This window comes from Callorhinchus milii, unplaced genomic scaffold (genome assembly GCF_018977255.1).
Source record: "Callorhinchus milii isolate IMCB2004 unplaced genomic scaffold, IMCB_Cmil_1.0 Scaffold2, whole genome shotgun sequence".
Classification (NCBI taxonomy): Eukaryota; Metazoa; Chordata; class Chondrichthyes; order Chimaeriformes; family Callorhinchidae; genus Callorhinchus; species Callorhinchus milii.
The window spans coordinates 95,505,223-95,645,541 of record NW_024704743.1 but is presented as its reverse complement, the minus strand read 5'-3'; the positions used below and the strand labels follow the sequence as shown (position 1 = coordinate 95,645,541).

At 40.9% G+C, this 140,319-nt stretch overlaps 2 protein-coding genes across 3 annotated transcripts in view; both read left to right on the top strand.

The window, feature by feature from the left end:
- Positions 1–19,920: 19,920 nt before the first annotated feature.
- Positions 19,921–101,347, top strand: ubr5 (ubiquitin protein ligase E3 component n-recognin 5). Its single transcript, XM_007887953.2, is given in 60 exon segments — positions 19,921–20,282; positions 30,205–30,249; positions 36,380–36,461; positions 39,563–39,639; positions 41,301–41,420; positions 43,622–43,802; positions 44,243–44,402; positions 46,522–46,671; positions 49,008–49,219; positions 49,578–49,694; positions 49,796–49,906; positions 50,352–50,506; positions 51,216–51,333; positions 51,678–51,862; positions 52,767–52,876; positions 53,600–53,712; positions 54,137–54,280; positions 57,171–57,282; positions 58,136–58,290; positions 60,297–60,494; positions 61,767–61,977; positions 63,088–63,214; positions 63,369–63,520; positions 64,961–65,056; positions 66,241–66,364; positions 67,301–67,398; positions 68,002–68,147; positions 69,808–69,899; positions 70,563–70,709; positions 71,406–71,524; positions 72,998–73,124; positions 73,208–73,337; positions 73,730–73,890; positions 74,373–74,612; positions 74,738–74,861; positions 75,699–75,810; positions 77,332–77,463; positions 77,989–78,246; positions 78,576–78,761; positions 78,764–78,843; positions 80,264–80,475; positions 81,853–82,083; positions 82,818–82,891; positions 84,415–84,587; positions 84,800–84,913; positions 86,957–87,177; positions 87,754–87,874; positions 88,017–88,115; positions 89,672–89,915; positions 90,519–90,627; positions 91,075–91,219; positions 91,397–91,527; positions 91,612–91,672; positions 93,071–93,249; positions 93,387–93,471; positions 93,568–93,723; positions 94,234–94,347; positions 95,244–95,388; positions 99,993–100,078; positions 100,718–101,347. Coding segments are annotated over 60 exon segments (8,382 nt in total). The 5' UTR covers positions 19,921–20,220; the 3' UTR covers positions 100,931–101,347.
- A 16,093-nt stretch (positions 101,348–117,440) lies between these two features.
- The window catches only part of LOC103175150 (neurocalcin-delta), a 96,563-nt gene continuing 73,684 nt past the window's right edge, over positions 117,441–140,319 (top strand). The window contains exon 1 of one of the 2 annotated variants that reach the window (XM_007887957.2): positions 117,441–117,755. The gene's annotated coding sequence lies outside the window, so the exon portion shown is untranslated. Of the gene's footprint in view, positions 117,756–123,963; positions 124,070–140,319 lie in introns of those variants that run through there. The other variant, XM_007887956.2, reaches the window with a different exon arrangement.

Below are 140,319 nucleotides of genomic sequence, written 5' to 3'. Positions count from 1 at the left end.
AAATGTAAGGATTATTTGTTAGGAAGATCCTGTTAGCTAGTTAATGTTGCATATGAGCAGATTCATTAATTTGAAAGTGTGTGCAGGGTTGGGAAGGACTGAGCACTGCCTCCCCACCACAAAGGAATGTGAAGCTTTACTACTGTATTCACAGGAGGAGGAGGAGAGATTATTGTTTGACCTAGTTCACGATTTTATCACCAATGAAATTGTGTGGTGGTTGAGCAGTTTCAACATAGAATCGGATATTGCCTGTGGGAATAGAAAAATGTGGATTATGTCTTTAAGATATTGGGTCACTTTTATTACTGTTCATTTCATACAGCAGTGAACTACAAGTAAGATTTGGAAAGATGATGATTTTCCCTTTTGATTTCTGTGCTGGAGCTTTTTGCCCTATTTAGTATGAGGCAACTGTAGTGGGAAGCCTTAATATGCCACGAGTCAGTGATGAAACCTCACAGACTTTTTCCTGCTTTATATCATTCCGTGGTCCACAGATGTGGCTGACAACCTTCTTCCAAGCCCCTCCTTATACTGCTGGGTAACTGGCCTCCAGGAAATGAACGAGAGCAGTCAGGGATAACTTGCTCTCCAATTTATTCATATTATGCATTTCAGGGAAAAGGCTTGACTCAGCTTGACGGTCTGCCTAAGAAGCTCTGTACGTGGGGTGCCTGATAGAGAGGGAATATCTCTACATAGCACAGTACATTGGTGCAATAATCAAGCTACTTAAAATGTAATTCTTCCAATTTGTCACTGAGGTACAATTTAGTGTCAGCTTGACTCAGTTGTTAACATTCTTGTCTCTAAGTGAGAGGTTGTGAGTTCAAGCCCCCATATCAGGACTTTGAATTCACATATTCTAGATTGACATATAATCAATGCTGGGGTGGGGAGGGCTGGATTGTTGGAGGTGTTATCCTTTTGTTGAGACATTAAACCAAGGTACCATCTGCCTATTCAGGTGGATGTTAAAGAACAGACTTCAAGAGACTTTAAGGCATTATTTGAAAAGAGAAGGTAGTTATTTAATTAGTCATTGATTTCATAGCTGTTTGTGGGACATCGATGTACGCAAAAAATTACTTCTGCGTTCACCTACAAAATGCATAGTGACTTCACATTAGAGTAAATCCTGTGTAGAGCTGGATTGCCATGCTAACAGATTGCATCACCAATGCAAGTAGTGACTACTGTAAGAACAATGACTAAAATGAAGCACAACAGGAGGAAATCAATGAGTTCCTGCTTCTGCCCCATGGAGCTTTAGTATGTGCACATGCATTTTGTTCAGCTCTGAGCTCTGTGTGAAACAAGCTGGTTGTTGATATGATCAAAAATACAACAACAATAACTTGCATTTATATAGCTTCCTTCACGCTGTACGGCGTCTCGGAGCGCTTAATCATAGAAATGTAAAAGCAGGGGTTAACTTCTGTGTAGATTATTTTAATATATTGTGATAAGGCATCTATTTTGTTCTCCCTCACCCCAATTTTCAACCATTCCTCCAAAGCACCAAGGGTAGATGATCCAAGTGAATATTCTTTATGTGTTAGGTTAGACAGTGGAGATCTATTATATGCCAATGTTTAAACACCACTATTATTTCACTGTATATTTATAATGGGAAAGCTTATTTCCTTACAAGTCAAAAGTATACCAGTCTCTCTAAGCCTGAGGGTTGAGTCAATATCATTACTGTCTTTGTTTAAATGCTGGAATGAATTTCACAAGAACTTAAATCTATCGAATAACCAAATAAATGACAGTGACACAGTTTCAGAAAGGTTTCAGGTCTGTCTGACTGACCTCATAATTTTTTTTGAGAAATTCGTATCGCAAACTGAATGTGGGAAGCCATATGATGTAGTGTACCTAGATTTCCACATCAACAACAACACATTACATTTATATAGTGCCTTTCAAGTTAGCATGCCATCCCAATGCACTGGACAGTCAAGGATTTGCTCCTGAGCTAGGGTTTGGAATCAACAGGGGTGGGGCCAAGGGGGATGGAGTGGGGAGGATGACTGAAGGCATGGTCAAAGAGAAAGATCTAGAGAAGTGACTTGAATGAGGCAAAGAAGGGTGCAAAGTTGAGGGATTCCAGGATGGAGTTCCAGAAGATGGGGGCAGTAAGGTTGAAGACTCGACCGGCGATGGTGGGGCAGGCCGGGCAGGCCGGAGCCTGCTGAGCAGAGGGAGCCAGAAGGTTGGTAATGTGTAAATAAGTCACAGAGATAGGGAGGAGCAAGGCTGTGGATGGCTTTAGAAGAGGGGATCTTAAACTCGATCCACTGTAGGGATGGGGAGTCAGTGAAGTCAGGTGAGAATGGACATGATCTGCTCATGGAGCTAGGTGTGGGAGAGGACATGAGCTGCAGAGTTCTGAATAATTTGCAGCTTGTGGAGGGAAGAGTTTGGAAATCCGATGAGGAACATAGGAACAAGAGGAGGCCATTCAGCCCTTCAAGCCTGTTCTGCCATTTAATTAAATCATGGCTTATCTGTACCTCAACTAAACTTTTCAATTCCAATTTCCCACTTTCTCCCCATATGCCTTAATACCCTGACCTACCAAAAATCTATCAACCTCACTCTTGAAGGTATGGATGGATCCAGCATCCACGACCTTTTTTGGGGGAGAGAATTTCCACCACCCTTTGAGTGAAAAAATGCTTCCTGATTTCACTCATAAATGGCCTGGTTTTAATTTTAAGACTATCCCCGCTTTGTTTTGGATTCCCCAACCAGAGGAAAACGTTTCTCTGTATCTACCCTCTCAAACCCCTTTATCATCTTAAGCACCTCATCAAATCACCCTCAACCTTCTAAACTCAAGGGAATACAACACAAGTTTACACAGCCTCTCCTCGTAACTTAACCCTTTTAGGCCTGGTAACATTCTGGTGAACCTGGGCTGCACTCCCTCCAATATATCTTTCCTGAGGTGTAGTGCCCAAAACTGAATGTAGTACTCCGGATGGGGTCTGACTAACGCTCTATACAGCTGAAGCATCATTTCTTCTCCTTTGTATTCCAGGCCATTAAGATAAAGACCAACATTCCATTCACCTTTTCAATCACTTTTTGCACCGGGGAACGAGTTTTTAGTGATTTGTGGATATGGATACCCAAATCTCTTTGCTCCTCCACAGTTCTTAATTTCTCCCCGTTAAGAAAACATTCTGCTTTCTTTTTTCGGTCCATAGAGGATGACCTAACACTTTCCTACATTGAACTCCATCTGCCACAGCTTTTCCCACTCACTTAATCTGTCTAAGTCCCTTTGTAACTTCCTACTGCCATCTGCACAACTTACTGAGTCTTCTCGCTTAGTGTCATCTACAAACTTGGACATAAAACTTTCTGTTCCTTCATCCAAGTCATTTATATGTATGGCGAATAGCTGCGGTCCCAATACAGACCCCTGCGGGACACCACTTGTCACGTCCCTCCAATCAGAGAACATTCTTTTTATCCCTATTCTGTTTCCTGCCTCCCAAACAATTATCAAGCCACGTGACAAAGTTACCTCTAACTCCATGCGCTTCCATTTTTGCTAATAATCTTTTGTGTGGAACCTTATTAATGCCTTCTGAAAGTCCATATAAACGACATCCATAGACACTCTAATATCCACCATTTTAGTGACCTCCTCAAAAAATTCAACTAGATTAATCAAACATGACCTACCCTTCACAAACCCTTGCTGACTCTCTGACTAGCTCATACCTGCCCAAGTGTTCAGTCACTCTGTTCCTGATGATGGATTCCAGTATTTTCCCTACAACTGATGTTAAGCTGACAGGTCTGTAATTTCCTGGTTTCTCCCTCTCTCCCTTCTTAAATAAAAGGGTTTTTCAATTTTCCAATCTAAGGGCACAATTCCCGAATCTAGTGTGTTTTGCAAAATTATGATGAATGCATCTGCAATTTTCCCGCCTATCAGGTCCTGGAGATTTGTCTATCCTGAGTCTCATTATTTTCTTCATTACCATTTTTTTATATATATTAATTTTATTAAGCATTTCTCTTTGACTTATTTTTAGGTTCCCCTGCACGGCTGGTATTTTGTCCTTATCCTCTACTGTAAAGGAAGAGTATTTATTTAACAAGCCAGCCATTTTCTTATTTTTCATTATAGTCTCACCTACATCTGTCTTTAACGGACCCACATTCCCCTTGACCATTCTCTTTCTTTTAATATATTTATAAAAGGTTTTACTATTGGTTTTAATATCCCTTGCAAATTTTTTCATATGCCCTTTTTGCTCCTCATTACTTTCTTTGTATCCCTTTGTTGCCTTTTGTAGTTCTCCCAGTCCTCTGCATTCCCACTTTTTCTTGGATTTGAGTAAACCTTTTCTTTTAGCTTGATACAGTCTCTAAACTCTTTTGTCCACCATGGTTGCTTAACTACACAATTGGAGCGTTTTGCATTTTAGGGGTATGTACTTGTTCTGTATTGTATCATTACTTTTTGAATACTGTCCATTGTTCATCTGCAGGTTTACCCACAAACAGTTCAGCCCAGTTTACTGTGGTCAATATATTTCTCATCGAAATTTGCCTTACATAAATTTAAAACCTTAATTTGGGACTCCCTTTTCCCTCTCAAATCAAATATCAGATTCAATCATATTATGATCACTGTTGGCAAGATGTTCCCTAACTGTCAGATTGTTAACTAGTTCTGGGTCAATACTCATCACCGAATCCAGTAATGGCTTATTCCTTTGTTGGTTCTAAAACATATTGTTCCAAAAAACTGTCCTGAATACATTCTAGAAATTTATTTTAATTATATGTTGTTCCCAATTATCTTACCAAATGCTCCTCACTTGAATATCATTGAACCTTATCTCCTATTTGCAGAAAAGGTAGGTATCTTCTGTTTGTTAAAGAAAATAGTTGAACTAGTTTAATCTTTTGCTATGTTTTATTGCCTCAGTTGCTGGCAGTGATATAAAGGAAAGCTGGTTTGTTTTCATATATAGACTAGTCTCATCTCTCTTATTTTTGGTCAGCAGATATCTGATGTGCACAGAGACCCATCACCATGTTTAAGAGGCTCCAAACCAAACTGCTAAGCGTTCCACATATGGTTTCCATTTGTCTGTTCTGAAGTATGCACTCCCTCCCTAGAGTGATGCACAAAGCTCACTTAATCCCAGAGAGTTTTGTCTCAATTTGCCAAGATTGGGGATTTTAGAGTGTGCGTTGAGCCAAAGCTAGAGTTTAAACAGTTAAAACCATGGGTCTCGGCATTGCAACACTGACAAGATTCCCTTTGCTTTTCCACCTAGTAAGGGAGAAGCTTGGTGATTTAAGGATTACCCTGAAATATGAAGCCCTTGATCTCTCTCTGTGATTGGTGCAACTTCTTTCAATATATTTGACCATAAATCTGAAAATGATATATGTTTGTCAGAACCACACTCTCCAGTTAACTGGCAACTAATTCCAGACTGTTTTAATAATCAGGAAAGTAGGGAAGTTGGAACAGAAACCTATACTTCAATACAATAAAAATACAACGGTGGAAATGCTGTCCTTTTAATGAAACATTCAAAGAGGTACTGTCTGCCTCCTCAGGTGGACATTAATTATCCCATGGTATTATTTGAAAAGAGAAAGGAATTTCTCTAGGTGTCCTGGACAAAAATCTCAGGAATAAAATTGGTCAAAGATATTGCTATGTACAAATTGATTGCTGCATTTGCCTACAAATACAGTCAGTAAAATTTACAGTAAAATCCTGCAATGTGTTTTGAGGTATTGACGATGTGATAAGGTGCAAAAAAAAGTATCATTATTAGTAATAAAATAAAATTAACAACTAAAATATACAGCACCTTTCTAGTAAGTACTCTGGGACGCTATCCTGCATGAGAGGTGCTATATAAATGCAAATTGTTGTTTCTAGTAATAATAATAATCTTTGTAATAATCCTCCCATTTGATGTAGCGCCTTATCATGTCTTCGAGGCATCTCAAAGCACTTCACAGAATATACTGTAAAGTGAACTGAATGTATATTTTGTGGGTGAAACACGATTATTATTATTAGACCAATTGCACACAGTAGTGTCCCACATACAGTCATGAATTGAATAAGCAAATTATATTTTGTGGGTGAAATGCACCAGTCAATTGTGCACAGCAGTGTCCCACAAACAGTAGTGGATTGAGTGACCAAATTATTATCATTATTTATTTATTCATGAAGGGTTTATTACCCCTGGAAAAGTCATCCGCTAATCAGGGTTCCCACTCACTGCTAAGTAAACAGAGGTGTGGAGTAAGGAACCTGCCCAATGTTTCGCCCTACCTGTCAATCAAACCCAGGTCCTCTCCCTTGTGAGACCAGTGGTCTAACCATCATGCTGTTGTGAATGAAGGGCGGAATATAAATAAGTTGTTGCAGTTGTTGTGGATGCTTAATGGGTTATTTTTGAACCACAAATCTAACTAACCAGGCCACTCAATTTAAATTGGCAATGTTCACAAGTAGGAGGAATCAGGTCAGCCTATCAAATACTCTCCAAGAACTTTTGGACTGCTGGAAATTAGAAGCCAAGGAAGTGACGTTGAACAAATTGGCTCACATTATTTCAGCTTGGTGGATCAGCTTGTAAAGTAAATCCTCAATACATTTAGCCTAAAAGGTTAGCCACAATTTTCAGATTGTGGTTAATATAATGTAACATTTAGCTGGTGCTTAGCCTTTTTTCAGCTAAAAAGAGATCACTAAGCCTGCATCTTTAGCTCAACCAGTTGGCTGAAACCATCTACACAGGTTTCTAACAGAACACCAAGCTTTCAATTTAACCAGAGTAAACTGGTTGAGACATAGACATTTAAACCATGCCAGAGATTCAGGTGCTTCACATAAAGTTTATTACTATTTTACAGCCTTTTACTCTCCTATCCTTTCATCTCACAATCTTTGAGTGAGAGTAGTGTGGACATTGCATCAGACCATTCAAATCCTTATTTGAAAAAAGTGTGAGTGGGAGAACATTCAGGAATGTATTCTGCTCCATTTCAACAGATTGCAGCATGACTGCCTCCCAACCAGCTGGTTATGAGTTACAGATGTAGGACTGCCTGTCGCTTAAATCTGTAAGATAGAGCTTTGCCAGTGCAATAACAAGATTGAGCAATTATATGAGGAGATTCTTGGAATGCAGCCCAGAAAAACTTAAATCTTGAAAGTAGTTTTGGAATAAAATGTTAAACCTTTGAAATGCATTCAGGAAGTGAAAGGCAAGGCACAACTCATTAAACAGATGCTTGCTTAAAATCTGAGAATGGGACTGAGTTTCAAAAGTAGGAAAGTTGAGAAAGTTCAGTCGAGGGGAAAATAATTGGAGAAAGGAGATTTCATTTTTGGTCAGCTGGTTGTCTGAAACATCACTATGTTTAAGAGTATTCAAACCAATCTGAGAGTTGTATATGTACACCACCTACACATGGAAATTTTCCCTGCTTCCCTCCCCCATCCCTACCCCCAGCTCAGGTCCGTAACTCTGTCTGTCCAACGCCTTGGGACTTCCTCCCGATGTGAAAGGCACTTTACAAATGTAATTTTGTTGTTGTTGGAGGGAGGGATGCATTTTGCTTACCTATTTCCAGAGAGAATTAGGAGCAGGTTAGCAAGATCCCAGTTGGGGACCCCAGGGAATATGTTTGGGTACTGCTGGAGTTTGACTAGCTAAAACCATATTGCTTGTCATTGAGAGCACTGTCCAGCTAGCCTTCTGCTATGTGTCCAGCTAGGACTACCTTACACTTTAGGACAGTGGTTGGCCAACAAATAACAACAACTTGCATTTATATAGTGCTTTCCACGCCAGGTGGCGTCTCAGAGCACTTAAACATGATGGAGTCTGATGCCGAGGGAGGGGGAAGGCGAACATAGGCACAGTTGAAGAGGAAGGTCTTCAGACACAACCTGAAAATGGGGAAAGAGGGGGCGAGGCGAAATGATTGAGGGAGGGAGTTCCATAGCTTCGGAGCATAGTGGCTGAAGGCACAGCCGCTGATGGTGGAGCGGAGGATTCGAGGGACAAGGAGGAAGCCGGAGCCAGTAAACCGGAGGCAACAGGTAATGCTGTGAGAAGAGAGGAGGTTGGAGAGATAGTGGGTGCCAAGGTGTGGAGGGATTTAAACACCAGAGTGAGGATCTTGAAGTTGATCCGTTCTGTGACAGGGAGTCAGTGGAGATTGGTAAGGACTGGGGTAATCGGGGTGTGGAGTTTAGTGGGGGTGAGAATGTGGATGGCGGAGTTTTGGATGAGTTGAATTTTGTGAATAGTGGAGGAGGGGAGACCGGCGAGGAGGGTGTTTGAGTAGTCCAACCCGAGAGGTAATGAAGACGTGGAGAAGGGTTTTGGCAGCTTGCGCAGTGAGATATTGTCAAGAGTCGGCCAATGTAGCAGAGGTGGAGGAAAGCGGTCTTGGTCAGGGACCGGTTGTAGGGGAGGAAGGATAACTGGGAATCGAACCTGACGCCTAAGTTGTACACGGGTTCAGAGAGTTTTAAGGACAGATCAGGTAGGTTGGGAGCCAAAGAGTATGGTAAACTGACAGAACATCAGAGCACTGGGGGTTGCAGCTGGAGTAGAGTTGAATGTCATCTGCATACATGTGGAAGTTAACCCCATGTCTGCGGATAACATCTTCGAGAGGGAGCATATAGATGAGGAAGAGAAGGGGTCCAAGGATGGAGCTTTGTGGTACCCCACAGGTGACCGGGCGGGGTATAATGTTTCTTGATTGAATATTTCTTGATTTATGGTATATCTATGCTATTTTGTTATTTCTATGATTATTTTGTTGGTCAACGAAAAAGGTTAAATCTTGGCTCAGAACCATGAACGGGTTTTGAAAAATGTCTTTTATTTTCGAGCTACAGATCTTCAAGACCTAACTGCCTCGTCACACTGCAGGAAATCCAACTCGATAGTAAATGTTTCAATAAATGTTTCAGTGGACCAGAAACGCTCTGCACCTGCGTGACATCTTCATGGCATCCTATCATCGCAGTCTTAACAAGTCCTTCACGCATTAGAATTATTTTTGTGATCTCCGCTAGCCAAACAAAAAATGGGAGTAGCAAAGACACATTATTTTCAGGCTCCTCTCCGTCCTTGTCGCCATTATTTGATAATCGGAGATCACCAGAAATCAATTCTAATGGCAGATCCCACACATGGAAATGTCTTAATGATAATGCATTGTATCAAATGCAAGGATTGTTATTGATAATAGCACTTTTTCATTTCGTTGAGACGTTGCAAAGTGGTTCACAGGGTTTTACTGTGTAATGTAGTAACTGTATATTTGTAGGCGAATCACGACAGCTAATCTTGCCGTCATCACAATATTTAGGGGATGATGCTTGCTTGGAACATCATTTGCTACAGATGGTCTCTACAGGACTGTGTCCATGTAAAAGGAATAAAGAGAGCAGGGGTTAAAGTACATAAATAAAGGCATAAAATATAAAATCAATCAAGTGATTGACTTGCACAAATTGTCAGTTAATAATTACTGTCCTTACATTTGTTATAGTGCCTTTCACATCAGGAGGATTTCTCAAAGCGCTTCACAGGATATACTGAAAAGTGTAGTAACTGTGTGTTTTGTAGGCAAAAATACATTTGTAGTATAGATGACAGTTAGAGCATTGTCAACATCTGATCGCTTCACTTTCGGAAGAATGTGAGGGCCACAGAGAGGGTGCAGAGGAGATTTACAAGGATGGTACCAGTGAGAATGGTTTGATGTATGAGCAGAGACTAGAGAACATGAGTTTATTTTTATTGGAACCGAGAAGACTGAATCGAGATCTTTAAAATTATTAGTTTTTTGATAGAGTCGATAAGGAGAAAATATTTTCACTGATCTATGAATCAGTGACTAGCGGGCATTAACTTAAGACAGTTAGCAAGGGAGCAAAGGGACATAAGGAATTTTTTTTACACACCGAGGATTGTTAGGGTGTGGGTGCAGTGGTTGACACAGAATCCATATGAGCTTCCATGAAGGAACTAGATATATACCTAAAAAGGAACAATTTGCAGAGGTTCGGAAAAGGCAGGTAAATGGAACTTAATGGATTTTGCTCTTTCAAAAAGAACAGACACATGGACTGAATGGCCTTGTTCTATGCTGTATATTTCTACGGTTTTATGGTAATAAGCAAGACGTGGCAATCCTCACATCAGATTATGAGACATTGGAACTACAATATAAAATCAATATTGGTTGCTATCTGTCCTGATAACGTTTTGTCTGGTCTGTGTTGCAACATACAACTGTTCGAAGAACTACAGAACTCTGTGCATACTCACATTGCTAGTCCTAGATTATGCTAAACAGCGTAATTCAGGAGTTGGGGCTCAGAGGGTTGTAACAAGAAGGAAAACGGAAGACTGAAGGAAAATTGTTACAATCAGTTTGGATGGAAATCTCTTGAATCCCACCACTTGTTGAGTTTGATGACTGTGAACAAATCTGCAGCTGCCAACCTGCTTCTAGAAAGTGCTGTGTGTTATAAGAAACTATAGTAAACACTGTGACCAAAAGCGAAAGCAGCTGCTGAATCTGATGACACTGACTCTGAAATCAATGGTGAAGGGAGACAATATTAACTTCAATAATATTAGCTTCCCGGACAGAGAGACCTAATCTCTCACTCATTCTACATCTTGATATACAGTATCCCTAATGTTTGGAGAGGGGCTGTTATATATGCTTCTTTATGAAAGCTTACGTAAAGAACTATCAAGACATCAGAGTTACCAATATTATTACCAATATGCTTTTTTTAACAGCTTTATCTACCTGTCCTGCCACCTTTTGATTTACATATATGAACCCCCAGGTCTCTCTGTTCCTTCACCCCTTTTAAGATGGTACCATCAGCTTATATTGCCTTTCTCATTCTTCCTCCCAAAATGCATCACTTTGCATTTCTCCACATTAAACTACATCTGCCACATATCTGCCCATTTTACCAGTCTGTTTATGTCAGTTTGCAGTCTGCTCCTATCCTCTTCACTTTTACTACTTTTCCTAGCTTAGAAATGGTACTCCCTGTACCCAAGCCCAGGTCATTTATATAGATCAAAAACAGCAGTGGTCCCAATAATGATCCTTGGAAATACCACTGCACACTTCCCTCCAGTCAGAAAATCAACCGTTCACCCCTACTCTCTGCTTTCTGTCTCCCAGCCAGTTCTGTATTCATGCTGCCACTGTCCCTTTAATACCATAGCCTTCTATTTTGCTTACAAGTCTTTTATGTGGCACTTTATCAAACGATTTTTGAAAACTACATCAACTACACTACCTTAATCCACCCTTTCTGTTATTTCATCAAAAAACTCTTATCAGGTTTGTTAGACATGATTTGCCTTTAACAAATCCGTGTTGGATTTGTTAAAGGCAAATCATGTCTAACAAACATCATAACTGCTTGAGAATAAAACGGAAGATCAGGAAGGTAATATGCTATTCAATACCACTAATGTAATATTGATTCAATTTGTCAATGAAAACGGGGTATTTTTGTAGGTAAGTCAGGCCATGCAATTATTGATCATGATGGGAGCTGATCAAGTCCTGGATGAGAACTAACTTTCTTCAGTTGAACGCCAACAAGACCAAGGCCCTCCTGATTGGCTCCCGTCAGCGCCTCTATACCTCAGACGCTGACAGCATCACCATCCAAGGATGCACACTAAGCCAGTCCGGAACCTTGGCATCTTGTTTGACCCTCAACTATCCTTTCTACCGCACATTTTGCCCACAAATATACAGTCAATTCACTTTACAGCATATTCTGTGAAACGCTTTGAGACGTCTAGAAGATGCAAAATGCAAGGATTATTATTATTATCCGTGGCATGACCCGTTCTGCCTTCTCCCATCTCCGCAACATCACCCAGCTCCACTACTGTCTCACACCGCAGGCCGCCGAAATCCTCATATAAGCATTCATAACATCCAGGTTTGACTATGCAAACTCCCCACTTGTCAGCTTGACAAGCTCCTCCCTCCATAAACTGCAGATCATCCAGAACTCTGCAATCCGTGTCCTCTCCCGCACCAGGCTCTGTGATCTTATCACCCCCATCCTCGCCCGACTCCACTGGCTTCCCATCACACAGAGGATACAGTTCAAGATCCTGGTCCTCACCGTCAAAGCCCTCCATGGCCTTGCTCGCCCACCCCCCACTTCTGCGACCTCCTAAACCCCTACCAACCTGCCTACTCCCTCCGCTCAGCGGTCTCCGGCCTGCTTCACGTCCCCCGCCGCGCCGGCCCCACCATTGGCGGGCGGTCCTTCAACCACTCTTCCCCCACCCTCTGGAACTCCATCAAACAGTCTCTCCGCCTCGCCCCTTCCCTTGCCTCCTCCTCAACCGTTCCTTCGATCACCCTCCTTCCCCATCTGCCCTCCCTGATCCCAATCCCCATCTCGGATCCGAAACACTGACTGTCCAGCACCTTGGGATGTCCTCCCGATGTGAAAGGCGCTATACAAATGTAATCTTGTGTTGTTGTTGTTGTTGTATTCTCCTCGACCTCCTCTCCTCCTGCATCCATCTCAGTGGAACTGCATTCTGCTGGTTTGAGTCCTACTTGACCCACTGCCATCATTTTATACATGAAAATGTTTTTTCCTTCTGCCTCCACACGGTCATGTGGTACTACAAGGCTCTATCCTTGGCCCCCTCTTTTTTTCTCATTTACATGCTCCTGCTCAATAATATATTCCATAGAACTTCCACATGTATGGGATGACATCCAAATCTACTTTTCTTCTCGTCCTGATCCTAGTTCCACCAATGTTCTGTCCAGCTGCTTTTCAGAAATCAGGGTCTGGATGAATGCCAACTTTCTGCAGCTGAATGATGATAAGACAGAAGCCATCCTCCTTGGCTCCCATCAACATTTTTGCACCTGCAGCTCTGACCTTCTTAACCTCCCCAGCCTATCCCTCAGATTCACTGAACCTATGCGCAATTTGGCATCAGGTTCAATCCCCAGCTATCCTTCCTACTCCACATGTGGCCCCTGACCAGGATCTCTTTCCTCTTTCTTGGTTTTCCTTGGTTTATTGGGTGGAAACCCATCTAGAGGCAGAATTAGCGAGAGGAGTCTGGATTCAGTGAGAGGGGTCTGGGGTCAGCGACAGTAGTCTGAAGTCAAAATGCTGATGGAGTTCCAGAGGGTGGGGTAAAGAGGCTAAAGGCCCACCCACCAATGGTGGGGCAGGCCAGAGCCCACTGAGTGGAGGGAGCAGACAGGTTGGTAGGGGGTTAGGTCCGTGAATGTTGAGCTGAAAGGAGAAGCAGTGGAGGACGATAGAATGGTCAACAGTGTCGAAGGCAGTAGAAAGGTCAAGGAGGAAGTGAGCACCATGAGTCACAGTCTGTGGGAGTCTGGAGCCATTCTGAGTAGTCCAGTCAGTGTGAAGAGAAGCCAGGTTCTAGAAACGCAGCATTCACTCTGCATTTACTTGATAGACTCTGGATCACTAAATATGAATCTTCCACCCTAAAGCCAGCTTTTACCAATCCACGACAGCTTCCAACAACCATGAGAGGAAGGGTATTGTTGATTAGAGGTACGATTTTGCTTTTTAAACTAGGTCATTCACTGATATCCATAGAGCAATTGTGACGATATTCATAATCCAGCAACCCATTTATCTGGCACTTCAACTCAATCCAAAAAGAGAGCAGAGATAACCAAGGACATTGTTATTAAGAAACTGGAGCAATTGAAAGCTCATAAAGTACCAGGCATAGATGGCATGACTCCAAGAACATTAAAGGAAGTGAGATAGATTAACAAGAAACTTTGACTGATGTATGAAATGCAAGCTGTACAATACTCTGGTCAGGCCACACCTAGAGTACTGAATGTAGCTTTCGCTGCTATGACATAAGAGGCCCACAAGGCCTGAGAGGCAGAGGAGAGCAATAAGGTTGATCCCATCTGTTTTAGAAGGACAAGCTTAGGAACAACTAGATAAACTAGGATATTTCAGACTTCAAGAGACCCTTAGCTATATATAAGATGCCAAATAGAAACAATAACACATACTTCAAGCAACAGGAGAAACTATTCTGGGTTTTGAATTTTAAGATAAATAATAATTATCCTCACATTCCATAAGGCATTTATAATATGGAAACACCTTAAAATGCTTTACAGTGCTGTCAATAATGGCAGCATATTTAATAATAATAATAATCCTTGCATTTGATATAGCGCTTTTCACGTCAGGAGGACGTCCCAAAGCGCTTCACAGAACACACTGTAAAGTGAATTGACTGTATATTTGTGGGCGAACGCGGCAGCCAATTGCGCACAGCAATGTCCCACAAACAGTCGTGGATTGAAAATGACTAATTTATTATTGTTTTGTTTTTTTGGAGGGATTATTATTAGGCGTGTGGAGTAAGGAAACTTGCCCAAGGTTTCGCCCTGCCTGGAATTGAACTCAGGTCTCTCACTTACAAAGCGAGTGCTCTAACCACTGAGCTGTAGGACTCCACAAGTACTCCATAGTAGGACTATTTGTAGGCAAACAGAGTAAGGTTCCACCTGAACACACATGGGTCTCAGTTTTTTAGTGACTCCTCCAATGGAATGACACCTCCAACAATGATTCTCTCTTCCACCTAAGTGTTAGTCTTAAGTGAGAGCTCAAGTCCTTACATAAGGATTGAATGGACAACTATCTAAGGGTGATAAACAGCTGGAACTGGTTACTACTGAGACCAGTAAGAAAGGGCTTGATGATATCATGGGAAAACTTCATTAATGCTCCTATATCTGTATCCCGAAGCAGTTTTGAGGGTTGGTACTCTGGAAGAATTAAACTAAATTGGCCGAAGGCTTTCTTCATCCTAACTTCTTTTGCAATTTATTGTGAGGAGGAAGAACACGTGGGATAAAATATCTGAAGCTTGGGACAGGCAAAAGAGAAAAATAGCCAAATTGCTAGCAATATTGATAGCAGTATCAATAAACGAAAGAAACAAGAAGGAAGAGAATGGAGGCCAGAGGCAAAGAAAAGATCAATTATAAACAACCAGTCTTTTCTTGCTTCTTGTCTAGGAGTGCAAGAGAGGTGCTAGAAGAGCCTTCACATATATGGAACTATATATGGGAGGTTGTCTGAGGGCACACATTGAAGATAATAACAAAATAATAATCCTTGCATTTGATATACAGTAGTAGCTTTTCGGGTCTCAAGATGTCACAAAGTACTTCACATGATTTTACTTTGAACTGTGGTGACTGTGTATTGTATGGTGCTCCAAGACACTATCCTGCATGAAAGGCATTATATAAATGGTAGTGATTGTTGACTTATGTTGTTGCATCTCAATCAGATCACCCCTAAGCCTCCATTGCTTTAGGGAATGTAACTTTACTTTACCCAGCCTCTCACCATAGCTGAACCCCTTCACTCCACATATTAATCCAACAAATTAGCACTGAACATACTCCAAGACTGGTATACCATTCCTGGATTAGGCAACCAAACTGAGCACAATACTTCAAATATCTGACCAGCACTCAGTACAACTGAAGCAACATGCTATACACCTTCTTGATTCCAATTCAATAACTTGCTTCCTGTAGCTGTGAACTAGCTTTTAATGACATACAGATCCCTAATCTGTATCTTTATCTAACCCCACACTTTCCCAGATAAAATGTAATCGCATCCGTCATTCTCAATACCAAAGTATACTAACTCGCATTTTACAATGTTGAACAATTTAGCAAAGTAAGGCATTTGCTAAACGTCATAGATCTGAGGACAAGCATAATCTATCTATTGCCCTTTTCTGTTTTCTCGTCTCTTCAACATTTTTATACCTACTAGTTTATGTTGTTAGGAAACTTAGATATGATGCTTTCTATTTCTATATCCAGGTCATTTATATATATCGTGAAAGGTTTGTAGCTCCAGCACTAATCCTTGGACGAACCACTTGTCACTGCCTGACAACTCCCATTTCACTGTCTCCTGCTTCCCAACCAATTTTCTATTTATGCCACAATATTGCTTCTTAATAGCAAGTAATTTCCCGTGTGTTACGTTATCTACCTTCTGAAAATCATATTAATTGCAACCATCAATAACAGGGCAACCCAAAAGACATCATTGGCTATCACTGAAATTTTAATTTACCACAATAAATAAAAATAATCTTTGAAAGGATTTGCATCCATGCTTTATTATGTCATCAAGACATTGCAGCATGCTTCACAAATTTGATTGTGAAATGCAGTGACTGTGTAGGTAAATATTGCAACTAATTTACGCACAGCATTGCCCCACAAACAGCCATGAAGAGAATGACCAATTTATTTTTTTTAATTTGGGGATTGTTGGTAAGGACACTGGGAGAAACTCATCTCTTTTTGAATACTGCCAAGGGATTTTTAATGTCCACCCTGAAGAGATTTATGGGACTTCAGTTTATGGGCCTAGAGGACAGCACCTCCAACAACGCAGCCCTCCCCCAGCACTGTATTGGAATGTCACTTTAGACTGTCAGTTCAAAGTCCTCACATGGGCTTGAACCCATGGCCTTCTGACACAGAGAGTGTGCTGACTGATAAAACCAGGCTGACAGGCTGATAGTCATCTGCATTGCATATCGGGGTCACCGGTTGAAATCCTGTTAGATTCCAATTTAGCTCATCTGTTGGATCTTCTCTTTTTTAGCTCAGAGACTATAATAATAATCCTTGCATTTGATACAGCACAGTGCTTTTCACATGGGGAAGATGTCCCAAAGCGCTCTACAGGATTTTGCTGTTAAAGTATAGTGACTATTTTGTAGGTGAAAGCGGTAGCCAATTTGCGCAGAGCAATGTCTGAAGTTTAACCAGCTAAAAACACAAAGCTTGCTATTGAGAACACTATCTGGCAAGCTTGCCGTTGTTTGTCCACCTAGGCCTGCTCTATTACTCATTATAGCTTCAGTTTGCAGGGTTAACTGGAGCAGAGTTAACAAGAATCCCACTCTGGATGATTGACTCGTTTACGACATTCTGTTGCCAAACATGATATCTTGAAGCCATCTTAGCTCCAAGCAGAACCTGCCTAGCCCCTCCCCGGAGGCTTCAACAACAAGAATTTGCATTTACATAGCGCCATTCACACAGGGTAGCGCCCCGGGGCACTTGGTGGAGTCTGACCCTGAGCCAGGGGGAGAGGGAAGGGTGACCGTAAACACAATCAAAAAGGAAGGTCTTTAGGCTCGGATCCAAAATACAATTAGATGCCACAACGGAAACATCAATGAGATGGAATGGACAGACTTTTACAACAACAACAAGATTACATTTGTCTAGCGCCTTTCACGTCAGGAGGATGTCCCAAGGCGCTGGACAGAGTACAGCATTTCAGACCCGAGCTGGGGTCAGTGGGGCAGAAGGGGAGGGGAAGGGGGGTAGCTGATGGCATGGTCAAAGAGGAGAGTCTTGAGGCGGGACTTGAAGGAGGCTAAGGAAGGGCCGCGGCGGAGTGACTGGGGGATGGAATTCCAGAGGTTGGGGGCAGAATGGCTGAAGGCTCTCCCGCCAATGGTGGGGCGGGTGGGTCGGGGGACGTGGAGCAGGCCAGAGCCGGCTGGACGGAAGGAACGAGCGGGTTAGTAGGGGTTCAGGAGGTCACAGAGGTAGGGTGGGGCAAGGCCAAGGAGGGCTTTATATGTGAGGACCAGGATCTTGAACTGGATCCTCTGAAGGATAGGGAGCCAGTGGAGTCGGGCGAGAATGGGGGAGATGGGGGTCACGGAGTTTGGTGCGGGAGAGGACACGGGCTGCAGAGTTCTGGATTATCTGCAGCTTGTGGAGGGAGGAGTTGGGAAGGCTGACAAGCAGGGCATTTGCATAGTTGAGCCTGGAGGTAATGAAGGCATGAACAAGAGATTCAGCGGCCTGAGGGGTGAGGTTGTGGCGGAGTCGGGCGATGTTATGGAGTTGAGGGAAGGCAGAGCGGGTCATGGCTTGAATGTGGGAGAGAAAAGACAGTTGAGGGTTGAACAAGACACCTGGGTTCCTGACTGACTTGGTGAGTTGTAGTGTGCAACCATGGAGGTTGATGCTGCCAGAGCCTGAGGTGCTGAGGCATTGGCGCGAACCAATCAGGAGGGACTCAGTCTTATTCACATTCAACTGTAGGAAATGTGCCCTCATCCAGGACTTGATGTCCCACAGGCAGTCTGTCAGGACAGCAGTGGTCCTGGAGTTGAGAGTGGAGGCAGAAAGATAGAGTTGGGTGTCATCTGCATACGTGTGGAAGTTGACCCCATGTCTGCGGATGATGTCACCAAGGGGTGATTTATTGATAATTTGATTTATGCTTTAAATCAAATAAGTAATAGATTTAAACATTAATAGATATCTGGTAAAAAGTTCAATCTAATAATAATCTTTGTCCTCAAAATGTTTCAAATATTTCAAAGTTAATTCCTGTCAAACACTGGAGCCAATTTGTGCACAGCACGGTCCCGCAAAGAGCCATGAATTAAAAATGTTTAGTCAGCTGATGTCTGACAAATGTGGAAACCCACCACCGTGTTTAAGAATATCCAAACAAGATGAAGAGTTCCACATGTAATATGTAACAATAATTCTGGCTTTTGATATAGCTCCTTATTAAGTCATCAAGATGTCTCAAAGCACTTCACACAATTTTACAGGAGTTATATTTGTAGGTGAACAGCACCTACACAGCAATGTTGCACAGCTATGTCTCAGAAAGAGCTACAAATGAGTGACCAATTTTATCTGGAGACTGTTGGCTAAGACACCAGGAGAAACTCTCCTCTCCTTTCAAATAATTCAATAGGATCTTTAATGTTGACCTGAACAGGCAGATAGGACCTCTGTTTAATGTCTCATCTGAAGGACGGCACCTTGAATAATGCAGTGCACCTCGAGAACTCCCTTGAAGTGTTAGCCGTGAATGAAATGAACGAACAATTTCGCTGAGGATTGCTGCAGGTCAAGACCTGTACCAAATAACAACCGTCGTGTGGCAAATGGCACCTTTGGTCCGGCCGGCGCGCGTCCTCAGATGTGCTCTTGCGTTTCACGAAACCACTTCATTCGGGTTCTGGTCTTGGAAAGTTACACATGTGTTCGCTAAACCAAACGGTAGCGTTCTGCATGACCACGGAGCATGAACGGAGGCCGTGGTGCCAGTGCGTCAGTGCCCGTGCCCGTGCCGGCTGTTTGAAAGAGCTACCACCAGTCCCACACCCCCTGCTCTTACCCCATAGCCCAGCAAATTCTTTCTTTGCAAGTACCTTGTGGAGTCCTGTAGCTCAGTGGTTAGAGCACTCGCTTTGCAAGTGAGAGACCCGAGTTCAATTCCAGGCAGGTCAGGGCGAAACCTTGGGCAAGTTTCCTTACTCCACACGGAGCCTAATAATAATCCCTCCAAAACCCAAAACAATAACAAATTGGTCATTTTCATTCTACGACTGTTTGTGGGACACCGCTGTGCGCAATTGGCTGCCGCGTTCGCCCACAAATACACAGTCAATTCACTTTACAGTGTGTTCGGTGAAGCGCTTTGGGACGTCCTCCCGACGTGAAAAGCGCTATATCAAATGCAAGGATTATTATTATTATTATTATTACCTTGAAAAAGGGTCCAGGGTACAATAAGTACATACATGTGCATGTGGGTGAGGAGGTGGCTCTTTCTGTCACGTGCTCCCCTCTAACAATGGCCCCCAGCTGACCTGCCATAAACCTCCCTGACGAGTCACCTGACTCCCCCCGCGCCCCTCCCCCCCCCCTCCCTCGCCCTCAGCAGCCAATTAGACGAGCGCCACCAATGCCGAGGCGGACCTTGTCGGAGAGGACGCATCAACAGGAAGATGGCGGCCGTCGTGTAAATCGGCGGCGGGTGTCAAACCGTCTCCTGGCCCAACGTTTGGGAATTTTAACCAAAAAAAAGAAAGAGAGAGAGAGAGAAGAGAAGGGGGAGAAAAAAAAATAGCCCTGAGAACTAGTTGAGTTTTTTTTTTATTTTAAGAAATCCGGGATTTGCTGACTGTACGGGGTGTGTGGGGGCCGCCGTCTCCCTCCCTCCCTCCCTGGCTGGCGCCGCGCGGCTCCCTCTCCTCTGCCGGGGCCGCAATGACGTCCATTCACTTCGTGGTGCACCCGTTACCGGGGACCGAGGATCAGCTGAACGACAGGTGAGAAGCCGCCGCAGGCCTCAGGCTCCGGCCTAAGACCACGGCACGCCAGGCCCGCCCCAGCCGGACGGGCCGCCCGCAGGAGGTCGACGATAATCCGCCGCCGCTCTCCCCGCTGCAGGCGGCCGGCCCCGTGCAGGGCCCCGTGCAGTCGGCGCCGGGCGGAAAAGTTGCTGAGACAATGCGGCCGCGGGGTGGGCGGGTGCGGGGAGGGGGAGTGGATCGACAGCCTCGTCCTCTTTTAATGTGTTACAGTACTGGGGAGGGAGCGCGGCTCTGTGTGGCGAGTCGCCGCCTCCCCCCCTCCGCACCACCCGGTAACATGTCCCTCAGGTGGAGCGTAGGCCCCGAGGACAAAGAGTGACTTTTACTCCCGGCTTTAGCTATCGGGCTCCGCCCCGGGGGTGGGGGGGGGGGATCTCGAACACGAGCAGTTCGGTCACTCAGCAGCCGATGGGCCGGCGGTCTGTGCGGTGGTGGTGGTGGTGCTGCTGGTGGTGGTGGTGGGGGGGGGGAAGGGATCGTCCCTTTTTTTAAAAAAAACCGAGGAAGAAATCTTAATATGTAACTTGCGGTTACACGGGTCGTAATTTGGGTGAAGATGAGACTTGGGCGAGGTCGCCTGGAAGCCGGGTTCGCGGTTGGGAGATCGATGCTTCGTTAGCAAAGTACTCTGTTTACTCTTTCTTTTCTTTTCTCGCGGTGTGTCTTCTCCACCATCGAGCGTTTCCATCTGGCATATAGGCCCAATTTTTTTTTTTTTTTTTTTGGGCGAAAAAAAATGGCTTCATTGCAACTATCGGACGGGGGACGCGTGGTTATTTTTTTTGAAAAAAAATTACAGTATGTCGATGCAATAGGGAATTTGAGCCACTTGCTTTCCAATTCTCATCGGTTTTTTTTTAAAGAGCAGTTACAAAATTAGACCCGAATAGTTCCGAATATTTGATCCCGGGTGAAAGTTATGTAATTTTGGAACTGTTCAACAAAATTGTCAGGCTCGTAAAATGAGGTTTAATAACGCTTCTGTCAGATCAGAATCCGAATACATATTATTTTGTATTTATAAGATGTAATTTTGCTCTTGTGTCAAAATTATTAGGCGTCCTGGAAAGGTTAAAATGGAAGTTGAAACCAGTTTTTTTTTACTGCCTTAAGTAGAGTAATTGAATTTTTTTTTAAAAAAGGGATCTTGAAGGTATCATCCATTGCTGCTTTTTGTAATTTATAGTAAGCCTAAATTGTATGGGTTGTGTAGGTTTCATTTTTAAAAAATAAACCCTCACAACCCATAATTTTAAAAAAATTAAACCGATGAAACGAACAAAATGCTAAATATAGAGTCGAGGGAGGGTTATTTTGGTTGTAAAGTTTCATATTGCTTAACTTTTCATACATGTTTTTTAAAAATAAAAGGCTAATCTTAGCTAGGTAATATATAATGCAATTGATCTTGTTGTCTGAGTAGGGAAGGATAAAACTGGTTAATGATAACCGGTGACTTCGGGAAGTATGAATATAGAGAACAGAATCTGTCTTGGGAATGTTGTTTGCTTCATGCTAAAATAACCCATCTGACATTTGCTGTCAGTGCTTATATCAAAAGTGCCGACATTGAGGGGGAACTGTCCCTCAGTGAATCACTGCCTTCCAAATAGGAGAAAGAAAAGCTGCAATAAAGGAATGAAAGAGTGGATTCATTTTGTGATTTAGGTGCTGCAGTTCCATTAGATTTTAATACCTTACAAAGCTGCTTGGATCAAGAAAATGGAGACTCAAATTCACAGTGGTGTCTTGTAATATTTTGATAGTGAAGTCCAATATTGAAAAAAAACTGCTTTAATCTATTGCCCAATCTAAAATCATACAGACTTAAACAATTTTAAAAAGAGTGACAGCAATGTCAATTTTCTCACTGCAGCTAAGATCAAATTTAATCTTTCTAAAACATTTTTATTTGCTATGTCAGTCTAAAATAGATCAGTTTACAGAATTCAGTTATATTTTCTAGCACATTTAACAGAATTATTGGCAACAAAGGTCCTGGTATTTGAAAGGCTAAGAATATTTCTCATTTTTTTTTCCTTTTGTCCTCCATTCCACTAAGAAAATCCCTTTATTGGATAAAATTAAGTATGTGTAGTGGTCGCCAGTTAACCAAAATGTTACCAGTTGGGATTTAAATGTCTAATGTTGCTAGCTTCAGAGTGGTTTGTCACTTCATGTAGTTTAGGTGCAAAATATTTACTAAAATCAACTTCTTGATCTGAAATTTGTTGAAGACAAAATAGAGAACATAATTCTGGTTGTTTTCTTTCCATTCTTTTTTTATTGATGAGTTGTTTGCAACAAGCTACTCTTAAAACACTGAATGGAAGTATGCTTTCAACCCATCATGACTCATAGGAAATGTTCTACCTAGGATTGTGTGCTGATTGTTAAATTAAATCTATTTGTCTGCATTAAGCTATCTTTTTTAACATGTTCTTTTGATCAGGCATTGTTCTGTATGACTGCTGATATGAAATTAAAATGCTTGTTAAAAACAGCTGTTGATTTTTCTGGGCAACTGGTACACTTATAGTAGGCTTATTAATTCCATTACTCTATATCCAAATGAATGTAGTGTGTTATTGTAAGTGGTATATTTATATTTGGGATTATTTAAAATTAAACATTTTATTGAGAACCAAGATGATGAGCTAAAGCCCAAATGGAAAATACTCTCAAAATTGGAGACAGTAGGAGAAAATTGAAGTTGTTGTTTGGGATTCTTAAAGCCTATAGAGGCAGCGATTTTCTCAGTCATGAGGTCCTGGAAAGAATGAATGGGTATAGGAGAGTGTTGAGTGTCAATTTCAGCATAGCAATGATATAGGTAGGAGAAAAAGCATCCTGGATGTAAGTTGGTACAATTCAAGAAAGGGTATCGATTTTGATTGAAAAAAGATAAGACAACTGTGGCAGAGAGAGAGAGATGGCTGAGTGATTAATGGCATTTTTATGTCCTTCTGAGAGCAATACAATTGAGATTGGAAATTAGCAGCAGTGGGGATGTGGCAACCCTGAAACTGATGTAAAAATCCTTTTTTTTCCAAAAAGGGTGTTTGTTTTTGGCCTAATATAATCTTTCCTTGCACAAAAGATCAGACCAATAACACGTCAAAAATTACTTACGTTGTTTATTCTGTCCACAATTCACAAGTCAGGAATTTGGACCTGAGCAAGGGGATTGGGATCAGGAGGGATGGAGGGAAGTTATGGGTATGGGGGTGACCGAAAGTATGGTCAAAGAGGAGTGTCTTGAGACGGGCCTTGAAGGAGGGAAGGGGCTAGGCAAATAGACTGAGATGGTCATCCTGCTATATGCAATCAGATGGATTGTAAGCACCTCTGATAGCCCAGATAGCTAAAGGTACCAGTCAGTTTAGCAATACTTTTGCAGCTCTGAAGGCTATAGGTTCAAATTCTAGGCTGTGCTGAGTTAGTTAATCTAGTAGCGTGCATCGGTTGGCTTCAGTATCCATGGGCTAGACCAGAGGGTAAGATCAGCCATGGTTCCACCTTTGAAACCCATCTGGAAAATTTGTGTATGTTTGAGAACAGAATTGGGTTTGATTGTGAAGTCGAATGTAATTGAAAAGCTTGCTGATATTGTACTGGTTTACACATGACGAATGCCCAGTTATATGCTCATGGGGAGGAAATTGGATAAAGGAAAATGCCTTGTACATGGTGTAATGTTTCAAAACGAAGTTGGGAACAAATTGGTGCTTGGTAAGTAATCATGGAACATTTTGTTGTTTTAACCTACGCAGCATTGAAGCTGGTTGCATCTGTAGAGAGGGGCCTAGCATGTGTGCCACATGAGGGTCTGGATTAAGGCTTGTGGGGCTTAACCCACTCTTTGATTGCAATTTTCCATTTTTATAGGAGCAGTGAATAATATTTTGGCACAGTTAGTAGAAGCCTTGTCTCTGAGTCAGAAGGTGGTGGATTCAAGTCCCACATCAAAAATTGAGCTATTTATCTGGGCTGACACTGCCGTATATAACCGACGGAGTACATTGTTCATATCCTTCAAATCGGGCATTACACACAAATCCTGTTCTGGCGGTCCAAGATTAAAAGATTCCATGGCATTATTCGGAAGTAGATCAGGGAGTTCTGTCCCAACAACCTCCCTCATCCAGAATCGTTTAAAAAAAAACTGAAGATGGTGTCAGCCTGACTCAATTGGTAGCGCTCTCTCACACCTCTGAGTTGGAAGGGCTGAAGCCCCACGTTGGTACTTTGAATGCATATAGTCTAGGCTGACACTCCAATGCAGTGGTGTATGCTGCAATGTTAGAGGTGTGTCCTTTGGATGAGATGTTAAACCAAGATCCTGTTTACCTGTTTAGGTGGATGTTAAAGACCTCAAGGCAATATTTGAAAAGAGAAGGGAGTTTCTCTCAGTATCCTGACCAACATTCCTTCAGATAAAATTAGTAATTTGCTTCATGACTGTTTGTGTGACATTGTGTGAAAATTGGCTGCTGAACTCAACTAAAACACATAGTCACCACTTCACAGTAAAAGCGCTGTGAAGCACTTGGATGTCATCTCGGTAGGAACATAAGAATTTGCTAGGCGATAAAAGACCCAAGGTCCATCTAGTTCGCTTTCCACCATCCTGGCAGTCGCTTGACATGTTGTGCCCCACGCTATATACTGTATATAAAACCATAAGTGGAAGACGTTATATCAAATGCAAGTATATTTATATAAGAAATTGCTATTGCAGATTAAGTAGCATATTACCCCAATAACAATTTCTGCACAAAATAATTATGCGAGGTGTTCACCATATATCAAATGCCTCTCTTAATCTGATGATTTAAGATGCATATCTACCTGTAGCATAGTGATTAACGAGCTCACCTCGCAAACGAGAGGACCTGGGTTTGATTCCCAGGCGGAACCTTAAGCTCAGTGGTTAGAGCACTGGCTTTGCAAGCGAGAGACCTGAGTTCAATTCCAGGCAGGGCGAAACCTTGGGCAAGTTTCCTTACTGCACACGCCTAATAATAATCCCTCCAAAACCCCCCCAAAAATTGGTTATTTTCAATCTACAACTGTTTGTGGGACATTGCTGTGCGCAATTGGCTGCCGCGTTCGCCCACAAATATACAGTCAATTCACTTTACAGTGTGTTCTGTGAAGCGCTTTGGGACGTCATTCTGACGTGAAAAGCGCTATATCAAATGCAAGGATTATTATTATTAAGGAAGTTTCCTTACACCAATTTCCTCTTATTTACCTAGCAGTAAGTAGGAACCTGGGAGGATTGGAGTCGGGGGTGGTGGTGGGGTGAGGGGGAAAGAGCACAGCAGTCTCAGAGTCAGAGATATAAGAAGTTTGATAGAGAATAAGTAAAAGAAAGTTGTGTTAAACAAAGTTGGTGAGAGAGAGGGAGAGAATGTCTTGAGAGAAAGTCAGACAGATGGGCTGGTATATTGTAAATACAGTAAATTCTGTAAAGGATTCAGTGACGAGTTATCTGGAGTAGGGAGTATCCTTTCATTCAGACTTTCAAATTCCTCCTCCTCTGCCGCATTCTGCCTCTAATTTTCTTCACTTCTACTTCCTTTGTTAACTTGGGCTTGCTAAATGTCTGTCCCATCATTGGTAACAATCGTTCAGCCATCTTGTTCTTCCCAAATCCTTTTTCAAAACCTTTTTGAAAATCTATCTCTTTGACCTCAGCTGTGGTCATCTTCCTTCAACCCATCCCATCTTTCTCCTATCCACCCCATCTCCTACCTTATTTGGTTTGCTGCTCTGCCTCTCTAAAGCACTTCAAGATGTTTTCTTACATGAAAGGTGCAAGGTTTTAAAAAGAGTCTTCATTAAAGCGGTTGAGGATTCAATTGTGTCAGATCCATTACTATATTTTGGGATGTAACCTGTTTAAAGAATGTAAGAAAAGCATCAATTGACTGTTATTTTAGAAGCAAATTGATTCACAAAATGGTGCATTCTGCTAATGTGTTTTTGCTAGTGAGGTTTATCTGGTCATTGTTCAAGCTGAAAATCAAGATCAGTGACAACTGACAGTCTACTTGTCAATTAAGTGTGTTGTGTTTTACTTTGCTCATCATCAAATAAAATGTTAGAAATATATATAGAGGTCACTCAACATCTGGAAGGGAAAAAAAGCAGTTACTATTTACTTGTTTGCACAGAGAAAATGGGTACAACAGAAACACTTTCATGCACGTGCAGGCTAATTTCAATACTTATTCCAATCAGTTAGTTAGTGAAGAAGTGAACCAATTTTTTCCTTTTAGTTTCTTGAAAATGTTCACTCCAAATTTGGTAACTCATTTTGGGATAATAATAATTCCAACAATGTTTGCTACTTGCTTACTTGCACAGGGATATATATATATATATATATGCTTCCATTGTGAAAATAAGCTTTTGTGTTATGATTTGCATTGTGTTTTGCTGGCCATGTACACATGCATGTCACTATTTTTTAATCTACCACATGAAAATACTTATCAGGCATTTTACTACCATTAGTTTACTTGTTTCTCCAGACAAATAATTCCAGAAGTTCAGTAAAGTTCTGTGCATTATTTTGTTTTCAAGGTTACCAGAGTGGTTCATGGTAGAGACTGATCTGGCCATTTGTTAACAGTGACATTGTGCGATTGAATACATTGTTCCTTTTAGGTAAATACAGTGAGGCTAAATGTGTGCATCCGTCTTGTTGGATTGTTTGCTATCCAACTGTGGCTAATTTGTTCGATTGTATAATTTTGACTAGAAGAGAGGAGAATTTGGCTTTACCCAAACAGCAAATGGAGCAGTGTACAGAATGCCAAGTACAATGTAATTTGATAAGAACATTTCATGGGTTGCAATTTGCTTTCAGATTTTGAGGATCATCTGTAATGTATCTGTTACTAGAATACTTATTTTTATATAATCAAGTAGTTTTGTGTGTTACTTTTAGCATCATGCTTACTCCATGAAATGGAGAAATATAGATTTAACCAGGAGAGAAACGTTGGCAGGATATCTGAAATACAATACAGATTTACATTTACATAGTGCGCTTCACATTGGGAAGATGTCTGAAAGATTTTAACTACTAGCTTGTACAAGCTGAGGTGGTGTGGGAGGAGGGGAAAGATGTCCAAAGGCTCAATTAAAGAGGAGATCTTGAAACCTCTAGAATGAGATAAGGGAGCAAGTTGGAGGGACTCCGAGATGGAGTTTCAGAGTGGTGGGGGTGGGGGGGCAGAAAGACTGAAAGTTCACTCGCCAATGGTGGGATAGGTAGGTTGGTGGACATGAAGCAGGCTAGTGCCTGCTGAGAGAGGAGAGTGGCTTGGGTGTCTGATTTGGAGACCAGCTTGAATATGAGGTTTGGAAATCTTTCCATAACTGACTTCAGTTAATGAGACCTTAACATATTAGATCCCTGATTAGAAAGTATGTCACTCATTCAATTATCATTCCTGTAACACAACATAGTCTAGTTGCAGTGCTATCACTTGCCTTATTTAACATATTGTGTCAGTGCACTATAGTAAATGTCATGCTTAAGACAATTCTTATGTGATACTCATAATATCTTAGATTTCCTCGGTTGTAGGATTTCACCCATGTTATATAGCTCAAAATCTAGCTCAGTTGGTAGCTCTCTCCCCTCTGAGTTATCTTGTCTGACACTCAATGCAATGCTGGAAGTATGTGGTTTTTCATGGCTGTTTGTGGGACATTGCTGTACACACGCCGGCTGCACCCTTCACCCACAATACACACAGTAACTCCACTTTATAGTATATTCTGTGAAGCCCTCCTGACATGCAAGGCTCTACCCAAAATGTAAGGATGATCGTTATTAATTAAATTGATATCCTGTTTGCTGGTTCAGGTGGATGATATATATCCCATGGCACTATTTAGTAATGATAATAATCCTTGCATTTGATATAGCGCTTTTCATGTCTTCTGGATGTCTCAAAGCGCTTCACAGAATAGACTGTAAAGTGAATTGACTGTATATTTGTGGGTGAAATGTAGCAGCCAATTGCACACAGCAGTATCCGACAAACAGTCGTGGATTGAAGTGACCAATTTATTATTTTTTTCTTGAGAATTATTATCTGAAAAGAGAAGGGAGTTTCTCCTGATAGCCTGGCCAAAAGGCGCTATACCAAATGTATGGATTGCTTTTATTAAGTTTATTAGAATAATGGAGTTTTCAGTACAGTGCAGACTGTGCTTCATTACAGTACGGATTTGCTTACTGTGAATGCATGTGTACCTCATTCTGCTCTTGGCCTGCTTGGTTCCCCGTGTTGGCAGGTTCCTGCATTAAAAGTAGCCAACTTTTGGGTCCTTTCCTGTATACTGTGCATGTGGTGCATGCAAAGTGACACAAAAATGGGCACTTGTTTAGTGGAGGAAATGGGTGGCATGTGGGAACTAAGCCATTCAGCTGTATACATGTTGGAGGGTTGGAATTTATGGATTCCAAACCCCTTGTTCTAATGAGGCAGAACTGTAGTTCAAATGAACAAACTGTGGTTGAAACTGTTACAATCCAACACGTAAATTACTGTATATTGAAATGATGGTAACACCACTGAATTTTGAGACTTGATTACAGCAGATGATTGATAGTGTTGTAACCTACTAAGTAATAAATAATTGTATTTATTTAACGCCTATGATGTCTATCCTTCACAGGTAATTGCTGTCCTGTGCAGTGTAGGTAACAAAGTGAATTAGCAGTTTACATAGATGGTTGCTAACTAAGAAACTTCTCCCTTTGAATATTGTTATAGAATCTTTAAAATCCACCTGAACAAACAGGATGATGAATACATCTGTGAATACAGCACCACTTGGGAAAGAAGTACACTGGAGAAACGCTTTCTATGAACTATAGGCTAGGTTGCCTTTAAACCAGTGGCGTCCAACCTTTATGGTCAGCCAATAAAATTTAAAATATTTCTTGATTTATACCCCAAATTTATGGTGGACAGAAACTCAAAAAACCTACAGTTGTGTTTAGGAAGAAGGAGGTGATCATGGGTCAAGCTGGTTTTTTCTTGCTACATTTTAGGCTGATGTGCTTATACTGCACAGCATATGTGCTTTTTACTTGTAGTTCAGGGATCCAAATTGCTAATTGGGGAAAGGATCTGACTCCACAGTCCTATTGGAAAAGTTCTGACTAAAATGATCTTCCAATGGGATTTTAGAATCTAGGCACATGCTGTATCTGAAAACTTAATGGGATGTTTTGTGCAGTTCAGTTAAAGTAATGATAATATACAAAATTAATCCCATGCCTAAAACTGCTCTAATACTAATGTACACCTTTGTATATCTGCAAATTAAAGATTTATTTTGTAACTTAGCAGCCTCAAGTGCTCAAGTTCAAATACTGTAATGAGGTTTCTTTATAATGGGTTGATGAGTACAGATGAATTCATAAAGTAACAACTGTACTGGAAGTAACAAACTAAGGGATTTAGAATGTGAAATGAAAGTGCTTGTGTATGCTTTGTGTAGTCGCATCAGTAATCCTGTTCTGGTATTTAAGAGATGCAACATTGCAAACACTAATTAGAAGTTCAGCTTTGCAGTCAATGGAGAATAGAAGAAATATTGTTAAACTGATTAGTTAGGGTGTTCTGTGCAGTGTGGAACTTCAGTCAGGGAAAACTATCAAATGTTACGTTGCTGGTGTTGCACATTTTGTACTGAAGTTAGAGCTGCAAAATATTTCTAGGGATAGAAAGGTGGAAGCTCATGAGAGAGAACAAAAGAAAATGAAGAATGGAGAGCACGCACTGAGCAACAGGATTGCATTTGTGAATTTTCTGTTTCACAACTGACTTTTTCTTTGCAGATTACGGGAAGTATCAGAAAAACTCAACAAATTCAACTTAAGCAGGTATTGTGACTATTTGTCATTTTTAATATTTTCTCACTGTGGTGAGTTTGGCTTCCTGTAAAGTGATTTTAAAATTGTAAGCATCTATTTCATATTTACTCAATAGAATAACATGCTTGTGTAGCATTTCAGATTGAAATAGATATGCAACATGCAGGAATCCAAACAGTTCACAGGGAAAAGGATCTCGTATACCAAATGAGAGAATTTTTTTTCATTGGGTGAAAAATGCCTTTCTGCATTTTGGATTGCTTACAACAATTGGCAAATGAGGTGCTATTTTTCTATCTTAGTAGAATGGATTCCTCTTTATTGAGATTTGACGTGAGCTGTGTTTTGGGATTTCGGCTTAAGGTATTTTGCTGTGTAAGGAATAAGGATACTACTGCCTTACATAAGGTGCTCGGTGCTTTGATAGACATTGTTTGCAACCAGTCAGTCAGTCATGAACAGACTGCAAACAGATGCCACAAAAACTCACTGTTCTTTTTCCTCTTTCCTTCCTAACTTTCTCCAATTACAAGTGTGTAAGTCTCAAATGGAGTAGGCATTGCATGCACCCATTTGCTCATACCTGGCTGTGTTTTTCAGGAGTCATGTGATGCAGTTGCAGGTGTGACGGTTCCCCAATATGGCACATATCAACAATAATCCTTACATTTGATATAGCTTCTTGGATTGGGAGTACATCTCTAAGCACTTGACAGGATGTACTATAAAGTATAATGAGATTAGAATTGAAATTTGTTGCAGGAATAAGATTTTAAATGTTTTATCTAATTTGTAACTTCAGTTAATGGGACCAGATGCATTAGGAAATGTGTTCCCTTCTATTTTAAAGAGTAACCCCTTGAGGAATTAGCACTTGATGCAATAACAATTTTAAAGGAAATATCTGTTTTCTTATTGATCTGCATTGGCAAACTGTTAAATAAAGTAATTTTATACCAAAGGTATAATGTTGTACGTAATGTTCGATGTAGTCTTAATTATTGCCACCATTTAATTTACTCTTTCACTTTTTTTGTGGAGTGTTCATTGGAAATTCAGATTGTTCAATTGGGAGTGACTGATGCAATAGTGTCTTGGAATGGTTTGACCATGATTTATTTAAATTGCTTCATATGACTAATTGAAAGTAATTACCAGAATTTTGAGATATGGCCCTTATGGTGGCTGTATTCTAATTATATGAAATAAAATGCACCTCTGTGTGAAAATCGTTTATATTGAAAAGTGGTATGCTTTGTGATCAGAGCTTCTTCTCAGTACAATGCTGGTTCATTTTTTAAAAATCTAAGTGGAACCATCATATGCTCCATTGGTGCTTTTGTTCAGAAGATTTTTAAGAGGTAATATTAGTATAATTGTGTGTTTCATTTTCTTTGAAAGAGTAGGCACTGTGCATGCTGAGTAAAGATGGTGCTAGGTTGAGTAACAGCAATCCCAGCTATGCTTTAATGATCTTAGGTCAAAAGGGCAAAAGACTGGAATGTGCTGAGAATTTATGTAGTCCTCATCTGTTGGGAACAAGTGAAATATATTTGGGATAGGATTCTGAGTTGGATAGCTGGATTATTTCTTTACAAATGGGTTAAGTGAAATTTAATTTTCAGCTTTTCATAGTCTGTTTCAACACACAACTGATCCATCTGTAGCAAAATGTGAACTGGAAGGATCTGTTTTTGTTTACATCACTGAGTCAACTCTTCTCAGTATTAAGTGGGGATGGGAGTAACTTGGTCTACAAAGAGATCATTACTGACTTGTATTTTATAACCACTGTTTTAGCACCCATGTTTTTTGACTAGTTTTTTAGGGGACTTTGGTGGAAGAAGGAAAGGAAATAGTTCATATTAAAATATGGTTGTGTTTAGGTGATTGGTAATGTTAATGGTTTGAGGAATGTGGACTGGATCCTTCAATGGTGTTCATATTTCACAAAGAGTAAGGATAATTTTTTGTGGGCAGCTGAGTTTCTGACCCAATGGAAACCTATTACCATGTTTAAGAGTATCCAAGCCAGACTCTGTTCCACATGTGCATGAAAATTCTCTTTCTCTGCAATGAAGTGTATACTCTCTCTCCCCCCCCCCCCCCCCCGAGAGATTCTGTTACTTTCTTAATCCTAACACAGGTTGGCTTGGGAACCCCAGAGTGTTGTGGTACTGCTGGAGTTATCCAACCAACATAGTTCAGCTTGCGATTTTGAATACTGACTGACAAACGTCCTGCTGCTTGTCCAGCTAAGGCCACTCGACCCTGAAAGCCAAAGCTATAATGGGTAATCAGGAGCTAAGTGCTCCTGGGATGCTACCCATGTGAAGGGCGCTACATAAATGCAAGTTGTTGTTGTTGAGTGCAGTTTTTTCCTCCCAAGTTCCATTGATTAGCCAAACTGGTAGATCAACAGCGGTACAGGAATCAGATTAATGAAACTGCCACAGAGGACTGATTCGATTCCATTATTCGATTGCCTGGCATTTCACCTTGGAACCAGCTAAGCCCCAATGAAACTCTGCTTATCTTCTCTCTCCTTACAATGTAACTTTCCTTCAATATTGAAGTGGCAGCCTAGACTTTGAGCTCAGATTCCTGTTGTGGGTCTTGAACCCACAGCCTTATGACTAAGAGGCTGATCAACTGAGCCAGACTGACACCAGCAATGCCTTTCTGGTGTCAGGATTTGTTTACACATGCCTCTGCGATGGCTATAGTTGGTTTTATGTGTTTAGAAACCTTGATTGATGCTTATTGCATTAGAAGGATACCATGACATTAACTAACTGCAAAGTTTAATTTGTAGGTTTTAATTTGAGGGGAATTATTTCAACATTTTTATTTAGCGATTTTTTTTAATGGGTTGGCGGGGAAGAGAAAGGTGTAGTGTACATCATGTTTTATCTACTGTAGTTAAATATACAATGCTTACAGTAGAATTGTATCCAGTTGCAAATCAAAACCAGTGGTGTTATCAACAGAAACTACTCATTACCCGTTAATGTTGAAATCTAAGCTTGAAATTATTGTGCTTTGATAATAATAGACATCTCAAAGCGCTTCACAGAATATATTGTTAAGTGAATTGACTGTATATTTGTGGGCGAAATGCGGCAGCCAATTGCGCACAGCAGTGTCCCACAAACAGTGGTGGATTGAAGTGACCAATTTATTATTGTTCTTTTTCTTGAGAGATTATTATTAGGCGTGTGGCGTAAGGAAACTTGCCCAAGGTTTTGCCCTGCCGGGAATCAAACCCATTTTTGTAATACAAGTGCAAAAAATACAAAGTTACATTTGTAAAGGGCCTTTTACGTCGGGAATACGTCCAAAGGCACTGGACAGTCAGAAATTTGGATGGGGTGGGTGGAGATTGGTATCAGGGAGGGTAGGAGGATGGCCGAAGGTGCGGTCGAAGAAAAGGGTCTTGGGAAATGCCTTGAAGGAGGCAAGGGAGGGAGCAAGGCAAAGGGAATATGGGGTGGAGTTCCAAAGGGTGGTGGTGGGGGTAAGTAGCACCTTCCCTGAGAGTGATTTTTCCCATTTGAAGAATTTTCTGAAGCTGTTGTGATAGGTTGCAGTGCATGAAGTTAACTTCCGTCTGGAATGTTTTTGAAGGCTGGTTTTACTTGGGCGTACTTTGTACAGAACTTCAAATCATGATTGAAATCCTGGTGAATTGTGGGTCCACAGGAGATGCATCTTGGAAACCTCTCGTGAGGAGCTTTTATAGTAATGATCCTTGGATTTAGTATTGTAAAGTGGAGTCGCAGTATATTTGTAGTCGAACATGGCAGCCCAATATACTTGCTCAATATAAATATGTTGAGGTTTAACTTCTGTCGTGGTTCTTAAAAAAGAAAAAAAATTCCAACCAGCACTCCATAACGATTTTCTGCAATTATCTGCTTACTTTGCATTTTTTTCTTGCCCCTCTACTATTTTAAACCAACCATGATTGCTTTAATGATCTTATAGATGCGTTTCTAGGTTCCAGCTTCTGTTGCAACCTTTTTTTATTTTTTATTGTTTAATGATCATCACCCCTACTGTCCTCTGAACCTTCCTTTCTTGACCCTTCATAGCTGCAAGCACACTAACCTACATGCATATGGAATTAAGTTAGGTGGCTTCATTGGATAAGCAAACAGTGACACTAAAAATTAGCTAAATGGCTGCGTTTTTTTATTTTTCTCCTCTTCATCTTAATTATTGTATTGATATATAATGCCTTTCACATTGGGCAGACCTCTCAAAACACTTCACAAGATTTACTTTGAAGTTGTAGTGACCATCTCTGTACAAGAATGTAGCATCCTGATACAGGGAAAAACTCCCCTCTTCTCTTTAACATCCACCTGAAGCTGGTGAGACCTTGGTTCATCCGAAGGAAGGCACATCTGAAAATGTAGTGCATCCATGACACTGCCTTAATGTCAACCTAGAGTACGTGGGTACCAAGTTCTGACGTGGGCTTGAACCCACAATCTTCTGACCCAGAGGCAAGAGTACTACCACTTATTCAGGCTGATACCGATTGAGACTCACTGCATATGCGTAGGTTACAAAGACGGTGCTTGGGACCCTAAATTGAGCTTTGGGGCAATGCTGGAGTTTAACCAGCTAAACAATGCAGTTTACTATTGGGGGCATTGGTATGTCTTCTGTCTCTTGTCGAGTTAGATATGTCTTAATTGTTAGGACTTTGGCTTGGAAAGTTAAAATGAGCTGGGTGAGAAGAATCTCTACCTCGGCATTTAAATCCCCAAATTTAGCTGCGCACAAGCTCCCAGGAACAGTAGTTTCCTTGCAGCAACTATAATCCAAGGTAAAGTATGTTTATTCATCAGTTAGATGCAGGCTAGGATTTCGATAAAATCAACTTGGAGTCAGAGAGTCAAAGAGATAGAAAATTGGAGAAAAAATGAATGATCAAGGACAATTTGATACTATAGTGAGTCCAATTCTTAATGGTGTGAGTCTGCACATGGTTGGGAATGGTGGTGGTGGGGGGAGAGACAAGGGTTTGCCTGTGTTGTATGTACAGAGGAAGGGCGGAAAGAGGGGTTTGCCTGTGGTGGGTGAGTAGAGGTTCACCTGTGATGTGCGCGGGCAGGAAAGGGAAGAGACAATCTCGAGTGCGCATGTGGTGTGGCTGAGATGGTGGGGGGGATAATCATTGATGGATAATGTCGGGCTCTGTCCTCATATTCTCTCCCTTCCCCCATCCCGATCCTGGTCCTAATTTCTCTCCCCTCCTCTTGTTCCCTCCCCTTTATCGTTGGACTCTTCTCTTTCTCTCCACCCCTCTTCTTGTCATGTTCTCTCCCTCCCCTGTTCTCGTTGTGTTCTCTTCACCACAACAACCACACAATTACATTTATAGAGCGCCTCTCACATCAGGAAGCGAAGGGTTACTGTGGGATGGAGTTCCAGAGTGTGGGGCAGAGAGGCTGAAAGCCCGGCCATTGATGGTGGGAGACATAGAGCAGGTCGGAGCCCGCTGAATGGAGGGAATGGGCAGGTTGGTAGGGAGTCAGCAGGTCAAAGAGACAGGACGAGAATCTTGAATTCGATCCTCTGAGGAATGGGGAGCCAGTGGAGTTGGGCGAGGGTGGGAGTGATGGGGTCATGGACCTGTTGTGTGAGACTAAATGAGCTGCAGAGTTGTGGATGGTCTGCAGCTTGTGAAGGGAAGAGTTGGGAAGGCCGATGAGGAAGAGTTTCCATAATCGAGCCTTGATGTGACGAATGTGTGGGTGAGGGTTTCGGCAGCCTGAGCCTCCCCTCCCCCGGCATATTCTCTATCTATCCCTCATTTCTCTACCATATTTCTTTCTTTCTCACTTCCTTCATGACTCTTTTCCCCTCCCCGCCCACCCTATGTTTTTAATCTATTCTTTTGTCTCTCTTGCTCTCTTTTTAATCTCTCTTTCTCTCTCTTTCTGCCTCTAAAATAAGAGAAAGTTTTTCTGGCTGCCAGAAGAATCAACTAATGGATTTTTGAAGGCTTCAGTGTAGGTCTCCAAGGTCTACGCCAAAGAGGATTCAAGTTGCTTGAGGAACAAGGATGACAATATTTACACATGTTTTACATTTGAGTAACTTAATTTTCTCTTTTTTTTCCCAGTCATCCACCTCTGAATGTTTTGGAGCAAGCTACAATTAAGCAGTGTGTGGTGGGACCAAACCATGCAGCGTTTCTCCTAGAGGTAGTGTATTTGCATTCAGAACTTATTAACTTTATATGCTGCATATAAATTATCAGTGTCTACTTTGAAATAATATTGAAGTGACTTTTTCAGGGAAATGATATGAAATGTTTGAATGAGCTATTTTAAGAATCTGATATAGAATAAATATATGTAACCAATAAAGAGCTCTCCCAATGTACTTTCAGTTTTAATCGGTCCTACTCCACTGTCTCCCTATCCTGGTGGATCAACTTTAAAATTACCTTCTGCTTCTTTCAGTTGCCTCCACAACCTTGCCCCACTCCTTCTCTGCTCCCTCAGCTAATACCTGTCCCCTCCATTCTACTGTTGGGAGGTGGCTTTGCCCCTGCTCTCTGAAATTGTCTTCCAGAGTGAGCAGACTAGTTTTGTGCTGTTATCCAGTGTCTTGTATTGTGATTTTATGAATCCTAACCATCACATTATATGAGACTCCACTGTAGTTTGCATTCATGATATCATATTTATTCTATTTTAACTATCTTTGGCCACTTTAGGGTTAAACCTTTTACTATTAGAATTGTCAAAGAACTTTTTATCATGATCTTTTTCATCTGCTTCTGTTGTCACTTTCCGGTGCCACTTTCTGTATTCAGACTGTTAGCCACCCCAAATAAACTTTTGAATTTTTTTTTATTCTCCCTTTTTATTTCTTATTGATCTATTTTGGGGTGTTTTTGTTCAATTTACTCGCGTTGCATTTGTCCTGCATGCTCTTAATTTTTTTGAAGAATGTTCCTTTGTCTTCCAACTGATTTTTTTCTTGAGTAATGTCTCCCAATCTGTCACTCTCTGTGTCTGTGTGCGTGTATGTCTCTATCTGGGTCCAAGTGTGCGCATGTATCTTTCTCTCTGGGTCTGTGCGCTCTCTTTCGCTCTCTCACTCTTTCTCCGTCTGGGTCCAAGTGCGCGTGTGCGTCTCTCTCTCTCTCTGGGTCTGAGTGCTCTCTCTGTGTCTCTGTGCGTGTGTGCTTCTCTCTCTTTCTGGGACTGAGTGCGCGCGTGCATCTTTCTCTCTCTCTCTCTCTCTCTGGGTCTAAGCGCACGCATGCGAGTCTCTCTTTCTCTGGTCCGCGTTCGCATTTCTCTCTCTCTCTCTGGATCCGCGCGCATACATGTCTCTCTCTCTCTGGGTCTGCGCGCATGCATGTCTCTCTCTCTCTGGATCCACGTTTGTGTGTGTCTCTCCCTCTCTCTGGGTCTGAGAGCCCGTGTGCGTGTCTCCCTCTGTCTGGGCCCGAGAGCGCGTGTGCGTGCCTCCCGCTGTCTGGGCCCGAGAGCGCGCGTGCGTGCCTCCCGCTGTCTGGGTCCGAGAGCCCGTGTGCGTGTCTCCCTCTGTCTGGGTCCGAGAGCCCGTGTGCGTGTCTCCCTCTGTCTGGGTCCGAGAGCGCGCGTGCGAGTCTCCCTCTGTCTGGGCCCCAGAGCACGAGTGCGAGTCTCCCTCTGTCTGGGTCCGAGTGCGTGCGTGCCTCCCTCTGTCTGGGTCTGAGAGCCCGTGTGCGTGTCTCCCTCTGTCTGGGTCCGAGAGCGCGCGTGCGAGTCTCCCTCTGTCTGGGCCCCAGAGCACGAGTGCGTGTCTCCCTCTGTCTGGGTCTGAGAGCCCGTGTGCGTGTCTCCCTCTGTCTGGGTCCGAGAGCGCGCGTGCGAGTCTCCCTCTGTCTGGGCCCCAGAGCACGAGTGCGTGTCTCCCTCTGTCTGGGTCCGAGTGCGTGCGTGCCTCCCTCTGTCTGGGTCTGAGAGGGCACAAGTGTGTCTCCCACTGTGTGTGAGTGTGCGCGTCTCTGTGTCTGTGAGCTTGTCTGTGAGTGAGTGTGCATGTGTCTGTCTGTGAGCGTGCGCGCCTCCGCCTGTGAGCGCCTCTGCGTGTGTGTGCACGTGTGTTCGTGCTCGTCTGTGTGCCTCTCTGTGTCTGAGTGCGTTTGTGTGAGTGTGTCTCTCTGTCTGTGAGTACAGGTGTGTGTTTGTATGTGTGTCTCTCTGAATCTGAGTGTGTGTGTCTCTCTCTCTGTGAGTCTATGCGCTGCCAGCTCTGAGAGATGGGGAGTGGTGAGCTCCTGTCGCCTCGCTGATGGCTCCTTACTCTGTTTATGTTAAAGACGCAATTAATTTTTTTACAAGTCTAATATTTTATGTTTAGTTTTTATCAATAAAGTGAAAAAAATTAGCAGTAAAATGTACCTCAATAGCACACAGATTGCAATTTTTTTGCAAATATGTCCGCGCTTTTCTATTGGCTCAGGTCATGGCCACTGAGTGATCACAACTACCCTCTGAATCGGGTCTGGGTCACTCATGAGAACTAAGTCGGGTATTTTCCTGAGCTTATTATCTACAATTTCGTCCCCGTTCACCCCCCCAAATCAACTTGAAATGAATCCCAATGTTTTTATTTTTTGCGCCAGTTTAGTTTCCTATTTAGTTCATGTAACTATCCTTCCTATAAATGATTTATCTACTTAAACTCCCTGAGCTATCTTCAAACTCAATGTTCTTCTGCACACACAATGTTCCTACTCAGTAATTCAAGCTCATTCTTTTCATATTCCCAGATAATACAGAGAGCAAAGCAGACACCATCACCTTTATATCCCTTTCTTTCTCATTTTAAAAGGTCTACACGCAATTGGGCTGTCTACCAAAAACATTACATAGTCCCAAGAACATTAAATAGCAAACAACTGATCAGTACAAATAGTCTCAGGGTTAGTTTATAGCAGGACCTTAAAGGATAAAATATTTCATTCACTTGATTGAATTTTTAGGTGTAAATCATCAATTTTCTGACTTTTGTTTTGACTTGGAGACTTGCAAAATACATACGTTATGATAGCAAACAGTAAGGATTGAGGGGCATTCTCCAGGTTATTCACTTGCAGAAATGGGCAACCCGTTTATAACAAAAGGTTTCCCTTCCACCTTTATATCTAAGTACTTAGTAATTTTACCAAACCATTTTTCACGATGTGTTGCTATAAATCAGTTAGATTTTTTTTGTAATTTGTTATTTGAAATAATATATAACTTAAAGTTGGCTATTGCTGGACTTTCACTTTTACAAATTCTTCTGTTGCTCCTCTTAGGATGGTCGTATATGTAGAATTAGTTTTGCTGTTCAACCAGACAGGCTAGAGTTGGGAAAACCTGACACCACTGATGGGTAAGGATCCAACTCTGCTCATCATATTAATTACTTTGAACATTTGGATATTTTTAGTTTAGCAGTGTGTGTGTGTATATATATTATAATATATATTGTGTGTGTATATATATATATGTACATACTGCTAAACTATGTGTGTGTATGTATATATATATATAATCATTTTGTATCGCATATAGGTAACAAACTAAATGTTTTTTGAGGTACATAAATAATTGTGTATGTAAGTGTTGTAGACAAGCAAACATCTTATTATCTATTAACATTCTGCTGCTGAACACAAATTTTTATAAGACTACCAAATATTTAAGTTTTTCAAGTGCCTTTTTTTCTGCCAGAAAATGGCTTAAGCATGTGGGTAATGTGCCTGATTTGTACTCCTAAAAGACGTGCGACTACAGCAATTGGGCATGAGAAGCCTAAATTTAAATTTTCCACACTGAATTGCTCCCGCTGAAGAGGACTCTGTATATGTGTAACCAAGCATATGTGCAGAGTTTCACTAATTGGCCCCGATCCTGGTTAGTTTGTTTAAAATATTGAGAAGTTGGGAGTTTGACCTAATGTCTAAATGACAGCAAAATTATTTCCTTAAAAGTTCTTTGTTGGTTGAATTGAAGCTGAATTTATACTCAGTACCTGCATTTGTACTGCAGTAATCAGCATCCTGGCAAAACTACATTCTCAAGGTTGTTTCAGCAGTCGCACATAATGTGTGCTCAAACTTGATTTATGAGAATTTTTGTGTTGATTCAGCAAAACAGACTAGGTTAAACATTACTGTGTCCTTCCAACTAACTAGTTGGAGTAACTTCTCTTGGAGCACATCCGAAATTGTATTTGTACTTTTGGAATCTTATTTCAAATCATATTTGAAATGGCTATTTTTTAAAATTTACACTTACACTTACAGTGGAAATGAACGTTATGTTAACAGCAGCAAGCCACCGTTAGCAGTTTTCTAGAATTTAAAGTGTAGCTACCTTGAGGTTCTCAAACCAAACAGATATTGATCTTTTATGTTTTGACACTCATAAGTCCACTTTATGCCTGTTTAAAATAGTGCCTTAGTTTTCAAACTTTTAACTTTAAAGGGAAAATAGTCTGCAAGGTTGAGCTCAGCTGGGGAATGTGTGGCAAAAATCCCAAGGCAATTTAGAAATGACTTTAGAAACCTCCACTTACAATGGGAATCATAGTTAAAACAACATGTTAACAGCAGGACACCACAAGCAGTTTTCTGAAATTTATAGTACAGTTACTTTGAGTTTTTTTTAAAATAAACATTGATCTTCGTTGAGTTGACACTCATGTATCCAAGTTATGTTTGTTTAAAATATTAGGTTAGCATGGTCAGTTTTTTCAAATAGTTCGGTTTAATAAATGGAAATAGGGTGCAGTATTGGGCTCAGTTCAACAGAGAGATGGAACAAACATTTTTAAAGGCAAAAGTACACACAGTATGTTTAAAATCTGTTAATATATTTTTTTATTGAGCACTGGTAACAAAAAACATAGTGAGTATGTACTGCAGTATTAAATGCTAGAAATTGCCCAAGGGTGTTGTTCTGGGTGGTCTTTTACCAGCTGCAGCAAATGCAAAGTCCCTAAGCTGCAGGATGCCTGTATTGTAACCCATCTCCCATCTTTATTTCCAGTTCAAAGTTGAGCAGTGGTTCAGGGACAGGAAGGACTTCCAGGCCAGGCAGGAGTAGTGATTCCCCATGGTTTCTGTCTGGTTCTGATACTCTGGGCAGACTGGCAGGCAACCCCCTTGGGTAAGTTTTGGCAGGGTTCCAGGTCAACGTGACCTACAGTACAACCCATGTCCCAAAGAAATGTGATTCGTTAGGGTGTTTTATGGTAACTATTACCACAACACTAAACATTGTTTTGAAAACCACTTGCTGTAAATTTTAAGCTATTTAGAGCGCATGGCATTGATTCATTCAAGACATGTGATTTATCATCCTTACGATTGAGTTGTCTGTTTTTTCTTTGTGCTGGCTTTCAGTTAGGTTGCTAAAAGTAGCTGGCTTGCATTTTTTGATGATGTTGAAGTGTTTATAAATCAGCTGGAGAGGTACAGTGACAGTTTGCTGCTTGCACGAGCAAACTGCAATTTCTGAATGGGGATCTTGGTGACTGCTTATCTAACACTGCCACTCATTTTAAAGATTGCTTTATCCTGTTCATTTGCTTACAGTTGAGACTTGAGGTGTTGAATATTTACTGTGCACCCGACTTCAAAATAAGGCTGAATGCTTACGAAAGTCAAACTAAGTTGTATATTGTAGCTTTCAAATTGCTTATTAGAAATAATGGGTATACTTGTGTGATGCAGTACAGTGGAAATTTAGGTCAGCAAATGTACTGAGGGTTTGACCGTATTAACCAGTGAGTTTCTATTCCTGTGAGTTTGCAAAAAACTTAACACATTAGTGGAATATCCTAATGGTGAGTTTTCACTGTACTATGTGGACATTTCTATCATCAAATTTTTAAATCTAGTTACTGTTATGGAGGATAGAAATTATAAACTCTAGTCTGAGATTGCACAGGTAATTACAATTTTGTTGAGGTACTTTATTTGGCAGAGACGAGAGAGGTTTATTCTACATTTAACAATACCACACTAGATTTCCAACCTTGCAACTTAGAGAGACTGGAAGTACCATATATCACTAGGTTATGTACTGATTTCACTCGGTGACCATTATTCAGTAAATTAATTGTCTGTTGAGACATCTCGAAGACTCGATAAAGCAAATGCAAGGATTATTATTATTTCCAATTCATCATTCCATTTTCCTTATTCAGGTGGAGTTTAAGTATTTTAAAAGAAGGTCACTTCTAGTTATTTTGGTACATATTCCCTCTTCGTTGAAATTTGACGCCACATTGAAATTTATTGGCTACCTATTCCACCTATTTAAGGGACCTTCCAATAGCATTAACTACTGTGCTTGCATATTATAAGAAGCACTTTCATTTCTAATCAATTTTTATTTAGTCGAGCATTTTGAAACATTTATGTGAAATATGCTATATAAATGCTGTTTTCAATATGATGAGCTCTATTGGGATAAGCTTCAAGTGAGAGACACAGAAATAATGCTGATAAATTAGGTCGCTGCAATACTTAGCGAATCCAATGCTTAGTGAACCAAATGACAACTATGGTATTCTATATTGCGAATTGGCTCAAGTTAGATGAAGTACTTATGTAGCAAGTAGGCATCTTTATGCTATGAACAATGATAATTAAATGAAAATTAAAGAAATTAGCAACAAACTAGATAGAATTGCCTAATTATGTGGCTCGTTTGGGGAATAGTTTCCTGAGTATATTTTTAATAGTGTCTTCCTAAGAAACTGCTGTTGTATTTTAATTAATTCAGCACTGATACCGTCTCTTGTGACTAGAGGAAGGGCCTGTTAGGTAGGTGAAAGGTTTATTCAGGACAGTGTAACTAAACCACAAAACCGACTACACAGACAAAAAGGCCTAGAGCTCAATGTGCTACCAGGCTTTTTACTGTTTGTTGGAGGCTGAAGTAACTTCTCGATTGGAGGCACAACTAATGGGTATACCCATTGTTGATTACCCATTAACCCATTTTTAGTCAGGAAAGGCAAAGGGATTAGAATGCATGTGTTGGTTGAATGATTTGCTTACACATAATTGCTACATTTTACATTACATTCTTCATGAAGCACTTTGAGACGGTTCAAAGTGATAAGCCTCTATATCAAATGTAAAGATTATTATGTCAGTAGATCACTTGTCAAGACCATGAAGAATTTTAAATTCAGATGTCAAGTTTGAATTTAACCCCTACTAATTGAAATATGATGGGAGCTTTATTGTCTTTTTTTTAATTTCTGAGCTGTCTTGCTCATTTTCTTTGTGAATCTATCGTTTGTGGTACAAATGTATTGATTCAGCTAATTCAGACTTTCTGAATTTCACACTCAGGAGTCGGTGGAGTTCTGGAGTGAGTGGTGGGGCATCAGGACGATCATCAACCGGAGCGAGAGATTCAAGAAGACAGACCAGAGTCATTCGAACTGGTCGTGATCGAGGATCCGGACTGTTGGGAAGCCAGCCACAGCCTGTTATTCCAGCGTCAGTCATTCCAGAGGAACTTATATCTCAGGTAATTGAATCTACTTAATGCATCTGTTAGGAAGTTCTCAGTGGTATCAATTGTGCCCTATATAAGGACTTCATCCATCGGAGAAGGTAAAGCCTGGAATGATTGTATTCTTAAACTATATTGAGCGGGAACATAAATAGGGATGATGGTGTGAGGTTGTTGAATCTCTGGTAATGATTGAAGACTTGTAAGAGAGAGACTTGAAAGAGAAATAGCCAAACAAATCATGCTGAACTACAAATTCCACAGGTATATACTGTTGGATATTGAGCTTTAGGTAATCTATAAGCCCAAGTATTGAACTTTAGACAGAGCGACAATAAGTTGCCCTATCTTATGAATTCTGTTTCTGTTAATATATTTCTATAACTAATATCCTTTCTGTATTTAAATTAAATTTCCACAGTATTCTACATTTCATCTTTTCTCTTGTAAAATAGGCACAAGTGGTATTGCAAGGCAAGTCTAGAAGTGTTATTATCCGAGAACTACAACGTACTAACTTGGATGTCAATCTTGCTGTAAACAACTTACTTAGTCGGGATGATGAAGATGGAGATGATGGTGATGACACAGCAAGTGAATCCTATTTGCCCGGAGGTTTGTGAGCTTGATATTGGGATTTCGGATATCAACTTCCACTCTTTTATTCCCAAGGATAAACAGCAGACCTAACATTCTGTTATGTGAACATATAAGCAGTAGGCATACTTTGAAGAAGAAACCATCAATTGACAAATTGTGTACAATGGCGAGCTTCCAAATTTTTTCAAAATGTTCAAAATATGTATGATATCTTAAATGTGACTACATAAGTTTCCTTTCAGAACATCAGATTTTATATTGGATTAATCATCATTGGGTGAATATTGATTTAATAATACCAACCTGCAAGTATCAATACCACTAGTTCATTTTTTTCAGTTGATCTTGCTATTTTGGTTTTGAGTCCACCCATAGCATAGAGACAGCCCTAGATCAAGTCTCCAAGACACCTCATCAAACTATGATCACGGCACTTTATACCATCTCAACTCCATTCCTGCCTTTGACATTAACGACTATTTTGTTCTTAGTCTTAGTTCTTGGTCCGCCCAACGTGAAAGGCGCTTTACAAATCTAATATTGTTGTTTATCACCCACCTCTCGGTTTTATTTCTATGTCTTCCAAAGTCTTCACCACGTTATCTTCCCTGCATGGTCACCGGTAGTGCACCAAGGCTCTATTTTTTAAAAATCTGCATGTTTCCTTGATGACACTTTTGTAGGAGGGAGTGCAGGTTACATATGAACAACCTTTACTTTGCTTCTGCCTCGATTCATTGCTTTTCTGACTGTCCGACATCAAGTTCAGGATGAGCTTCTTCAGCTGAGCATCAACAAAACAAGCTATCTTAATAGCACTCTCTGGCTCTGACACCCTGGCTGCTTGCTCTAACTATCAGAACTATTATGTGATCGTGAAACTTTATTTAAAGTAAATCCCACTCCTATTTAAAGTCTTGCATCAGCTTTCTTGACCAACATTACTTCAGTTTCTGGATCTTTGGCCCCTTACATCCAAATCTTACTCCTCTGCAGCTGAAACCCTCACCGATGTCACCTCAAGGCTAGAATTCTCCAGTGCTCACATTCTTGGTCACCCTATTCTTTCCTGCACCAGCCATATTCTCTCCTGCATACTTTTCTGTGTACTCATTACTTCAATCCTCACCAGGATCTGTTGCTTTCCAGTACTTCATGGATAGATTTCAAGGTCCTCTTCACAACCTTTCAAGTAGGTTATCCTGAGCTTGCTCCATGATCTTTGCAATTTCTCTAGCCATCCACTTCCTGCTGTACAGTCTGCTATTTCCTTGCTTCTTCCAGCCCACCATCTATAGCTCGACTTAAGCCACTATGCTCCCAAAAGTCCTTCTCTCCTGCCTTGAAAATTTCTCTGATTGTGCCTTTGGTTAGCAATCTTAAATTTCACCTTTTTTTCCATACTCGAGGATCCCAAAGACTTTGTGAGGTGATTTGAAAGCCCACGTGAGAGGCATTTTATATTTTAGGTGGATGCATGCGCAAGTTGTTTTTCCACCTTCAGAGCTCTCAGCTATCATTACTTAATTTTTAAACAAATTGCACAATTTGTAGAGAAAACCAATTAGAACTACTGAATCTAAATTCAAAAGAGTTCTTGAAGTTTTTTTAAAAAAAATTGTATTCCCATTGCCTCACCTCTTGGGAAGACTATGGAAGGTTTGTCTGTTGACTGTTAAGACAACAAATATTGTTTCTTGGACATACATTCTGCACATCCTAGTGTCATCATAGATGCTGATGTTTCTTGGATAAGCCAATAACTGTTATGTATGGTTGCATTCAAACCATGCATTTGATTTACTTTGCATAACTGATCAGAAATTTCCCAAATGTTATGTGGATGTCTGGTTGTAATGTTTAAATGTATAATTTGCAAGAATTGATTATGGTGTTTTAGTAAAACCAGTATATTGAAACCTGAAGGAGATGAGTTGAATATGGAAAATTTTGCTCTTTCACAAAGTAACATTTGTGCTACATTTGTGACTTTTAAATAATGATGGTTCTAGGGTTATTTTGATTTATGGGGTGATTAGTCTACAGCATGCATTGTCTACAGTTTTCTGTATGATGTAATAGTTTTGTCAGGAATTTGTGTTGTGCTGTTGACATTGCTGTTTTCCCTCCTTAGAGGATCTTATGTCATTGCTGGATGCTGACATACATTCTGCACATCCAAGTGTCATCATAGATGCTGATGCTATGTTTTCTGAAGACATCAGCTATTTTGGTTATCCTTCCTTCCGTCGTTCTTCCCTCTCCAGACTAGGCTCATCAAGAGGTATTTTAAAGCTGAGATCATTTTACTAGATGTTCTGCTTTTCAAGGAGATTCCTCATTACCCAATTTTCTTTTCGCCTTTTAGATTTGTCGTAACAACTGTGAATTTATTGTAATTTGTTTCGACCAACGCTAGTTGTAAATATATATTAAGTGAAGAAATCATGACTAATATTTAGGAAGAAACCACTTGCTCTCTTGCATATAGTGGAAACAGACTTGAGGTAAATAGCAGTTGACTGAAATGTGATGCAGTGTTGCTTTTCAGTGATTCCAGAATGTTGATGGTACTGCTGGAAGGCAACAGAACTTTAAGACGCTTCACTATCAGACAAAATCATTGATCACATCTGCTTTAAGACTGTTTCCTTCTCTTAGAGTTGTGATTTTTGTGTCAGGTTTTTGGTGGTGGTTCAGCGTGATGGAAATGTAATGTGACAAATCTTAACGGGTTGTTTATAGTTTTGACATACCTCAGCATTACTACTTTAGGTTAAACATTTTCACATTTGCTGTTTTTCTCTCTTTGAGAAAATGCTTTGGGGTATGCAACTGAAAGACGCAGATCTGACTAATTCTTTTGTTTTGGCATCTTGGGCATAATAATTACAGGAGATGAATAATTGCTGGTGAACTTGGATTTAAAGGAAATATTTCAAACTTGTGGTCACGCTAAAAGAATGGACTATCATGTATTCGTGTAACCATGCAGTTGTTAAATAACTGTATATCGTCAGTTCTTTTCTCATAACTGTCACAAAAATCAAACCTTTCCTTTTTTTGTGCTCATCGTACATGTATACAATAATGGGGAGCATGAGGAACCAAATTGGACACAATTAGTGGTCTTGATGCCTTTGAGAAGCATACCACCACTTTATGCAAACTGAAGAATTACAGACACGACACTAGTTATTCTTAATCATTTGTCGTTTCATCTGCTAAGTAGATGTTTTTCAAAAGATTGAACGCTCATTTTCCAGTCCGATTAATTGATCATAGCTAGAACAGCATAATTGGCTTAAGCATCTTTAGGACAGGATTCCTAATATGATAACTATCCAGTGATCCTCGTTGGAAAATACATATGTGTGAACCTTGGAACAGAATCTAGCCTAGCGTGCTGTTGCCCACAATCAAACATTGTCTGCAAACACTCAGTCTGGACGAATATGAAATTGACACTTGGGAGTTTTCTGAAAGCTTCTTGGATTCTTAAAATGAAACACTGACTGATTTTCAGAACCAAATTAAATGGTTCATTCGGACACGTTGTTTTCCATTTGAAGTCAAATTTAATGAAGTAAAATTTTGTGCATGATAAGAGGGGGAGAAAGATGGGGGCGAGTGTAGAATAAAGTACAAGATCTTTTCCTTAAAAGCAACAGTTCCAAGAGAGTGAAATTGTACTGCACTGAACTTTTTGCAGGCATTTATACTAGTATAGTGGCAGCTGTCTGAACATGTTGCCTGCCTTTCCTCTTGGTCAAGAATTGGTAGTTAGATTCAAACCATTTAAAGATGAGATTATTTTGTGGAACAGTGGGACTTTTTTTTAGGAGGCGGATTATCCGTAGTCTCCTCTGAAGAACGGCACCACTAGTCAGGAAGCACTCCTCCAGCATTGCATTGGAGTGTCAGCCTAGAGTGTGAATTCAAAGTCCACAATCTTCGGACTCGGAGGTGAGAGCCAGGATGACACCATTATCTCTCATTCACCATTATCATGACAGTGATTTACTCCCATTCTTCCTTTTACTTGGAGTATCCTGCCATTGCCAATTTATCACTCCGATACCTTTCCCAAGTGATTATTCTTGGTGTCTGATCCTTGACTGAATTTTTGTAGGCTGTTCAAATTCAGGAGCTACACAGTGAAACCTCATTCTGTCCTTGCCCTTAATCAATGGCGACATGTATGCATTTACGTCAGGGGCTGCTGGATAGCTATCAGACCAAGGAAACCTGGCAGCCTTTTCTCTTCTCTCTTTTCCCCACACTCCTCTCTCCTTCCCTATGAAGAGTGCCTTTTACGTAGCACTACTGTTACCACATTGGCTGAGATCAACTTGGTGCAAACCAGATATCAGTGGTCAGAACTGTTGAAATATATGAATCAAACATTCATTGGATACACTTTCTGAGGAATGGGGGTGGTAGGCGTATATTAATATATAATAGATTGAAGTGTTTATAGTATTTCAGTATGTTTGTTCCGTCATAGAGCAAGTTATTCCTTAGAAGTTGTGTGTAAAACTGCTTTTAGTTGTACAGTCAAGGGTTTTCCTAGAGATTGGCTTATTTTTATTCCACTGGTGTGACCCCATTGCATACCAGTTCTCCTTCTTCCCTTAGAGAGAGACTCCGATCTGTTGCGTGAACGTGAGTCAGTTTTACGTTTACGTGAAAGGAGGTGGCTTGATGGTTCCTCATTTGATAATGAACGCGGCTCCACAAGCCGAGAAGGCGAATCAAGTTTGGATAAGAAAAGCCTTCCAGTCCAAAGCCCTGTTTCCCTGGGAGAAGAATTGCAGTGGTGGCCTGACCGAGTGAGTGACATTTCTTCATATTAATTACCTGGTTTGGGGGAAAGCCAGCAGCCAAACAAGTAATACAGATGGATTTATTTGTACATTGTGTCAAAGCACAACGTAACCGACTCACAAATAAGTTTCTTTTTCCTCATTTCTTTCTCCCCTCCCTTACCTATGTCTCCCACCCTCCCCTAAAGGATAGTCACTAGTTCATTGAGATAAACCTCATACCTATTGTATTAAATTTGTCCCAATCAGTGAATTTATGTTTGAAGCACAGTTGCACATTTTCTTCTTTAAAGCAAATTGAAGGAAACTGGCTATTGTCGCCAGGTCTGGTGGGCTAGATTGATTTGAAATTTGCTTTTTGCAGGATGGTACTAAGTTTATAGCTATTGGAGCGCTATACTCTGAGTTGGTGGCAATAAGCAGTAAAGGTGAATTGTATCAATGGAAGTGGAATGAATCTGAGCCATACAGGAACGCACAGGTAGGAATATACAGTTTTTACTTCACATTGCTTTTTTTTATTGTCCAATACTATGTTATAACTTTCACACAAATTGAAATCAAACTTTTTTTGCCTTGAAGAATCCAATTGTGCATCATCCTCGAGCCACGCAGTTAGGTTTAACCAGCGAGAAGATTGTCCTCTTGGCTGCAAACAGCATCAGAGCTACAGTTGCTACAGAGAGCAACAAAGTGAGTATAGTTCAATTGACCCACTTGAAATTTACCACTGAGCACATTTCTGGACCTATATTGGGTTACAGGATTGAGGACTAAACTATCTGGAATTCTCAAAAGAATTTTGCTGTGGTAGTATTTACTGCACTGTAATGAACATAAATGCTTACATCCCATTTTAAGTTGCATCCTTCATTCCCACAGAACATGAATGCATCGAGAATGTTTTTATATATAAGAGTGAGCTAAGTTATGATGCTTTTGTTTCTAGTATGAACTATATTGATATCATCCACACTTGTAAATATCTGTGTATATTCACTTCATTATGTGAACAAGTGAAATGCTGCTTTCTGATTAAGGCTACAGTATATAAGGAATCTGTATCCTGTGGTTAGGGAAGGACTGTACTGCACATTTAGCAAAGGGAACAATATATTCCATACACTTTGTCTCATAGGTTGCCACATGGGTGGATGAAACTTTATGCTCTGTCGCTTCTAAATTGGAACACAGTGTGCAAGTTTTTACCGAGTTACAGGGAGAAAGAATTGTATCCCTACATTGTTGTGCTCTCTACACTTGTGCACAGCTGGAGAATAACCTGTATTGGTGGTAAGTGTTTGTATTTAATTTAATTAATTTGAGTAGATACAGGGCGACCCTGTTAGACCATCCCCTGAATGACCCAGGGCCTATATGTACCACTGTCTTCCAGTGGTGCCTATCTGGCTTCCTTTACTGAAAAATAGCTGCCTTCTGAGTTGTCAGGTTGTTGCTGGCAATACTTCAAACAAGATTCATGCTCTGCACAGGACGTGCTGCTCACATTACTTTATTACAGAAGTGGCATCAGTGATGCTTCTTGTGCTTAATGTGTAGCACACAGGATGTCACATACAGCGTGAATTTTTAAATTGAAAATCTGCTTGCCTTGGGAATCTAACTTGCATGAAAGGCTGCTTTTTTGTTTAACCACCCTCTCAGTCAATTTGTTCGATAATGCATTTGAAATTGCATATATTTGGAGTATTGGTATTATAACCTGATTTATTGAGTCTAATTAAGTTTGCAATCCAGATTTTGGTGATTATAAATGACTTGTCTTGCTTTCTCATGGTTCTCCTGTGCTGTTCTTTGAAATCCTAACAAATCAGCATTTTTTAAAAAAAAATCTGAAGCCTGAGTTACTGCTGTTTTAACTTGAAATATTAAAATTGAAGATTTAAGCTTGCTTCAATTTTTAAAATTGCTTCCAAATATTTCAATGATGAGAAATTTCACTTCAATTTGGCAGACCAAAGGATGTTTGTTTCTTTCCTAGGGGAGTAGTTCCTTTCAGTCAGCGGAAGAAGATGCTCGAGAAGGCCAGAGCCAAAAACAAAAAGCCAAAGTCTAGTGCAGGAATTTCGTCAATACCCAACATCACAGTCGGAACACAGGTCAGAAGGAGGAATGAAGGGCTGTTTCTTTTTAATATTTAAGTCTTCAGTTAAAATTGTAATTGAGTTGCCATATTTTTGCATGGATTAATAAACCTGTGGATTAACTGAGACTTCTGTTATTGAAAATGAGAAGGGCATTTTGAAATGGTTGAAAGATTAGACAAAACCGTATTGTGCTTTAGCTGAATGATGACACTTTTCTGCAGTAAAGTTACTATTTTAAATGTTTCTGAAGCTAAAATTTTATTTGTATTTTTCAAATTGAGAAATGAAAGCCCAATGCATCAACTTGTCAATTTCTCTGAAGTGCAATGCAAAGAAATGTGCCTTTGTTCCATTAGGTGTGTTTGAGAAATAATCCACTTTACCACTCTGGAGCTGTAGCTTTTTCCATCAGTGCTGGCATTCCAAAAGTCGGTGTACTGATGGAATCAGTTTGGAACATGAATGACAGTTGTCGATTCCAGCTGCGATCACCGGAAAGTTTGAAAAGCTTAGAAAAGTTGTCCAAAAGTACTGAAAGCAAGTAAGTTGTTCATGTAGTGCTGTACATTGAACATGCACTTATTTAAGTTCATTAACTTTTTATATTAATTTCCCTAAGGTCACGGCTGTTGTTTTTGAGTTGGCATTTTTAGAGTCAGGCCTTCCACAAACGTAGTCAAAGTTTCTAAGTTAAGTAAAGTAGCTATTTTATGAGATTTTAACCCATTTGAAATGTTTCTAATGGAAAACTGTCTATATAAACATGAAAAAAACACCTGTCAGTCAAGTCTCCTGCTCGTAGTTGCGTTTGGGAGTTGTAGATTTTTGGGGGAGGTTTGATCCCTGTGTGGTGAGTCTGAGAAGAACAATTATATTGTATTATAATGCTGTGTGAGAGAAAACAACACTGAGAGTCTGGAGCCTGATATCTATGTTGTGAGAGTCTGACAATAAAGTCTGACCACCCCCAGACCTGGGCGCAGGCACCACAATGTTTCCCCATGATGGCCTGGGAGGAGCCTCACACCCACCGCTTCCCTGGGGTTGTGCATTTGCTCTATGAAACCAGGAGAGTGGCAGTGGTGAGATTTTGCAGCAAGAGGCCATTGCTACGCACCACACTGGTGGCAGCCTCGATCACTTCTGTGGGTCTGTCAGCTCGGGAAACCCATGAGGGGAAATTTAGGAGAAGAGGAAAGAGTGGGGGAGAGCCACTATAAAAGGTGTGAGAGGGGAGATTGGGCGTGGGAGAGGGAAAAGTGGGCGTATGAGAGCGCAGGGTGGGAGAGTAGGAAGGTGGGTGTGGGAGGTCCAGCTTGTGTGTGAAGGGTTTTAAAAATGGCTGGTCACATTTAGAAAGACAGTTTTGGTATTCACTTGGCCATTATCAGAAGACGGATTCTCCACGTAAAACTGTTCTGCTTTTTAATTTTTTTTTGGTATAGGACAGAGAATAAACCAGAATCTGTGAAGACTGAAATGGGTCCTCCTCCTTCCCCAGCATCCACTTGCAGTGATGCATCCTCTATCGCAAGCAGTGCATCACTACCCTACAGTAAGTGTAACAAACTGGACCTTCTTTATTACGTCAGTTTTTAAACTGTAAATCTCCTCTGAACCGTAAACACTAATATCCTTCCGATAGTGAAGTCACTGAAGCTGGCACAATATTCTTACCTGGGTCTAATTAATGGTTTATGCAGGTTGGCATCATCCACTTGGTTGAGATGCAAAATTAAATCACCCACCTGAAGCGGTTTTGGGAGTCAGATTCCTGAGCCAGGTCTGCAGTACTCCGGGGGCATTGCTGATGACAGACCAGCTAGCCTGGCTCATCAGTGGGGCTTGAATGGACACAGCAGTCTTACTCAGCTCATGTTAACCCGGCCAAATCAGCGCCCAAATAGAGAGGGTGGTCCAACCTGGGGAAGTGTGGAATCTTGCCTGACTGTGTGATTAATGGCACACTCTGGAGTCCCTAAGCCAAGTTGGCTCCTGCCAACATGTGCCTAATACACACTGGAATTACATAAACAGAATGCATCCCTCCAAGGACATCAAATTTCATGCCAAACCCAGGGAAATTTACATATGTAAGTAGCATATATATGTGGAGCTCTGTCTGGTTGGACGCTCAAGCATGGTGATGGATTTCACCAATGTCAGAGTTAGCTGACCAAAAAAACATACAAAATGTGTATTGTGTATATTGTAATCTTTTAAGTTATGAACAACTTGATCTTCCAAAGCAGAAGTTTGCTTCTCTTTGTCTAAACAGAGCGTAGACGTTCCACTCCAGCTCCAAAAGAGGAAGAGAAAGTGAATGAAGAGCAATGGCCACTGCGAGAAGTGGTATTTGTTGAAGATGTTAAAAATGTACCAGTGGGAAAGGTCAGTGTCTATCATGTATCTAGTATTTTATTGAATTAGATGTAATGAAACTGTGTCTTGTATGAACACATGAGGGAATAATGCACAATATTTTCTAAAAATAACCTAGCAAAGATTTCTTTAAAAAAAATCCACAGTACTCCTTGCTGTAGTAATAAAGACGGTGTTAACCAAACGTAAGCCAAAGAGGCACTTATAAAAGTGATTACATTTTTCCCTGCAGTAAAACTGCAATAAAATCTACTTACAGTAGAACACCATTGGCAGAAAATTGTAAACTCTGTTAAACTATAGTGTATTATAAGCTGTATAAATTACTCACAGCAGCAGTTTCCACTCCTATTCATTGCAGCTGAAACACATCACTGCTGCATAAGGCTGCATACTTATTTTTTAAAGAAATACATTTCCATTTATTCAAAAGGTATTGAAAGTAGATGGTGCCTACGTTGCTGTGAAATTCCCTGGGACTTCCACCAACGTCAATAATCAGAGTTGCACTACCACAGATGCTGACCCAACATCTCTTCTACAAGACTGTAGGCTACTACGCATTGATGAGCTTCAAGTAAGCATTTTAAATGTGTTAACCTGGTACACATAACCCTAACAGTAAAATATCTTGGAGTGTGTAACAGTTCACAAGATTAGCTTGGATAAAGGCCCCTTTGGCTCCTCTGATCTCATCCTGCAAGAACACTCACCCCATCACAGTATTGAGCTGCTTTTTAAATGTACAGTGCCTCAGCCATTCCCGTTTCAGCCTTTAATTCCCCTCTGGTTAAAGAAAAACTTTGTGGTATTTGACCTATGACCTATCCTTGGTCACTCGTCTCCACAGCTCCCTCTCCTACACTCTCGATTCCCTTGCTCCCCTCTCCTCCCGAACCATCTCCTAGTCATGTAAGTCACCATGGTACACCAGCCACCTCAGCTCCCTTAAAGCACAGATGCGTGCCGCTGAATGCACCTGTCTTAAATCCAAATCAAACAGATCTGGCTGGACCTTATCAAATCTTGCCGCTCCGCACTCACCTCTGCTAAATCGTCATTCCACTCAAAAACAATCTTGGAAGCCAAGGACAACCCCAGGCTCCTCTTCTCCATTACCAACCGGCTCCTCCGCCCAACCTCTCACGCCTCGCCCATCCTCACCTCAAATACCAACTGCGAGGCGATGCTGGACTTCCTCGAATCCAAAGTCGAGAGGATCCGCTCAGCTACCTCTGCCATTCCGTCTGCTATCTCCCCCTCCTCCTCCCTATCTCCCCCTCCCACCACGGCCCCTACCCATCCCTCCCTCCAGACCTTTGCACCTGTCTCCCACTCCTCTCACCGCCAATACAACCCACATGAAACTGACCACCTGCTCCCTCAACCCCATCCCTAACCCTCTTCTTACCTCCCAGCTCCACCTCCTTGCCCCTCACAGACATCATAAACTTCTCCCTGTCCGCGGGTACTGTTACCAACCATTAAAAACATCCGTCATCACTTCTATCCGTAAACATTCCCTGGACCCATCTCTACTCTCAAACTACCACCCAATCTCCAACCTCCCTTTCCACTCCAAGGTCCTGGAACAAGATGTTGGTTCCCAGCTTTGCTCCTTCCTCTCCTGCCGCTCCCTTCACGAACCTCTCCAATCGGATTTCCATGACGCCCACAGCACAGACACAGCCCTGGTCAAAGTGACAAATGACATTTAGTCCATCTGCGACCAGGGCTCCCTCTCCCCCCTCGTCCTCCTTGACCTCTCTGCACCGTCGACCACTCTATCCTCATCCACCACCTCTCCTCTCACCTCAACCTTTACGGCTCTGTTCTTGACTGGTTCAGATCGTACATCTCCCGCTTGGTGACATCATCCACAGACATGGGGTCAACTTCCACATTATGCGGATGACACCCAACTCTACCTCTCTGCCTCTACCCTTGACTCCAGGACCACTGCTGTCCTGACAGAATGTCTGTCAGACATCCAAGTCCTGGATGAGGGTTAATTTTCTTCAATTGAACATCAACAAGACCGAGGCTCTCCTGATTGGCTCCCATCAGCGCCTCCTCACTGGCGCTGACAGCATCACCATCTATAGTTGCACGCTCCACCTTATTAAGCCAGTCTGGAATCTTGGGGTCTTGTTTGACCCTCAACTATCCTTTCTACCCCACATCTGTGCCATGACCCGCTCTGCCTTCCCCCACCTCCACAACATCGCCCGGCTCCGCCGCTGTCTCACTCCGCAGGCTGCTGAAACCCTTATACACGCTTTCATTACATTGAGGCTTGACTATGCAAACTCCTTGTTTGTCAGACTCCCCAACTCCTCCCTCCATAGGCTGCAGATCATACAGAGGTCTGCAACCCGTTTCCTCTTTCGCATCAGGATCCGTGACTCTTATCACTCCCATCCTCGCCTGACTCCACTGGGTTCCATCACAGAGGATACAGTTGAAGATCCTGTTCCTCACTTTCAAAGCCATTCATGGTCTTGCTCCTCGCGACCTCCTAACCCCCTACCATCCTGCTCGCCCCCTCTGCTCAGCGGCTTCTGGCCTGATTCACGTCCCTGCCTTGCTCGCCCCATTATTGGCGGGCGGGCGGGCCTTCTGCCACTCTGTCCCCACCTATACAACTCCATCAAGATCCTCCTCTTCGACTGTGCTTTCGATATCCCTGTTTCCCCACCCTGCCTTCCATCCTCCTTGATCCCGACCCCCAGCTCGGGTCCGAAACTCTGTCCAGCGCTTTGGGACATCCTCCCAACGTGAAAAGCGCTATACAAATCTAATTTTGTTATTGTATTTGTCCTGAAATTGCCTTTTCTATGTCCACTTGTCTACTATCTTGGTGCATCCTAAAGTAATATAGAAATCCTAGTGTTGGTGACTTAGAGTTGTGAGTTTGATTTTTTTAATCCATGGTAAAATTCACAGTATTGAAAGGAATTTCAAACACTCGTACCCAACGGCATGTAAATTTCCATCCTGACTTGCTAAATTTAAATAGCTCAAACAAACGATTGTTCCTTATTGTTTTTCCTCTGCTTTGGTGCACTGGCCAAGATGGTCATTTGTCATATGTGAACCTATATAATGTTGGCTGTCAATGGGGATGGGACATCACAACTACCCAATCATCCAAACTAAATGCATTTCCCACAGATGAAAAAAATGCTATACATATAGGATATGCTGCTGATCCTAACTATATCAACAATTTTAACAAATTGTGCTAGGAATGGAGAGAAATAAAGGCTATTTCTCTCTGAGAGCCATATAGAAAGTGACCATTTTGTGAAGTATGAGTTTAGAACTACAATTGAGTGAGTAACTTTTGTAACTGGAGAACATGAGTAAGTGTTCATGACAGGTGCCTGACCTAGATATAGAACATGTATATCTTGTGGAGTGCATTTTACAGTTCAAATGATGCACTTTACATATTTTTTTTTAAGGTGGTGAAAACGGGCGGGACGCCAAAAGTTCCAGATTGCTTCCAGCGAACTCCTAAAAAGCTTTCTATTCCAGAAAAGGCTGAGATTCTTGCTGTGAATGTGGATTCCAAGGGTGAGTACAGTACAATACACATAGTACTTGGTCTTGTAATTCTAGGATTTTACTGAGACAATGGAAAGGGTTATTTTGATTCAATGAAACATCTAATTTGGGTTTAGATTCTTTATTCGGTCTCCTTGATCAAAGATTATTAATAATGTTTACAAAATCTATATGTACACTGTTAAATTGTTTGTGGGTTTTGGTTAGTTACCACCTTTGTAAGAAACTAAATTGTTGTAACACTAACATTTTGAACATCTAAGAGTAATATAATTGTATTTATTGTGGTGCCTTGGGTCGAGATTTTGTAGCTGAATTAGTTGGTCAGAGGAAATTGCATTCCTAAGAAAAGTGGAACGAAGCTACTGAACTTGCCATCAGCTTGGCTTCCCCGCACGGTCAAACTGTGCAGGGGAGCTAGCTTGAGGTCATCAGAGTTTGGTACAGCCTTGCTCACTGCAACAGAGCTGCTGTGCGTTATAGTAGACGTCTTGAGCAAGGTCAAGGTATACTTTCACAAATGCACTTCCAACACAATTTCCTCAACACACAAGATTATTGAGGATCTCTTACAAACCTTCCAGATCAGAGACTGCCAAGAATTTGATGCAAGAATACAAGCATTGAGCCAAAAGATTGTTGACTATTTGATGTAAACCATCAATTTGTTTTAATTTTTACAAGCTGGCATTATGAATTTATACATTCAAATATACCTTGATTTGAGGTTGCACTTAAATTGCAAATAGATGAGGTACTTTATATGAAGTTGATTTTTTCATAGACTCATTTGGAAAGGAATGGATGTTTTGGACCTAATTGAAAATTATTGTTTAAATAGTTGACAATTTTCTTCTGGTAGGTGTTCATACTGTTCTGAAGACAGGCAACTGGGTCCGTTATTGTATCTTTGACCTAGCAACAGGAAAAGCTGAACAGGAGAATAATTTTCCTACAAGCAGTATTGCTTTTCTTGGTCAAAATGAACGCAATGTGGCAATTTACACAGCTGGTCAGGTATGCACTAGTGACTAATGTTTCATATTTCCTAGAATTTCTTGCATTATGTAAATTCTTTGATTGCTCATTTTATTAGTACAATTACTATTTATTGTTGTAAACGAGGAGGGGAAATTGCTTGGGGAGTGGATTATTTTCATTAATCCATGGTCCTGTGCTGCTATTTTGGTAGAGCGATCTTGCACTTGCAGTGCTGAATTTTGAACTTGACTCCTAAATGTACAAAACAATAGTTCATACGGTATTCATATTAACATTAATTTTTCTGTTCTGTAAAATGGCGTAGTATTATGAAGTTTTTAGTCTTATAAGTGTTAAGTTTTAAGCTAAAGTTCAGTTTTAAAAGTCACCAATACGTATTTTTTCTCAAGTCTCAAAATTAGCCTAAGTGAGTAGGTTGGTTCTAGTTGATTTATCTGCAGCATCTAGTCCAGTGGTGGTCAACCTGTGCCCTCTTCCCCCCCCACCCCCTGAACATTTGCACGAGTCTAGGTATTATTTCTTGTCTTATACATAAATCAAGAAATATTCAATCAAGAATTATTTTGTTGGCCGACCTTAAAGGCTGGCCACCACTAGTCTAGTTCTTCTGCAATGAATGGATTCATCTCAGTGACTGATGCCTGTGGCACTTGTTCGCCTTTTCACAAAATGCATAATCTTGAAGTATGAAATGTGCACAATACCTAAACAATATTTGTTACCCTGCTGATGATATGATACTGGATGCATTAAATATTATAAATATCCATTTGGGGCATTTAACTCCTGGGTGTTCTCTAAATCCAGGATGACAGCTTTTTATTAAAGAACTAACTAATGCAGCCAATATTCTGTTAAGAGGAAGTCAACTGCTGCAGATCATTGGCTGCTTTTGATGTACCCAGAGAATGTTTGGTGTGACAACTTTTTGATGTAATGCTCAATTGACCCCAATATCAGTTTTCAACTTCTTTTAACATATCTTCAATTTAGAGGAAGAATTGTGTTTTGGCATAGAGTATTCTTGGAGACATGCTGGAGATGAACGATGATCAACACTGAGTTGTGGTCAGGGAGGAGGCATCTCGGTCCTCTGGGATCACACTGCATATCCTTAGGAGCTCGCACTTACTTTAACATGACATGCAACTGTGTCCAGTGTATCCGGCTGATTTGGCACCAATAGCGAAGTTTTTTTTTGTTTGGAATTTGAATGCTCTTAAGTTATTTTGCATTTTCCTATGCCTCTTTGAACAACAGCTTTAGCTGCTTAACCTGGTTATTAGGGGCAAGCAAATTCTTGAACGATTCTAATTTACTCTTGGCAACAACAACAAGTTGCACTTATATAGCACCCTCCACGCAGGATGGAGTATTAGAGCACATAACAGTGGCGGAGCCTGACTCCGAGCGGTGGGGAGGTGACTAAGCATGGTTGAAAAAGGTTTCCAGACGGGACTTGAAAAGGGAGAGGGGGTAAGGCAGAGGGATTGAGGGAGAGTGTTCCAGAGTTTCCGGGTGCAGCAGCTGAAAGCCCGATCTCCTTCTGTCTGGCATAACTCTGAGCGGATAATATCTTTAAAACTTTTTGGTTAGTGGATGGCGATCAACAATCAGAATTGTATTTATTAAAAGTGACTGAAATAAAAAAAATCACTTGACAAAACAAAGTTAAAAGTCGAGATTCTATTTGGGTTAAATGTGCAAGTAAGGCAGGGCTACTTAATCGATTAACTGAAATTTGCAGTTTGTGGGTCATTTTGAGCTAGTAACTTTTGAAATGGTAAGTGTGTAGCCTTGGTTGACCATTCTTTTAACCGCAGACTCGATGTTGGAACAAAAAGTCTTTACTGCGAACTGTGGATAGATATGGTTGTATGATTTCGGGTTATTTTAGAATGGACAATTCAAAAAAACGTTTCTTTTTTTTTTGTAATTAGTTATAAACCAGACTATTTAATCTGAATAAATCAAATCGATTTAGTATTTCTGACTATCAACCTTCGTTTGTATTTCTGTAGGAATCCCCCATTGTTCTCAGGGATGGAAATGGCACCATTTATCCAATGGCTAAGGATTGTATGGGTGGAATCCGAGATCCCGATTGGTTAGACCTTCCACCGATTACTAGCCTCGGGATGGGTATCCATTCTTTGACAAACCTTCCTGCAAATTCATCTATTAAGAAGAAAGCAGCAGTCATTGTAATGACTGTAGAGGTTGGTTACCTGGTCTTTTAAGAAAAGTATGTAGGCTGCGTTATGTACGTACAAATAGTGAAACATGGTTTTCTTAGGGTTGAGTTTAAAATACAATCAATCATTAGAGCACTTGGAATTTTGAAAATGCGAAGTCTTCTCTTTGGTTTATATAAGCAGGAAGCTTGGCAGCGAACTCGGTGGCAAGCTTTGTGATTTTAGGTGATTAGAATCCAATACTCACTTGGGTTCTCAAGCATTGGCTTTTGTCATCGAGCATCTAAATGCTTTGGGTAAGAAGGGCCCATCCCTTGTAACAATAATAATCTTTGGAGTTGATATAGCGTCTTATCACATTGTTGGAACGTCTCAAAAGGCTTAACAGGATTTGCTGTAGAGTACAGTGACTATTTTTTAGGCTGAGTGAAATGCAGCAGCCAATTTGACGACAAAAAAATTCTGGGGGATTGTTAGTTGGACACCTTGATAACATCCCTTCTCTGGTGGCAGCGTGTGTGTTAAATCAGTTATAACTGTCTTAAACACTATTGCTATTACCAAACTGAGCTTAAGATTCAGGAAAACAAATGCATTACATTTCTGGAAAAAATAGATGAGAAGGATTATTTCCACTGATCTGAGGCAGTAATAAGAAAGAGGCAATAAAATTGACTTATCATTAGAAGAGACAAAGGGAAGGTTAGAAGAAACATTGTTATAGAATATCAAATGCTGCACTGAAACTGTCTGTTGTCAGGCCAGTAACATTTAAATTGGATAAATATTCAATGATAAAATTAAATGTTATGGGGAGCGTTTGAGTTAATGAGATTAAAGTAATTTGCTTCTTTAGGGAGCATTGGCACCAATACAGAATTAATGATCCAAATTACTTATTTCTTTGCCTTCAACATTCCATGATGCTGCAATGGGCTGAAATGTTTCCATGACATATGGAAAATAATTTCAGGATATTTCCATTTTGTGCATTTGTTTCCAACTTGTGGTTTTTAAAATCTAGTGCATTGATATTTCATTTCTTGCAGTCATTTAGTGCCATCATAGTGATCAGACTTTTGCTGCAGATATCCTGTTGTGATCATACGAATCTCATTCTTGAGGTCCATGCAATATTAATTATTAAAACCATCTGGTGATGAGTGAGATAATATTAGGGTTAAGTGTGACATCTCATTTGTAAGAGAAATTGTTTAAAAAGTTCAGATCTAAATGTCTTTACATTTGTGTCTACTGTCCCCATAATAATGGTTCAAATTTATTTAACTTTCACAGAAGCAAGCATTAATGCAGCACATACTGAGATGTGATTATGAAGCCTCCAGGCAATACTTGATGAATCTTGAGCAGGCTGTTCTTTTGGAACAAACCCCACAAGCTCTCAAGATGTTCCTGAACAATCGGTGTGATGGAAATCGCAATGTCTTGCATGCCTGTGTCTCCGTCTGTTTCCCAACAAGCAATAAAGAGACAAAAGAGGAAGAAGGTGAGTTTAAACCATACACACTGCATTGTGAACACAAGGAATTTTTGGGGTGAGCATGGAAATAATCATTCAGGGAAGTATTAACCTTCCTGTTACCCAGCCATGATTGGGATCAGACCATTTTGTAAAGTAAGATGTATAATTGTCCCATTGGACAATTGTACTAAGGTTTGAAAGGACAAATCTGCGTTTGATTGAAGAAATTTGATGAATTCTATATTTTCAGAGTCTTGTATTTTGAGTCTTGTCTGGCTTGCTCTTTTACTTTTATAACAACAACTTGCATTTATATAGCGCCCCTCACGCAGGCTAGCATCCCAGTGTGCTTGACAGTGGCAGAGCATGACGCTGAGCCGGCGGGAAGGTGGAGGTCGAAGTGGAAGGTCTTCAGGCGCGACCTGAAGATGGGGCAAGATGGAGGGATAGAGGAAAAGTTCAAGTCTTGTGGCATAGTGTCTGAAAGAGCGGCTGTCAATGGTGGAAAGGAGGGCATCAGGGACATGCAGAAGGCCAGAGCCAGTCAAGTGGAGGTAGTGGGTTGCAGGATACGCAGGTCAGAGAGGTAGAGAGGTGCCAGAGCATGAAGCGATTTGAAAACAAGTGTGAGGATCTTGGAATCGATCCATTCAGCAATAGGGAGCCAGTGGAAGGAAGGACAGCTGTAGTTCGAACCTGACGCCTAGGTTGCACACCGGATTGGTGAGTCTTAGAGGAATAGGCCAGGGAAGTTGAGGAGATCAGAGCCACAGGACAGAAGACGATGACGGGAACCAAGGACTATGGGTTCCATCTTGTCAGCATTTAGTTGTAAGAAGTTTGCGCTCATCCAGGCCCTGATGTCCGCCAGGCAAACTAACACAACACGGGTGGACCTGGAGTCGAAGCTGGAGGAGGAGTAGATTTTTGTTCATCCGCATACATGTAGAAGTTTATCCCGTGTCTGCAGATGACATCGCCAAGAGGAGCATATAGATGAGGAAGAGGAAGGGGGGGCCAAAATTGGAGCGCTGGGGTACACCACAGATGACTGCGCGGGGCCGAGAGGAGAAACCATTTGAAGAGATGCGTTTGCTGTGAAGAGCTAGTGACTTAAGTATTTCTGTCCCACAGAAGCAGAGCGCTCTGAAAGGAATACGTTTGCAGAGAGGTTATCTGCAGTTGAGGCCATTGCAAATGCCATCTCTGTCGTGTCAAGTAACAACAGTGGTAACAGGACTGGACCATCTAGCAGTAGGAGGTAGGTCTAAGCACATACATGAGGATTATTCTGTTATTGGGTGCTCAGTATAAATGTAGCTATTAATTGATTCAATTAATTAATTGATTCAATGCTTGACATTAGCTATCTTTAGTTTGAAATGTCATGCCTTATACAAATTTCTCCTTCCAAGTTTAAGATTACGTGAAATGATGAGACGCTCACTTCGAGCTGCCGGCTTGGGACGGCATGAATCGGGTGCTTCATCCACTGACCATCAGGACCCAGTATCTCCTCCTATTGCCCCACTTAGCTGGGCACCAGATCCACCCGCAATTGATCCAGGTAACTCTTAGTTCACAAAAAAATTATTTATAGGAGGGTAGTTCGATACTGGTAAGAATAAGTAAGAATCACTTCCAACTTTCCAATTAAAAGTAGTTCATCCTTCAAATTTTAATAGATTTGTGAAATATCAATGTGCATAGACAACTTATATTGAAGTATATAATGCTGTTTCCTCATATTTGCTGCTTGAATTGTTTTGATTACCTCATTATTTAATTGCATGCAAATCCTATTCAGGTACGCAAGCAAACAGTGACAGTCATATTAAAGTACAGACTGACTCAAATTTTAACCTTCTCATTGCTGTTGCATAGGACATTTGATGGAATGCCTTTATCACCCAAAAAAAGTCGAAAGATTTTATTTTTCAACTTGAGAAACGTCTCAGCGTTTTACACTTGGGCTGTAATCTGGAGATAATGTGTCTGCTCGATGATAGATGCTACCACTTTCTTCTGCATCTGCCTATGTCAGGAGAAGGTTTGGTATCGGAACCAATGTATTTATCATCACAGTAGTTTCATTGATCGACATAATCAGAGCTTCAGATGAACACGACCTTCCGGTCATTTCCTTTTATCCTTCCAGAATACCAAATGCTGTCTTCTGGATTAAATCAGGATCAGACAGTTTCTTAAATGTCAGTTTCTTTGATATCTTAAGATATCAAAGCCTTCCTTCTTGGTGTAGTATTCTAGCTGTTGATCATGTCAGTTCATTCCTGAGTGGTCTGTTCAGTTAAATTGATGCTGTTAACCGTTTCAGGATTTGCACACCGAGCTTGCGTCCTTTCCAGTGAGTGTCTGCAACACTCATACTTAGCAAGATGAATAGCTTGTTGCAAATAATACACAGATAGTATGAATGAAGACAAAATCTTCAACAAGGGTGGAGCTGCCCCTTGTGTTCTCCCTGATACACTGATTCAGAAAGTTCATTGATGAGCTGGTCTTTCCCACTTGTGTATTCCCAATGTTGGGCTGATTGAAGTTTCTCTCCTCTCCCACGCACCCCACAAATCAGGACTACCCTCTTTCTTACACATTTCCTATATGTCAATATGATAGGGCATTCTTGTTACTTTGGCCTGGTGTAGTCTACAGCAAACTCCAAACATTATTCTGTCGCTTTCCTTGAAGTACATCTAATCAGAATTTTATAGCAATGTATTGCTGGCCCTACTAGCCTAACCTTCCAGGCATCCCTTATTTGTGTCTGCTTTATTCTTTCCCTCAGCTTTCTCTTAACCTCAAGCATCAGTGTCTTCTGTTTCAGAGCACTAGTTTTAGAGGTTGAGTTGGAGTCAAGTGCTGTATTAAAATTTACCATCCAACAAGACTGAGTGAGTTTGTTGAATGGGGTCCAGCGAGAGAGTTTAGTTTTATCTTTTGCTATTCAGTTGTTCCTTGTATTGATGAATATTCTGTTTACTGAAAGACGGTGACATTGATTTTATCCTGGCACCTGCGGTGGGATCTCTTACCACAGCTGCATCTGGTACTGGACAAGGACCCAGCACATCTACCATACCTGGTGAGGAATTGAGCTAATCTCGTGCTATAACTGCAAATTTCTTCTTCTGTTGGTGTTGCATAAACTGTTTTAATCTCTAATTTAACTTGATTACCAAAGCATATTTTAACATAATCTGGTGCGATTTGAGATATGTGAGGGTCTAGCTCATTCAGCAAATTTCTGCATATAAGTAAGTACCTCGTTAGGAGGCGCAAACTAGAACACTGAGTTTAACGGTTCACAGAAGCCATGTGAATATTGATTCACTGCTCTCCATGTGTCGTTTTATTCTGGTTTTATGCCATAGCTCTTTTTCTGTTTCAGATCCTTTTCTCCTGAGTAAACTCCTGATATATGGGGAGTTGTATATCCTTTTGAGTTGACATTATTGAAATTTGATCAGCATTGAATTATTTATTTGCTCCCTTTTAGTGACTTAAAAAGGAAGAGGAATGATAGGGGCATGGGGAGTGGACACAAAGTTCACCCTTTTAATAAAATACTAGCCCTTTAGGAGAGACTCTTTGCACAATATTTAGGAATGAAAGACAACATGGTCAGTTAATTGCTGAGAAATGATGGTTCCAGAAAATGTTTGGAGCTCCAAAAGGAGTCTATGGAACATATTTCCCTCTTTCCCCCTCTTTCTTGCCTCCTCCTAGTCTTCCTGATGACACATTCCTTGTATCCCAAGAGAATAGGAAGGTAACCAGTTTTCAAACCTATCCCAGTACCGTTATTAAGCTTCCTACCACTAGATGTGAGGTATCTTGAGGCAACTCTATGCTAAAAATATTTTTGCTTTTCTTTCCCCTTGATGGTATGGTTTGACATTCAAAATTTGCCATTTCACTGGGCGGTACAGACCAGTAATACCAGATTTGTAACACCATTTAAACACAGTTTGCTAATGTTGTAATGTTATGCTACTGCACTGCGCACACAGAAATTTACAGACATTACAACCAGTGGAAAAGGAACAGTTACTTGTAGGTTTGAATTACATTTACAGTATAGCTTACATTTATAATAATAGGGTTATTATTAGAGCTGGATTTGGAGTTGGAAAATTCTATTGTACATCATTATGGTCAAATTACGATGAATAGAGATGAATATAAACATTATGTATTATCAATATCTTCATTTTAGAAAAATCTATTTAAATGTTCGCTTCCTATTTTTCATATTTTATTTTTCAGGTCCTTCAGCTGATCCACCTGTAGTGGAATCAAAGGATAGAAAAGCAAATGCTCATCTAATCTTAAAATTACTTTGTGAAAGTGTGGTACTGCGACCTTATCTTCGAGAATTGCTCTCAGCCAAGTAAGTAAATAGCACATGGTGCTATTTATGGCACAGACATGAATAGCCCCAAAATGTCACAGGAGTCACTTGGAGATGAACTAGCTTGTACTGTAATTGTATCTCTTCTTAATCAGCACATTGAGACTTTTAATTTGTGATCATAGTCAGTTTGTGGAAATGATATTGCAATTTGGGCATTGGGATTTTGATCAGTTCACAACTAGTGCTTAGTTGATCAGAGTAGAGAGGTAATGTGGGATCACAGAGTGGTTTTCATTCTAAGATTGCTCAGCAAGTAGAGGTGATTGGTTAGTTTATGGGTGATTGATTCCACCAGATTCATAAATGGATAGCATCCTTTTCTTCAGCGATATTGAGAAAACCAAAGGCTGGCTATTTTTTTTCAATGGAACACAGGAGGTTGAGGGTTGGAAATCATTACAAATAACTATTGAATTTGGAGCAATAGAATGATTCAAAAAGAAATTGAATAAGCATCTGAGCGGTAAACGTATGAAGAGAGAGCTGGTAGATGGGATTAATTTAAAAAAGTATCAGAAAAATGGATTGCGGTAGCACAAACATGATGGGACAGAATTACCTCTGTGTGCTGAAATGTTTTGTTTCTTAGCCTTTTATAACATTGAAGATCTCTATTAGATGATCATATAATCTTTTTTAATTCTAATGAAAAAAAAACTTGGTTTTTCAAGTCTTCATAATTGATACCTAATCTCAGGTAACTTTTTAGTGAATATTATCTTGTATAGAGGTCTGTTTGAGGTAAGGTGTGGTCTGCAGGCAAGTACTAAACTTTATGTGATATGTATAGTTTGTAAATATCCAAAAAAAAATAACATAAAATCTTTACATTTGACATAACGCCTTTCATGTTGGGAGGATATCTCACAGGATTTACTGAAAAGTGTAGTGACTACATTTTTAATTTTCCAGGGATGCTAGAGGAATGACTCCATTTATGTTGGGTGTTGGTGGGCGAGCTTATCCTGCAGCAATTACCATTCTGGAAACTGCACAGAAGATAGCAAAAGGTGAACCTTTTTGAGAATCATGCACAGAATAATGAAGTACTTCCTGACTATGTTTTCACAACTTTGGTTTATGATAGCAGTTTGATCTTCAGAGCTTGCCTGATTTCTCCATGTTTCCAAAGCTCCTGTCTGCAAGGCATCTTCCTCCAAATCCTGACAAAATCCCTTGAGGTTCCACTGTGTTGCTTCCAGCTCCTCCAAAGTTCTTATGCCCCTCCTAGTCTTCCTAGTTTTGCTTTGGAGAATGGAGACAAGTCGAACTATCGGATAAGTCTATCGCAGAAACTTGTGCACCACCAAGTAGCTAATAATTAAGGAGACTTGGTAGCAGATTACATGCTTGCTCTTCGTGCTACAGGCTACAAAGAATTTTACAGCCGATGCCATTGTTTTTTGCTAGTAGTACAGGTCTGTCATCGTACTCGGCAATCTTATTTGGGTCACAGATGAAACCATTTACTCAAACTTTTGGCTGTGAGTTTGTATTCATAAAACAAGGATTTTTATCTTGCCCATTAACCCCGTTACTGGTGTTGCTTACCATGTTAACCTTCTTTGTTTAGAATTCATTTATTCTTAAATTAAATGACTATTTTTCACCAGGTGATGTTTCAGGTGAAAAGGAAGAGGATGTATTCATGAGTATGATTTGTCCACCTGGCACTAATCCAGACGACTCTCCATTGTATGTCTTGTGCTGCAATGATACCTGCAGTTTTACGTGGACTGGGGCAGAGCATATTAATCAGGTATGTCAAAGAGTGTAAATCCAGCTCATTCAAATTGATATTCAAGTGTTGTACACTATAGGTCAAATTCCAGAAATATTCAATGTGCTTTATGTATTTAATTGTTTGCCACTCTTTGAAGTAATGGTTTCTCATACAAAGTATTCAGGCACATTGATTAGACTGCACCTTTAAGTACATTATTTAATCAGACTGCACTCTTCCCCTTAAGTACATTGATTATTTGTTTAAACGTTTGAAAGAAAATCATTGCTCAATGAAAATGGAGGGCTGTTCAAGTGAGAGAAAAATCACTAGAAGATTGAACTTTAACTGTTTGTTAGTGGATCTTATAATATTATTTAATTCCTCCCAATTCTCTGCTGCATTTAAACCTTCCATACTGTAATACGTGTTACTACTTCTTGCCTTTGAGGGCAATATTTGTTCATCTCATTTAGTTCTTATTTTGGTTAACTAGTTCATCGACATCTGGTTAGATTCTATGTAATAATCCCTACATTTGATATTGAACCTTATCAAGTTGACAAAATATTTAAAAGCGCTTCAAAGGAGCTCCCCCTGCACTGGAGTGTCAGTACAGACTATGAGCTCAAAGTCCTGAACTTATCTGGAACATGTTCCATGGACTGGAATATAGGGCAATACAGGACCATCCTGTAAAATGTGGTTGTATGGGTGCAGTATCTCAAAGGTGCATTAAAATAGCGTGTAAAAAATGGCTGACATACGGGTTGTTAGTCACGATGTGCAGGAAGTCCTTAACATGGTGAGTTCAGTGGTGACGATAATGTTAGCAGAGTTATATTTACATTGTGCAAGATATGGTATTCGTGATAATCTGGAATGCAGAGAGGTATGCTTACCTCTCTGCATATCAATTTAGGTGGTTCCTCACACATTGTACAGTGTAAGAAGTTGGTTAGGTTAGCCTAGGGTCACCTTCCCCATCCCCCGCTCGGACTCGAGCTCCGCCATTGTTAAGCGCTCTGAGCCGATGCCCGGCGTGGAGGACGCTATGTAAATGCAAGTTGTTATTGTTGAACACCAGAAAGCAGATGAGCAATGCTTCCACTAGGCCTACATCTAAGAAATCCTGCCTAAACCAGGTCACCCTAATCTTTGAAGGCTTTCCAGGGGATAATTAATACAACTGTAGCTTGCTTTACACTATTTTCTGAAATGCACCACTACTCTTATTTTTCTCAGCACCAGTTTTGTATCCACATGTCATATACTTATGGCTTTGATGCTCGATTTGTTGTCTCAAAACAAATGGCTCACTTCTGGTTAGACCTGTTCAGCACTTTACCGTGACATTCTGCACTTAATCCAGCAAACTCTTAGAAATAATTAATTTCAATTAAATTGAAGTGTATTATCGTAATTATGCCTCACTCTTATGTATTTACAAAAAGGCATTGTGAGAAACCTTCTATTTAATAAACATTTAGGGTGATGGGGGGGTGGTAGCAATATGATTTGCATGCTTCATCTTCAAATAGCAATGGTTTCTCCCTTTGAATGGTTGTATCTATAAATATGTGGAAGTTGAAACTTTTAAAAAAAGCCACAGTGGATGACGATTGAAAATTTGGATAGTCAAGTATATACTTAGTGTAAATTGTACATTGTAATTTTTTTGTTGGCTTTTGCTTAGGATATATTTGAATGTAGGACCTGCGGATTGCTGGAGTCTCTGTGCTGCTGCACAGAGTGTGCAAGAGTATGTCACAAGGGTCATGACTGCAAGTAAGTAATTGAAATGTTACCTGAATATTAGACTGGCTGATATTATAGAGCTTGTCTAGATCATTTGATTTCTTTCTCTAGGTTATATTAATTTGAAACAAATTGTAGGTTCAGAAGGAATAGCTGTAGAAAGAAACCATTTTCATTTTTATAGTGCTTTTATTATAGCAAAAGCCTCAGATCTTAACAGTAATTGTTAACGTTGGAAACTTTCCATTTGTAGAATTAAGAAAGCGGAAAGCTTTCCCAGAAAGCAAAAGAGCTCTGGGGCACTACCCTGCTATTGATGGGTATCAAATGCAAGATGTTGTTGTAAGAATGTGAACCAAATGTGCCATCCAAATATGCAGCATATTAGTGCTTCAACCAGCTGAAACCTCTAGGCTACTGCAACATTTTCAGTTTTTAGAATTTCCAGATCTGGTTAAAGATGCATAGGGCTGCAACTTTGGAGAATTTTGGACAATTTGGATAATATTGTGAGTACTGTAGAAATTTAATTAAAAAAAGAATTGATTAATGGCCAAAGTTATATGGTTTCAGGATTTATGAAATAGGAAATGCAGCTCATAGAACATGTTCCCACAATAATACAGTAATGGTGAAATGTTAAATTGTAGTTTAGTATTTTGATACGTAACTTTTGATGTGCTCTGTTTTCAGGCTTAAAAGGACATCCCCTACGGCTTATTGTGACTGCTGGGAGAAATGTAAATGCAAAACTCTGATTGCGGGACAAAAATCTGCTCGTCTTGATCTACTCTATAGACTACTTACAACAACCAATCTTGTAACTCTACCAAATAGCAGGTAAATATTCCTTTGTGGTAATGTGGTACAACTGGATGTAAACACATAACTCAATCCATTTGTTACCGTTCACTTTATTCTCCAGGTGCACGGGGTCAAGTTTCTATGGAAACTGAATCTGCTGTTCAGTTGAATTACATCTTACTGCTTTTCACACAGAGGTGAGGTTGAAGAGGCTCTTTGGCTGATTTAATCTCATCCTCTTCATCCTAGTTATTGATCCAATGAATCATTGTTGGACACCCTTGAGGCTAGCAAATCCTTCCTAAGATTGGGTGCTCAAAACTGAACACAGTACTATAAAAGGATGTCTGCCTAGGACTCTCTTGAATTGGAGCACTTCCTTTTATGTTCCAGACTTTTGTTATAAAGCTCAGCTTTATTGATTGTTTTCTCCACCTGCAAAATAGATTTTAATGATTTTGTGGCTTTATGTTCTTTGTCTAATTTAGCATCTTGAATACATCTAGAATGTCTTATAATCTATAAGGTCTTCTATACAATGTTTCTTTAAAGGCTGATAAATCCTAGATTAATTAATCGTTTCTCATAGTTCATTGTTCTAACATTGGGAATCATCCTTGTTGTTCAACATTCTTGTGACCAGATTTTTGAGTGGATACCAAATATCTTCTACCCTACATGTAACTCCTTTCTAGAATTGAGAAATTTGCATTCAGANTTTTTTCCATGCAGGGGTGAACATCTACTGCTGTTCCTAGTACAGACTGTTGCTCGGCAAACTGTGGAGCACTGCCAATATCGGCCACCACGAATACGAGAGGACCGGAACCGCAAAACTGCAAATGTTGAAGGTTTGTGGCAGCACACAATCAAATTTTATTTAAAATTACTCAATTTTCTATAATCCAATAACCACTTGCATTTATATAGCGCCCTTCACACAGGTAGTGCCTCAGAGCTCTTAACAATGGCAGAGTTTGATGCCAAGCGGGGAGAAATGGAAGGTGACCTTCAAACTATTTGAGAACATTTTGTAAAGCATGCAGAATTCCAATGCAAATTAAAATATCTTTCGGAAAATTGTAAAGATTAAGGTTTAATTTTTTTCTTTCCCCATACACACATAGTTAAAAATTGCAAATGAATTTATATTTGTCTCCTTAACTTACCCTACTGTTCCAAACTGCATTTTGTTTGTGGCACGTTTGTAAATTGTGTCTAGAAAATTGGGAAATCAAAAATCATAGCTCTGTATTGGAAGAGATCATATCTATTATGCTTTGGATCTAAAGGTTAAATATTTATCTTTCAAAAGCATTCCATCATATCCATGAGGAGACCTGACAGTTTGAGTGTAGTAAAAGTCCTGTGTTCATTCTAACTTCATTAACAACTTTACTAGTTTGGGTACTGGTTTTAATCACAGACTAAACCAATATGGACTGATCGCAGTATATTATTGTCAATTATTTTTCTTAATGGTAAGTAAATGAGCAATAAATTGTGTGGCATAACCACACATCAATGAGTACAGTTTAGTTTCATTGGAATTCTTGCCAATACTTGCAAAATTCCTGAAGTTTTTGTGATGGTAATGCATGATGTAATACAGAGCATGCCTATTAAAACACATCCTGGTTTGCAAAGAGTACAGGTTGTGAAATTATTTCTGGCACTTCTTGTACATAGTGTGCATGCAGTGACATCAGAGCCACTTCTGGTGCTTAGGGCTTGATGTCAATGGCAAACTGACGACTCTTTTGGATACCTCTGGCCATCAAAAGAAAAAGTTGCTGTCTATGCACTTTCAGAAGGCAGACTAAATTGGTGGTGTATTTAATTTGGGGCTGTCCTCTTATACGCTACACGCAAAGATCAGTGTGCCATGCCATCTTGCTTGTTTTGGCGTTCTTTCTGCCTCCCACTACTTGTATTTTGAGAGATTCTGACAGTCCTTCCCAGGATCACAAGTTGATAAAGGAAAAATGCAGTAACCTATCGAAAAAAGTTTGTTTTTAAAAAGGTTTAACTTAAGCTGGTTTTAGTTAACTATAAGTTAATGTTTGATAGTTGTTTCGAGTGCTTTGGGAATGCATTTCATGAAAGTAGAATGAGAGGAGTGGATTTAATACCCAATTGAAGGAATTTGTATAACTAGTTTGAATGAGATAATATTTTTTCAAATTAATAAAGCAACTTATGGTAACCCTGCATGCCAGAGCTACCATACTTGTGGAGTCCACTGCTTAAGTGGCAAGATTGGATCCATAGGTTTAAGTGTTGATGAGAAATTGATTGCAATTTTTTTGTTCATCCTCTCTCAGATTCTGATATGCCTGATCATGATTTGGAGCCACCTAGATTTGCCCAACTGGCCCTGGAGCGTGTCCTTCAGGACTGGAATGCTCTGAAATCTATGATCATGTTTGGTTCGCAGGAAAGCAAGGACCCGTAAGCATATTTGACTTGGATTTTTGCTGCATTATTGTATAGAAATGAAGAAAGGTAAATAAATTCTTAGCTTCTTTTTGTAGGCTCAGCGCAAGCAGTAGGATTGCTCACCTCCTACCAGAAGAGCAAGTCTACCTTTCTCAACAGAGTGGTACAATCCGGCTGGACTGTTTTACACATTGCCTCATTGTGAAGTGTACAGCTGATATTTTAGTAAGTACTTTTTTGGGTGTTAAATGGTTTCAGCACTTTGCAGTTGAATGGTTTTTGTTTTAATGGCTAATGGATGATTTGCAGAGGGATAATGCAACAGCATTTACTCCAAATGAGCTCTTAAAACTTTGAGTGGCAAGTATATTGGAGGCTAGATTTACATTGATATAATTTGGACATTGATTTTTTTTATCTAACGGTAGGGGATGTCCGAGAGAAGAGACGTCATCCATCTTTGGTGTACCACGTTTTATTAAGATTACCTTTTTAGTGGCCAAATTGAAAATCAGGTTTCACTTGTGTAGTTTTTCCTACGTGGTATTTTCAAATGTGTACCAAACCAATATCTACATGCTTTATGATGTACTGAATCTTTTAAAAATATTTTGAAGCTTTTGGACACTTTACTTGGAACGCTGGTAAAGGAGCTGCAGAATAAATATACACCAGGGCGTCGAGAGGAAGCCATCACTGTCACCATGAGATTTCTGCGCTCGGTTGCAAGAGTGTTTGTCATTCTTAGTGTAGAAATGGCTTCATCAAAGAAAAAAAAGTAAGAACAGTATATTTGCATAGAGAAATGTGATGCAAACTTGTGCATGTATCTTTAGTTATGAATAAAAATTAATATGCTCAAATCTAGATCTTACCAGAAATGTGAAATAAATATTGTAAATTTGGAACTAGCTTTTGAAATTTTATTTTAACAAGTGTAACAAATTAATGTGCAATAAGTTTGTTTTAACTGGAATCGACTCTTCATTCTGGTTACCTCACAATAGAATTTACCATTAATCTAAGGCTTTACTTAAAGTCTGTTTAGCTGAATTACTGATAAACTGCATGCATTTCCTCAAAAGTTAATTTCATTGTATGTCTTGACAAATGTAACTAGTGTTTAATTTAATTGTGAAATCCTTTACACTTTTAGATTTGTGGTCACTATTTTGAATATCCTCTATCTTATCTAGATGGGTTCATAGGTACCAAATAAATGAAATGACTTCCAACAGTTTCTCCATTCTTGTTTTTTAGCAACTTTGTACCTCAACCAATTGGCAAATGCAAGCGTGTGTTCCAAGCTCTGCTACCTTATGCCGTAGAGGAGTTGTGCAACGTAGCAGAATCTTTAATAGTCCCTGTTAGGATGGGTATTGCACGACCTACGGCTCCCTTTACATTGGCAAGCACTAGTCTAGATGCTATGCAAGGCAGTGAGGAGCTGTTCTCAGTAGAGCCACTTCCTCCAAGGCAATCATCTGACCAATCTAGCAGGTAATATTTTCATAAAGCCTTGTTTTATGCCTTTTGAAACAGTAAGTGTGTAAATGTGTGTACTTTACAGTTTTGCCTGTTGAATGGTGGTGTGTATTGTTCTAGTAATTTGCCATCTTTTACAGTTCTAGCCAGTCGCAGTCTTCCTACATCATTCGCAATCCACAGCAGAGGCGTATTAGCCAATCGCAACCTGTTCGTGGCCGAGATGAGGAACAAGATGATATAGTGACAGCTGATGTGGAAGAGGTAGATTCGTTAACTTACTTTGTAAAGGTAGTTGACTGTAGAAAAAGAAGTTTTACTTGATAATTATAAGCTATTTGAGGAAATAACTTCAAAGGGAATGCAATGGATATTTTGTATGGGTTTTCAAAAAGTGTAACTGAAGAAAAGAGGCTTGAAGAAAATAAAGACACATGATATGGCAGTAAAGGCAATGTGGCAACTCGGGTGGAAAGTTACCTAAAGGATTGAAAATGAATTGGGTTAAAGAGATGTTTTTTTAGTCTGAAACGATGTAAAAGGTGTCTCTTAGCGGTTAGTGATAAGATCATTGTACATTGCTTTTTTTGGCATCAGGTGTCTGACACATACAGAAATCATTATCATGCTTAATTGAAATGAGTTCCATACATGCATGCACTTTCTCTTTGCCTGGAATGGAGTACCGCTGTGTCCTTGGTGGAATGCATTCTACTTATATAATTGTCCAATTATATATAAATTTAAATGATCTGGATTCAGGGATAATGGTGTAAAATATCCAAATTTGCAGATGACACAAAATAGGGATCTGAAAAATTAAACCATGCAATTGCTTCTCGGCTCTAGCGACTAAACGAGTTCTAATAGAAGTGTACTTCACTGAAGAATCCTTCAGACTATGTATATTAAATTATTCCTCGTTGGAAAACATGTCTATTTGCGGCACCTAACTTGTTTAAAATCATTTACTGAAGCAGCCAATGAAAATCTGAATTATAAGGTGCCCTTATTTTTCAGTCTACTTGAGTATCTAGCTATTTACTATGCTTGTGGCTCAGTTTCTGTATGGTTTTCACATGACCTTGTACTGTGTTCCAGGTTGAAGTAGTGGAGGGGGTGGCTGGTGAGGAAGATCATCATGATGAACAGGAAGAGCAGGGTGAAGAAAATACAGAAGCAGAGGGACAGCACGATGAACACGATGATGATGGTATAAAATTTATGATTTAGATCTGCGCAATTTACAAAATTCCATTCCAGGTATTCCAGAACACTTTCTGCAGAACAAGTAGAATCAATCTAGTAGTTTCTTGCTAATTTGAAGCAGGTAAAACAGCAACATCCACTGATGTAGTGGCTTGCAAGTAAGATGAAAGGTCTCGAAGCATTTCACAAAGACGATGGAGATGCCCAAGTAGGGAGATGGGAGGTTTAAAGATGTTGACCAACAGCAAATCTTAGCTGCACGCAGTGCGAAATTGAGGAAAATCAGTATTAAAATACTAAAGATATTCTAAAATCCTGATACCCTAATATGTCTAAATATTTGGGAAAATGTGAAGCAACCATAAAGCATTTTAATAATTGTAATAATCTTTACATTTTAAAATGGATCTTATCCACAGCCTGTACCATTTTTTATACTTCTATTTTCTGATCCCCTTTGTTTTAGTGTCCTTTTAAATTTATATTTTAACAATTGTTTAACTTTTTTCTTTAAAACATTACTTACATTTCTACTTTCTTCCAGCACCCACTGTCCCATTTTATTAGTAGGAGAAAATATTTATGGTCAAGAAAAAAACTGCACCCAACAAAAAAAGCTAACATATCATAGATCTGACCAGACCAATTAGGAAAATCAGAAAGTGAGATACATAAATGAGTCTTGGTGGTGCACAAATGGATAAACATGTGGTACTGCATTGTAGGAGGTGCCGTACTTTGGATGAGACATTGAACCAAGGCCCCATCTGGTTATTAACTGGACGTTAGGATCAAGAAAGAAATAGGTTTCTCCAAACGGTCTGCCTTAGCTGACAATCCAACAATTAAAATTGCACTTGATGGCTGTTTTGGGGATATTACTGAGTGCAAATTGGTTACCATTTCCAACCACAAAATACAGTAACACAACTTTATAGCGTATCTTACGAAGTGCTTTGAAACATCCCCTGCATGTGAAAGGTACTATGTCAAACAGGATCATTATTTGTTTGCTGATACTGTCAACATGAAAATAACTACTGAGCAAGGTATAGGAAGATTGTCTACAACTGTATTCAAGTATGGTGTGTGGAGGGGGGGAGCAGCAGAGGGTGCAAAATTTGGTTAAATGAGCGTAGCTTATGACACATGCTTGCCATGAAGTGGTAAATGTGGATTCAATCTAACTGCTCTTAATTTAGTGATTTAGTGAATCTATTACTTCGGTAATGAACCCTAGGCATCTTCCCATATGAAAGGAGAATTGGCGAGAGCTGCTTTTATGCAATCCATTAACGACCACCATCTGGAGCAAGTCATCCAGTCATGTGGTGTTCTGCTCCTCTTCAGCCAACCCCCGTATACCCACATGAAGAATGTCCGCAACATAAATCCATACTTATTTTGGGGGTACAAGTTTTAAATTTTGGAGGTTTATCTGAGTATGTAAAGGAACTTCTGCATTCTGAAGATTCATGCTGGAGTTTGTTCTTTTGTATTGTATATGATGATCTTGTTTGACCAGGGAGTGACATGGAGCTTGATCTGTTGGCGGCAGCAGAAACCGAAAGTGACAGTGAAAGTAACCATAGCAACCAGGATAATGCCAGTGGGCGCAGGAGTGTTGTCACCGCAGCTACGGCAGGGTCTGAAGCAGGTGAATTAAATTACATTTAATTAGAAATTTATAAATAAACTGCTGCATAAAGTATTTTCTGCGCTTCCCCCCCCACGTATAAAATGGAACATCTTACAAATGTTGAGGTTCATTTCCCTGCTGTTGTGTGATGGCCACAATGGCAGATTTTACACCTGATAACTTGTAACACTGCAGGGTAACCAAAAAGTTGTGATATCATTACAATGTCTAAAGCTTAAAACAGTTATGATTTTTTTCAGATGATGGGATAGTTATTACGACTTTTTGGTCACCCTGTATGATCATTGCAAATAGCATTAATGCGAAATTGTGCTGGTAATAGAAGCCTTGTATAACCATTGGGCATCATCTTCAATTATAATGTTTACCTCGGGTTTCTAATTGTGAATATGCAAATCTCTCTTGAAAGCCAGCCAATTGTTTTCCTTTAGAATTGTAAAGCTATTCTTTATCTGCCTGTTCCTCTACAAGTGTGCTTTTTTTCTTTATAATGTTATTCATCTATCATGGCTTCTTACTAAGGTGCCAGCAGTGTCCCAGCATTCTTCTCAGAAGATGATTCTCAGTCCAACGACTCCAGTGATTCTGACAGCAGTAGTAGTCAGAGTGATGATGAAGAACAGGACACGTTTTTACAGGATGAACCTTTGGAAAGGACTACCAACAGTTCCCATGCAAACAGTGCAGCTCAAGCTCCACGCTCCATGCAGTGGGCTGTGCGCAGTACACAGAACCAAAGGTCAACCAACACAACTCCATCTAGTACTAGTGCTCCTGCAGGTAAGTTATATTGGAGAATGCTGTTCATTATTAACTATTCAAAACCGCTTCCAACATATTCCTATGCAAATAAGGGCATTAGATGTTAGTGAAACGTACAATTGCCTCTGATATTTATTCCTAAATTCAGAAATCTTTAGGAATGTAAAAAAGATGAATGAGCAGTGATGCATTTTTATTCTGACTGGACTATTTTTGGAAAATTGTGTAAAGGGCCAGTTTTGATCGGTTATAGAAATGTCTCAAAATTGCTACGTGAAGCCTGCATTTGATTTAAATTAGTATATTTTTTGTTAGTGAACAAATAGTCTGATCATTTTGTTTTGCAGGCGGCTCAGCGGGTTTGATTTATATTGACCCGTCCACTTTACGGAGAAGTGCCACCATTAGTACAAGTGCAGCTGCGGCTGCTGCAGCCCTGGAAGCCAGCAATTCCAGTAGTTATCTCACATCAGCAAGCAGCCTGGCAAGAGCCTATAGCATTGTCATACGGCAAATCTCGGACCTCATGGGTTTAATCCCAAATATAATCACTTGGTGTACTCTCAAATACCAGCTGCCTTGAAAATAACATACCAGGATGCCATTAACTTGCAGGTTTGTTCTATCAAGTAGTAATAAAGTAAGAGGATGGTTTGAATGTCGCAGTACTAATTAGATTTTTTAAAAACCTTATGCATATAATTTACTAAAAAGCAAATTTACTGCAGTTGCTGTCAACTGCTGCAGAAGCACATATTACATAATTATTGAAATGTATAGCTTCCCAATTGTTGAGTCTTCACATACTCGTCTGCCTTATTTTTTAATATTAATGTTAACATAATAATGTTATCCAAACTGGAAAGGAGAAGAGAACCGTAATTTCTGTCCCTTTTTAAGAGTTTAGCACTACTATGGAATAAGAGGAATGAAGGAAAATGCAGGGAAATGGAATTAAAAGACTTACCACAATTTGAAACTGGTAGGAACAGACTCTGCTGAAATTGCTGCCCCCTGTTGCTTTACCAACCCAAATAAAGGAAGCCCTACCACCAGAGTAGGAAGCTCACCAATACTGTGGACCAAAAATGTACAAAGAGAATAACATTTTAAAATAAAGATCAAAAATTAGGGGGAATGATTGTTCACAAAGATCCCACGTGAGCTTCTATCGCATGTAAGCAAAAAGCTGCAACAGCTTGAACCTTCAACAGACCTCAGGAAAAGGGAGGGCAGGAAGAACATCACCAAGGCTTTTATACTTTCCAAATGTTCAACTCCATTTTAAACATCCCAATCAACTTTATCAGTATGATCTTCTAGAACAGTACGTTTTGCATTCATCTGTTTGAAGAAATGTTTTTTGATCTCACTTCTAACCATCTTGATTATAATTTTAAGATTGTTTTGGATCCCTCAACTATGTTGATAGGAACATCGTCTATAATATGAGGAATTTACATAATTAGTCTGAACCTTCACAGTTTAAGATGACTAGCATTAATGTTGCTATGTTTGTCTTGTTTTCTTTTTCTCCCATCCCCCAAGTTAGTATCATTTATAAGTAGTGACTGTACAAATAGTTGATACTCTAAATGCATTTCAGCATTCATAAGGATTTCACTCTGTTCCTGTTCTAATGTGGTATGCACTCAGTTTCCTTCTTGTGTTAACTTTTTAGTGTCCAGCTTTTTCCTTGCTCCTTGGACCTTTTAAATGTGTGCTCCTAGGATGATTATACACTAAGCAGTGAAGGTTGCGTTTGTATTGTAGTCTGTGTGTAATGCAAATTCTTTTCAAGGGGCAAAATATTAGTTTCTTCATTTTACTTTCCTCCTCACCTCCCACCTGGGCCAGTTTAGATGAGTATTCACGTGTTCATGGACTTGTTCGTGGACTGCATTTAAATTAGATACAGATGGTAACTAAAGTATAGGTATAAATATCAAGATGTTACATATCTATTCGGTAAACTGCTAAAATTATAATATACAATGATTTTAAGTCAACTGGATTATGATCTGTATTTCTATAGAATTACGTGGAAGAGAAGCTCATGCCCACATGGAACTGGATGGTTAGCATCATGGATTCAACCGAAGCTCAGTTACGGTATGGTTCAGCGCTGTCTTCTGCTGGGGACCCTGGTCATCCTAGCCATCCTTTACATGCATCTCAAAATTCTGCTAGAAGAGAGAGATTAACAGCACGAGAAGAGGCCAGTCTAAGAACGTTAGAGGGAAGAAGGTGAGCTCATGGTTCATGAATTCATACCTGCAGTTTATTAGTCTGATAACTATTTCTGTCCCAAGTTATTGTAATAGTTTCTCCCAGATAATTGGCAGGCTTCTTGTTTTCTAGTAAATTTGGTCTTTGAAGCTCATAGAATCTCTTGAGGGATGTCACTCAACATAAAATTAATTTGACTCATCAAACTGATTGTGACCTATTCTAGTTAGCTCATCAAGTTCCTATTTTAACCAAGATAGTGATGAAATGCAGCACTGAAATCAATCTGAGCAGGGCTTTTTGGGGAGAAGGGAGGGCTCACTTCAATTGAAATTAGTTGAATTCATGTTAGCCATTAGTCATTAGCTCAGTTTGACTTGATAACCACAGTATTCTAGGAGACTAAAATGACTGCCTTTGCTTTCCTGTCTTTGATTATTTCGTTTTCGTGCTTTATTTCTCTTGCATGGCAGAATGAGTACAAGGCAACCTACTCTAGGTCACGACACTACCTAAATTTCGTTACCTTAAGCTTGCTACTAAATGTTTGTTCCTTAAATGTGTACTTAAATGTTTCTGTAATTAGTGGATAAGTACAAGACAGGCTATGTGATACACATAAAAACACTATGTTGTGGAATCTGAAGGGTGATGACTCATCATTGGTCTTTCATGTTGGTAATAACCCAATTAATAAGGCGGATTGATTGAACAAATCGGTCAATGCTTGTTCCCTGCACTGTTAGCATGCAAGTATCTACTTACAAAGTACCTTCATCAAGTATTCAACTATGTATACACTTTAATAAATGGGTTTAGTTTTCATTATTTTGGTCCAGTTTTTTGTGAATGTTGGCTGTCAGTGTGGAGTCATTTGGGACATTTTAAAAAAGAATTGGACAAACCATGTAGGTAGAGGGTAATAAAAAGAGCAGGAAATTGGGATTAGAATGAATAGCTTCAAGGAAGAGTAAATATCAGTGCAAAAAAAATTGAAAAGCCTCCTACTGGGTTGTACATTTTTGTGGTTCTAAGGTTAATAATGGCCGGGAGCCAGTGTTTTTGAATCCCTGTTGAAGCATATATTGTATGCCATGTCAGAGTATTTTAGTAGTAAATTCACATTAATCTTTGCTAAAATTGTTGCCATGCAAATCCCACTGACACTTTATGCAACCCTTGTTGAAGGTTGCACAACGTGTCAGTGGAATTTGCACGGCAGAGCTTTTAAAAATAGATTCAGCAGTTTTCCTCCAATATTTTTAATGCAACAGCCAAAGTAGAAACCAGTATCAATTTAAATTGGCTTGCAAACATGGAAAGTATTTTAAACCTGAGTATATTTTAATGTAGTTGAAGATTGTGTTGTTAACCAGTAATTTTTTTCTCACACAGACGTGCAACCTTGTTGAATGCGCGTCAAGGAATGATGTCAGCCCGTGGTGATTTTCTCAACTACGCACTTTCTTTGATGCGTTCACATAATGATGAGCATTCTGATGTCTTGCCAGTGTTGGATGTTTGTTCATTAAAACACGTAGCATACGTTTTCCAGGCACTTATTTATTGGATTAAAGCAATGAATCAGCAGACAACATTAGATACACCACAGCTGGAACGAAAAAGGTAAAATTATATTTCTTCAATTGGGATAAAATAGTTATATTTATAAACCATTTGAATTTCTTGTAGATTTTTAGTTGTGCGCTTGTGGAATTCAAACTAATCTTAAAATAAAGAGACTGTTTGGAACATCTATGTTTGTTTCTGCAATCCAACTCCTCTCATTCCTCATTGGAAAGAAAATCATGACATTTTTTTAAATGTCCACGATCCAAAATTGTTGAGAGGAAAAATGACAATTTAGCGAAATTCTTTGAGAGTTTGAACTCTTTTCAAGGTGGAGATTATTTGTCTTATCTGAACACAGTTATCATTTGCAGAAGGTGAAATCTATTGTTTTGCTGGAAGATCTGCTATACCTCAAACATAAAATTATTTTTACAGATAATATTCTTAATGTGTTATATCCCTCCCTGACTTGAACTGAAAATTGGTACCTGCCCTTTGCAATCGATTTCTTTTGCCGTCCCAAGCTGCACAGTAATAACTGAACTCAAAGTGCATATTGTGCCAAAAACCTTCATTTGACTTTGGAGTATACAGTAAATCCTGTTAAGACACTTCAATGACTTGACAAGGCACTATATGCAAGTTGATTATTAACCAAAAATGATGCCAACGTGTCATAAATGCAATTTGTTGTTGTGATAACTATTTTCACCGTTGGCAAGTGAAAATATTGAAAACATGTCGACTATATTTCCTTGAAATAAGTGTATAAATCTGACTTTTTATAGAACTCGAGAGTTGTTGGAGCTGGGTCTTGACAATGAGGATTCAGAGCATGAAAATGATGATGATACGAATCAAAGTAAGCATTATTGCCCATAGTGTGAGCCTGTGGACCATTTCCAAAAGACAACCTCGCCGGTTCTCTCCTGGACTTCCGTTATGAATAATCTACTTTCCTTTTAACCACAGAGTCTGCCTGTGAATTGCCTTTATTAATAATACAGCATTATATAATTATATAATGCTTCCTGTGATGCAATAGATAAATGCAGTGGTTGATTTCTGCATTGCAGTAGGAAGTGTCATCTGCCATCTAGCTTTGTTCAAAGTCCATTAAAATGTTGCACTTGCAGGCATTGAACATAACTCATTTGTTCTCATTTATGCACACAAATAAATCTCAAATCTTTCCCCATATAGTGGGCCATTTCCGTTGGTTCTCTCCCATAAACTAGTTTGGACTTATCACCAGTTGGCTCAATTATCAGCCAATTCAATCCTTAGCTAGGTTGATTTACTTCTCAGCTAGTCTGATCACTCCTTCAGACCTCACTTTTAACCTTTTCACTCTTTGTAGCAGAGACCCATGTGCTAAATGAACACAACCTTTTTCATTCATTGTGAATGTATCTTTCTGTGCTTGTTCCATTGCGCACTTGAAAAATCTCCCATTTGCCGATTTCCAGTTTCTTTTGCGATCTTATCCCTTCAAGTTATTTGTACTAATTTCTCTATTGCCATAACATTCACCCTTTTCCAGTTGATTTTTTGTCTGTTACTTCTCTGTTCCTAGTTTGGCAATTAATGAAACTATATATTGGTGGTTTTCTATCTTGTTATTGGGTTTGGTTCATGTCCCATAGCCAGGAGCAGCATTGCCTCTTTCCTTGTCTGACTTGCTGTAGGTAACTGTCCTGAATACACCCCATCAGCTCCCCTGGTTTGTTCAGAAACATTAGGTCTCTTTGAGGCCTTTTGGATAATTAAAATCCCCCCAAATTACTGCTCCTGCTAGTCTTTTTTAACTGCCTATATATCACTTCCTCAATTTCATGTTCACTATTGGGTGATCTGCACTGCGCACCCACTATTGTTCTCAACCCTTTTACCCAAATTAACAGTTGGAATATTGTGCCACCCTTTAATGTCATGTTTTTCTTTATAGCCTCTAACGTTGCTACCCCCTTCATAACTTCCCATTCTGTCCTGAAAATTCTATGGTCAGGAATATTTAATTCCGCATCTCGCTTGCCTGAAGCCATGTTTCTGCCAAGGTTATGACATAGATTCCCACGCTATAATGCTTCCTAACTCATTTCAGTCACAAATTTGTTTAGAAATGTTACACCTCCATCTTCATTGGCCTCTGTATTTCTTCCAATTTCTGATCTATTACATGCTATGTACTGAGATAGCCTTTTTTGGCCAATGAATACATGTGCCTTGGTGAATACCTTTTTTGAGTGTTTTTACACTTAGTTTAATCCTGTAGGATATGTTGAATTTTTAATAAGAACTTGCATGTCATTATTGAAGTGATTAGTAATGACGGGATTAAAAATTGCTACGATTCGTGTTTTGATTTGGGGGCTTAATCTTCAGGTGCTGGTCTGCATGACAAGGATGACGAATTACTGTCCACAGAGGCTGGTCAGAACCATCCATTCTTCCGACGTTCTGATTCCATGACCTTCCTTGGCTGTATTCCTCCAAATCCATTTGAAGTTTCTTTAGCTGAAGCAATTCCACTTGCAGACCAACCTCACCTTTTACAGGTAATATGGCAGCACTGAGCTATACTTCTATGAAACCATTTTAAGCTTCAATGACACTTTATTGTAAAGGGCTTTCTAGCATTTGCTGAAATTGTTTCTTGTAAAAGTTAAGCCTCAGTCTGAGAAACCTTTCATTGTAGAAGAATGGAATTCTCTTTAAAAGGGAATGTAAATGACTATAGCTGTTCAGTTCTTCTTTTATCTTTCTGTAGCCCAATGCTAGAAAGGAAGATTTATTTGGCCGTCCAAGCCAAGGTCTATATTCGTCATCTTCAGGCCTTGGAAAAGGTGTAACAGAAGTAACTGTGGATAGAAATTGCCTAGAGGTGAGATTCATGGTTTAATCTGGTCTTCAAAACAAACCAGTTTTCTCATGTGTGAAGCAGCCTTGGTTCTGCTGGTTCATTTAGTACTGGGTCATATTGGTATTAAACGGTAGCCTTTCAAATTGTGTAAAACTTGCATTATAGACTGCTGTTCAGAAAAGGTGTTTAAAAGCCACTTCATGGCTGTTTGTGGAACATTGTGTGTAAATTAGCTGCCAGTAAATCCTGTGAAGCCCTTTGAGACATCCTCCCAAAGTGAAGGTTTTATGTAAAATACAAGGATTATTATTAATATTTCAATCCTTGTATTTACTAGAAAAAGTCAGGTGGCAAGGTGATAGTCATGACTTTAAAAAGTGTAACGTTCTGTCTGCTTGAATGAAGAGAGCTCATTTGATTTTGTAACTTTTTTTAATAAACCTTTTCTAGCACTTGTAAACCACTTGCTCTGCCAACATCTAATTAATGTCCATTTTGGAAGTATAAATACATTTTTTAAATGGCTTTTCATTGGCTCAAATGCCCTTTAGAGCTGGTGTTAGTGCCAATGAAAAGCTGAAAAATGAATGAGACTATCAGGAGCAATCAGGTCAAAGATCGAGTCAAGCCAGAAAGCACGGACTAAATAAAGCACCACATGGAGCAAGTCTGAGGGTCTGGATGAGTAAACTCTTTCTCGGTGTTCTTAAGGGTTAACATTAGTTGTACTGCATAATGAAAATCCTGATATTGCAGATGTTTATGCGTAATATTCTGGTGGGTATTTTCTCTTAGAACCTACAGTCTTCTATATGTTAGGGTGCTACATACTGGGAAATCCATACCACATATTGGGAGATCCTCAGTAAAATGATTTTGGTTACACGAGAACTCCTGAATTACCACTGCCATGTTCTACAGCAGCACTTTACAACTACTGATGGTTTCTGTCCAATCTGATATGTCCTATATTTGTGTGAGTGTATCATTGGTCTGAAATCAAAGTTTAAAACAATCAAATGTTTAAATGAAAATGTGCATCCTTGTTGTCTCTCTATCACTCATACATAGTTTGAGCAGCCACAACTAAGGAAGGGCTCGATATCCTTATTTCAAATATATTAACTTGATTGTGTCACCACAGTAAAATCCCACAATCATATTTCGGTCTATATTCAAAGCACTGCTATTTTAGATTTGCTCTACTATTTTAGATTTTCTCTGGATTTTCTCGATTTCTCGCAGTAAATGTGCAGGTTTTTCATTCCAGTGAAAATCAAAAACCTATTTCATACTTAAAAGTGTTTTTGAGGTATTTTAAATTTAAACCCCATGGCGTTTTCAGTCTCAATACATTTCAAAGCGCTTTACAGAATTTGCAGTGAAGTGGAGTTGCTGTGTATCTTGTAGGCCAACGAGGCAGCCCATCGGTGCACAGCAATGTCCCACAAACATAGTCAATTCACTTTACAGTATATTCTGTGAAGCGCTTTGTGACGTCTAGAAGATGTGAAAAGCGCTTTATCAAATGCAAGGATTATTATTTTATGAAACAAATTACTGATTTGATTTGGAGATTAGAGAATATATACTTGAGCTACATAATGCTGTGGTCAGGCTGCACCTGGAGTACTACATATAAGTCTGACTGTTATCTGTCATTTTAGGGAACGTAAGCAGACCACAGGCTCCCAAATGGATCTCAACATTCATTTAATCCTTATTCCTATCGTAGTGTGTGGACATAGTTCCTAAATTGGAGTCCTTTCTGGTGCCTCCATATAGGAAGATATGTTGTGAACAGTTGGAATTATGAACTTTTTAAACTAAGTTTAAGCAAAGTGCAGGTTTTAGCTCTATCTTTGAACGAACAAACTGAGAAATGATGTTCTTTTGGTGATGGTTGGGGCATCCTAAAGTAATTCATTCATTTACCCTGTGTGTGGATACTCCTTTTATGGTTATTTTGTCCCACAAATTGAACATTTGTACCAACTCTTCTGCTTTTAAAATAGCTTTAAACCAAACATTGCTGACTTACTGCATTGTTGTGGTCCTGTTCAGGTACTGCCCACAAAAATGTCTTATTCTTCTAACCTGAAGAACGTTATGAGTATGCAGAATCGACAGAGGAAGACGACAGATGAGCAAGTATTACCAGAAGATGAGTCTGAAAATTCACGGATAGGACCTTCTGCTCAGGATCTTGCAGCACAATTGAAGAGTAGTTTATTGGCTGAGATTGGGCTCACTGAGAGTGAAGGACCACCTCTTACTTCATTCAGGTACCCGTTCTCAAGTTTTTTTTATATGAATCATATTTTCTATCAACAACAACTTGCATCTATATAGCACACCTCACGAAGGGTAGCATCACAGAGCGCTTGACAGTGGCGGAGCACAACGCCGGGCTGGGGGGGAGGGGGGAAGTGACCGCAGTTGTGGTTGAAGAGGAAGGTCTACAATAGGAAGGGAGCTACAATAGGCCTCTGTGCACCAGGTTGAGAGAGGGGAAAATCAGCCAAGGTTCCTGTTTGCGATCTAAAGACCCTTGCTGGAAAGTGCATGTCTGTGGATAAGGTTTGGGCTCGGTGCCCCTTACAGTCGAATAGCCTGTCATTGTCCACACATCAATAATGAATCCTTGTGCAAAGGTACTCGACAGTGACCTTCACTAATGGAACCATGCGCCAGTGGAAGGAAAAGGATGTCAAATAGCTTTAGGAGAGTAGAGAAACTGGTGGGGTGAATTTAGAAACTCGTTAGAATATTTAATAACATTCCTCAATACTAACAAATAGTATCTTCATACGTATTTTAGAAACTGGTCACTCTAGCTCATGATTTTTGTTGATTCCCAGACCACAATGTAGTTTCATGGGAATGGTGATCTCTCATGACATGTTGTTAGGACGTTGGCGTCTGTCTTTAGAACTCTTTGGGCGAGTGTTTATGGAAGATGTAGGAGCTGAGCCTGGATCGGTAAGGATTTCTTCATTTAAAGTATAGCATTCAAACACCAATATATAATACTGAATAATTTGGATAAGTGCTGAAAAGGACTGTTTTAAAACTTGATTCATCACTTTAAATAGTGCAGAATAAACTTCTCTTGTTTCCTCAGATCCTGACTGAGCTTGGTGGGTTTGAAGTGAAAGAGTCAAAATTCCGTCGTGAAATGGAAAAACTGAGAAATGCTCAGTCCAGGGATCTAACATTGGAGGTAATAAACTCTACTTGATTTCATGACCGCTGAATAGTACAGTTTCAGTACACTTCTTCCCCCAACATCTGTCAGTTCTGCTAGCTCTGGTTATAAAAGATTGTATTCTTATTTCAGCTGGAGCAAACCCGTATCTTATATCGGCCATTTTTTTTTCTACTAATTTTCTACTGCCCTCTCCCAGAAGTGGAGATGCAAACAGGCATCAATACTCTTCCAATAATTTATGTTCACTCTACATACTTAATGAATGGTCCTTTGGGTAGGCTATATTTGATGAGTAGTTGCATCATAGTTGAGATTGAGCCTGCCCTCATCTGAGGCCTGAACTTCCACCTTGTCAGCCAATTTTGTCTTGTACAATGGTGGAAAATTCTTACAGCATAGAGTTGGGCAAGCTTCCTTATTCCACATGCCTCTGTTTACCTAACAGGAATCCGGGTTTTTGTCGATTGCGGATCGTTTTTCCGGGGGTAATAATTCCTTCAAATAACAATAATAATAAATTGGTCACTCAAATCATGACTGTTTGTGAGACACTGATGTGCGCAATTTGGCTGCTGCGTTTTGCTCACAAAATATGCAGTCAGTTCACTTTACAGTATATTCTGTGAAATGCTTTGAAGATGTGATAAGGTGCTATATCAAATGCAAGGATTATTATTATAAACTGATTACAATAATGGAATTCTTCATTTGAAAACCAATTTTCCCCAATAGTTGAATAGAACCAGCTTCCAGAGTAGGACTGAATTTAAGAACTTTCTGCTATTCTATGTGGTAGGTCAGAAGGAAGTCATCAAACCTGTTCCAGTTTATTAGTTCATTGCTGATCTTTTATTCCCTTTTTTCCCCCCATACCCTTTATTACCCTTACTTCCCAAGTCTTATCGATTAATTCTGCTTCAATCAACCTCTGAGCGGTGCTTTTCACATTTTTACAACCTTTTAGGTGAAAAATATTTCCTAAGTGCTCCTGTAACTGTCAGATTGAATTTTAACTCTTGTTTTGGATCCGTCTGCTGGAGCTACTTTCTAGCTTGTCAATTCCCCTCATTATGTTTGAACCACTCAGTCAAATCATTCCTTAACCTCTTCAGCTGTAGGAAGTATATTCAAGTATATCCATCCACTCATCATAGCTAAGCCCCTTCATCCTAGCTATTAATCTTATGAATAATCACTGGTTGCCCTCCCAATGTTTATATATCATTTCTATAAGATTGCCTGCCCAAAACTTAGATACCGAGACTAAGTAGAATTTTGAACTTCAGTGTTACAAAATAATGGTCAAATTAGATATGGAAACATACTCCCATAAATTACGGTTAATGTTACATCTTTTGGGTTGGTAAGGTTCCTTTTTGGTGCAGACCCAATACCTGCTACCCTGTCTTGAGTTGGATTTAGATGGTGTTTTGACCAACTGCAGTATTGCATTATTGTAACCAGTTTACAGTACTCTATGATCCAAATTTGTTAGAAATGTCTGTTAGGTGTCTATGGATGAAATCGAATAACTCAGAGCTTCAATCTCTAAGGTTTGTGTCTTTCAGGTTGATCGTGATCGAGACCTCTTAATTCAGCAAACAATGAGGCAACTCAATAATCACTTTGGACGCAGATGCACTACAACACCAATGACTGTACACAGAGTAAAGGTTACTTTCAAAGACGAGCCAGGAGAGGGCAGTGGAGTGGCTCGAAGCTTTTACACTGCAATTGCACAAGCATTTCTGTCCAGTGACAAACTGCCAAACCTCGACTGCGTCCAGAATGCGAGCAAGGGATTACAAACCAGTAAGTGGCAATTATGCCCCACGATATATACACATGTGCACTGAGTTATTTGATTATCTTTGGACAGTTTGTTTAAAATTTAAAAATGGAAGAATCATTGTCCATGTATGGAATTGAGCTTTGTAAACTTTCCACAGTATTTTTCGTAAATTTAAAACACTAATTCCTATGTTTCAAAAAGATGCAAATACTAGAAATGCAGTTCATTCAACACCACTGTTAATCAATGTATAAGAAGCATTTTAGCTTCTGATCCAACTGGCCATGTTGCAGTATCAAGTCAGAATGTTGTGCGTTCCCGCCCTGTGTTGGGATTCTGAACTCCTTTTCAGGTGGACATAAAATAATTCCATAGACTATTCAAAAAGAGAAAGGAGTTTCCCTGTGATCTGGTTAACAATCTCCCAGATAAAACTGGTCATTCACTTCATGGCAATTTGTGGGTAATTACTCTACACAAATGTTCTGCTGCATTTGCCTATAAATAGTCACTACACTTTATAGAGTAGTTATCCTACATGAAGAGTGCGCTCCAAATGCAAGCTGCTGTATTGTTATGAATGGAAATTCTTTGTTTGTAAAATAGCTCTGCTCCTGATCTAGGTCTAATGCAACGACTGAGAAACCGAGAGAGAGAACGGGAAAGAGAACGGGAAAGGGAAATGAGAAGAAGTGGTGGAATGCGAGCAGGTTCTCGTCGAGAACGAGATAGGTGAGTGATCTTTAATTTGAAATTAATGTGTATATCTTTAAACCAGATCTATTCTTTAAGATACAAATGGTAAATGTTGTATTAGGCCATAACTAAGTTTGTGCAAATTCAAGGATGAGTGGAACGGAATAAACATAATTTGTCCCTTTCAGATTTTAAGTAAATTTTAATATAATGTGAAGTCTGTTTTATAAAATTAATTTCTAAACAACTGATTTTAACAAAATTATAAATTGAACGTCTATTTCACGATATGTGACGTTTGGATCTAATTTTGGTTGTGCTGTCATCGTCTGGGTTCAAACTAACTTCTCATCTTGGCCTGAACATGTTGCTAATTTGGTATCTAGTCAGTTCTCGGCAGTGAATTACATGAAGCAGGGGGCATTTTCATGATTTGATAAGGGCCTACATCAAATGCAAAGATTATTATGATGATTCTTACAGGGAGTCGAGAAGGCAGCTTTCTATAGATACCAGGCCTTTCCGGCCAGCATCAGAAGGCAATCCCAGTGATGACCCAGATCCACTGCCAGCTCACCGGCAAGCTCTTGGAGAGCGGTTATACCCTCGGGTACAAGCAATGCAGCCAGTAAGTATAATGCCAGCAAAACCTTTGTGTCTTTTAATATGTACCCTTAATGTGCAGCCCCTGATTGATGATGTTTGAATTGTTTTTGAAAAATTGCAAAAGAATAAATGGGATATATGATGCATTAAATATTAAGTGAAATAATTGTGCTATACTAATTGAAATTATTTGTTTCAGGCATTTGCTAGTAAAATTACAGGAATGTTACTAGAGCTCTCACCCGCACAGCTCTTACTGCTTCTAGCAAGTGAGGACTCTTTGAGAGCTAGAGTTGATGAAGCCATGGAGCTGATCATTGCACATGGAAGGTAATGAAAATGAGAATTCAGCATTGCCTAAACAATGATTATTCACATTCTGAAAAGAGTTGAATGTTCTTATCTTTCTTGCAGGGAAAATGGTGCTGATAGTATATTGGACTTGGGATTGCTAGATTCAACGGAGAAGACTCAGGTAAGAAAAACAAGTTGTGCACTCTTGTTCAGTATTTCACACCTTTAATAATTACATTTGGTATAGCACCTTTCGCTTTGGGGGGACGTCTCAAAGGACTTTATAGGATATTGTAAAGTGTAGTGGACTGTTCTATTGGCGGAACTTGGCAGCCAATTTGTACAAAGCAGTGTCCCACAAACAATATGAACAATTATTAATATACAGTATCTTTCTATGTAACAAGGCACCCTAGTCGAATGCCTTAAAGTTTGGGGTTTCAAGTAAACAGTTATTGAGTAAAGAATATAATAAGTGATTTTGTTTCCCAACGTGGGAGTTTATGTAACTAACGACTGTTATTTACCTGGATTTGTGGATTTGTTTTCTCTCAGTCTTCTGCAATTTTGTTTTTTATTCACTGCTACTGAGTGGATAAATGATTCACTAAAATCATTTCACTACTAAATGAATAAATATTTTATGAATAAATAAAACTATTACTTGACTTCCCAGGCCATGGTCGTTGGTTTTAAATCCTTTATTTTTGTTCCCGGCGTTAATGTATAACTCCTGTTTGTAGTTGTGATACACTGCAGTATAAGGGCATGTCTTTTGGCAGGGGGGTTCGGGGGAGGTAGAGGAAATGGAAGAGGGGAAGGAATCTGCATAGGCTAGCATAGCAGAAACAGAATTTTTCAGCAAAGAAATAAGCTGTTCTGCTACCTGTTTTTCTGTGTAATCTTTTATTAACTCTTTCCAGTTCCTTTCCTTAGTTTGGGTGTTCATTGTTAGCACTTGTTAGGTGTCCATTGTTAGTGTTCATTGTTAGCACTCGACCCGAGTGAATTGACTGTATATTTGTGGGCGAACACGGCAGCCAATTGCGCACAGCAATGTCCCACAAACAGTCATAGAATGAAAATGACCAATTTATTATTGTTTTTTTTTTAGAGGGATTATTATTAGGCGTGTGGAGCAAGGAAACTTGCCCAAGGTTTCGCCCTGCCTGGAATTGAACTCGGGTCTCTCGCTTGCAAAGCGAGTGCTCTAACCACTGAGCTACAAGGATTATTATTACAAGGGTGCCAAGTATTAGTGTTATTGTTCAATCCTTGTAATCCTTTGTTTTAGAAACCTTCTAAAATTTTCATTCAGCGCTCCTACATTTAGCCTTTATGGGGATACAATCGGTCCTGGTGATTTGTACACTTTGAAGTTCACTACGAATCGTGTTTTGTCTGTCATTTCTTTATTGGTGTCTATATGAAACAACTGTTCTTTCACACTCAACTCCCTTTACTGTAGTATAGAAGCACATAATGTATTTAGTATGTCTGCTATTTCTGTGCTCTCCCCAATAAATTGCTGGTAAAAGTGCAGCTGCATGTTTAAGAACTGTGGGTTATTGGTCTGCAGCAGGACACTAGAAAACGGCACGGCTCTAGTCGGAGTGTTGTTGACATGGAACTTGATGAGCCGGATGATGGCGATGACAATGCTCCGCTCTTCTACCAGCCCGGCAAGCGAGGGTTCTACTCACCAATGCCAGGCAAAAACACCGAGGCCCGACTCAACTGCTTCCGTAATATCGGCAGGTATGTGTGAAGTGGGATTTTCAGGGAGCTGTGCAACTAGCAGCAGAGCCTGTTCTGCTGGATACAATATAGATGCTTGTGCATAATGAACTGTTTTAACCATAACGCATAGCAATAATGGACTATTTTTCTTTCAGGATTTTGGGTCTGTGCCTACTACAAAATGAACTCTGTCCTATAACCCTAAATAGACATGTTATTAAAGTTCTACTAGGAAGAAAGGTAATTAAAGCCATCATTATTTAAGTAGGTTTATTATACATGTGTGTTTGTAGTATTGAATTCAATTACATAAAATCTATTTCTTTAACTTCTCAGGTTAACTGGCATGATTTTGCATTTTTTGACCATGTGATGTATGAAAGTTTACGGCAGCTCATCCTCGCCTCTCAGAGCCAAGATGCATATGCTGTCTTTGCAGCAATGGACTTAGCTTTTGCTATCGACCTTTGCAAGGAAGAAGGTGGAGGACAGGTATAATGGGCTTCAAAAGGTTCCTCAATTAAACCACTTCAATTTTAAACCTTTATGAATCATTGAACCTTGGTAATAAAGCAATTCTCTCCAGTACTGTGCTGGATTATCAATCTAAATTATGGGTTCTGGGATCTGGAACTTGAACCCACAACTTTCTGACCCAAAGACTATCAACTGAATAATAGTAATCCTTGTATTTGACATAGCGCCTTATCATGTCATTGAGATGTCTCAAAGCCCTTCACTGAATATACTGTAAAGTGAATTGACTGTATATTTTGTGGGTGCAACTGAGCAGCCAATTACGCGTGGCAGTTTCTAAAACTGATTTATAAAACATTATTAAACAGTTTTTAAACTGAGCCAAATTTCACATTTACTGTGCCTTGCTTTTATCGGAATACTCTGAACCAAAATTTAAAAATAGAACATGAAATTCTCCTTTATCTTCACTAAATGTCAGAGTGTTTTCCTGGAAACTTCTGAATGGTGTTTTCCTGTCTGCAGGTTGAGCTTGTTCCTGGTGGAGCCAATATCCCAGTCACTCCTTTGAATGTTTATGAGTATGTTAGGAAATACGCAGAGTACCGAATGTTGGTAGTTGCTGAGCAACCTCTTCATGTAAGTCCTTCCATTTTCAAACATTCGTGTGCTTATTTTATTGAAGAGTGAATGACAAATCTCGTTTGCACAGCTATGTACCTGGAATATTTTGGATTGTTATATAAAGATTTTCCAGCAATTATTGCTAAAGGCTGTGGAGTCCGTTGGAAATTCCAAAGATGAACTGGGAATGCTCCGTGTTTGTGCAATAAAATGAGCATGGATAAAAAATGTTTCCATAATTGCAAATATTAAAGGAGAGCCTGGAAAGTGGTCACAAATGTACAACACTTTCCCCTTTCTCTCCCTCCCCCTCCCAATTTGGAAGGGTTCTCAAAGTTGTGCAGTTCCTTAATTGGACTCCAATTGGGATGCCTTAACTTCAGTTTGAAATTGTATGGGAGCTTGTATACATTTTTAAATGGAGTCTGAATCCCAACTTTAGTATGCTTGAATGATAGTACAGCATGTTTCACATATTACTAGACATCAATCTTGTCTGACACTTTAAAGACACAAAGGAATAAATAATATGAACCGAATTAGTGCCTTAGCAAAGTCTGATCCCAGTTGTAGCCTCATTAGTGTGTCTGAGCAGAGTTTAAGCTTTTAGACTGCAATGTCAACACATCACAATGACCCCTATCAGATCATCAGTCTGTAATATAGTCATTTAGTAAATCCAGCTAAAGGTTATTTTTGTTCATTTCCATCAGAGGTGGACTGCTGTAATTCCTGGCTTCCTTTAAGTATGTCAAAGTTTCTGAATTTGTTGGAACTACTTGGTGGATTGTTTTTTTCATTCTTTAGTTACAATTTAAGGAACAGTAAAAGACAATGAGGTTCAGTGAGTTTGATATTTGATTAGATGCATTTTACTGCTGGTTACGATGTTTGTATTTGCCAAATTACAGGCTATGCGGAAAGGACTGCTGGATGTGCTTCCTAAAAACTCCCTGGAAGATTTAACTGCAGAAGATTTTAGGCTCTTGGTCAATGGCTGTGGGGAAGTGAATGTCCAGATGCTGATTAGCTATACATCATTCAACGATGAGTCTGGTATGCAATTGCTACTGAGTGCTCAACAGCCACAACAACAACAACAACAAATTACACTTCTATAGCGCCATTCACGTCGGAAAGACTTTCCAGGGCGCTGGACAATTGGGTTTTGGACCCAAGCTGGGGAGTTGGGGTCAGAAGGGAAAGAGGGGTGGGGGGTGGAGTTAAGGGTTTAGGGGTTAGGGTGGCTGAAGGCACGATCGAAGAGGAAGGTCTTCAGGCGATCCTTGAAGAAGGGGTGAGGCGGAGGGATTGCGGGATCAGTTCCATAGTGTTAGGGGAGGAAATGCTGAATTCCCAACCGCCATTGGTGGGGCAGGAAGTGCAGGGGACCTGAAGTAGGCCGGTGTCTGCCAAGTGGAGGCAGCAGACAGGCTGATATGGGATTATGAGGTCGTAGAGGTAGGGGGTGCAAAACTGTGGAGGACCTTGAAGGTAAGAACGAGGGTTTTGTAATTGATTCTCTGAGGAATAGGGAGCCAGTGAAGCCGGGCAAGAATGGGGATGATAGGTTACAGGAGCCTGGTGCGGGAGAGGACACAAGCTGCAGAGTTCTGCATAATCTGCAGCTTGTGGAGGGACTAGTTGGGAAGTACAAAGAGCAGGCGGTTGGCATAGTCAGTCCGGGACGTAATGAAAACATGGATAGCTGAGGGTCGAAAAGTACACCAAGGTTTCAGATTGGCTCAGCGAGGTGAAGGGTGCAGACATAAATGGTGATAGTATCAGCGGCTGAGGGGAGGAGGCGCTGCCGTGATCCAAGCAGGAAGGCCTCTGTGTTGCCAACATTGAGCTGGAGGAAGTTGAGTCTCGTCCAGGACTTGATGTCAGACAGACAATTAGCCAGGACATCAACGGTCCTGGAGTCGAGGGTGGAGGCAGCGAGATAGAGTTGGGTGTCATCCGCATACATGTGGAAATTGACCCCATGCCTGTGGATGACATGGCCGAGCGGGAGCATGTATAGATTGAAGAGGAGGGGACCGAGGACAGAGCCCTGAGGGACACCACACGTGACAGTGCGGGTGCTAGAGGAGAAGCTGCTGGTGGCCACGAAGTGCAGACGGTGGGAAAGGTAGGATTGGAATCAGACAAGAACAGATCCATTGAGGTGAAGGTGAGAGGAGAGGCGATGGAGAAGAATAGAGTGGTCAACAGTATCGAAAGCGGCCGATAGCTCGAGAAGTACGAGGAGACAAAGAGAGCCTTGGTTGCAGGTGGACAGAATGTCATTTGTGACTTTGACCAGGGCTGTCTCTGTGTTGTGGGCAGCACGAAACCCAAATTGGAGGGGTTCATGGAGGGAATGCTGGGAGAGGAAAGAGCGAAGCTGGGAAATGACGACTTGTTACATGACCTTTCATAGAAAAGGAAGGTTTGAAATGGGGTAGTAGTTGGAGAGCAGAAATGGGTCAAGGGACGTTTTTTTGAGTGTGGGGGTGATGGCGACTGTCTTTAGGGGGTTGGGTACGGTGCCAGTGGAGAGTTTAGCAAGGTCTGTTAGTAGGGGGGGCAAGGGAGGTTGGGAGGTGAAGAGAGGGTAGGGATGGGGTCAAGGGAACAGGTGGTGGGTTTCATATGGGAAATGATGGAGGTGAGTGAAGAAGGGGAGACAGGGTCAAACTTGTGGACGGAGGGATGAGGTGATGGGTTGGAAGGGGAGTGGGAGGTGGGGATGGGGTGCCAGTAGAGGGGGTAGAGGTGGCAGAACAGATCCCCTCGACTTTGGACTCAAGGAAATCCCTCATCTCGCATTTGATGTTGGAGGAGAGGATGGCAGAGGCATGGGAGGGTGCATGGCTGAGTTGGTTTATGGTAGAAAAGAGGAGTCTGGGGTTGTCCTTAACTTCCAAGATGATTTGGGAATAAAAGGATGATGTAGCTGATGTGAGGGCAGAGCGGTAGGTCTTGGTGCAGTCTGATGGTGAACCGTTAATTTGGATTTATGAGTGATGGTGACATCAGAGATGGTAAGGCCCCGAGTGATCATCAGATCTAGCGTGTGGCCATATATGTGAGTGGCGGAGTTGATGTGGATGGAGAGGTTATGAGAGAAGGGAGGAGAAGTCAGCAGATGTGGAGCAAGAAGGTCTGAAGTGGAGTTTAAAGTCGCCCAAGATGATGATGTGTTTAGAACAGACGCAGGGGGAAGAGAGGAAGGTGGAGATGTCAGAGAGGAAAGTGAAGGAGGGTTTGAGGGGATGGTAGATGAGGATTTTTAAGCAGAGATTGGAGGGATGGTAGAGCGAGGTGCTCAAATGAGGAGAAGGATCCAGAGGAGTAAGAGGATAGACCCAGTGAGGACCTGGAGATGAGGGCCACACCACCCCACGACACACATCACAGGGCGTGATGGAAGGTATAGCCAAATGGCGTGGCTTCAGTAAGGGGGAAGATGTTGCCTGGAGTGATCCAGGTTTCAGTGAGAGCAAGGATGTTGGATTTTTTTTGTGCACAATGAGTTTGTGGAGTTCGAGGGCTTTATTACTCAGGGAGCAGACATTTTGAAGGGCGATGTGGAGGGGACAAACAGCAGAGGAATTTGCAGGATGTAGTGGTGGGAGAGAAGGATTGGCAGGAAGAGTGGGAACGTGAATGAGAGAGGAGAGATTCACTCCCCGGGGCTGGGACCGATGGGGTTTGTGGTGAAAATAGAGGATGGAGCAGTCAGGTGGCTGCTGTTGGACAGTCATCAGCATGTGCCACGATGAGCCCGGCAGAGAATTCCAAGGCTGGAACAGAGGGAAGCTGTCGGTGGGTCCAGGGGGGAAAGGAGGCGGGGAGGACGGTAGGAGTGGAGGAGCGAGCAGGAGCAGTGAAGGATAGGTGATAGGAGAGGGGGAATGTTGGGGGGAGGTAACTCGGATCAGGGGCGGCAGCCAGATGCGCACGCCAAGACTGAGAGCAAGCGATGAGTCAGTGGGGCATGGTCAGCCAACAAACATGAGGCGGGGGGGGGCTGGAGGAGACAGCATAGAGTGGGGAGGATGACATTCGTGGCTGCACCAGAGCCAGAGTTGAGAAGGGTAATGGACTGGGTGGGAAAGGAGGAATAGTAACGGAGTAACAACTAAATTGTGTGTGAATTTTAAAAAACGGTGTGTGGAAGTGACGTCACGATGATGAGTTCAGCTGTTGGTCTAGGTGGGAGATTTTGAAATTGCGTCTCCGTCCCTGGAATCTCCTTGCCCGGGACACCGAAACCCTCGGCCGCCGCGCTGGTCACTGCCCGCTTGGCCCCGGCTGTGTACCGGTCGCTGACTCGCCAGGTGATCTTCGGCCTCAGTCCTCCCGCTCGGATACTGCTCTTGACCCTGGGCCTGTTTCCGAAGCCCTGCTGCTCGCTGACTCACGACTACAGGAAAATTACATCCAAGAAGATTAAACACGTTTGCAATTGGTTTGGCACTTTATCATGGTGTTCCAAATTACTTCACACAATGGGTTACTCTAAAATATAGCGACTGTTTCTATAAATGTGTTTAGAAATACGTGGGCAGTTATTCTGCAACAAGAAAAGCATCAATACGACGAATAACTACTAATTGTTTAACTGATTATTTGGTGGATTTTTAATGGGCAAAGACTATTGGCCAGGATTCTTTTTTAAAATCTTAAGAATGTTACAGCACACAAATAGACCATTCAACTCAATGAGTCTTAACTCATTTTTGTTTCCACGTGAGCCATTCTAATCTCTTGCCTGCTTCATGTACTCTTTAATATTCTTCTTTTAAGCATCAAATCCCCCTTAAATTCTGCTTCAACAACATTTTTGGTAGAGAATTCCACATCCAAACATTCTGTAAACAAATGTTTCTAATCCCTTTTTTGTAGTTTTTCTAAATTCTTTCTCCAGTTAACCAACCAGTAGAAATAATCTGTTGCTTTTTACTCTTATTATAGCCCTATAATATAAACCTCCCTGCTCTTTTAGAAAATAGTTTTGTAACATTTTCAAATCCCCTTAAGCAAACATATACATCCTTGGTCAGCACTAGGGTACAGTTTCCAGGGAGGCATTTTTCTGTGTGAGTCTTGAAGGTAATAAGCCTTGAACAAATAAGTTCATGTCTTTCCTGTTGGGAAGACATCTCAAAGCACTTCACTGGATTTATTGTAAAGTAGTTACGGTGTATTTTTTTTACATGATCACGCGATCCAAGTTTGAGTGTCAGCCTCGACTGTATGAGTTTGAAGTCCCAATGTGGAGCTTGAACCCATAACCTTTTGCTTCTAAGGCGAGAGTGCTACCAACAGCCAGGCTGATACTTGTATTCAATGTCCATGGCATCAACGGCCTGGAAGCTGTACCAGTGGCCATATATTTGCCAACCCATTTATGGTGCCTGAATTTTGGATCCGACATCGCATTACAACAGTTTCCCTGTTCTGCCCAGTAAAGTTATGGTACAGGTATAATGGGCCTTTTAGTGCTGAAATGTTTTAGTATACCTTTGCATTATTATCAGAATAAAGTACAATTTTTACTTTGTAGAACAAAGATAAAAAGTTCCTCCAGCACAAAACTCAGATTAATATTACATTGAGAGTATTTATGAATCTTAACTTTTATCAAAATTATTTTCTGTTGACAACAGGGGAAAATGCTGAGAAATTGCTGCAATTCAAGCGATGGTTCTGGTCTATTGTGGAGAAGATGAGTATGACAGAAAGACAGGATCTGGTATGACTATAAATTTGGGGAGGGGGAGGAGGTCAGGAGTTATTTTGCTCTCATTTTCCATCCTCCCTGTCTGCTGAAGAGCTTTTGATTCCATTCTCCTACTGAGCATGATTCCAGTAGTCAGCCCAGTTAGCACATTTATTCATCTTTTATAGTTTGGTATAACTTTATTCTGATTTTGACATTATTTTATAGTTATCGGTTTAGGCACTCCAAAATTTATTCCTACTCATCTTTATACTTTTTAAGGTTTAAAAATGCAACCAATTTGATTAGCTTTTGTCATGTTCTTGTATCTTTCTACATGTACATGGAATTACAATTGTGATCTCAGTGTGTGAGCAGGTTATTTGACAGTGCCTCATTATCAACTGCTGCCTCAGATAAAAATTAGCTAACTCAACACAGGCCACAAGTCAAACCTTTGTAGCTTAGTACTGCAACAAGTCTTTACTCGCTATACCATGGAGGGAAGTCAGTAGTTTTTTTTAAATTAAGTTCAGTGGCAAGTTGTTTCTCTTATTAAACAGCATGACAAGAGCTTAACCTTGGTAAAATGGCAAGAGCGCTGATGAGAGAGTGGAATTTTTGCTTGAAATGTATTAGATAGTAGATGTGAACTTTTTTTTTGCTTTTTAGGTTTACTTCTGGACATCAAGCCCATCATTACCTGCCAGTGAGGAAGGCTTCCAGCCGATGCCATCCATCACTATTAGGCCACCAGATGATCAACACCTTCCAACTGCAAACACTTGTATCTCCCGCCTTTACGTCCCACTTTATTCCTCCAAACAAATTCTGAAACAAAAACTGTTACTAGCCATTAAGACCAAGAACTTTGGTTTTGTGTAGAATATACTTAAAAAATGTGTGTATTGTGTGTAATAATATAACTAGGTCCAGGTTTTGTAGATTAATTTTTTCATTTGTCTATAAAATTTATGGAAGTTGATGCTGTCACTCACCTGGAGGTTCTCTGGTGGTAAAACATTCCTGTATTCGGCTTATAGCTGAAAGTCCAAACCACAGGCTGTAGTGGCTTTGACTGTAACCTCCTAGGCTTTTGGCTAGTCAGTAACCTGTTAGCCTAACCCCCAGCCAAAGATGACAGCAGATCATGTATTGTTACACTGTGATTATGGTCATTTGGCCTAGGAGAAATGAATATTGTTTCTGAAATTTCACTGCTGCCTTTGTCGAAAGTGTTTCATCAAAGGTTCTTGTATAGAGGGAAGTGGGGAAATTCAAAATAAAATTGAGAATGCTTTACATTTTGTGTGTGAGTATTGACCCTGTTTGCAAAGGCATTCAGCCATTCAACATTAGATACATTTTAAGTAGTAATTTAATTTGTGCATTCAGTGGGGCCTTGGAAGTGAAATAAAATCCTATTCAAATCATCTGTAACCATCATGGCTAAACTAACCAACTGCTAGTTAGTCTTGATTAGTTAATAGGGTCTCTTGTTATTTACAAAATGTGCTTAATCAGTCTCACAATATAAAACTGATCTTAACGCAAAATACTGGAGATGCTAAAAATCTGAAACCAAAGTCGTTGGAACACTCAGCAGATCAGGCAGCACCTATGGAGAAAGCAAAGTGAGTCAACATTTCGGGTCCACGACCCTTCGTCAGAACTGGGGCATGTTGGGAGGGAGAGGCTTTTAAGGGCTAACAGAGTTGGGAGGCAGGGCAAGGAAAACGAGAAAATAGGGTGGAGGGCAGTGGATGATAGGTTAAAGAGGTGTTAATAATGCAAAACAAAAGAGGGGGGAAATTGCGACAAAGTAGGCAGATCAGAGGTCCTTTAGAAACTCATCGGTTTGGATAAATTAAAGCAATTATAAGTTGAAACGTTCCATATACTGAAAATGGAGTAAATTTAAATATTCATGAACAAAGAGTTGGCTATCCAGCGGATGTGTATAAAATAGCCTTTTTATAGTCAAATAAATCTGCCATTTGCATTGTACTTCCTACACTTTTTGTAGTCCAATTGCTTCCTTATCTATATGCTCCCTCTGGGTAATGTCCACTTGTATGCGGATGTCACACAAATCTACTTTGCTTCCTCCAGTACCAACTCCTGTTCTGTCGATGTTCTATCAGCTTGTCTGGCAGACATCAGGGCCTGAATGGGTGTAAACTTACTGCAGCTGAATATGGACAAGACGGAAGCCATACTCCTTGACTCTCAACATGTTCACTCCTGCGGATCTAAACTCCTCAACCTCCCTGGGCTCTTCCTCAGACTCACCGAAGCAGTGCGCAATCCAGGCGTCTGGTTGGAACCCCAGCTGTCCTTCCTCCCCCACATCCAGTCCCTGACCAAGACCGCTTTCTTCCACCACTGCCACATTGTCCGCCTCCGACCGTTCCTTACCCCAAATGCAACCGAGACTCTCGTGCATGCGTCTGTCACTTCCCGCTTGAATTATTCCCAACAACTCCTCGCCGGTCTCACCAGCTCCACTGTTCAAAAGATCCAGCTCATTCAGAACTCCATTGCCCGCATACTGACCTGGACCAAACTCTACCCACATCTCACCAGTTCTGGCCAGGCTCCACTGGCTCCCCATCACCAAACGGATCGAACTTCAAGATTCTTACACTCGTGTTCAAATCCATTCACTCCCTGGCACCTTCCTACCTCTCTGACCTCCTAACTGCCCAATCCACCACCCAGCTCCTCCGCTTGACTGGCACTGGCCTCCTGCTCGTCCCTCGCACCTTCTGCCTCACCATCAGAGGTTATACTTTCAGCCACTACGCCCCGAAACTCTGGAACACTCTTCCTCAATCCCTCCGCCTTGGCCTTCTCTCACCTCTTTCAAGTCCTGCCTGAAAACTTTCCTGTTCGACGGTGCTTACGTCCACCTCCCCCTCCCCCAGCTCGGAGTCAGGTTCCGCCATTGCTAAGCGCTCTTGAGATGCTACCCTGCGTGGAGGGTGCTATATAAGTGCAAGTTGTCGTTGTTCCTTCATATTGAAAACCGCTTATTCATTATTTTAGATTGTTGTTCCCTACTTTTGTAACCAATAACATACTGTGAGCACTGCTGGAATATATACAGTTCATCAAATATTTGCTGCAATGTACATAATATGAACAAACACAATGATCACCTGAATACCCTCACCACTTTTTTCCTGAAACTTGAATTTTTTTTGTTCTAACCCACCCCATCAGACCTAGCATAGTATTAGCCTGTCACTCTTAACCTCTGACAAAGGAAGAGCCTTTGGCAACATCTTCTTTGTCCTGATTAATAAATAAAACACGGAAATTTGAAACAGCAAACCGTTGCTGGTGTAGAGCCTTAACCTGATTTTATTATTATATATCATATATATATATTTTAGATGAGCTCATGTACCCAGTGTTTGAATTGCTACACATAAAATCTAAAGGTATTTACTTTGCATAAAATTGTACTGCACAGGAGCCTATTTGGCTCATTCTGCCTGTGCAGCTCTCTGAAACCCTAACCCATTTAGTCCCACTCGCCTGTCCTTTCTCCATACCCTGAAATGTTTTAAAAATATACAAAATTCCTTTTTGAAAGCTATTAATGATGTCTGCTTCAATTAAGTTTTTACAATACTTAGAAATAAGCTTCTGTTTTAAAAAAAATCCCTTACCTCTCAGTTATTTTCAAAATGATCTTAAAAGTATATGCCCTGGTTACCAACTCACCAACCAGGAATAGTTTCTCCCAATATCAAAATCTCATAGTTTTGAACAACTATTATCAGGTTTCCTAATCAGAGAAGAAAGCATGGTCGAAAAGAAGTTTACTACAGGGAACTTAGTGGGTAGAGGGGCATAGGTACATTGGGCCAACAGCATGTACAATCACAAGTTTTCCTGTTTACACCAAGGTAATAGGATGCAGAAATGGGCACATAGCAATGTTTGTCAAAATGTGACAAAGGAAAAGGACTGAACGATAAATATGGTAACTTTGCTGCACTTGCAGGAGTACACAGTTATCAGTTTTCAAAGGTATGTTTTTCAGCTGTGACAACAAATGTACAAGTATATAGTGCCTTTCACATCAGGGAGTGTCCCAATTGTTTTTTTTATACAATTCAACAATAACATTTAGTCCAGTTGTTTAACTACTTTTGATGTCCATCATGCTAATTATAACCTAACTCGTCCCTATACCTTTTATGTTAGTGTATTGTGAATCTGACCAACTTGCCAAGAAAAGAACATTTAATTGTGGAGTTGCATGAGTTTTTTTTTCAAGGTGCCTGAAGTTCCTTGGAAATTCTTATGAAAACCTTAGCTTTATCTTTCTGTTCTCTATAGACAAGATAATCGGACCTCAGTTTAATTTGTAACCCAAAGGACAGCACCTCTGTCAAGCCGTGTACCCCTACTGCTGCACTTACGTGTCAAAGTCAATTCACGACTGTTTGTGGGACACTGCTGTGCGCAATTGGCTGCCGCGTTTCATCCACAAATATACAGTAAATTCACTTTACAGTATATTCTGTGAAGCGCTTTGAGACGTCTAGAAGACGTGAAAAGCGCTATATCAAATGCAAGGATTATTATTATTATTAAAGTCAACCATGATTTTAAATCTCAATACAGAACTTAACCACCTGAATCACACATGAGAATGCTATCAACTGAGTTGAGCCCTGAATCTCAGGGGATCCAGTTTAGGTCTGTGTGTTCGGGTGACCATACCTCCCTGATTTCCGAGGTCAGTCACTGAATGTAGTATTGTGTCCCTTATCAAATTTGCCCTGTCTTAACTTCAGCAAAACCTGAGCAAGAACAATAACATTCTAAATCAGATAGTCATCAGAGAAATACAGCCATTAATCCAATACTCCTCCAGTACTACCAGCATGAGGAAATGTGGTGAGTTCATAATTTTAAAAATGGCACCTGGATTTGGTTTACCAAATAACCTTGGTCACCTTAATGTCTGTCCCACTCCCCAGCAGTAAATCATTTAATTAATCCTGTTATCTTTCCTGATCCTCTATCCCACCCCCCCCCTCCCATATCCTTCACAAATTGCACCATTACCTCTATGAATAGCTCTTCAAAAAAAAAACTCCCTCCCCACCTCACTCATGTCCTTATTGTGGACTTTCTGGGCCTCACCGAAACCTGGTTCATCCCCAGGGATCCGTTCCCACTCATCACAACTTAACCCACCAGACTTCCACACTATCACCCATGCAGGAGAATGACCCATAGACTGCTGATGACAGCACAGAAAGGCAGACCTGTCACTGGGTTAGGAATCATCCACTCAGCTCCTGTTAACCCTGAAAGCCAACGCCCTAATGGGTAGGGTGGTCTTAGCTGGACAAGCAGTGGGAAAGCTTGATGGACAGCAATATCAATGGCAAGCTATGCAGTTTTACTGGTTAGACTCCAGCAGCACCCAACGCAAACTCTGGGGTTTCCAAGCCTTGGCTTCTGCCAATCTGTGCCTAATACTTACCGGAATTAGGTAAGCAGGATGGGTCCCTCCAGGGGGAGAGTGTGCATTCCATTCCAACAATTTATTTCTGGGATTTCCATGTGTAGGTGGGATGCATGGAAATCTCAGCTTGGTTTGGATACACTTAAACATCCCGATGGTTTTCTGCACGTGTCAGACAACAACAACAGCAAAAGCGCCTTTCACCTCGGGAAGACATCCCAGACACCCTGCTGACCCCCCAGAAAATGCAGGAGAATAGGATGTCAGTGTGCAGTTGGATCACTTGCAATTTTAATTTGATTTGAATTTTTCGAATAAATATATGTATATATATCGTGCTTTGAGTTATAAATAACACATATCAAATAAGTTTCTAATTGTCTTTCTTGTGGTCTGTAGCGCCATCTGGTGGCACAGGATTAGTATACAAACTAAACTTGTATTAAGGGCTCATTTACAAAGATTTTTGTCCCAGTATAGATTTCCACTTTTTTCTTGACGGACAGCTCTTAAGTTCAGTTTTAATTTTGAAGCTGATTTCTGTAGTTTTTTTTAGGAATTGCAGAAAAGAATTGTCCAAAATTTGCACAATCTGAAATGCTGAGAAAAAAAGTCCAGGTCCAGGCATAATTTCCCCTCCAACACCTGTAAATTTATTTCAATACAAACTTGTTAGGATTATTGTGAACTCCTCTTTATTTGATATTGTCCACAGGGTACATAGAGGTAAATAGAATGACATGGAAACAGATTAATTCAGATCACCAGAACCCAGGTTCTCCTGCTTGCGAGGCGAGTGCTCTAACCACTAAGCTACAGGACTCCACTACATACTGGTGACTATGATTCTTTATGCAGTGAATTACCGATCTCTGTCACACCATCAGCAGAAAGCACAGAATGAGGGCAGGTGACTTCCGAACCATAAGAGAGTTGAAAAACATATGATTCTGATCTCTATGGGGCACGTCATGTGTCTCAGTGTTGCTCTCATGTAAACTGGTCACAGAATGTATGATCTTGTGGTTGGTTATGCAGCACTTCAGAGCTTGCTGTTTTCTCCAGCTCCATGTTGAGAGAAATAAAGTAGGACTACCTACAACAAGAAAAACAAATTGAACTTGTATAGTGTCTTTCATATAGGGAGGAGATGCCAAGGCACTGGACGGGTCGAGGGTTTGCACTTGAACTGTGGGTTAGGTTCGGTGGGGGAAGGTTGGAAGCAAAGGGGGGGGGGGGGGGCTGGGGTACCTACCAGAGTTGTCAAAGTTCATGTGACGTGTTGCAGCAATTGAAACAGCACAATCTGCTGTATGGTTTAGTGCAATAATATTTTGTGTGGAGGAAATGGGTCTCAATATAGATACAGTACAACAACAACTTGCATTTATGTAGTGCCCTCCAAGCCGGGCAGCGTCCCAGAGTGCTTAACAATGCTGAGTCAGGGGGAGGGGGAAAGTGTTCTTAGGCACAGTCGAAGAGCAAGGTCTTCAGGCGCAACCTGAAAATGGGGAAAGAGGGGACAAGGTGAAGAGATTGATGGAGGGAGTTCCATAGCTTCAGGGCGTAGTGGCTGAAGGCACGGCCGCTGATGGTGAAGCGGAGGATTCGAGGGACAAGGAGGAGGCCGAAGCCAGGAGAGCGGAGGCAGCGGGTAGTTCTGTGAGGAGAGAGGAGATTGGAGAGATGGGGGGGTGCCAAGGTCTGGAGGGATTTAATCACTGGAGTGAGGATCTTGAAGTTGAATACAATATAAAATTACATTTGTATAACGGCTTTCACGTTGGGAGGACATCCAAAAGTGCTGGACAATCAGGGATTTGGACCTGAGAATGCCATAGTGGGGAGGGATCAGAGAGATGGAGAGCAGTGAGGGCAGGGAGAGTGGCCAAAGTTACGGTCGAAGAGGAGAGTCTTGAGACGTGCCTTGAAGGAGGCAAGGGAGGGAGCGAAGCAAAGGGAATGTGGGATGTAGTTCTAAAGGGTGGGGGCAGAAAGGCTGAAGGCCTGACTGCCGATGGTGGAGCAGGCCGGAGCCTGCTGAGCGGAGGGAGCAGACAGGTTGAGATGGAAAAATCTGGTACTTGTTGAAAGCTATCCCGACACACCAAGGACACAAAGCCACTACACTGTCTGGTATTAGGAGCTCAGTTAAAATGAAAGATGAATAATCTATTGTTCTTCAAGCCTGGGTGGGTGTGGAAAGAGGGGCTTACCGCTGATGAAACTTGTCCATCTGGCACAGTATCTAATTGCCTGAACAATTTATAGTTTGCCCACAAAAATACACAGTCATTGCATGCTACAGTGTATCCTGTGAAGCACTTTGGGACGTCGTCCTGATCTGAAAGGTATTATTATACCAAAGGCAAGAATTATTTGTTACTGTATTAGCTGTTATAGCTGTTCTGCTCCTAAGAGAGTGTGAAGGTCTTATTCCATTTATTTGCATTCATTCAGAACTGTTGCCCACGTGATTGTAGTGGGAAGTCGGAGCGAAGCTGTTAGATGCGCTCACATCATTGTTGGCAGATGTTGCTGGAGATGTGCGGTAATGCAAAGTGCCTTGATCAGCTAGTGAGGGCCTCAGGCAAGGTGAGACAAATTGTCTTTGGCAGTACTTCAGTCATCAGGTAGGAGGAGAGCTGTCCTTGACGCACGATGCTGCTGGTGTATTTGTGCGTTCTGCTAATCATCTGATTTCAGCAACAAAGCTACATAGTCAGTGAGACAAGTGCCAGTGAAGGTGTTTGGCAGAAAACAGCAACCAGCCTTTTCTGTGCCTTTAGCACTTTATCTGCTAAGCTCTAAAAAACCTCAATGTTAGCAAACTCTGCTCCAACACATTTACGGCTCTACTTAACCACACGCATTTTTATCAGTAGCACATAATGTCCAGTCTCTGGTGTTCCTTCCTGATTAGAGGAACCAGAGTAACATGCTTGCACTGTCTTACAGTCAAACATGTGTTACACATTAGTTGAACCATAAAACAAGCCAAGCTGACATAGGTATCAGGTGAGACAATCTGTATTTAGTAGCACTCTCACTTCTGGGTCAAACAATGTGAGTTTGTAGTACTGGGGGAGCATTGCATTGTTGGAGGTGCTGTGCTTTCGATAATGTGTCTGAAAGTGCCTGTTCAGATCCCATTTAAAGTTCCCATGACACTATCCGCAAAGAGACCGGAGATTTTTTTCCAGTGTATTCTGAATAAATTGGTCATTTACGGCTGTATGTGGGCCCTTGCTATATGCAAATTGACTGCCATGTTTGCCTAAAATCATCATAAGGCACCAATTCCCCGTGAAGTCTTTTTAAACATTTTGATGCTATATCAAATGCAAGTAATATTATAACGTATTGATTCTTCAAATTGAAATTTATTGAGAGTGTGGAATATATTCTCACTCTACATTGATTGCCCTTGGCTGCTGACGTTTAAGTGTCAGACTCAGTTTTATGTAATCCTTTCAATATCTTTCAGTGAAACATTTAATGAAATGCAATTCATTATCCTCCTTGGAGAGGGGAGGTAAACAGAGTTTCCTTAGAGCTAAGCTGATCATTCCCCTGCAGCCAAAGCCCTAACACATCAGGTGGTCCTATCCAGACAATAATAATCCTTGAATTGGATGCTATAGCACCTTATCATGTTTTCGAGACGTCTCAAAGTGCTTCACAGAATATACTGTGAATTGACTATATTTTGTGGGCGAAACGTGGCAGACAATTGAGCATAGCAGTGTCCTACTAACAGTCATGGATTAGGTGAGACCAAATTATCACACAGTGCTTTCAACGACATTGTTATTATTAATAATATTAATTCTTACATTTGATATTGTCCCTTTCACATCAAAAGGATGTCTCAAAGCACTTCACAGGCTATACTGCGAAGTGCAGTAACTGTGTGTTTTGTAGGCAAACAGCAATGACAAGATGATGATGATAATCCTTTCCTCTTTACCTCCTCACCCCTCGCAGCTAATTCTCTTCAAACAATCAGCTCCATCACAGCCTCTTAACTAGAGGTTTAGAAGCTTCACAAAGGTCTAAGTGAATGGACAGTAGAGGTAACGTTAGCCGTATTTGTGTTTTTGAATGGGGTTTGGTCGTAAACTGAGGAGTCCTGTAGCTCAGTGGTTAGAGCACTCATCTCGCGAGAAACCTGGTGGAGATTGGTGGACCCTTTTCTGGGGGTAATAATTCCTTAAAAAAAATTGGTCGCTTCAATCCATGACTATTTGTGGGATACTGCTGTGCGTAATTGGCTGCTGCTTTTAGCTCTTTAAGCAGATGCTCTGATTACTTTCCCCTTAACATAGAATTGAATTTCAGGCACAGCTTGAGATATGATCATGAGAATGGAGGAAATAAGTGAAATAACATATCTTAAACAGAACTAGACATGAAATTGCTTCCACCGACTGAGTGGTATATAAATAAAATGGACTCTCAGCAAAAATTAAATCTATATCGATCATTTCTGTACAACAATATCAATAATAACCACTTGCATTTACGAAGCCTACAAAATACACAGTCACTGCAATTCATAGTAAATCCTGTAAAGCACGTTGAGCTATCCTGATATGAAATGATAGATCAAACGCAAACATTACTCTTTATAGCACCTTTCACATTGGATAATGTCTCAAAGCACTTTACAGGATTGTGTGACACACCTAACAAAGTCACAGGGGAACTGACCAAAGACATAACAGTTTTTCCAATTACCAAAAATTACATGCAAAAAATCATAGATTTAAAAAAGAGAGGCAGTTAAGATGAGTGAGAGGTGAATAAGAGGGCTTACACTTACCTGGAGAGGGTGAGAGTTTGGTTATCACACTTTTCCACATTTGCATGAGGAATACACAAAATACTGCAAAGTCTACATTTAGCTTCAATTTCCTGACTTCGGGAGGGAAAATAATCAACCAATGTTCATGTTTCAGAGGCCCCAAATTTCTCCTGGTTTTACCCACGGGGCCATTTTCATAAATTTAAGACCACGTGGAATTTTGTAAAATTCTTAGATTCACTTCCCAATTCTACAGCCTGAACCCCGAGAAAACCGACCCTCTGTTCCGCTCCCTCTCTCTGTCTTCACACCCCGTCTTAAAACCTACCTCTCTGACTGTGCCTATGGTCACCCCCTTCTTCTCTCCTCTCCCCCTGTTTGGTGTGCACCTCCCCATTGTAGAGCTCCAAGGCGATATTTTACATGAAGAGCACTATATAAATGCACGTTGGTGTTTGTTATTAAACAATGCCTGTGACTAAGACCCCATTAGCTAACCGATTTCAAACTGAAACAGAACTGAAGAGAAATCATGAGCTGAATGGGCCAAATAGCACTTTGTCATACTTTATTTCAAATGGTGTGGGTAATATTTGGTTGGAGAGTGAATTTGTTGACTGTCACATCAGTAGGCAAGCGTAGAAAAGCTGTCATAGGTCTTCCCACTTCTGTGGCTATTTTATATCAACTGGTTTCTTATTTTTGTGCATTGAGTCTCAGATCAATATTAAAATGAACTCAAAACAAGCTCCAACAGTGTTTTGAGTGCTTGACGTTCATTGGTTGGTTGGAGAAATGGAAAGCTCTGAAATGGAATTTGTATCTCAGTGTATGATTTGTGTTTTTTTGTGGCAGTCATTGTACATAGGTGTGTATTTAGAGATCAGTGTTTATTTGTCAGGGTTTGACATGGGACTTTGTCACCCTGGCTATAATAATTCAGCACTACAATTCACTGTTCTTTGTGTGTGGATATGGTGGGGAGGCTGTCTACGTGTACATAAATAAATTGAAATGACTGATCTAGGTTGGTTTTGGCAAATGTTGGACACGGTAATCAAGAAAGATGTTTAGGCAGGAAGGCAGATCATTCCAACTTCAATCATTTAAAGGTGTGCACTATAGCTTATAATCAATCCTTGTACAATCTCTTCAGTGGTGTGGCTGATTGCTGCAAAGTTGTAAAATTGCTGGTAGGTACACTCACTCTGGCATTCAGAGTAGAGGTTTATAAGTTTGTCTTCTGCATGTCTCTGTGTAAACACTTTGGCAGTGACTCACTATCATTTCTGGTTGAACCAGAAGGCACCGCTTGTTAATCTTTAAACATTAAACAAGTTATACTGGGAAATCTCTTGGAACACAGAATAATAACAGGATCTAATCGGAAAAATAAACAAAAAGGTTGGCTCATATCAGTTTTTTCCTGTAATTTTCATTTCAATGTCTTCAAGGTGAACAGCATAGACAATAAGCAACATGCATAACAGTGTGAGCAACAATTTGCAGAATGCACCTATGGCTGGCATGATCATATGGGTATGTGAAATGTGATCTGGCTGGTGAGAATCAGAGAGAACAGCAGCCCGTCCAGTTCAGGAGCAATTGAGGGAGCCATAGATGGCCAACACCACACCCTGATCATACATTGCTCATTTGCAGGATCAAGCAGTGAGGCGGATTTGTGGCAAACACGGGAAGCAGCTGCAGGGAGGGAGGGCTCCGGCCTACACTCATCTGTCACTGAGCACCCTGGAGGCAGAGTCAGCTTCACAAGTGGGCATATCTATTTGCCAAGGCTCCTCACATGAGGACCTGGATTAAGCAGCTTTTGCTGTAAGCCTGGTACGCGGCATTGGACTTGGACCTCCCGCTGGCTGGCACAACATTGTGCTGTAAAAGTCCTCCCACAACTGAAGGCAGCTGTTAACAGATAGCTGGTGAGGAAACTGTGAGGCTTGCCAGACAGTACTTTCAACTTTCAACCCATTCCTTCAACAAGCTGGTTAGACCCCAGCAGCAAACCAACACACATGATACTCTCTGTAATTAGGTAAGCAGGGTGTGCCCCTCTAAAATTACATTTTATTCCAATACACATCTCAAGAATTTCGATGTATAGGTGGGATGCGTGTAAATATCAGTTTGGTTTGATGCTTTTAAACTGGATGATGGGTTTTTGCATGTGTCAAATGCCTGGCTGAACAAAAAAATGATAACCTCCGGCCCTCACCATTCATTGTTTGCTGCACTGGAGGTGGTACCTGCAAAAACAACAATAAGTTACATCTGTCCAGCGCCTTTCAGGTTGGGAGGACGTCCGATGATCCTGAAGGACATCCCAAGGCATTCTCTTGCCGTCTCTATGTGCAAATTATTCATGTCTAGATTACGTCCCTATGTGAAAGGCGCTATATTAATGCAATTTGTTGTTACTGTTGTTTTCTTGTGTTCAAGTCCATCATTACTTATTTATAGTGATCCGGTATTTATTCCGATTATTGTTGGCTTACTTCACCCAGAAAAAATAAAACATAATGAAATGAGCAGCTGATCCGAATCAACCAGAGGCTATCTACTTATGGATCTCTTTATTCTCTCCATTGATCACTTCTTTGTGTTTCTTCTAGCGCTGCCTGTATCACACTGAGCTCAGCAGAAAGAACCCTGACCTGACATTTCCTCAAAGGATCAAGGTCACCTCAGCATCACCACCCAATGCAGTAGTTTTGCTTCAGCGAAATGTATCTTACATTTTCTTCAATGGTTTTCTTGTTGTGTACGAGATTGTTTCTTGTAAATTCTCCCCTTGTCTCAGTCTGCCTGTTCTAGGTCTGCTGATCCCTGCTGCTGTGTAAAGGGAGTCAAGGGAACTGCTGGTGGTTTTCATGCAGGAGATGAGGAAGAACAACAACAACAAAATTACATTTGTACAGCGCCTTTCATGTCGGGAGGACTTCCCAAGGTGCTTGCCGGGGAGGCGAGAGATGAGGGAGAAATAGGGCTGACAGGATGGAAAGTAGGGGAAATGAACACCGAAGGGAAGAATGGTAGATCAGGGTTCCTTTCTGCTGAGCTCAGCGTGATACAGGCAGTGCCAGAAGAAACTCTTAACAAGACATTGTGATGCTGGTGGAGTGGAGCTGTGACCTGCTCTGCTATCGTCAGCCGTTGTGTGCGCACACACACACACATCCATGTCAGCTGCAGATGTGCACTGTACCCCCATCACATCAGTTCTAGCCAGGCTCCACTGGCTCCCTATCACCAAATGGATCGGTTTCAAGATCCTCACACTCATTTTCAAATCCCTTCATGCCCTGGCACCTCCCTACCTCTCAGACTTGCTTACCCCCAACCCACAACCCGCTGCCTCCGTTTGACTGGCTCTGGCCTTCTGCATGTCCCTTGAACCCTCCGTTCCACCAATGGTGGCCACGCTTTCAGCCACTACACCCCTAAACTCTGGAATACTCTTCATCTATCCCTCCATCTTGCCCCTTCCTTCCCATCTAAAGATTGCTCCTGAGGATTTTCCTGTTCAACCGTGCCTACGGTCACCTCCTGGCTAAGTGTCATGCTCTGCCATTGTCAAGCGGTCTGGGACACTACCCTGCGTAAGGGGCACTATATAAATGCAAATTGTTGCTGGTGTTGCTATCTTTCTCTGAGAAAAAAGTAAAAAGTATGCACATCAATTTCTCCATGGTTCTGCCTCATTTTAGGGACAAATGCAAGATGTAGGTGCAAGATGTTATTCCACTGGCTCCCCATCCCCCAGAGGATTGAATTTAAAATCCTCTCCCTTACTTTTAAAGCTCTCCATGGTCTTGTCCCTCCCTATCTCTGCAACCTGCTAAAATCTTACCACCTGCATGCTCCGTCTGCTCAGCCTGCTCCATGTCCCCTGCCCTAACTGCCCTACCATTGGTAGTCGGACCTTCGATGTTTCTGTCCCTACCCTGTGGAAACCCCTCCGGGAATCCATTCATCTTGTCTTCTCCCTTGCCTCCTTGAAAGCCTATCTCAAGACTTTCCTCTTTGACTGTGACTTCAGTTAATCTCCCATCCCTACCCCTTACCCTTTGCCCCTCTTGATTCCAACCCCCAGCTTCGGTGCTAACCCTTGATTGTCCAGTGCCTTGGGACGTCCTCCTGCAGTGAAAGGCGCGATATAAATGTAATTTGTTGTTGTTGTGTGTTAGAACATGAACTCCTAAACATCGTCCTGTTCTGTTCATCTTACCTTCGCATTTGCCTTTGGCTCAATGAAAGGGACTCTGATCTCAAAAAGCTGGAAAGCTGGAGACCCTGCAAATACTGACCTGTCACATTACCTCCAACCACACATTCCTTTGCCTGTCCAATGTTGGCTGTGGCCCCCCCCTAAAAGACTCCAGTATTGAAAGTAACAAAGGGATACCAGGAAAGGAATAAGGACAAAAGGAGAAATTTTCTTTTACCCTTTTTATGAACCCATTTTCATGCTGCAGAGCCTTAAGTGTTTGTGGATAATAAAATCGTGACCATTTTTACAACTTACATTGAAATAGTTTTGGAAAGTTGGTCTGTGTAAGCAGAGAATGCTGTGCCGATCTTCCTTTCTGCTAACCTTATAAAAACAGCATCTTTGGACCAATAAAACAAGATATTATTTCACCATTGTGCACTCATGATGAGAAACTAATGTTATGTAGAATGTCTGGCTTGTGTTATTAGTTCATGGTGAATAAAGCTAACAAAAAATCAATTGCTTCTAGGAAGCACATTTTATTTTCCAGTGAAAACCTTGCTGAAGGCTGAAGCTGCTTTTGTGTAGGCTGGCTTATTGACACTGCCTGCTGCAGACTGAAACATTAAAGGACTTTAGTAACATCTGCATCTAAACAGTCAAATAACAGTTATTCTATGTTGAAATGCTGAAATATAATAAGTGCACAGTTTGTCAGCGAGAGCCTGGAGAGATTAGTGAAGGTTAGCTGGGAGTCAGCACCAGAGAACCAGCACCTGAGACAGGTTGGCAATCATGCTGCCACAATGTGCAGCTTGGTAATTTAGTACTAATGGACCCGTTAGTTTTCTCCCCTGCTTTTCCTCTTTTGAAATCTTTTGTTCCCTTTTTCTTTCTACTGAGGTTCCATGTCATGTGTGCCAGGCACGTTTCTGTATGATCGAACCTGACCCTAATGCTCACACAGGCTCACCTTCCAACAGTGATTTCTAAAGTGCGATCAGGAGACTGAACTCCTCCTGGCTTACTTTCAGCACCTAAACCCAATGACCTAGGAGCCAGTTGTACCACCATTAGTGTTGCCCTCGTTGAGATCAGCCAACTCAGCAAAGACTGAGATTAAACCTGTAACCTTCTGTCCTGAGTGAGAGAAACATTTTGCACTATTTGCCTGTTATTACCTATTATCATTCTTGCTCTCACTCCCTCCTGTTGGGATGTTTCTCTCTACTTCCTTCCTGTGGCTTCCCTCCTCCATTTCTTATCCTTCATCAATTCCCTCTGGTGGATTGTTGGCCAGGACACTGGAAGAAACTCCCTTCTCTTTTCGAATAGTGAAATAGGTTTGATAACACCCACCTGAACAGGCAGATAGGTTTATCATCTTATCCGAAGAATGGCACTTCTGACAATGCAGGTCAGTATTAGTGAGCAGGTCAGTGTGAGGTAGAAAGTCAGTATTAGACAGCAGATCAGTACAAGACAGCAGATCAGTATTAAAGGCGGGTTAGTATCAGGCAGCCCTTCAGTATTAGTAAGTAGATCAGTGCTGGACAGCAGGTCAGCACTGTATTGAGTGAACTCAGTTACTCACGAATGTAAAGGAGGATTACTATAGCAGAAGAATATTTGAGTGTCAGGGTCTCAGACAATGTTCTACAGCTGCCATTTGTGGTTAAGAAACAAACATTGTAACAAGTGAACTTTAATTACACCAATTACACAGGGCATCAATCTAACATTCAATCAGTGGCAGTGATCTTTTTACACTGGGTATAGGCAATGTACTACAGCATTACATGACTACTGATGGTAGTGCTGCTCCCTCCTTCAGCTTTAAGCAGAATCGTAACCATGGTTCCACATGGCAGGCACACAAGACACTGTCTGCATTTTCCAGCATAATAATAAATAGCACAAATTCTGTATAAGAGAATCAATTCAGTTGCACCACGGCCCATTAATAATAATAATAATTGGATTTGATATAAATAGCGCCTTATCACATTGTTGAGACATCTCAAAGCACTTCAAAGAATATATTACAAAGTGGATTGACTGTGTATTTTGAATGGTATAACTGAGGACACTGAGGACATACAATGAGTGAGCACTGAGCCACACAAAGTGGAAGGTTGCATGCTGGAATCCTAGTCTGTGAATAATAATAATAATAATAATAGCTGAATGCCAGCTGGGGCGTGACCAAAGCGACAACTGGATTCAGTCTGCTGACTTTAGGGAGAAAATGGGGCAGCCCCAATGGTGTAGTGGACAACATGGCAGCCTGGGGACCAGGAGCTCAGTGGTTCTCTTTTCCAAATAGTGCCCTGGGATCTTACATATCCACTCGAAAAGGCAGAGGGGACCTCGGTTTAACATCTCATCCAAAGGACAGCACCTCTGATAATGGAATACCCGCCCAGTGCTGACACTGAGCTCAAAGTCCTAACCAGGGGCTTGAAACCCACAACCTCTGACTCAGTGGCAAGAGTGCTACCAACTGATCCAGGCTACCCTACTGCGATACCTCCGCGCCAACAATTACCATCAAGACGCACACACGAATGGTCAGTTGGGCGAGGTATCGAAAACGTCCCCCTCTGAGACCCGAGGACGCAAGAGCGTAACTAATGGTTTGCTGGCGATCTCCTTCGGCGACTGAATTCCTCCTCTCGTCGGCGATGTGAGTGTCCGTAACCATGCGGAATCACGTCAACCGCTTCTGTTACTTTGAAGAAGAAAAAAAAAGAGAAATGCAAAGCTGGGGCTGGGTCTTGATGCGAAAGTGGCAGTGCTTGAGGGGCACAGGGTTGTCCTCACTCCAGAGATCAGGCTCTGGCAGCTCAGATCTGTCTCCTTTCCACTCTCTATTGGCCACACATGCAGTTACAAGCTGACGTCAGTACTTCTTGCTATTCCCATTGAAGTCGGATTGTTTTTGGGGGAAAACGCTAAGATCTGGACTGGAAGAGGAGGAGGAGAGGGAGAGAGAGAGAGAGAGAGAGAGAGAGAGAGAGAAAGAGAAATCCCAGTTTATCACAGACCCCACAGGTCCCACCGGAGTGAGAGATCTGCTGCGATCTGCCTTTAGCCTTTTTTTTTATTATTATATATTTTTTTGCAAAACAAAATCCGTGCAGGAAACACTGCTCTACAGCAGGGACCGAGGCTCTGGGTGAGTTTGTGTGTGTGTGTGTGTTGGTGACTGTTTCTCTGTGAGTGAGGGTCTGGCTGGTTGGCGATGGGCTGACTGTGCTGCTAAATGGTTGCGGATGCTGCCCTGTCAACTGACTGGTACACACAGAGAGGGGGAGAGGGAGGGAGGGAGAGGGAGAGAGGGAGAGGGAGGGAGAGGGGGAGAGGGAGGGAGGGAGAGGGGGAGAGGGAGGGGGGGGAGAGGGAGGGAGGGAGAGGGAGAGAGGGAGGGAAGGAGAGAGGACTGAGTGAAGGAGAGAGACTGGTACATGATGTGAGTGAGTGGGGAGATCAGCGCTGGTCACTTTGACTCTCCCTCTCTCTCTCTCTGCGAGTCTTCTTTTTTGGGGCTGGTGGTCGGTGTCTGGTGCTGGTGGTGCTGTGGTGGTGGTGCTGGTGGTGGTGGTGGTGGTGCTGCTGGTGGTGTTGGTGCTGCTGCTGGTGGTGTTGGTGCTGCTGGTGCTGGTGGTGCTGCTGGTGGTGTTGGTGCTGCTGGTGGTGTTGGTGGTGCTGGTGCTGGTGTGGTGTTGGTGCTGCTGGTGGTGTTGGTGCTGCTGGTGCTGCTGGTGTTGTGGTGTTGGTGCTGTGGGTGGTGCTGGTGCTGGTGGTGCTGTGGTGGTGGTGCTGCTGGTGCTGCTGGTGGTGCTGGTGGTGGTGGTGTTGGTGCTGGTGGTGTTGGTGCTGCTGCTGGTGGTGGTGGTGCTGCTGGTGCTGCTGGTGGTGCTGGTGGTGGTGGTGTTGGTGCTGGTGGTGTTGGTGCTGCTGGTGGTGTTGGTGCTGTTGGTGGTGTTGGTGCTGCTGGTGTTGTGGTGTTGGTGCTGTGGGTGGTGCTGGTGCTGGTGGGTGGGGGGGGGTTGGGGGGGGGGGGGGTCACGATGGGAGTTCTGTGTTGTTAGCATTGCAGAGAATCGCCCAGAGGGTGTTTCCATCTGCGGACTCCGCAAAACAAGGGGAACAGCTTCAGACTGAGCGGATTTGTCATCTGGTTAAACACACACACACACACACACACACCGAGATCAGATGCGGCTGTTAACTCCCAGATTGGGAATCTCTGGCAATGGTCCCCGCGCAGCTGTCGGGATACTGTCTCCAAAGAGACATCAACGTGGATCTGTATTGGTCCGGGAGTCAGTCTGGACTGTGCTCTGGTAACTTCAGTGAAGCTGTGCACAGGGTTCCACCGGGATCTGACGTTTGCATCCAACAGAAAATGGCTATTTACTTATGCAGCTTAATGTATTGCAGGGGGTTTGCATATTTCAGGGCGTTTCTCGCCCTCCTTCCTTTCCTTTCTGGCAGTGAATGGTTGCATAGGAAGGAACTGCAGGGCTGTGGGACAATTATGGGGTCATAAAGGTCATTAAAACATAAGGGAGACATTTAAGTCACTTCCAAACATTATTCAACCCCTCCCAACGTATATTATTACTCTCTGTGAAACAGTGGCTGTGTCCTGAAGCCCCTCCTTTGTTGCAAGGAATATATACAGTAGTATGGATATGGATTGAAATATGGAAATATTCTAGCAGACACTGTGAATGTATGTGGAGTGAGTCTGTGCCCTGAAACATTGGAAGATTCCCTTCAAGCAGATGTTATCATTAACGTGGAACCTTTGGCTGGCCTGCATTTCACAATCATTTGAGTGTGTGTGTGTATGACCAGAATAAAATGATCCATAGTGATTTATTTCAACTGGGAATATCATGTCTTTATTATGATCTACTGGCTACGCAGTTTAACATTGCAGACTTTTATGGTGTAGGTAAAGTGCAAGATGCACACAGTGCATAAACAATAACCCCGCTTTTAATACGGTATTTTATTAGCTTTCTCACTGTATTTCATTTTACAGAAGTCAGCTAGTATGAAATCGGGATGACAGAGATTATGTAGTCAGGTTATTATTGAGTGCGCAGCACAGAGATATTGTGACTGTTATCATTTGTCCTGATTCTCACACTTTGCACCAATGTTGATCCACTGCAGTGACGCTGCAGAAATGGCCAGCAGCAATAAAGTGATCTACTGAACCACAGAGAATGCTGGTGGGTTTTATAGCAGCAAGTTCTCCCCTTCCTCTACCCCCTTATGCTTAGTTAGTGTCGAGCATTATCTCAAAATTAACTCAAATAAGAGCAAGTTCTGTGAGTAGCGGGAACTATAATTACTATCTTGCATTTAGGTCAAGAAAAGTCATCCCATTCATAGGGCGTTTTGGTTACATTAAGTGTAATCTCAATGAAAGAGTAATAAAGATTGATTAGGATATGTTTCTGGCAGTAGCAACCACCGCAGTATTAAATAATATGCAGATTTATTCTTGTTTAATCACTTCAGCATTATTAATTCTTTCATTGATTAAAGTGCCTGTAAAATCCCGTTTATTTTGGTAAAGACTGCTAAATTAATTCTCTTTACAGCCTGGCCAATTTGACCTAGCTATTAATATATTTATGGGCACCTAGCAACAATTCATGGCGAGTTACAATGCAATGTGCAGCTGGCTTCACTGCGATATTAATGCTTGAATGTATGTGGTGCATTCTTACATGACCTGCTGAAGATCAGAGGACTACTTTGTGTTATGCAGACAGAATTCAAAAGACAATAACTTGGGAGCACAGTCTATTATGATAGTTTTACTCTGACTGAAAGATTACCATAGCAAGCTTATATCGATGGGGAACATCTCATTGTCATCTGCTGTAACCTATGGTTTTAAAAATCTAACAAGATTTAAAAGAAAATCACACATTATATATTGTGATTATTGATTTGCATAAAGCTATGTCCTCCCCCAGATTTATTTTCCCAGATTAAGTTAATTGTTCACTTCGTGGCTGTTTGTGGGACATTGTTGTGGTCAAATTGGTTGCTGCGGTTACCTACAAATACATAGTCACTGCGGCTTGACAGTAAAATCATGTCAATGACGTGAAAAGTACTGTATCAAATGCAAGGATTATTGTTATTATCCAAGGGGCAATCTTCCCTCTACTCACACAATTAGTATTTAGTGATACACTTAAGGTAATTGATAATTACTGTGAAACACGTTGGGATGTTTCAAGTTGCTGCATTATAAAAATGTAAATTCTATCTAGTCCCACCAATATGAATTGGGCAATGTATGGATTTCTGATGTCTTCCCTTTCAGATCTCCATTCTTACAGTGGAATTGTGCCCATAATTGTACAATAATAATAGTGTTACAGAAAATGATTTATTACTTCCATCTGCCTGAAAGACTCATTTGGCACAGCGTACGCACTAGAAGCCCTCAAATAGCAAAGTCTGTGACTATGAGGTGCAACAGTTTTAACTGCTGTCATATCAGGAGACCTTAATATTGATGTATTTTATGACCATATGGAATATTGAATTGAATGGTGCGCTGAGTTGAAAACTGTCCTTTCACTTCTCGGACCTGTGTTTGAACCCAAGATGGAGTGGAGTGATGGGTAAAAAGCTCTTCTCTGATTTCTGTGAAGGTCTTAATCAAAATGAGTTTGGGCAAATTCATTCCCATTCTCGAAAGTCAAGAGTTACAGGTCAAAGCTGCTCATAATTTGTCACGAGCAAACAGCCATGCAAAACGTGAGTCCACATTCCTATGATTATTACGTCAATCTATTTTGTTCCATTGGGGTGTGGTTATACATTTGTGAGGTTTGACTGTGAGGGTTAGCAGGCTATTGTCTTGGTAGATTTCATCACAGCCAAGTTCAAATCTGCTCTCACCCAACATCCACACATGGACCTTCCAGCAGGAAGCTGTGGGGGTAACAAACAGGAGTGAAAATACTGGTTGATTTCTCTTCTCTTAACACAGGATCACTTAGAACAATTGAGGAGATGGAGTTGGGAGGTAAGAAGAGGGATAGGAATGAGGTTGAGGGAGCATGTGGTGGGCTTCATGCGGGTTATAGTAGTGTTGAGAGAGGAGGGGAAGACAGGTTCGAAGATGTGGAGGGAGAGATGTGTAGGAGCTGGAGTGTGAGGGAGAGTTGGGGAGGGGATGGTGGTTAGGAGGCCAAAGGCGGCTGAACGGATCGCCTCGATTTTAGTCTCGAGGAAATCCAGCATCTAGTTGGAATTCGAGGAGAGGATGGGCGAGGTGTGAGAAGATGGATGGATGAGCCGATTGGTAGTGGAGAAGAGAAGCCTGGGGTTATTCTTGGCCTCCAAGATTACCTTGGAATAGAAAGACAATTTAGTGGAGGCGAGGGTGGAGTGGTAAGTTTTTATGGGGTCCAGCCAGATCTGCTGGTGGACCGTTAAATTGGATTTGAGCCAGGTGTGCTCAGTGGCACGCACCTGACCCTTGAGTGAGCAGAGGTGGCTGGTGTACCAGGGTGAGTTTCATGAGCAGGATGTGGTCCGGGAGATGAGGGGGGCAAGGTCATAGAGAATGGTGGAGAGCGAGTTGTGGAGGAGAGTGACTGAGGAGAATAAGTCAGGGCTGGAGGTAGGCCAGAGGGGGAGGAGTTCAGACAACTCCAGGGCAGTGGAGAGGGAGTGCAGGGAAATTCTTTTCCTGGGGCAGTAGGATATGGAGCTGAGGTGTGTGATGGTGGTGAGAGGGATTGAGATGTTATGGGAGACGAAATGATGATCTGAGATGGCTTTATCGGTGATTGTGGGTTCCGAGACACTGAGGCTCCGGGTAATCACAAGGTCGAGAGGGTGGCCATGAATGTTGGTGGCAGGGTCGATGTGGAGGGGGAGAGGTTATGGAAGGAAAGGAGAGAGGAGAAGTTGGTGGAGATAGAGCAGGAGGGGGTGAAGTGCAGGTTTAAGTCGCCTAGGATGAGGAGGCGTTCAGAACAGAGGCAGAGGGAGGCTAGGAGGGTGGAGATCTCAGAGATGAAGGTGGGGGAGGGTTTAAGGGGACGATAAATCAGGAGAATTTTGAGTGAAAGATTGGAGGGATGGTAGAGGGTAAGGTGTTTGAAGGAGGGGAATGAGCCAGAGGAGTAGGGGGATAGAGCAAGTGATAACCTGGAGATGAGGGCCACACCACCACGGCAGCGGTTAGGATGTTGTTGAGACGTCTCACCTCTATATTCCGTGGAGCACAGAGCAATATATTCCGTGCTCCACAGAATGTATTGTAAAGTGAATAGACTTTACAATTGAAAACATTCATTTAAAAGACGGATAAATGTGAATGCCAGCTTTTAACAATAAATCTGGAGTCATTGGGGTCAGAGTCTGAATTTGTGATCTTTGCATGAATATTCCTATTGTCCCCTGTGAGTTCCTGTCAGGTATCCTCTGTTTACATATCCTGCATCTCGTTGAATTGTACCACCACCAGCATTATAAGCCTTCTGCTGTAGATGGCAACCTATTCCGAAAGTCTCTCAGTTTCAGCCCAGTTATTTGCCTGGTTAACAAATATCTCAACATTATAATTGTCTTTAATTTGCTGCATTTAAGGCTCATTGGTAAATTTGCATTGCTGTCACAGAGCAGATGCAGTGTTCATTCACACTGAGCACTGCGGCAAGAAGTAATTGCTGAGGCAACAATTGATTTTCAGATCTGCCAGTGAAATGTTTTCCAATGTGTACTTGCACTGACCTGCCTCATCTACTCCACTATTAGAACATCAATAATTCCCAATTGCACAGGCAAAATCAAAAGGTACCCTGGCACCCAATCACTGCAAGGTGGTTAACATGACAACCTGCCAGAAAACCACACTGCGTGCTGTAGCTCCAATTCACTGCAGGTTTATTTTGAAACGTCCATTGCACCATTTGACACATCTCTGCCTCATTCACTCCAACTTGCACCTTCCTTGTCCATCTTCAGATCGCATCTCAAGATCTATCTCTTCCTCCAGGCTTACAGTCACCTCTTTTCTCCAGTTCGGTGTTAAACTCTCTTACTGTTAAGCGCTCTGAAACGCTACACTGAGTGAAGGGAACTGTATAAATGCAAGTTGTTGTTGTAAATGGTCACTTGTATTATCCGAACTCAGCTGTTCCTGTAAAATCATAGCTGAAATCCGTTTTGCTAATCAAATCAGCAAACATGACAATTGGTGAATTGAATTTGAGCCCATTGATTTTTGTTTCAGCCACTGCACTCAAGACTCTGGAACTCTCTGCTCAATCCCTCCACCTTGCAACTACCTTGTCCGACTTTCAGATCACACCTTAAGATCTTCCTCTTCAACCATACCTACGGTCACCTCCCCTCTCTCTCCAGCTCAGCGTCAAGCTCCGCTACTATCAATTGCTCTGAGACACTCCCTCACGTGAAGGGCGCTATATAAATGTAAGTTGTTGTTTCTTGTCCTACCATCTCGACCATGCAATAAGCCATTGCACTGCTCATTAGGAAATCAGTGAATTCCTTTCACCATCTTGACAATTTTACGTTCTAATTTTCTCCCATCCTTTCCTGAAGATATCTTTTTGCATGTTTTTTTTCCCTCTTTCTGGGTTCAGGTGACTTGCCCAAAATAGCCATTGTTGAGTTGTGAACCGTAAGACTATATGTTGGTGCGTCATTGGACCATAAAGAAGTTTCAGAGACATACCTGATCCTGGCTTCACGTAGGCTTTTGCAGCTCTGAAAGGCATTTGGGGAACATTTAAGTAGTTGATTTCAGTTAATAACTTAGGGACGAGATCAAAACTGGGTCACAAAGCTGTAATATCAAGAGACAATTAGTAGCAGTTAAAACTGCGATCACAGCAATTTATGTTCGAATCCTCGTCTGGTTGAAGTCAGCGAGGCTCAGGGCAGAAATGGGTAAATTGCAGGCCTGGAGAACTTATCTGTTCATCTGACATGAAAATAAAATTACCCACGATTAATCTGTAGCACAGCAGAGTTCATAGCTATTTATCCAGCAGCTCCAACGACCCCGACATTCCCAAAATTCCCATGATAAGGCTACAGCTGGTGTATGTGAGCATACATGTAAATATGAAGCACTGGAAAATGTGGAATAACTATGGAGTGAAATTTGTGCTGTCTACTTCATACACTTTGATGCTTATCATGACAGTTGCTCACTTTCCTTCGCATCGGCCATCTCTGCCTGGTTGAAAATTCACGACAAGGCCTCGTCCAATCTGTGATCTTGGAGACAGATTTGTGAGTTCAGCAGAAGAGGAAACTGAGTTAATTCAGTCATTTTCCTCGGCTGTACTCAAAGGAGCAGCATTTGAACACGGAGATTCTCTCACATCCGGGGGCGGAGAGGATGAGAATCAATCTCTGTCCCACGAGAAACTTCACCTTATGTTTCAAAGTGAGTCAACTTCAAACTTAACCACCTGCTGGGTACCATCTACAACACACTTTGTTGACCTGCATCAGCCCTTTGTACAGAAACGGTGGGAATTGAAACGTTGTGTGGAAAGAAGACTGTAGTCGTTTGCATTTATCATAACATGTTGTGATCAAGTCATTTGTTCGGACAGATCAGTTCAAAAACACAAACTGTGTTTTCAGTGGGGTTAGTTTTACTCAGAGCTGCCAAAGCCCACATTTTAACGGGATGTATGACCAGTTGCTTTCCTCATTAACAGGCTCTCAGTATGGAAATGCACTGGGTATCAACATAGATGGTTACTACAAAAACTGCGTGGAATGCCAAAAATGAATGTTTCAGACTAAATGTTGTCACCCACCACTGAGGATAGTAAGTTTGGACAAAGAGGGGGAGAGAGATGGTATTTCAATATTCCGCAAAATATAATATGCTGGAATTCATCACATGATCAGTCACGTAAGACAACTATAGAAATCATCTGGATATATGTTCAAGTACATTATAGTTACGGGATTTATGGCTTGCAGGCTGGAAATCTGCAGGCATGGACTCAAGAGAGGCAGCAATGGCAGAGCACATGATTTGCAAGAATGTTTCCAAACTTGTCTGGGATCAAAGCCTGTTTACCACTGTTAGCATTGAGATATTTTTAGAGTTGCTATTGCCATTCCACATTTTATTGCCTCCTTAAACAGGTTAGCACATTTGGACTAGAAACAGATTGTGCTGTTTTTGATGTAATCAATTATTAGAGGTCATATTTGAGGTAGAGTGCAATACCTTTCCTTGTGCTCCACTGTTTTGTGTCAATAATTAATAAGAATTAATTTACATTCACCACAATGGATCATAGATGGTCTTCAGGATTTTAAAGCAATGAATCATGCATAAAATCATCCATTGCTCTTCTGGATAATAATCTGGCACAAGGCAAGCTATCTCCATGTATACCTTAAGGAAATCACTTGCAACAGAACTCTCCAACTGTAACTGGTGGACGCAGGGCTATCGGAATGATAGCAGCCAGTGATTATTTTAATAGCAGTAAAAAAGGAATGGATGCAGAAGTGCTTTTAAAATGTTTTATTTTAAAAGTCTTGGAAAATTACCCAGAATCTACAGCACTGAAGCACAGAAACAAGCCATTCAACCCAACTAATGCTTGCTGGTGTTTATATTCCACATGAGCCTCCACCTATCTTGATCCCCCATCTCTATCCTCGCCTTGTACTCCTCATGCAGGCATCGAGTTTCCTCTTAAATCACATCTCTGACAGTGAGAACCACATTACATAGAATATTACAGCACGGAAACAGGCCATTCAGGCCAACTAGTCCATGTCAGTATTTATATGATCCTTCAACAATCCGAATGCCCAATCCCTATCCCACATACCCCTCTATTCCCTTCTCTCTCATGCTTTCAAAAACATTGCACTTTTAACTTCACAACTCCCGGGTAGATGTAAATGAGAAGTATTAAATTCACTCAGTCTTTGGGGACTGATGAGCAGATAAGCATGAATCATAGGGCTTTAGACAAGGTTAAAATTGAAATTTCTTCTACTAACTGCATTAATTCTATGTTTCACTGCCTAATTGGGTCCAGATGTGACATTTTTAGTAGTTTTTATGAGTGGCTGATCACCTATTGCTGAATACCAACCACTTTATTTAGAAGTTAAGACATCAGTCAGGACCATTTGAAGCAAATCATATTTAAATTAGGTATTTTTCCCTCAATTCCTGTATTTAGACCATTGATGCATATATCTATATACAGAGAGAGTATTAAGAATAGATCTTAACACTAATCCCTACACACACACAATAAATTACTGCCTGCCAATCGGAAAAACATTCATTCCCACTCTATGCCACCTGGCCCACAACAACTCCTCCATTCACTTTGCCACTTACACATCTATTCCATGTGTCTGTGGTTTACGCTTCAAGGCTTTGAGCTCACAGTCTAGCATGAAATACCAGTGGAGTGCTAGAGAATGTTGCTTTGTCAGAGGCGCTGTCCTTCGGATGTGACATTAAATCAAGGTCTTGTCCCATTCAGGTAGATACCGAAGATCCCATTGCACTCTTCAAAATCAGAAGGGAGTTACTCCTGGTGTCCTGGACAGCACTATTATCTGAAACAAAAAATAGAAGTCGCTGGGAACACGCAGCAGGTCCGGCAGCATCTATGGAGAAATGAAAGTGAGTCAACGTTTCGGATCCACAGCCCATCTTCAGACGAAAGGTAGTGGACTCGAAATGTTCACTCACTTTCCTTTCTCCATAGATGCTGCCTGACCTCCTGAGTGTTCCCAGCGACTTCTGTTTTTTGTTTCAGATTTCCAGCATCTGCAGTATTTTGCGATTGGACCACTATTATCTGTACCTTTCTGTATTTCAAGCTGGCTCAGTTGGTGTTCATGTCTGGCTTAGTTGGTAGTGCTCGCACCTCAGAGTCAGAAGATTGTGGGTTCAAAGATTGTGGACTTTGAACTCACATAGTCCATTTAACACTCCAGTGCAGTACTGGGATGGTGAAATGGAGAGAGAGAAAAAAAGTTACCAAAGCGGAAGGAATATGGTGTAGAGGGTTGAAAGCAGTAATCTGATTACTCAGTCCTATAGACTCTTTCAAACTGCTCAAATGGTTAATATCAGAGCATAAGATTTACTAACTTGAATCGCTATCTTGTACATTGTCACTCACACTTCCCGGTATCTGTACCCCTCTGGAGTCCTGTCAGAAGAACATGCAATTTAAATAAGTATTTCCAGGCAGAAACGTGATGTTTTCATGACATGTTTTCACTGTATTTCAAGCATTCGGAGGAACCAATAAAAGGCTGACATTTTGAATGTATTGTAACTTTCACCATGTATGTCAGAGAGAGAGGAATCTATCTAACAATACAATACCATTCACATTCATATAGCACTTTTCACATCAGGAGGATGACATCTCAAAATAGCTAACACACTGTCCTGGCTGGGCACCCGAACTGAGAGTGAAAGCTGATAGGAGTCTATAAATACAATTTGTTGTTGGTGTTGATGGTGTTGTTGTAAGGAGAGGAAGGATGATCTGAAAAACTATATTTATGAATGCCACCTTTTGCTCCCAATTTGACAATCGGCTGCAGTGAAATTTTAAAAATGATATTTGTTTCAAGCTAACAATTGTTGGCACGTGCACCATGATACCAAAATAGGTTTGGAAATCCAGTCATTCTTTTGACCTTTTTTGAATGCAGCACTGAGGAGACTATCCTTCAACTGCTGAGACTTTCCCTTGTGGTTCCCATGCTCAGACAGGATTGTGACTGAAGTATGGATCATCCCCACTTGTGAAATGGTGCTGCAAAGCACATCAGTAATGAAGTGGATTGTTCATAAGTTTGGGAAGTTCAGTACATTCATCAGAGAGAGATGCTCTGGCAGTAATTATTATATTATTTTAACGTTTTTATGCGTTGGTCCCAATAATTTCAGCCCATTGTGTCTGTGCTCGTTCTTTTAAAGAGCAATCATTTCAGTCCCACTTACCCGCCTTTCCTCACATTTACTTCTTTTGAGAAAGCTAATATGGATTTTGCCTAAACTGCTGCTCCTGGCAGGCCATTCAATATTCTAATTACCTCCCTTGAATCACATATCAGTGGAAACATTTCCTTGCTATTTATCCTCTCAACCCTTTCAATACCCTGAACATCTAGTATCAGTGCAGATAATATATTTGTAGGTGTTTTCTAAATTTCATAATGCACTATCATTTTACATATAAGCAACACTTCCATAAATGAAGGTGTATGCACAACAGCGTATGTTATATGCAAGCTTTTGAACTAAATTTATAGCCTGAATAATTAGTGTGGAAATTGGTTTGACTTTTAATACAAATGTACATTAATTGCTTAATTGTATTTTAGGCTTTACTTAGCAGACATATTAACCCATTGCCCTCTCTGCACTATTTTTAAAATTGATTAATGAAGCTTTAAAAGACTGTGTATTTCAGGACCCCTTTCTTCCTGACTGCATTTATATCAGTATATTATTCAGACTGAGATGTTAACTGTATCATTGGCATTTGGTTTAGAAGGGGTATGAGGATAAGGCAGGGCGTTGGGATTGAAGTGATAGCCTTGCTCTGTGAGTAGGCTTGATAGGCCAAATGGCCTCTTTCTGTGCTGTAGATTTCTATCATTTTTGGGGGGTCAGCCTGGTATTTGAGACATGTGCAAACCCATCACCTTGATTAAGAATATCTAACCCAGATTAAGTTCCACATATGTGTGGCACCTACACAAGGAATTTTTCCTATCTGGAATAGAGTGTGCATGCTCTCCCTGGGGGATACACTCTACTTACCTAATTACAGAGAGTGTTAGGTGCAGGTTGACAATTGTTAAGGCTTGGAAACCCAAGAGTGTACCTTGGTGTAGTGCTGAAGTTCAACTAGCTAAAACCATGTAGTTTGCCATTGAGAGACTGGTACCAGCCTACTTCTTGTAGCTCATTCATGTGTGAACCCAGTTATGGAGTGCTAAAAGGCTTAGAAGGCTCTCTGGCCACAAGGACATTGCTGCCTGAAGTGTTTGCCAGTTGACTAACAATTCACCACACAGAAACAGACCATCACACCTTCCAACAGTGTAGGATCAATCAGCAATAGAAACTGTTTTCTTAACCTTCCTTAACCCAGTTAAGGAAGAGATAAGTGACCATAAGATCATTTGAATTGATCTTAAATCAAGCCCTACACCATTTTCCAAGATTCCCGCTTCTCGCTCCTTAAATGCATGCCCTCCCCCTGGCAGGCTTCCTGCTACTTATGTAATTAGGACCACCATATTCATTGAGGCATGGGTTGCAGGGTTAACAGGAGTTAAGTTGGAAGAATCCCTGTCCCCAGTGAGTGGTCTGCCCTTCTCAGTCCTACTGATGAGCCAGGCTGATTGGTCTGTTATCTACAGTACTCTGGAGTTCCATATAGAATGATCTAATCATCTGTGGCACTGATCTAAGGAGCGCGCCTTAGGTCAGTATACTATCTAAATGCATTAAATTGGAGGTTGCTTCGACTCTACCTTTTTGAAAAAAACTGTCCAATTTTTTTTTTTAATTTTCTCCTCATTGGCATCAGCCTCTCTGCTCCTGATCTGACCTCCTCTGGCTGGCATGTGGTTCCATGGGTCCTGGTTGCCAACTGCTACCCTGCCAAAGCGGACGTATATTCTTCATCTGTAAATGTTGACAGTGAATGTTGGCCGGCCTCCCAACTGTAGAGGACATTACAGATGAACTTGATCTCTCCTTTCTTGACTGCCAGACAAGCACACAATCAGTTTAAGGTACTGTAGAGGGACCAGGAGCTGGAATCTTAGCTGGAAAGGGGTTGGGCGGGTGAATTTAGTCTCCCCAAGCTAAAACCAGTAAACTGAGAATGGGCCGGAATTTGAACCAATGGTCCATAATCTGCTCTACACAATGATAATAATAATAACGATAATAATAATAATAATCATAATCCTTGCATTTGATATAGCACCTTATCACCTATAATTTATATTATATTATACCATCATTATACTATTGTGGCTGCCCTGACAGTGCCACTGCATACAGAATAATGCAGGGGCAGTCAAATACGCAGCCTTATTGAGCATTGAAAGTGAGTTTACATTTTAAAATTGGCTTGAACCATCAAGTTGTGTGTCAGCATGGCTCAGTCATAGCAATCTCATCTCTAAGTCAGAAGGTTGTGGGTTCAAGCCCTACGTTGAGACTTGGAATCACAAAGTCTAAACTGACACTCCAATTCAATACTGAGGCGTGCTGCATTGTCAGAGGTGCCATCCTTCAGATGAGATGTTAAGTTAAGGTCCCGTCTGCCTGTCCAGGTGGACGTTAAAGATCCCACCGCACTATTCGAAAAGAGGAAGGAGGTTCTCCCAGTGTCCTGGCCAACAATCCCCCAAATAAAATTGATCATTTAGTTAATGGCTGTTTGTGGGACACGCTGTGCGCAAACTGGCTGCCACATTTCACCCACAAATACACACTTCACATTGTCCTGTGAAGTGCTTTGAGACATTTCAACAATGTGAAAAGGCGCTATATCAAATGCAACAATTATAAAGATAATTCTGAAGCTGAATTAGAATTTCTTTTATTGACAATCTTCCATCCGTTTACATCCAAAAGGTTTTCTCGGGATAACATGGGCATAGACTGATTGAGTGCAAATTGAGGCTTAATGCTTGAAGTGGATGTTAGCTGTGTGCAAGGCATTCAGTAACACACAGTCTGCAAATTGAGGCTTAATGCTTGAAGTGGATGTTAGCTGTGTGCAAGGCATTCAGTAACGCACAGTCTGCTCTCATTAGGACCAGCTGCTGATTCCATTTCTAGATGGGCTCTATATAAAGCAGGTTCTTAAAGAAGCACTGTGGTAACATCATTTTTTTATTTCTTTATAAACATATGAGATGGAATGTATCCAAAAATCCTGAGAGAAGTTAATGATGAAATAATAGAGGCTCTGACCATCGTTTCTGGGATGTGAGTTGTCCCAGAGAACTGGAGAGTGGCAAATGTCACTCTGTAGTTGATTAAGAAAGGAAAAGGGAACAGTCTGAGAACTATAAGCCGGTGAGTCTAATATTAGTTGTAGGGAAACTGCTTGAGGTCGTAATAAGGGATGTTGTTGTGGAACATTTAGAAAAGATGGAACTGCTAAGGCATATAATAACATGGTTTTGCAAAGGGAAGATTGTGTTTGATTCATTTGATTGAATTTTTTGAAGAGTTAACCAAGAATATGGATGAGAGAGATTCAGTAGATGTTGTTTGTTGGATTTTAGAATGACGTTTAATAACATCAGAGATCTGTGACTGAAATGAAGGCACGTGGGATAGATGGAATGGAACCAAAGTGGATAGAGAAATGGTTGAAGATCAGTTCTTATTCTTTATTCTTTTGTCCACAAAATACACAGTCAGTCCACTTTACAGTATATCCTGGAAAGCGCTTTGAGATGTCTCAATGACTTGTTATGGTGCTATATCAAATGCAATTATTATTATTCTTGCTTTGGGTCATCTAAAAGTTGAATTTCTGTCACTTAGTGTGGCTTGTAAATTTCTATTACTCTGAGAGGCAAAACCTATTATAAAGCTTTTTTACTCAGGCTTCATAAGCAACAACTACAACAACAACAAATTACACTTGTATCGCGCCTCTCATGTCAGGAGGATGTCCCAAGTGAATAAAAGGAAGGTGTTAAAATATTTAAAAGAACTATTGTTTCTATATCTATAGATATAAAACACTGTGAGACAGCCTCCTAACATAAGAGGAACTATATAAATTGTATTGTGAACGGTATATCTCCCCTTCCTTTGGTCAAGTTCCCAGTCTTTTGCCTGTTGCCCACACTAGCATGATTGGAATCAAAGGCACAATACAAGACAAACCACACATTTGCCACATATATTACAGGTCTCACCATTCATAGGATCGGTTCTCAAGCAAGACATGGTTTGTTGCAAAAAGTTAATGGTGAGCACTATACAAAGCATGTAAGCAAAAAGCAGCTGAAATAATATTTGAGTGCTTCAAATATAATTGACTTTACATGGTGAGTACTAATGGACCACACATCATATCTTTTTTGGAAAATTTAATTTGAGCCACTATGCGATGCCAGAAAAGATGCCCCATAGTGTTCATTTTCCCATTAAAAATATCTGATTCCTTTCATTCAGAATAAATGTGGTGAGGCTGAGCAGCTAATTTCATTTTCGAATGTTCATTCACAAAACATGCAGACTCTCAGGACTTAATGGAAAATAATACTCCTGAGGTTCAAAGATAATGTGATAATGTACAAAGATAATGGGATTAGATCTTTCACTGGTTGTGTTTTTGACAAAATCATATTAGTGGAAAGTTTTGATGGATGTTGCCCCTTGGTTAGAAACACTTGGACGAAGTTTACAATGAACTTCAGATATTCATAGACGTGGGGATTAAAAGAAATATCATCCATTTTAGTCAATCGAATATTTGAAAACTTCATGGTCCTTCTTAAGAGTTGAACCCATAACCACTTGCTTGTTGAATATTAATACAGTAAAGTATTAAGCATGTTCATTTCAGATTCCATGTTCAGCAGAATTTACAACTGCTTCTTTAAATAGACCACAAATGAAATTGGTTATTCACTTCATGGCTGTTCAGGGGACATTGCTGTGTGCAAATTGGCTGCTGTGATCATTTACAAAATATATTATAATTAAACATTGGGGTCTATTTTACACCATGTGTATAAGAGGAAAGGTCAGCTTCCCTTCAATATAATTAACCAATTAAAATTATTTATTATGAATTAATAATAAGTCCTTTCATTTCTAATTACATAATAGTGGAGTCCTGTAGCTCAGTGGTTAGAGCGCTCGCCTCGCAAGCGAGAGATCTGGGTTCCATTGGGTTCCATTCCCAGGTGGGGCAAAATACAGGGCAAGTTTCCTTAATCTCCACGCTTCTGTTTACCTAGCAGTAAGTAGTAACCTGGTTGTTAGATCGCTTTCCAGGCCTAATGATCCTTTCAAAAAATAACAATAATAATAATTTGGTCACTCAATCCACGACTGTTCGTGGGACACTTCTGTGCGCAATTGGCTGCCGCATTTCGCTCACAAAATATATAGACAAATAACTTTACAGTATATTCTGTGAAGCGCTTTGAGACGTCTCAAAGACGTGATAAGGCGCTATATCAATTGCAAGAATTATTACGATAGGGGCGATTTGTTGACTTATTTCTGATCAGAAATTTAGGTTAAGACCAATTCAGCAAACCTTGCCTCGGGTCTTGAACTCAATGAAAATTATTTTGGAACTAAACCATGTTCTGAGGCTCTGATGTGGGTTGGTACAGAAATATTTGATTGACTTTCTTAAAATAAATGTTACAGTTAGCTCTTAACTAATTAGTATATGATTTGTCATTTCACTAGAAGTGTCTGGCTTTTGACCTCTCATTACTTGTTCGGAAAGACAAGTAACCCATCTGAAATATTAAGTTGCAACCATTTTAAAGATCTGACCTATGTATATGAGAAATCATTCATAGATTCCATATTCACAGTCCATGCAAAATCGACTTTATCATGGACTTTCCCACCTGGAGGAAAACTCCACAAAGAGACTTACTGAACCTTAAATTGCATCACATTTTCCAATATTCTCCACATTAGAGTAGTTAACTCCAGTGGAGCAGCTGCACCAGGACAGACACATGGGAATGAAGAAAGAGCAAGGGAATGAGAACAGACTAAAGAGCTCCAGTGGGGTTGTTAGGATATGAGACACAATGGGGAAAGAACAGGAAAATTAAATTAAAGTGGCAAGCTCCAGTTTGGTTGTTAGCACCTGCACAAACTCAATGGATTGAATGTTAATTTCCTTCATTACTGTAAACATTGTATGAATATACAACTCCACTATTCACACCTGATTGGCTTCCTTCCCTCCACAGGTCATATCCCTGGGTCTAGCAGCTGAGGATCAATGTGTCTCATGGATTATTGGGCCATCCCTGTCAAATGGAAGATTACTATTAGTGATCTAAATCATTCCATGGTCTCATAATAGGTATTACTGGATCCTTGTACAACTAGAGCACATCAATACAAATCCCTCACTTAAAATTCTTGACATGGCAGAAGTTAGCAAAGGTTCAATGAATTTAAATGACATCCTTTTATCACATTGAACAAATGGGTCTATCCTTCAAATATTTCAATTGTGTTCCTTCATGTTGTGCATTGGAATCCCATTTGTTAAAAACAAGTAACATTCCACGTGATAGGATGATAGTATATAATCACAGAGTTGTTCAAAAAAGGGTAACGGGATAAACTTGGAAATTGCAGGCCAGTTAGTCTCAAGTTGAGGATGGGAAAACTGTTCCAGTTTATTGAAACAAAAATGGCTGAAAGTCGGGAGAAGAATAATCTGATGAGGCATGGTCAGCACAGATTGTGTTGACTAAGCTAATTGAATTTTTGTAGTGATTACTGAATTACTAACCATGTCTCATTAAAGACTGGTTGGGATTTTACCCTTTACTGACTTCATGTTTCCCTTTCTTGAACGATAGAGTGATGTTTGCCTCTTTGGCAATGGATAAATTGAGAATCTTTTTGTGGTTCATATAGCTATATATGTTATGCACACAGCTGTTTTCAACGAGCACTATTCTAAATGTAGAGATTTGCTGTAATTCATTATGTCAGCCTAGCTTAGTTGGTAGCATTATTGCCTCTGAGTCATAAGATTGTGGATTCAAACCCAACGATGGAACTTTGAACTCACATAGTCTAGGCTGATAGTGTGTTGCAGTTTTGGAGGAATGCTGCAAGGCCAGAGATGCCATCCTTCAGATGATATATTAAACCAAGGTCCCATCTGTTTGTTCAGATGGATGTTAAAGATCAACCAGAGAGGAAGTATCTCCCAGTGTCATGGCCAAATTGGTCACTCACTTCTAGGCTATTTATGGGACATTGATTTGTGCAAAAATTATCTACCATGATTGCCTACAAATTATGTGGATTTTCATTTAGCAGTAAATTTTGTGAAGTGCTTTGAAATGTCCTCCTGATGTGAAAGGCGCTATAACAATCTTGCAATAAAACAATAAAAGGATTATTGTTAGCTCAACTCTCCACTCCTCTAGATTTCTGAAAAATAATTACCAGGCTGCTCAATTACCTTTGATGTAGGCAGTGCCATTTGGTAACACATTCCTAAACCCGATGTTTCTTCATTATTAGAAATGGTGCCATCTGGATGCAATGTGATCTGCTGTGTGCTTTCACGATAATTGCCATATTCTGCCTTCTCACAAATCAACTGAACCCGCAAAGATCAGTCACTTCATATATCATTAATACGGCGGACATCTCATTCGTTAACAAACTGAAATACATTTGGCTTAGAATAATCAGAAGTAATTGGGATTAGAAATCAATTGCACAGGCCAGCACAGGACATAAAAAGATGAATGGCCTCCTTTTTAAGTAAATGTGTTAACGTCACACAGCTGTCTAAAATCATTTTGCTCAAGATGCTAGTCCACATTACTTTCACACGTCACAAATAATTCGCTCTTCTCATCTTAAAGTCTGTTTTTGTTGTCTGATTGACATGTTACTTCAAGCCATCAGCCTTGGAACAATTTATTCTGCCACATTTGTCACTGCAGCAAATTGATGGTTTCCCTCTTGACAGATGTGACCTCTCCTCTTGGCATTTGCTGGTGTACAGTTCAGCCTTGCTTGGTGGTGGTTGGGGTGGGGGAGAGGGGTAGAGAGTGTGTGGAGAGAGACGGAGAGGGGGAGAGAGCGTGGAAAGAGGGAGTGGAGACAGAGGTGGTCGAGGTGGGGGGAGAGGGGTACAGAGGAGAGTATATGTGTGAGAGAGATAAGAGAGGGGGGAGAGAGTGATTAAGAAAGGGAGAGAGTATGAAAGGGTGGGGGGGGGAGAGAGGAGGGGAGAGAGAGTGTGAGGGGAGAAGGAGTGAATGTAAAGGAGAGGGGCAAATAAAGAAACAGAGAGGGGGGTGGGAGATTGAGAAAGGGTGATTGAGAGAGTATGAATGAGAGGGAGTTTGAAAGGGGATAGATAGAGTGTGTGTGGGAGAGAGGGGGGATGAGAGAGAGAGAAAGAGGAGAGGGAAGAGAGAGTTATGAGGGAGAGATAGAAACAAAAAGAGTGAAACAAAAAGAGAGCAGAGAGAGGGGAGAATTGAGGGCAGCGTTTTGTGGTTCACTGTCAGGACAGACTATTGGAGCTTCTCTCGAATGCCGCGGGGTGGGGGCTGGGGGACTGAGGACGGACACGGAGTGACGTGCCATGCAACTCCTCTGCATCCTTCATTCCACCTCCCTCCCCACCCTATCTCTGCGACCTCCCGACCCGTCCGTTCTCTTTGCCCAGCAAACCCCAGCTTACTTCATGTTTCCCCCATCCCATCTCCCCCACCATTGCCATTTTGCCCCCGCTCTCTGGAGTTCCATTCCTGGAGTCTCTCCGACTCATTTCCTCTTTCAAGGCACATCAAGACCTAACTCTTTGACCACGCTTTTGGTCATCTTTTCCCCTCCCCATCCCACCTCTTTCGGCTCCCAGCTCAGGTGCCCAGGGGACAGTGTCAACATGTTCTTCCAACATGAAGACAGTGCTGTGTAAATGTTATTATATTCTGGAAGAGAAACACAAAATATTGCTTACGTGGCTTGTGGATCTTTCTCAAATAGGGAATCTAGCCCTAGGCAGCCAAAAGGTTGGACCACCATGGAAGGTCTGAACTTGAAGTCGAATGTGGGGCTTGGGCCCACAACTTTCTGACTGGAAAAACTACCATGATACCAACTGAGCCAGAATGACACCAGGAGTCAGCTGAGGATACTCATCCCACTGATACAAGTAGATATCTGGTGCCAAGCTTTGTGTCTGGTCATTGTAATCTGCAGAGCTAATTGTATCTGTTGTCCGTGAGATGTTGCATGCACTTTGCTAAGTAGAAGATCCCTGTTTCGTATCATTTTACAGTCAGTGTTAGAGTGCAGTGTCTGTTTACATCAAGCACATGCTATTCCTAAACAAACTAACAGTGAGGTGCTTATCCAATATATCAAACATGGGGATATTATATACGGCTTGACATTTGTAAAGGGTCACAATCCATTCCAGTGGTTCTTTGATCCGTAATGGTTCGAGTGATGTGTTTTCTATTCTAATTTTTCCTGAACCAGGCCAGCGTCATTGCTGTACATGGTTCTTCCCTCCCCCCACTTTTGAATCTCACTCCCAACCAAAAAGGTTTGGTGATGGCCCATGTCTCTGGCAATATGCCTTTGAATGATGAGCTAGGAACTACAACAAATTGCATTCATATAGCGGCCTTCATGTCGGATAGCATCTCGGAGAGTTATGTGGACATCACAGGAGAGGGATGGAGGTAACTTCTCCTTTTACCATTTGGACTAAATCATTATTAGAAAGCAACTATTTGTTCACTCATCATTCAATAAGGGTAGGATACTTTGAAATAAGTAATAAGCAACAGGTTTTTGTTCTTTGAGATCCTGTATAGCAAGGTATAGTATAGCATGGAGAACGAAGCAGTCAAAAGGAAAAATAGCTACAAACAACACTAGCAACGGCAAGACTGTACTGTATGTCATGAGACATTGGCTAGAACATGGGAGTTCAAAATGCATGGTAAAGGCCAGCCCTTTCGCACTGAGTTGAGGAAGAACTTCTTCACTCAAAGGATGGTGAATGTATGGAACTCGCTACCCCAAAGGGCTGTTGACGCTCAGTCCTTGAACATATTCAAGACTGAGATAGATAGATTTCTTATTGCAAAAGGGATTAAGGGATATGGGGATAAGGCTGGGTTATGGTATTAGCTGGAGTTAGATTAGGAGATCAGCCATGATTGAATGGCGGGGCAGGCTCGAAGGGCTGAATGGCCTTCTCCTGCTCCTACATGTTATGTTACATACTTGGAGGAGGCTGAAGGACAGACCTGAAAATTGTAAGTAAGGCTAGGAGGTGTTGGTAACCAGGCTTCAGAAGCCTCAGTGGAGTGAAAATGTTGTTCATTCTGAAGTAAAATAAAACACATTATCTATATAATTAGGACAGGTGCCTGAGGTCTTCACATTGCATAGCTGCAGTCTCCTGGCTGTGGCTATACTTAACAAAGACTTAACTATGTGGCTGGTGGCCCTTCCTGGGAATTCAAAAAGTGCTTTTTGATGTGAAATACATTATTTGTACCTTTCGCATCATGGAGCAATAAGGAATGGTTGCAATAACCACATTACTGGGTTGTCTGCAGATGGTGAGTGAAAACACAGATGAAAGTTTAATGAGGATGGCCTCTTTAGGTGTTAAGGTACTTCAGACAATAATTTAGCAGTAAGTGCTTTCACTTTTACTTAGCACCTAGCCAGCAATACAACAATGAGTTAAGACATTAGAGGCCCAAGATTTTACCTTGTCTAAGCCATAAAAACATCTTGTCTTAAAATTTATGATTGTGGAGAATCTAGCCTTAATTAGAAAGCCTATTTCCCATAGTTCTTAAAAAGAAGGGAGTTTAGGAGGAACTTCTTCACACAGAGGGTGGTGAGAATGTGGAATTCATAGCCAGAAACTGTAGTTGAAGCAAAAAGCATCCACATATTTAAGAGGCAACTTGATGCATACATGAGGGAGAAGGGAATTGAGGGTATAGGAGAGGGGAATAGGAGGGATGGAGGCTCAGGTGGAGCATAATTGTCGGAATGCCTGGTGGGCACGAATGGCCTGTTTCTGTGCTGTAAAGTTTTGTGTAATTCTATGTAACTACTATCAAGTTAAGGTAGACTTTAAGAATTTGCATAATTTCTGCATAATTTTGTACACTCATCTTACCTCTCTGGCCTCTTGTAGTCCCACTGCTCCCCCAGACACTCCTTTTACTACTTCAACAACTCTGACCTGTTTCATGTTTCCCACCTCCTCTGTCCAAACTTTCCACCACATTGCCCTGCTCTTTGATACTCTCCCACTAAATACCTTCTCTTTCGCTTCCATCCTCTCTGCTTTCAAAACCTACATCTATGACTATGCCTTTGTCATTTCCTGTCTATTCACTATCTCCCAACCTGCTCAGGCTCCCATTCTAGAACAACAGGAGGACATCCCACAACAACAACAACAAAATTACATTTATAGATCACCCTTCACGTCGGGAGGATGTCCCAAGGTCCTGAACCGTCAAGGATTTGCACCTGAGCTGGGGGTTGGGATCAGGAGGGGTGAATTCTGTCTCTTTAAAATGCTTTGAGACGCTGCTGACTTAAAATTTGTCTTAACATTAAAAAATAACTTTCACGCGCACAGAAATATGTTGTATACATGTTATGTTGTATACATGTATGTTGTATAAAAAGTTATTTTAAAATTATAAGACAAAATGGTCTTACAGGCAAAGGCTTGATGAAATTTCAGTTGAAATTAATCTGTTTGCTTTACAAATCAATTATCAATTAACATTTCTTCACACAAAACATTGTGAAAATGTGCAATGAGGTGGTCCAGAAAGTCATCGATAAATAATCAATATGTTTAAAAGGAAGATGGATAAGTACTCAGTCATCCTTGCAT